Source organism: Clarias gariepinus, chromosome 2, assembly GCF_024256425.1.
Source record: "Clarias gariepinus isolate MV-2021 ecotype Netherlands chromosome 2, CGAR_prim_01v2, whole genome shotgun sequence".
NCBI classification, from domain to species: Eukaryota; Metazoa; Chordata; class Actinopteri; order Siluriformes; family Clariidae; genus Clarias; species Clarias gariepinus.
Genome location: NC_071101.1, coordinates 30696258 through 30840436, shown reverse-complemented (window position 1 = coordinate 30840436; position 144179 = coordinate 30696258). Strand labels below are relative to the sequence as shown.

At 38.2% G+C, this 144179-nt stretch overlaps 9 protein-coding genes across 11 annotated transcripts; 3 read left to right on the top strand and 6 right to left on the bottom strand.

The window, feature by feature from the left end:
- Positions 1-23356: 23356 nt before the first annotated feature.
- On the top strand, positions 23357-47124 carry dgkzb (diacylglycerol kinase, zeta b). The gene is made up of 33 exons (XM_053483471.1): positions 23357-23536; positions 24921-25881; positions 30931-31039; positions 31440-31535; positions 31855-31932; positions 32019-32075; positions 32164-32232; positions 32311-32379; positions 32469-32585; positions 33395-33466; positions 33581-33676; positions 33765-33847; positions 33972-34032; positions 34246-34359; positions 35129-35269; positions 36283-36361; positions 36513-36568; positions 36641-36703; positions 36864-36937; positions 37070-37181; positions 39700-39899; positions 40074-40174; positions 40323-40402; positions 41290-41359; positions 41443-41483; positions 41582-41772; positions 43340-43429; positions 43926-43960; positions 44118-44167; positions 45016-45136; positions 45224-45260; positions 45508-45607; positions 45686-47124. The coding sequence occupies exons 2-33, from the start codon at positions 24947-24949 to the stop codon at positions 45800-45802; spliced, it is 3714 nt and encodes a 1237-aa protein (XP_053339446.1). The 5' UTR covers positions 23357-23536; positions 24921-24946; the 3' UTR covers positions 45803-47124.
- A 1061-nt stretch (positions 47125-48185) lies between these two features.
- mdkb (midkine b) lies at positions 48186-53523 on the top strand. The gene is made up of 4 exons (XM_053512782.1): positions 48186-48329; positions 52823-52899; positions 53009-53176; positions 53263-53523. Exons 2-4 carry the CDS (start codon positions 52824-52826, stop codon positions 53451-53453), a joined length of 435 nt encoding a protein of 144 aa, XP_053368757.1. The 5' UTR covers positions 48186-48329; position 52823; the 3' UTR covers positions 53454-53523.
- Positions 53524-56601: 3078 nt separating this feature from the next.
- On the bottom strand, positions 56602-70499 carry ambra1b (autophagy/beclin-1 regulator 1b). Of its 3 annotated transcripts, XM_053477078.1 has the most exons (20): positions 69154-69615; positions 68997-69058; positions 68136-68369; positions 67904-67962; positions 67610-67793; positions 66942-67114; positions 66781-66847; positions 64985-66369; positions 64306-64392; positions 64057-64236; positions 62884-62964; positions 62682-62782; positions 62478-62588; positions 62199-62387; positions 61905-62059; positions 61680-61819; positions 61408-61497; positions 61074-61273; positions 60627-60758; positions 56602-59736 (listed from the first exon to the last, which is right to left on the bottom strand). In XM_053477078.1, the coding sequence occupies exons 3-20, from the start codon at positions 68265-68267 to the stop codon at positions 59207-59209; spliced, it is 3996 nt and encodes a 1331-aa protein (XP_053333053.1). In that variant the 5' UTR covers positions 68268-68369; positions 68997-69058; positions 69154-69615; the 3' UTR covers positions 56602-59206. The 3 variants fall into 3 exon arrangements, with proteins under 3 accessions (XP_053333053.1, XP_053333044.1, XP_053333060.1); XM_053477069.1 differs by lacking the exons at positions 68997-69058; positions 69154-69615 and adding an exon at positions 70184-70499; XM_053477085.1 differs by lacking the exons at positions 68997-69058; positions 69154-69615 and adding an exon at positions 70184-70499 and having other exon boundaries at positions 61107-61273.
- Positions 70500-72636: 2137 nt separating this feature from the next.
- On the bottom strand, positions 72637-76098 carry glcea (glucuronic acid epimerase a). Its single transcript, XM_053485231.1, has 4 exons — positions 75797-76098; positions 75101-75685; positions 74660-74899; positions 72637-74535 (listed from the first exon to the last, which is right to left on the bottom strand). The coding sequence occupies exons 2-4, from the start codon at positions 75588-75590 to the stop codon at positions 73511-73513; spliced, it is 1755 nt and encodes a 584-aa protein (XP_053341206.1). The 5' UTR covers positions 75591-75685; positions 75797-76098; the 3' UTR covers positions 72637-73510.
- A 1768-nt stretch (positions 76099-77866) lies between these two features.
- nox5 (NADPH oxidase, EF-hand calcium binding domain 5) lies at positions 77867-87629 on the bottom strand. Its single transcript, XM_053488293.1, has 16 exons — positions 87331-87629; positions 86295-86416; positions 85101-85251; positions 84664-84874; positions 84327-84564; positions 84096-84249; positions 83630-83805; positions 82149-82331; positions 81754-81886; positions 81476-81618; positions 80888-80932; positions 79698-79822; positions 78789-78873; positions 78615-78714; positions 78166-78332; positions 77867-77998 (listed from the first exon to the last, which is right to left on the bottom strand). The coding sequence occupies exons 2-16, from the start codon at positions 86412-86414 to the stop codon at positions 77867-77869; spliced, it is 2163 nt and encodes a 720-aa protein (XP_053344268.1). The 5' UTR covers positions 86415-86416; positions 87331-87629.
- A 1568-nt stretch (positions 87630-89197) lies between these two features.
- hal (histidine ammonia-lyase) lies at positions 89198-98371 on the bottom strand. The gene is made up of 20 exons (XM_053512796.1): positions 98073-98371; positions 97888-97948; positions 97295-97322; positions 97033-97107; positions 96833-96905; positions 96564-96630; positions 96438-96475; positions 96015-96140; positions 95707-95846; positions 95559-95606; positions 95095-95242; positions 93443-93538; positions 93294-93352; positions 93111-93191; positions 92936-93001; positions 92673-92838; positions 92384-92518; positions 91071-91179; positions 90872-90941; positions 89198-90060 (listed from the first exon to the last, which is right to left on the bottom strand). The coding sequence occupies exons 1-20, from the start codon at positions 98317-98319 to the stop codon at positions 89929-89931; spliced, it is 1965 nt and encodes a 654-aa protein (XP_053368771.1). The 5' UTR covers positions 98320-98371; the 3' UTR covers positions 89198-89928.
- A 2014-nt stretch (positions 98372-100385) lies between these two features.
- Positions 100386-103107, top strand: ucmab (upper zone of growth plate and cartilage matrix associated b). The gene is made up of 5 exons (XM_053490581.1): positions 100386-100485; positions 100631-100699; positions 100846-100941; positions 102121-102219; positions 102352-103107. Exons 1-5 carry the CDS (start codon positions 100428-100430, stop codon positions 102447-102449), a joined length of 420 nt encoding a protein of 139 aa, XP_053346556.1. The 5' UTR covers positions 100386-100427; the 3' UTR covers positions 102450-103107.
- Positions 103108-103208: 101 nt separating this feature from the next.
- camk1db (calcium/calmodulin-dependent protein kinase 1Db) lies at positions 103209-118723 on the bottom strand. The gene is made up of 11 exons (XM_053490580.1): positions 118413-118723; positions 111824-111955; positions 108471-108545; positions 107988-108126; positions 107766-107895; positions 107105-107180; positions 106893-107005; positions 106720-106798; positions 105107-105194; positions 104856-105018; positions 103209-104643 (listed from the first exon to the last, which is right to left on the bottom strand). Exons 1-11 carry the CDS (start codon positions 118505-118507, stop codon positions 104558-104560), a joined length of 1176 nt encoding a protein of 391 aa, XP_053346555.1. The 5' UTR covers positions 118508-118723; the 3' UTR covers positions 103209-104557.
- A 3366-nt stretch (positions 118724-122089) lies between these two features.
- On the bottom strand, positions 122090-139702 carry dhtkd1 (dehydrogenase E1 and transketolase domain containing 1). The gene is made up of 17 exons (XM_053489880.1): positions 139119-139702; positions 138703-138855; positions 138339-138550; positions 136342-136536; positions 134299-134568; positions 130850-131021; positions 130490-130688; positions 130091-130403; positions 128549-128633; positions 128270-128409; positions 128001-128151; positions 126609-126715; positions 126295-126459; positions 126015-126097; positions 125734-125903; positions 123890-123975; positions 122090-123781 (listed from the first exon to the last, which is right to left on the bottom strand). The coding sequence occupies exons 1-17, from the start codon at positions 139309-139311 to the stop codon at positions 123680-123682; spliced, it is 2796 nt and encodes a 931-aa protein (XP_053345855.1). The 5' UTR covers positions 139312-139702; the 3' UTR covers positions 122090-123679.
- Between the last annotated feature and the right edge of the window lie 4477 nt (positions 139703-144179).

Here is a 144179-nt window from a genome sequence, read left to right as displayed (position 1 = left end):
AATAAAATTTTAAAAAGTATTAAAGATTTTGGTCAGTAGAGGGCGTCATAATGTTGCATTTTTTTCGAACAGGCAGTAGGCCATGGGACAAACGACCAATCCACCCAGCTGCATTATATCAGGCAGTACATTAAGATCCATTGAAATTAAGTTAAGCCACTATTTGTCACATATACTTTACTGCACAGTGAAATGCCTTTTTTTTATTTTTATTTTGCATATCCCATATTAGAGCACAGGGTCAGCCATGATGACAGGGTTCATTGTAAAAGGCTTTGCTCAAGGGCCTAACAATGGCATATGGTGGAGCTCGGGCTTGAGCCGTCATGTATAAGGCAGTAAAAAGACTAAAACTTAGACTTTGAAGTGTACATAATGTATGTAGACGTTTCATGTTAAGTTTCATGTAATTCCACCCATCCATCCAGCTACCTGTGCAGTCCAACTAGGGACTGTGTTGGAAAATAGGGATTACCGTTGTATTTATTTCCATTTTACTACCCCTGGTCAACATTCACACATGCAATTTGGAAATATCAATTAGCATGTCGTTGGACTGTAAAAGAAAACCCCAAGGAAACCCACCAAGTATGGGGCGAACATGTAAACTCAATGCACACAGGCCCCAGGGGCAGGAATCGAACCTGGATGCTGGAAGTGCTAGGTGACAATGCTAACCACTAATCCACCATGACCCCAAGCATGTAATTATGTTATTGTGCAATGCCAGAACAGATGATTTTCTAAGATATCTTTATGCTGACCTGACAAATTCTGCAAAATCACATTTCTTATTAATATTAAAATGTTTTTTTTTATTTAGATTTACAGAAATGTGCAGATATATTCAGTATTGTCTGTGTTCTCCCGAAGCAAACTGAAGGTCAGGCTATTGTGTAATATTTATTAATTGTGGGAGCAATTATATAGGAAAATAATTAAGCTATGCTCTCATCGGTCTCCAAATAGATACAATTATTTAAGAATGAGCCTGCATACTGGGGTGTAATAAGAAGGAGTGATTCCACAGGCACTGAGTAGAGACAGGGCCCAAGAGGACCCTAAGAAATAGTAATTCCTCTGTCTATGCCAAATAAATGATCGATTATTAATTTTCACTAAATAGACATACTATTTGGTGGCTAAAATATGTTGCCTATGGCACTTTGTGTTTGTGGTTTAGGCTTTGCCTAAATCTGAACATATAACTCCTAACATCTGCTGGTTAGATGATATAAGATGTCTCTTGCGCAATTTATCTGGCTTTCACTGAGTTTAAAAGAATAGTCTGTATTTGCCACTTCTGTCACACATTTCCAATTAATAATTTCTCTTTGTACTGATGTAAGGATTGGAGGACTCTTTCTGGATCTACCTATTTAAAAAAAATGTTTCTCCAAGCCTCATTTATAGTAAAAAAAAGGGTGTTGTGGGGAAAATAAGTCAAACTTGACTGAATGCTGTACAACTAGCTGTACTAGGTGAATATATGTAGAATGCGCACTTACATAGGTGGTCTGACCTCTTGCAAACATTGTAGTATGTTGGAGTCACCCACAGGGGCCACACCCATAAATTTGACGCATATGGTCTGTTGTGCATTGGTGTTCCATTTATGTAGGATTGTCTGGCCCGATGCATAATTGTAACAAATGACCGGCATTGTTGAATCAATTGAGCATCCTGGATCAAAACAGCTGTTTTTGCATGGTCTGTGAAGCTCACCGCCCAGTGTGTTGTCTGCTTGTTTACAAACAAAATTACATTCTGCTTTCTGGTGGTTTTAGTTTACTTGGTGTAATTTTTAGAGATGCTAAGGATTGATGTGCATTTGTCCACTTCCATACCTTTTTACCCACCTCAACACTGCTTGCCCTTACCACCATTAATGCCCTTACCACCACATGATTTTGTGATATGACTGATAGTCTTTCGACAACACTGTAATGGTTTGTGATGCAGAATTCCCAGTTTTACCTCTGGTGGTGTTAATGATAGCATCAACGCCAGCTTTATGAATTAAACATATCGGCATTGTGTGGTCTACTATTTTAATTGTGTAAACTTTGTCTTCAATCAGAAAAGCTTGCATAATCAACAGTTTTAATATGTGCCCAAATGTTTCCCTTTAAAATCAAAATGTCATTTCCTTCCTGGAGCTTCAACATGTGTAATTATGGGGTCTGTCTTGACTCTCGATAGCGGGGTATAGACCCTGGCAGTGCAGGCATTCTAGGGCAACTTTCACACATCCTGGGTGCTAAAGCACTTAAGTGTGTTGCTTAAACTCATATGTCACACTGCTTGTAGAGGAGGAATCGCTGGAGGCACTACTAGGCTCCCTTGAGCGCTGTACTTCATTGTTGCATTCCCGCTAATAGCTCCTGCATTTGGCCCCTACCCGCTGCCAGCTATTTTAATCTGTGTTCCAACACAGTAAAGACACTTACTTCTTCTGTCACTTTCTGTTCCTACCACTGAAACATAGAGAAGGGGGTTTATCTACTTCCTTCCAGTGGGGTCCAAGGGTAATGATTAGTGAGCAGCATTTCCATAGTCAACAAGGTGCGTCAGTAGTAGCATTATGCTATAATTAAAGCAATGGTCTGTAGGTTTCGATCTGAAATCTCTGCAAACAGATCAGGCCGGTTACCCAACTAAATGGGAACTTGTCAGAACACACAGCTCACCCGTCTCTCCGGAAATACACAATAGGTTATTGACCTAGTCTAGTCAAGTCATTTTTATTCGTGTAGCTCATTTAAGTGGAACACACACTCTAAGAATCTGTTGGCCCGCCTTTTGCTTTGTTTATGGGATGGCATTGTTTTGATAAGCTTATGCGACGTCACAACATTTATTTCAGTCCTGAATCATGATAATCTCATAATGCATTGATGATGGGAGAGTCAGACTGCTATTTAAAGCCTTCTCCGGCACATTGCAAAGATTCTTAACAGGTTTAAGTTCTGGACTCAGTGGTGATCAATCCATGTGTCAAAATCTCATGCTCCCTGAACCCTCTTTTCACAATTTGTACCTGATAAATCCTGGCATCTATTGATGAAAAACCTTGGTCATTCGGTATATTCAGGTAGTTGACTGATCTCAGTTTTAGTTATAACATAATTTTAGGTATAACATAACATTGCTGAACCTAAACCTCTGACCACTGTTGGGTGTAACGCGTTACAAAGTAGCGTTAGAATACTCGGATTACTTTTTTGATGTAATGTAACGCGTTACGTCCGCCATTTGAGTACTCAGTTATTTAGTTATTTTTCAAAAATGTAATCTGTTATTCAGACAATTTTATGCAATTCGTGAGCCAGACAGCAGTCATTCCCAATCTGTTAGTGTGTGTCAAAGTGTCCTACAGGCCCCCCCCGTAAACCCCCCCTCCCCCCCCCTCTGTTATGTCTGCTGTTATACGCCTATCTTACCTGTGCAGTTTGACAATGCGAGGGACGATGCGTGGAAAGATGGAAACCTAATCACAGCGGCAAAACTCGCGGTGAATCATGATGAACCGTACTTACTGCCAACTGCGTAGGTGAGATAGAGGTACTAGTAGTTAACAGATTATGGGGCAAACTTCGCTGAGTGATGATGGTAGAATAATTATAAAGGTCTTCACTAAAACAACATGCATGAGGAATCACGAAGGAGTTTTCATTTTGAAAAAGTACTCTAACTAGTTACTTTTAACAGAAAGTAATGCGGTAATGTAACTGATTACTTTTTAAAGACATGTAATTAGTTACATAAAAATCATAACACTACCCCCACAGGCTTGTACAGTAGGCACAATGCATGATGGATACATCACTTCATCCCCCTCTATCTCCCTGATGCGCCCATCACTCTGGAACGGGGTAAATCTGGGTTAATCAGGCCACATAACCTTTTTTTAATGGTATTCTTTGCACTACCTAGCTAACTGAAGCATCTTTTTTTCAAACAGCCTAATGGATGACTGGTTTTTATGAGGTTACACAGCTGTTTAGTCCCAATCCCTTGGGTTCTGTTTGCTTAGTGTGTATGCATTCTGTTTATTTCACTAATAAAAAAAACTATGAATAGTCATAGAGTTCTTTAAAAAAAAAAAAGTTTTTTTTAAAGATTTGATTTCACTAACCCTTTAAGTGATCTCCCATCATTCTCATGCAGCAATCTCCTTAGTTGTTGCCTTATCTTGGTGCAGGAATAATTTGACCTTCTAAAAAACAGCAACATTTATGCCACAACCACTGAATCTGTCTTCTGTTATTTAAGAAATAAGAAGCTGCATCAGTTAAGTTTAAATAACTAGTTAATAGTTGATATAGTTGTTACTTAAACACTAGCAGTATATAAAATTCCTTTAGCATTATTTTACAATGCAGAAAGAAATCTGGAAAATCAGGAAAGAACATCGAAATAGAAGGTGTGTCCGAACTTTTTACTGGTAGTGTAGACATACAGGTAAAAAAAATAAAACTTACTTTTAATAATAAAATGCAATCAAAAGTTGATAAGAAGTTATTCTGCATAGGTAGTGCCTCTACATGTCAGCTCAAACTATTTGCCATATATCATTTGCCACTGATGAGTTACAACGTCAATGATGTTTATCAGTTTTTCAGTAATTGATTCATCCTGGTCAGGTCTGTGATGGTTTCAGAGCCCATCACATGATATGGAAGAAAAAGGGGAACCAACAGCAAACCCATACAAACATGAGCAGAACTCTGATTAAGACTTACATCCAGGATCAAACCTGGGACCCGGGAGCTGTGAAGCAGCAACGATTCGCTTCTGCATCCACTCGTTCTCTGTTCTGCTTCTCTTTTAACTCCTGGTCTCAGCTCATTCTCTGTCTGCGCATGAAGTAATTTTGTTTTTGCATCATTAGAGCATGGTACTGTAAGTACAGTGTAATAACGCCAGTGAAAAAAAAAAAGTAAAAAAAAAAAAAAAAAAAATGAATTGGGAAAATAAGGAAAAATGTTTTCAAAACAACAAAACAATGTCAATAACCAGTGAGAAAAAACAATATTGTTGGTTTTACTGTGAAATACAATAATTTATTGAACAAATCCTTCAAATGTAAATGCCCAAACATATACCATGTCACGTATACAGACTTTCATGTAAATCATTTACATTTTTCAGCATTGCCCACACAATTGATAAACACGCTCTTCTAGGTGTAGGCAGAACAAGAGCTGAATTGTACCATATTACTTATAATATAAATATTAAGTAAAATATATTATTTTGGCATATGCTGTTGCCTTATATATATATAAGGCTGACCTCTGTGTCTTAAAAAAACAACTAACTGTTGTTTTTGTTGTTGTTACGTAATTACCTAATTCCATATGTGTTATTTTATAGTTTTGAAATCCCCAGTATTGTTGTAGAATGTAGAAAATAAATCACTATACAAAAACAAAGAAATTTGCAAGTGACCCCAAACTTTTAAACGATAGTATATATATATACTGTATATATATACTGTATATATATATATATATATATATATATATATATAAATTTGTGATTGAGGTCAGTTAAATTTTGACATTTGGCTTACCTCAACCCCACTGAACATTTTTTGGATTAAAAAAGTGTGTTTACCCTCATGTGTGAGTAACCTCCTTTGCATGTGTAGTTCTTAGTCTGTATAAATACTAACCAGTGCACTACTAACCTGCTTAGATCTTAGTCTGTCTAGTCTCCTCGTCTGTTTAGATCTTAGTCTGTTTAGGTACCAACCTGTTTAGCCACTAACCTTTAGAGTTCTTAGTCTGTTTCATACCTAGTCTGCTGTGTACCTAGTCTGTTCATCCCATGGGTCTCTGGCTACTAGCCTGTTTAGCAATTAGTCTGTTTAGCTACTAGCTAGCCTAGCAGCTAATGTGCATAGCAGCTAGTAGGCCTAGGCAAGCCTGTCTTGTGTGTGTTTAGCCCCTGCATGTATGGTCCCCAGTGTTTAGTCTATTAGTCTGTTTAGTGTGTCTTGTCTCGTCCGGTTTGTATCCCATGTCTGTGCTGTATATTAGGTTGTGTGATCCCTTGTCTGTGTATTAGTTGTTTATTGGTTTTGGTTATAGTATGCTCCAAGGTACAGCAAATGTCCTTTGTTCATGTTTGTTTGGTTCTTGTTCGGTTTGTTAATTAAAAGACATTGTTTCACCATCATCCCCCTCTGCGTCTATGCCTTGCCACACCATGCCCACAGTCCAACAACTAAGAGAACCTGACATTTATTGTTTTTTTTTAAATTATGTTTTGAAATGCAGGTATACAGTAAATGGCTACTGTATATAGTTAAATATAGCTACATATATAGTTCGTAATCACTCACTCATCATCTATACAGCTTTATTCTGTAGGGTCATGGGGTCCTGGAGCCTATCCCAGCAGGGTACACCCTGGACAGGGTGCCAACACACACTCATTCACACACTACAGGCAATTTGAGAACGCCAATTAATTGCTATCATTGGACTGTGGGAGGAAACTCACCATACAGGGGGAGAACATTCAAACTTCATGAACCCAGAGAGGGAACTCAAACGCAGTCCCTGTAGGTGCCAGGCGACCGTGCCACCTAGTTCCTAATTAATTGATCCTAAAGATGTTTAGGGTTATGGCTCTGTGCAGGGCACTGGAGCTCTTCCACTTTAATTTGGGAAACCATATTTTCATGTACCAGCCTTTGTCTAAAAGCTGTGTCATGCCCAACAGTTAAAGAATACTGTAATACTGTAGCATACAAATAAATTCTGGACAATTGTGTGTGTTCTAACTTTTATTCCCAGCAGTTTAGTAAAAAATCATATAAAGTCCACATACTTTTGGTCATATAGTGTAGTGTATATTTGTACAACAGTTACTTTTGGTCATATAGTGTAGTGTATATTTGTACAACAGTTACTTTTGGTCATATAGTGTAGTGTATATTTGTACAACGTTGCCGTCTGCTAATCCGATTGGAAAGGCATCATGTCCTATGTAATATTTATTGCCTATCAGTCTGTATACTTCATAATATTATATATATAGTATACAACATAATATTAGAATATTAGGGTTTAAAATCTTAGTCCCTTGATGTACAGTACATTCCATGGTTAAATAACTGCTAGATAAAAGCAGTATCACACTCACAAGCACACTGCGCTACTCAGTATCAGCATAGCTGTTATTTCCCAAATAAACTGATATTCAGTACAACAGCACGCATGCTTGTGCATTATATTTTACAATGGTGTAGTAAATCTTCCTAGAGTTAATAATAAAATGGACAAATATATATATACATATGATTTGGATTTAACTGGAGAAATTCTTATACCATTATTTTAACAGGCAGCTCATCAAAGTGCTTGTTCCATTGCTAATGTCCTCCAATGCAGTCAAGCAAACCACCATGCACTCCATATCAAAAGCCCTAAATTACATTGGGCTTCTGTGTAATGACAGACATCGTACCCGTCTTTGCTTTGGTGTGTCATTTTGCATTAGAAAACCATAAAGGTGATGGTATCCAGAAACCACTCTTTGCTTTATCATACCAGATGCTCTAACGCACACCACCTTTTACTGCATTATATAGAAGCATCTATATACAGTAAAGCCTAAAACAAGGAAGGAAGAAATATTGAAATTCAGCAACTTCTTATAATAACAATTATGTTGCAGAGTATAGTACTTCTACTACTTCTACTACTACTACTATTATTATTATTATTATTATTATTATTATAACAACAATAGTAATAATAATAATAATTATTATTATAATTCTTCTTATTATTATAATAACAATTATATTGTAGTTTTTATAATAATAACAATAACAATAGTAATAATAATAATAATTATTATTTATTAATATTTATTAATATTTATTATTTATTAATTAATTAATAATAATAATAATAATAATAATAATTATTATTATTATTATTATTATTATTATTAAATCCATCTTCATGATAAGGTTGTGGTGTGTTTCACTGCAAATAGAAGCAGAAGCAAGCTTCTTCCTTGTCTGTCCCCTAAAAATAAACATGCAACAAAATTACTCATCAGAACTAAACTAACAGAAAACCCTTCCCAGTAATTTAGTCGGCTTCCATATTGACTTCACAACTGGACTTGTAGTTGGAATGAACTCTATGTTTTTGCATGGATGCGATGAACAGAGTAGCTTTTGGAGGAACAAAGGCTATCCGGCCACACCTGCACCATTACATCAAACACCAATGTGCCCAAATAACTCTAAATTCATCCCCTCGAAAAAGGGCTTTGTGTATGCAGACATAGAGCTCAAAGCATGCTCTGATGCAGACATTAAAGGGTTTGCATAGAAAATAATGGGTTCTGGCTTGTGCACTGTTCTTTGGTCTCCGCATGCTCTGGTGTTGGTCAATACACCAGCATCTGCACTGTTGCATCTGTTCTTCTTCTTCTTCTTCTTCTTCTTCTTCTTCTTCTATTAAACACATTATTAGTGTTTATTAACTTTTATAACTTATTTAATGTAAAGGTCAATAGATTCTCACAAAGAAATAAAGACATGTCATGACTTGTATTATACATGTCAAAGGTTTTTTTTTTTTTTTGTTATGATTTCCCATACCTGTCTCTGCCAAATAACTTTGCTGCTTTGGGAAAATAGAAGCACTTTGACCATCTGTGTGTAGCAGTAATTTGTACTGGTGTTGCCACTCAGCAGGTTGTTGTTTGAATAAGCTTGGCAAAGGCTTACCAGCCATGTGGTTTTTAAAGTGTTGAAGTGGCGTGGTTGTCGACTTTATTTCTGTTCCTATTATTATTATTATTATTATTATTATTATTACTTTTATAACTTGTTCATTCTACAGTGCAAACAATCTGGGGACAAAGCACAGGAGAAGTTATCATTTTAAGCCTAGTGAAATCAGAATAGCTGTTTAATGGTTATCTGCCTCTGCAGGAGCCTGTTGGTGCCCTGGAGCACTTAAACAGATGAGAGAACCAAGAACTCCAGCATTGCCGCCTGATAGATTCGAATTAGAAAATTTCAACGTTAGCTGCATTGTGTGTAAAATATTTCGTGCAATAAATGTTAACTGTAAATTTGTGTTTTTCAGTCACTCAGTTCAACTCAAATGTACACACACATAGATCTACAGTACCTACTATACTGTATGTCCAAAACGTTTTAGACACCTGACTAATTATGTAAGCGTATGTTGAGCATCTCATTACAGATACAATCCTCTCTTTGCTGTTGTAAAAATCTAAGAAGGCTTTCCACTAGATTCTGGGCTGTGGTTGTGAAGATTAAATCTCTCTGAGCTCCCAGAGCTATAGTGAGGTCAGGGACAGACGTTGTGTGATGAGACCTGTAGTGCAGACTGTGTTTCAGTTTATCCCAAGGGTGCACAGTGGGGTTGGGAGCACTGGGCAAAAGTTCTTCCACTCCAACCTTGACAAACCATGTCTTTATGGAAACTTTATTATATCCTCAGGCATTGAAGCATTGTCATGCTGGAACAGGTTTGGGCCTCCTAGTTACAGTGAAGGGGAATTGTAATGCAACAGCATACAAAGAGATTTAATACAGTCGTGTGCTTTCATTTTTGTGGCAACAGTTTTTGGAGAAGAACCACATATGGGTGTGATAGTCAGGTATCAACATACCTTGAACCATATAGTGAAAGTCCCTACTTCCCCTGGTTTGAGAATTTCTTTGAGTTACTCCTTCTATTTGAAATGAACGTTATGAATGTTTTGAAATGCATTATTCTTCTCTCAAACACGGGCTGCAAAAGTCACTCACTTACCTGATTAGGCTTGGCTGGTCCTCCACCATGTCTGTGTACTTAACAAAATGAAAGCTAGGATTAGTCGTAAATATTAGAAACGGATGAGCCAAAGCAAATTTGATACTTTTATTACAGACATACTCCTGCAGCACAGCATTGTGAGTAATTGCTGCAGAGGCCCATCATCCCTACACTTGTACTGCTGCCTTTTATTTATTCTATTGATTCGGCTGTGGCTTAATGTAGTGAAGCAAATTAGAAGAAATATTCATTTTTTTCCCTTCTTGTCCTCTTTGCATTTGCTTAAATCTCATTTTCATCCTCCATCCACTCTTTTTCTTGCAAACTGCCTCTCTGTCCTGTTATACCTGTTATCTAACACTGCGTGGTATGTAGGCGGGGATTATATTCATACGCTCATGGATATCAGCTGCATATGGTGCAGTAGAAGTGCACTTCTATATTCCACTGTCCCGCTCTGCTTGAGGCCCACAGCGAACCGCACGCACGCACGCACGGACGGACCACGCAGTACATCCAAACCAGGACAGTGTTAACATCTCACTTCCCTCATGCACGCCCAGGAAAAAGTGAAATAATGCCGCATAGATGAATCAGCATGTGCTTTACCAATTTGGTGAAGCTGATTTAAGCCTCTGTTGAAATTTTAAGGAGATTTTAGTTGCCCATTAGTACTGATTTCGGATAGTGAATTTAGCTGTAGGTTTATGTTGTACAATGCACACACACACACACACAATGCATTTTTATTAAAATAGTGCTAGGTTGACTTCACACATTGCTATATCTTTTCATAATAGTTCATATACTTTGGTTTATGCTTAATATTTGTGCAACCTTTAGCATTCATTTAACGCTGCGTGCTGAAAACGACTCCATAATGTGCTTAAACTGACACTGCATTAACACATGAGCCTCTCATGTTACTGAGATGATGGAGTAAGTCACTGGCACCTCAGAGGTGTGTGTGTGGGAGCAGAACCTGTGCGTTCTACAAACAGTTCAGGGAATGCATAGCGCATCGAGTGGGTTTCTATTTGCCTGGTTTTATGTAAAGCTAAGTAGGAGGGAGGCTTGGCCTTTGTGGAGGCTGATCATGGCCTTTATAGTATACAGCTTTACACCGATGATGCTTCCTGGCACCCTTAGTGATCTGATTTTAGTTTCTTTGAAAGTAATTTGTGATTTTGTCAAAGCTCCCGCAGCAATGCTGACACATTCGAGCTCCTATAGAAATAGCAGCTGATTTGCTTGTACAGTACAGCTTCCTTCCTCGACCAACAGGAGGCAACACAGCTTCATCCTTCCATGGGCCAATGAGAGGAGGTGGGAGGGAGGACTGTAACATGCTCAGAGAGGTGAGCCGATAAAAGTGTGGTTCTGAAGCAGTCAGCTGGGAAGTGTTTGAAGGCAGAAGACACGGCTTTAGACATGGAGTGAAAGAAAAAAAGGCAGCTAAGAAGACAACTATGGGTCCTGCTGCTGCCTGAGGGTTTTACATTTCCTGGATTTGGCACACTCTTTAGACACACTGTCTGGTGTGAGTGCCAGAAGAGCAAGAAAGAAAGAAAGAAAGAAGGGGGGAAAAGAAGAGAAAAGACTGAGCCCTGAGCACTGGAGGAAAGTGTCTGTTTGAGACAAAGTCATATTGTTGTCAGTGGGTGGAAGAACAGGCTCCAGAGCATGGACGAGGAGAAGGAAAAGTTTACTGTAAGAGCCTCGTACAGACATTCACACACTCTCAGTGTTCACACACATGTTCAGACAGCTGCACACTCTGGTATGCTGTGTGGACTGATTGCCTGAGCTGCTTGGTGGAATGAACTCCCACACAATGGAGATCAACCACATTGTGATACTCTGGTTCACAAGCTGAGGATATTTCCTTGAACTCAATAGCAAACCTTGATTTCTGATTTCTTGACTTTGGTTTCCTCTGGTTATCAGAAGTTCCACTCTGATCAGATTCCACTCAGTCCCATTGTCTCCTGTTCTGGTCCCAGTCTTACCAGTTACAAAGTGCATAAAATGATATTCGTGTGAGATGGAATATCTCCACCTGGACTCAGGTTGCCTTGTGACCTCATGATGGAGAGAGATGGAGACCGAGGTGAGATGTCCGCCAACCTGGATTCTCTGGTGGACGGCAAGGAACAGGCAACTCCGGGATCTGCATCATCGTCCTGCTCAGATCTTTCTGTCTCTACCCCTACGGTTCAGCCCTCTCCAACCACCAGGACGTTCGGCGGACTCCGGTTCTTTGGGAGAAAGTGAGTGTGTACTGTGTGTGTGTGTGTGTGTGTGTGTGTGAGAGAGAGAGAGAGAATGTGTGAGTAAATGTTGCTTCTTAAGTTCTGAACTAAAGAGGAAAGTCATAACCTCACCCAGAAAAAAAACAAAAAAAACAAAAAACCTTAAGCTTCAGCTGAACAATAAGTAGTGAGTCTCAGATGAGTCAGAAGAGTTGCACCTTGAGCATGGACATTCCTTACAGCTGGCGTCCCGACTTTAAACTGTCTTATACTTTAAATGTCTGTCATGTAGTTTCACTTTTCTTTAAGTATTCTAGATGTTAATGATAAGCTCCTGGAATGTTGTTCTTTAAAATTCCAAATGTATATCTGCATTTTTTTCCACTGTTGTTTCAAATAGAAATGGATTATACATGTCTAATGTTTTTGCTGCCGGTAACACTCTCACACCCCACACTGCCTCCTCAATGAATTTTGCCCAAACTTGGAAGGTTTTTAAACGTGCAAGATCATATTTCATCAAGTGCATATACCAATCCTACAGTCTCTTGTGGTTTGCCAAAAATGGCTGTCTTAATAGATTCTTAAAGAAGTTAATTAAGATCTATTATTATCAAATCTGTAGGGACTACGGTCACACACACACCCTTCCAGTGCACTGCTGACCTTGTGCTTTTTAGGACTGGATTACGAACGATGCTGGTTTCAGATATAGAAAGTGGATATTGTGTTTATTTACGTTTAATGTTACATCTTGGCTTTTCTAATAGATCATTATTTAAGTATGTAAGTAATATGTGATTGAACATGTGAGATATAATTAGCAATGACATCATATTCCTCGATCTTGTAATGACATTTCTTTTAGTTAGTTTTGAATGTAGTTACTGACTATTTTTTTGTTATTACTGAATATTAATTCACAAATAAACAACTGAATAATAAAGTTTATAGAATTAACATTTCAATATCCAGAAACACAGAATAATAAGATAGGAAGTAAGTAAGAGGAAACATTCTGACATTTGCTTAATGATAGTGTTTTATATTATTTCATCTGATCTATTGGCTTACACTCCAAATTACTATTACTCTTCTACTGGCTGGATTTTTATTACAGGGAAAATATATAATGTAGGAAGGATTATTATATTATAGGGATTTCACTTTATTTTTAAAGGTGCATAAACACACCTGGAAACAAAAGTTATTCTGGACCTTACATAAAAGTGTATGAATTATTCTTTTTTAAAATATGTTTAAATGTGTGAATGTTTGGTTGTTTATCAATTTAATATGTTGATTGCATGTGGTCTAAGAATAGCTTTGAAGCATAAACTTATGAAACTAGATCAAATAAAACTAAAACTGACATTTTTTTATGATTCGGTTTAAGACGTTCAAAACAGTGACTGGATGTACAGATTTCCACATAAACCCTGAAACTCCGAAGTGTTTTGTGCTTTCACCTAGTTTTGTTTTTAATTAACCATATTTCATCCTGTTAAAATGGATTTGAAGTGGAAATAGTTGCAGATAGACTCAGTGCCTCTGTGTACAGGTGGACTTACAGTAAAAAGTGACTCAGATAGCATTCTGGATATTTTAGTTGTTCCGAGCTCTCAGAATACTTCTTCACTCCCTATTCCCTTTACCATTTTGCAATTTCTCTCTAACACTGAATTGAGAAAAGTGTAATTCAAATTCAAAATGATACTTTACTTGCTGCTGTTATTTGGATGTGGATGATGAATGGAGAGCACAGAAGCACCAGAAATGAGATGAAATGAAATGAATTGAAACACCAGAAGCATCTGGGGGATAAAAGAAACCATGCTTCATGCCAAAATACATGCATGCAGTACATACTGAGTGTTGCAGTAGTAAGATACTATTATTATTTTTCTCACTTATAATTATTATTATTATTATTATTATTACAGTCTAATTACTCAAAAAATATTTATAGTGCCACAGTACCTCTGTTAACTAATTAGAACTTAATTAATCACAGAGGGAACTCAAACACTCCTTACTCGAAAACTACAGCTATTTATGGACAGCGAAGACTAGTTACTGTACTGTACGTATGACATTGTGGCCAATGAGAATCACCCATTGCCTCTAGGTAATGAGATCACTTGGATACCTTCCTAGACATATGCACACAAATATAAATTATTATGGGATTGTATAATGTAGTATTTGAAATTAATACCTTTTTTTTTTTACATTCATTGTTCCCCGGGTTGGCAATGGTTTTAAATGACAGGACCGTTATACATACAACGAGAACTTAATTTCACCTTTACCAACTGCCAGGGAATCATCTGAATGACAAACTGCACTCCATCATGATATCATATATCAACCAACCCAACTTTGGACTGAATAGAAGGGGCTTCTAACATAATAACTGCATGCATGCCAAGTATTAAAGTAGCACACCTTATACAAGTCTGATATCACAGCGGGGGCTGGGTAGCCTACCCACCGCTTGGCCTAGTTATGAAGTTCACCATCTATTCGGCCAGTCTTTGATCTCACAATCAGTTTCAAACTGTAAAACAGTGTGCATATTAGGCAAAGCAAATAGACTGGTTAACAAATGCGTGTCATATGACTTTCTGCAAAAAGACCTCAGCAACAAGGTGACTCCAGTGTCATCCAGCCACCCATCCTTGCATGGATATCTTGTCATTGCTGGCTAAAGGTTGGGTCAGAGTCTTACAGGACTACAAGGATAATTTGATCCCTTTGCATTTAAGAACCTTGCTTTCTTAGGAAAGGCCGTGACAAATTTATGAGTCCCAAGCGAGACACCACCCATGCACTTAAATGGTCACCTCAACTTAATTGTAGAAGAGAACTTTCTGATGTTCTGTAGTCCCTGTAGAAAAGTGACAACCGGGCAGTGCACTGGAGCCAGATGATGAAGTGTAGCCAATTTGGGGTCAAATTGCAGGTGTATGTGTGGACTCACAGGCCGTCCACTATCCTGTTATGATGCCCTGGCAAGTGGGTTACTCTCAGTAAAGCCAGTCATGGATGTGTCCATCTGATTGGTTTTTGTTCTGGGTGTAGTTTACAATATAACACAATATGTGTTATTCTTGTGGTGATGTATCTGGCCTGTTTGTTTTGGGGGACACACAGCAACCAGTTGTTGAAATCTGGCAGTATTGTTTTGTCATTTAGTGTTGTCAGGTAAGCTTGCATTTATCTTAGAAATGGCCATGGTGTTTGAAAAAAGTTGAAAGACAAAATTTTTGGCTTGTCTTTGGAAGTTAAAACTTAAAAAGTGTCTACGTTTGTAGGAAGCACAAAAATATGTATCACCAGAGCCAGTGATATATCTTGTGGTTGAATAGTGTGAATAGTATAAATAACGTTTAATAGCCTTAACTTACAGAATGAGATTGCTTTTAGGAACTGTTTGATGCTCACAAATATAGAACTGGGGAGAAACTACTGACCCCATTCTGAACTAGTAAGGTTGTTCAGTAAAACCATTTAGCCTAAAATGTGAAAATGTGGACCTGAAACTTTTGTGTAATAGGGAACAAACATCTTGGAACATAGTAGAAAACATGATGGGGCTCTAGTCTAAAAAAGGTTGAGCTATGCAGCAGAACTGAAATTCGTTCCCCTGGGACATAGTCTGATGTAGTAAGTACCCAATGGACAATGTTTTTGGCTGTAAAGTTTCCCTCTTCCTGGCTGGGCAGGATGGGAGTAGTGGTATGGAGTACTCTTTGGCACCTGTTAAGGACCGGATGGCTGGTGAGGGTTTGTAGTTTCTAAATTTTTCCCTATGGCTTCTTTGGCTATCTTGCACATAGGATAGATTTCCCATGGTTCATTTACACATGTCTGGCAGCACGGACAGTGTAAACCAGATGATCTGCATCCTGGAATATGTGTTTCACAGCAGTTTTAATCAGCTATGCCACAAAGGGGGCAATAGCAGTCAGTTAGACCATTGCAACTGTTCCAATGCAAGCAGCAAAATGACTTCAAGCAGCAAATTCACAGCATATGTAAGGCACTGTCAATGTGTACAGTATGTCTGCATGCAGGGCTTGGGCACTTGTATGACTGATCTCCCAGACATGGATGCAGATCTACTATAAGTTCCTACACGACTCAGATAAGGAACTGGCTATAACTAGCTAGCTGTCAGCTATAAGGAGGACTGAGGAAAGCGACCTTCTCCCACATGCAGTTTCAGTTCCAGGGTGTATGATTCATTTGAACCATATTGTCTGCATGCCTAGAAAGATGCGTTGATTTGCTTCTTACTCTGTTTATCACTCTTCACTGGACATGAAAGTTTACATGATACCAAGTCCTGGTTTAGTCCTGGCCTAAATCTGCCAGCCAGGTGTGGTGAGTCAGCGCTGGCACTGCTGTGCAGTCCACACAAGGGATGTCTGAAGCTTCGGATATAAATAACATTCATATTAACATAGATGGTCAATGGTGAGGGAGTACACCAAATGTTACTGTTTATCGTCAGCTTCCAGGGAGCTTAGACTTTGGCTGTACAAAGGGAGAATCCTGTTGTGTCGCTAGTAATTTACAGGCCTGCTAGTCTACAATATGATTAGCATCTCACTACACCAGTATCAACAGCCAGTCACATGGATGCATAGAAATATATAGCAAATGATGGACCACAACTGTTCAGCTAACCCAGTAAGCTTGGTACTGCACAGTGGCAGTGTATTGTGGGAGACCACTTAACTCCAGTATGTTAAGGTGCACATAGTCTCATGCTAGTCGGCTAGTCTGGAGGAGTGAGCTAAAACACTAAGGTTCCTCACTGGCGGTTAGAAGAAGTCAAAATAAATCGTAAACACTTTATCTGTAAAGCAAGGAGTAAAGCCACTTTATTTTTGCAATACTTAAATACAGTGGATTACATAGTTTGGTGTTTTAGAGGTGTCTGAGTTCACTGGTTCACCATGTACGGACAAACAGCAGCGTGTCATCAGGCATAGACTATTTAGATTGCGGAAATTTAGCAAAAGTGATGACTTTTCTTAGATCTCTTTAAAAAGAAAAACATTGCATTTATCCCAATGGTGCCACATTTTCTTTGAGATCTAAGTGCTTGCCTGTCATCTTTACTACTGTATAGCACTTTCCAGCTCTGTGGGTAAATGTGTGTGTGCATGTGTGTGTGTGTGTGTTCATGTGTGTGAACTCATGTATTCCACCTGCTCTGTCTGTTTTGCTGCTTTGTTAGTATATGTTCACTGAGATTGTGTAATCTGATAATGTCACACACTTCATAGCCACCAGTGTTTTGTTTCTAAAAAAAAAAAAGGAAAAAAAAGAAAAGAAAAAGCAAGTCATTCGTATCAGAAGTGCAACAGTGGCATGAACCTGATTTTCTGGAGAGCTGCTGGATAATGCAACAGCCCAATGCCAAAACAAGACTTTCAAACAACCAGATTTATTTATTCCATGTTTAAAGTGCCTGTTGTGAGACTCTTTAAAGTAGGTCTTCAATACACATACAAATCATGCAGCCTGCAGTGCACGTTAGTATTAACGGTCCCAGTCAAGACCTGAAGAGGGACAGACCCATTTCTGCTGCTATCTTTACCAACTCTCCCTCTCCACTCCTGCTATGTATAGATCAGGGTCACAGTCTCCGTATTGGATTGTGTGTGTGTGTGTGTGTGTGTGTGTGTGCTGGGGCATTAAATGATGCTCTCCTGAGCTCTGACTCAAAGGAATTAGGCCAGCTGTTTGATTGAGGTTGGGCTTCAGGGAGATGAATTAGTGGACCTGAAACAAGGCAGTGAAGGTATTCACATTTACATATGAAGACTTTGAGAACTAAACAGTTGCCATCTCGTTTATATATTGATGTTTTCACAGATGATTCAACAAATATTCGGTCTATTTCTATTTATATATTTATAACAAAGATGGTAAATTTCTGCCTCAGGTCTGAGTGCATGGAGTTTGCATGTTCTCCTCATGCTTGGTGGGTTTCCTCACAGACATACAGATCTAATTGGCGTTCCCTAATTGCCCATTGTATGTGAAGGACCATGTGATCGTGTATATGTGTCTGCCCTGCGATGTTTTGGCGTGCAATCCAGGATGCCAAAGTTTCCTGGAATAGGCTTTAGTATACTGTAGATATATACTATATACAGTATGACCTTGTATACAAGATAAAGCTAGGGACTTTGTTTAACTGTACATAATAGGAGTTGATTGCTTTTTAAGGAATTCTGAAACAAAATGATACATTTTTACACAAATACTCTACAACTCTATAACAAACTAGGATGGACAATATGCTATCAACACATTTTTTTTAGATAGAGCTTTTGTTATAACCTCTATTGGCAAGAAAAAGAATGGATGATTGGGAAATGTCCTGCAGATGGCGACAGTGTTACATGTAGCAGTCTGAACATCAGACTCTCAGTCTCTTTGACCTGTTGTGGTTGTTTGGCATTCTCAGTCAGCTCTACTGTTATGATAGGGCTACTAGGAAAGTCCCAGGCCTCGGCTTGGTAGTGGCTCAGGGGCAAAGTGACATGGAGCAGACACGTTCAAAATATTGTGCGCTGAATGTTAGGTTGAAACCTAAATTAAACTCAAAATTAGAAAAACCTAAACCTAACCAAAAAAAATAAAACATACAAAAACACCTCCTAGTTGTTCTACTTATGCCCTAAAATACCTTTTTTATTTCGATATCAATTCTTTGCTTGCTTATAAACGCTTTTTTAAAAAGTATAAAAAATTTATAAAAATATAAATATACATTTATATACAGTATACATTTACACATTCTTTTAACCATATGCTGCATCACGCTAATGACTGCTCTTTGGTGTTCAGTGTGGCTTCTCACTCTCCTGCCTGCAAGCATCTTTGTAAAACTCCTAGACAAGTTTTCTTTAGGCAAGTTTTTAAGCAGCTTTTAATACGCAATACAGCTTTTATTATACAAAGGATAAGTTAATGAGGTACTTCAGTTTATTAGATTTTTTTAAACTAACAAATTAAGCTAAATATTTATTGTACAAAGACATGATCAATATTTATAGCTGTGTTTGAATTTTATATTTTTTAAATTTTATTTAGTGGTTATTTTTGAAGAAATATTTATAATGAAATGAATATAAAAATATATTTTCCCCCAAATTAACGTATATTTATATGAATTTACTGTAATTAACACATACATGAAATTACTGAAAAAAGAAAATATCCCTTTAATGTACTTTTACATAATAATCAGGTACAGTATAAGATGATGACAAGTTTGCTAATAAATTTTGTTTAATAATATTTAATTAATATTTTAAAATAGATCTGTTATATAATTTGTTCGTAGACAATGTTTGTCACAGTTTAAATCTTCATGCTGGTTTCTCCCTGCCGTCAGAGGGCATTAAAAGAACATTAAAGCTGCCTAACATTAAGATAAAAATAACAACATGGTTACATAATTACCTGTGCTCATGTGAACCCTGTAAAGCCACCAGGGGTGTTATATCACGCCTGCATAACAACAAGTGCACGTGTACACTACGAGTCAAAAAGTGGGACACACCTTCTAATTCCATGGTCATGATCTCCTGGTTTGTATTTTTTTTTACATTGTAAAACAATGCTGAAGGCATCCAAAATATGCAATAATCTCATTTGAACAATTGATGTTGAGACGTATCTGCTACTTATGCTCTGTAAAGCCTTCATAATGGCTCTAAACGGAGGTGCTGTTAATTGATGATTTCCTGTGAAAGTCTTCGTGAGAACTAGTTTCATCTCATGGTGCTTGATGGGTGTCGCAAATGCACTTGACAATACTGTTCTTGCAAGAACTATTCCAGAACAGCCCAACTTCATGTCTTAAAATAACAACTGACTGTTGTATTTGCTGTTACTTTATTATCTAATGCTGTATGTGTTATTTTATAGTTTTGTAAATAACATTAAATAAATATTAATAACAGCAAAATAATAAATCCAAACTTGCATCCAAACTTTTGACTGGTACTGAATATTCATGCTTAGGTGCTCTTAAAAGGTTATGTACGTAGAATAAAAAAAGTTTATTGTATAATAAACTACTGTAAAATAAACTACAGTGTTTGACAATTCAGTTCAAGAATCAAACCTACAGACAAAGTTGACTTTGCCATGTTTGCATCTGAGACAGCAGATCTGCTTGCAGTAGAATCTGTCTGTGTATTCCAACAACCAGCGAAAGCAGTGCAAAGCATCTGACCATCTCAAGGCCTCAATTATGGCCTTGTTACTGAATCTTAAAAAGTGGGAGGAATAAAAATAAAAATAGGTGTTATGGAAGACATGATATAAAATATTCGTTGCGTCTATCCATAGACTGGAGCATAGTGTCCCAGAGAAACATCCAACTCTCCCGGGGAGAACCATAAATGGCAATGACTTTCTAAGGAGTTCACCTCCTCCTGGTCAGAGGTCTAGGCTACCACCAAGGTGTAAACACCACCATGACCACTCATGGATGTCTTGACAGTGCATCTTCCACAACACTACACAGGCCCAGCCGATGAATTGTTCACAGTCCTAGTTTGGTCCGCTTAAAGAGATTCTCCTCATTGTAATGTTTTGGTGAGTCTAGTTTCATACTGTGTCACCTGCTTTGGTGATTAAAACCTTTGGCAGTCACCTTAAAGCAGGCACCTTATAAGTGCTGGAAGGCAAGACCAGCATGTCGCATCTTGAAGGCATGACCTGTGAGATTCTAAAATCTGCAGGCCCTGTGCAGGGCTTCTTTGGCAGCAGGAACAAAAAGGGGCCCGAGCACACAAGGTACTTCCTGTAAGGATAATTCTTTGGCACTGTGCATTGCAACAATGTAGCACAATCAGAAGTGGCACCCTAGTGCCCTAAGAGGGGAATATACTGTATTTGCTGATTGGAACAACTGCTTTACTAGCCAACAATGTGCCACTCATGATGTGAGACTATAAAGGCCCTTTTATACTGGAGGCATGGTGTTCAATGTCTTGTTTAGCACAATGTCAAGTGCTGTGCCAACTCTTGGTTGCTTGTTGTATTAGATATTTCTTCATGATAGTTTGGCAAAAATAACTGTGGCTGTGCAAATGCTGTGGCAAAGTCGAGCAGACTTTCTCACTGTGTCCTTTTATTTATTTATACAGGAAACAGCAAAGCTAATAATAAACAAAATTAAGTAATTAATTAGTATCAGGAGATATCAGTGCTATTGAAAATAGAATAGAGCTTTTATTGATTTCATTTAATTAAATTGATTATGCCAAGTAATTGATCTTTTGTCGGTCAGTTTTTGATTCAGTTTTTCATTAATTAATTTATTCATTCATTTATACATTTATTAATTTTATATATTGCTTATCTTGTACAGGAGCTTATGGAAGTTTAAGGCCCCATTGCTAGATTTATTTAAAAAAAATTATTTAGGGAAACTTTATTTACTAAAATTATTAAAACGTTAAAAAAAACATGGCGTTCGCAGAAAATACTTCATCTTGCTCATCTACAGTGAGTCCCCAACATACGAATAAGTTCCATTCCAAGAGCTTGTTCGTAAGTCCAATTTGTTTGTAAGTGCAACAAATGTTGTCTAGGTACTAGGATACTAACACTATTGGCTAAACACAATATATTACAGTACAGTGTTCTTTAGAATTGTGTTGATGGTTGAGCAATTAATTTTAGAAAGAGCATCTGCCAACTTTTCACTTCGCTTCATTCTCTCAATTATTTTCACTTTTGTCTTCATTGTTGTTGCTTCGCGTTTCTTTACAGTACCAGCTTCATCGCCTTTGTTTTTTTTTTGCTTCTTTCTGGACATCCTGGGATGCACGCATGTGACAATTGTACGCCAGATATGTGATCCAACTTCCACGATTGAACATGCACGTATTCTTGTTCGTATTTTCGAGCATTTACAACCCAAATGTTTGCATTAAGGGAACTGTACTAGTATTTTGTGGGAGTATTACTTTCTTCATCTTTTGAGATTAGTTGTTGCATTATCGCCACCTACTGGAATGGAGGATGGAACAAAAGATTAGCAAAAAAAAAATTTTTATTATTAAATGACACATGACATTTAAAAATTAGGAATATAAGGTACATAGCATTTCAATGTTTATTTTAAACTTTTAGTAGTTTTAAATACCGTAATTCAAAACCTGCAAGAATTAAAGCAATGTACAAAGTTTCCTCCTGTGTCCCAGGGGAAAACCAAAAAAACGTTAGCTTGTAGAGCTTTCAGACCCCAGTCCATGGTAACGTCCAGACGAATCAGCAGTATTCACAGCCCTCTTAAAGAGCTGCAATTATTTCTTTACGTGTTTGTTGTGCTTGCATCTCTTATGAGCGGAAGTGTTGCTGAGGTTGATAATCTAATGAAGTGGATGGTATTGACACGCTGTATTTTAAGTAAGCCTTGTTATAAACAAGCAGCTGCTGATCAGTGTTCTGTGAAGTTACATTTGCATGCAGCTTTTTCAGAGACTGCACTGGTTTATACACACTGATCCATAATTCAAGAGCTGAGTAGCCTTGAAGTGGAAATGAACGTTATTGTGTTGTATTGCTGTTGTAGTGGCTTAGCTGCGTCTTTTTATCTGCTAAAGGGCCGATACAATGACGAGATGTCAGCAGCACGCTAGACGCACTTGGGAAAGCCTGCGTCGCATAGCATAGTTTTCGTCAGTTAAAGGTGAATATTAATTAAGGTGGTGTTTTGTGTTAATCAACAGATTTCATACTGGTCTTTGTGGGCTTAATTTTATTTAATGATGGTATGAATATGATTGTGAGTTTTGTAAAGAATAAACATCAATTGAAAAGGGTTACTTAGGGGACCTTAATAAACCTTAAAGAAATGTTTATTATTCTTGTATAATTCTGATCACGGTTTATAGTGCATCCTCTGTAGCTTAGTTGTCCCTAAGATGAATAAATACAGGTTTCCTATTTATGAGGCACTGGACTGTGGGGTTGTCATTGGAAGCTGTTACTATGGTGGGTGTGGGTGTGTGTCTTGTGTCAACGATGCACACAAGCACAGTGTGTGTCTGAATCTGATAATTAGTGATTCTTTTAAACCACAGGCTTAGGCTCTGATGCACTCCAGCTGTCTCCTTCCCAGCCAATCGATGAGCTGTGTCTCTTAGTGTCTCTGTTCTTTAGCACCTCCTTTCCCTCTTCACCTGATCGTTCGTCTTTCTCACCCCTCTCTCACTTTCTCACTTTCTTCTAGTCTTTTGTGTTTCAGAACTGCCAGAGAAGAGCTGTGTAATCAGTGCCAGGTTGTATGCAACTACTTAATTCTTCACATTTCATAGTGATAATACAGTAGTCTAGGTATCAGTGGTGAAGTTGCAAAATTGAGGTTCTGGGCTTGTTTTCCGGAAGTTGCTTATATCTTTGAGTACAGTAAGTAGATTACTGTGTTGATGCCTGATGGAAATATGTTTAATGAGTCTTTTTGTTTTATAAAATAAAACACGTTTTACAGAGTGATGAGCAATAAGATGCTTGTACAGTATATATATATATACATTGCAATATTTGTAAGATAGCTTATAGGGCTAAACCAGTGGTTCTCAGTATACACTGAATGCTCCTTTTGGATAGACTTTCTCTGAATGCTTGTGAATACCTACTAAAAAAAGTACTTTGTATAGTTTTCAACAGATCGCTTTGTCTTGTGTTTACTTCATGACTTCATTAACAGAAGGAAGGTAGCTGGATTGATCGGTTATTGATTAGATCTAAAGAACTTCCTGATCAAATCCTGTTAGCTGATCTGCCACCTGCCTTGAATGTCATGTAGCATTGATGTTATCTGAATTTCCACTGACACAACCCAGGGCTAAAACAAAAAAAAAAAAGGACTTTTAACATGACCCTAGGGACTGTGTAAGGGACTAGACCCTAGGGACTAGAAACAGAATGTATAGATGCTCGCAGTAGTTTTTAGCATTAAATGACAATGGTTCTTAAACTATTTGCATATATGAAACAAACAAACTGCTAATTGGTGTTCATTTTTTTTAATGCTAAAAAGTACTGAGAGCGTCTATACTACATTCTGTTTCTAGTAACATTCATAAAATAACGTTATTAATTATTGCTCTTGATTATTACACATTAGATGTACAGAGCAGAACCATTCACTTAGTCTACTTATTTATAATTAGATCACTTTATAAGGCTAACGTTCTGTTTCAATGCCTAGTCCTCCTGTGTGTTTTTAATATTTTTGGCCAGCAAACACACCATTGCTGCACTGCAAACAGAAACCAGTGTTTGAACTGAGTGTGAGGTCTATAAACTGTAATGATGTTAAATGAAAGTAAACAGCTGCACGCCACCTCACCACCAAATGAGATAAAGATGGGTTATATTTAGAATAACGATAAGTCATGGTTTCTGCTCTGTACATCTACAAGTGAGTAGTTAATAATCCAGAGCTGAACAGTAGATCATTTCCTTGATTGGTTTTCAAAGAAGTTGCACAGGTGGCTACTTAACACTGCTCCAACCTTTAAAATGTCAGTCTCAGCGCTAAATATACTAGGAAATTAATCTTCTTGAGATGCGTTATGTGGAGATCTGTGATAGTTATGGGGAAGTTGAAAACACCAAGCTGTTAATATAAGTTTTTGGGCTGGGATTAACCTCGGATTAAATTAGATCAGGATTATGTCAGGGTTCCGGTCAAAGCAGTATGACTTTTCAAGGAGATTACTTAGACCCCTAGGAGATTCACGACTATTACAATTAGTAATTCATACTGACAATTTTACACCAACAGCCTCAAAGAAGCTTTAGAAATCCTCCATGGACGTCTTCTTTCGACGCCACTTTAAAAGGAAGGAGGGTGTTTTTGCTAGGCCAGGGGGTGATGGGTCTGAGCCATGTCGATCCAGGAGACCCAGTGTTGCCGTACCAGCGAGCCGTGCACGCAGGCGTTCCAACGCAGGTTTTGCCTCGGCTACACTGGCGCAACGCAGGAGATCCAGCGCTCAGCTACAGCCACTACAGTCACTACAGTCACTGCCTCATGTGGCCAGCAACAGAACAACTAAGACTACGAGGCGCCGCTCAAGCACCACCACACCAGGTGCAAATCCACGTTTTGCTGTACGCCGCAAGAAGGCAAGTAAGTTACGTAACATCGACACACACCTACTTGGCCCTTCCATGCTGCTCGCAAGCCTTATCCAGATGACAGAGGAGGAAGAAGAAGTTCGGGACGAGGCTGTCGGACAGGTGGAGTTGAAAGAGTGCGTGTCCTATCCCTGCTCAGACCCACTACTTTCAGAAGGAGACAGCGAGAGTGAAAATACAACAACCTCCACTACTGACTCTGACAATGACCAGAACTCAGAACCATGTGATGATGATCTTATGGAGGCAGGTTTGTCAGAGCGGGAGTTCCAAAATTCCTCTGTTTTGTGCCAGCGGAACTGCCTGCCCCTGAGCGTGGTGGTTGATCGAGTCCAGGCTCATACGCTAATCCGTGTTCCACGATGTCTTAGAAGAAACTCCTCTTACATAAGCCATGTTGAAGGTGGGCCACAAGGGCGTTATTGCCAGAGAAGGCGCTGCAGACGTGTCTCCACCATCTCCAAGGCAGGCAGCCCTTGGCCAGGAAGAGGACAACCGTTGCCTACTCGCAGAAACTCCATCTGCTGGAAGACGCACGCTTCCTTTAGCCCGTTAACAGGAGCTCATTATGACCCTACACTGGAGTCATGGAGTGGCTTCCTCTCGTATGTAAAACCTTTACTTTCTTTCAGAGCAAATGATTTTCTCTGTTTTTACTTGTAAAGGTCACACGCTCTCCCAGAGCATATGAAGCTTTTTCTTCTTGTGTTTAATCTGGAGGTATCTAAGCATAGAGCTGTTTGGAGATATTGTTAAATGCACAATAATTTGGCTTCTTTAAAACATTTGTGAAGGAAAATCCCATTTTAGACCAAAGGAATGTAGACATTTCAACATAGACATTTACTTCTGCATAATTCCTCATGTTAGAAGCAAACTGTAGCCAGACTTATTAACATTTTTACTGTGTCATTTGAGCTTGGCTGTCTGTGCACATGTGAGTTTTTTTTTTTTTTCCTGACTGACCTTCTAATTTCTGTCCTGTGGATCTGAGCTCCATGGTGCTAGCTCATTAGTGGCACCAGTACTACAGCGTACATCGTTACTTATCGGCCCCACTGATCAGCCAGTAGGTTAACCACCCTCAGGTTGCTAAGCGTCACTAATTCACACAGCAGGGACTGCACACAAAGGTTACGGCAAGCAAGGTCTTGCAATAACAGAAGGCAAAAATAAACTTTAACCTTATCTGTTCCAAGCCCTTATAGAAGAGGTAACATCGTTTAGACTTCAATCAATGTAGATATCAAATACAGTATCACTGTAACCTGTTTGGCATTTTAGTTTAGGTAAAGAATTTTACTAACACATTTGCTAAGTAGACTTTTTGTAAGGACAATCCTCAGGTTTTAAGCTTTATAATGACTGCAGTTGAATTTTCAGCATGGCTGAGCTAAGACAAATCCACATAAGTACTTCTCTAGTAACACCATGCATTCGATATGGCATTGACCTAGTTAAAGATTTAAATGCATGACACTTCCAATTTGTAGCTTTGTTATTTCCCAGTGATGTCAAGCTCAGGTCTGCTTTGCGTTAGAGTGATGAGGTTGTCAAGTAGAGGTGTGGATGAAACAAGACAGACCTTTCTTCCCTTATTGTGTTCTTTTGTTCTGGCAAACTGTACTGTATATACCGGGGAATGAAATGAATAATGAACAAAGTGTGTGGGTAGGTTTTTGAACTTTATATATATATATATATATATATATATATTTGGAATGTTAAAAAAAGTAGAGATCTGTAAAATGTAGGCACATTTTAGAACCAACTCTGTAATTGATATGAGAGTAAAAAAAAGAAGCTGCTTAAACAAGTCCCCAAGGTGCTCCAGGCAATGGAACAGAGAAAGCTCTTCCTGAAAAGGTTTACTTTCTAATATCGAGATTATTTCTAACTAGATGACTGTATGTCGCAATCAGATCTGCGAGATTTGTGCTAAAGTACAGTATTTAATTCATATTTATGTTATGAATGAAATCTGATCACACCCTAGATGTTTTCATTAAAAACATACTTAATGTAACCTATATGTTATGAGGTTTGTTTAAGACCGCAAGCGAGACCTCATTGACTGAACTGTCTTTATTAGTGGACCTTAATAACATAACTGCTCAAATGTAATAACCCTAATCGCATTGAACCAATTTCCTGTTTCTGTGGTGTGTGGAGTGTCAAAACAACATTCCAGGCAGGTGGTGAGGCTTCCAGATTGCATGTGGATGTGAGTGAGTGTATGATTGTGCATGATTGGGTCTGGTGTTCCATCCAGAGCACAAAGTAAAGGTCAATGACAAATTCCTGACATTTGTTTTTTTTAAGATGTTAATGTTCTTTAGCCAATTACCTGTATCTTGCAAACAGAATTCTTACACAATGTTTTCAATCTTAAATTTCCTGATTTTGTTTTTTGTTACTTTTTGTTGATATGAAAATAATACTGGTGCTATAACACTTAAAGTTAGTAATCAGTCAGGTATTTACAAAATTATAATCATATTGTGGCGTTTTTACGCCGGAAAGAATGCTGGAGAGACGAGTGAGCTTATTTGCTGCCCAATGCAAATGGCTGGGAGTATTTTATTTAGCAATGGCACGAAATAGCACACACAAACACTTCCCACCATTACTAACACACCTAAGAACATACACACCTACTCTGGCCGAAGCCACTAACCCAAACACCTTCTCCCAACAGGGTGAACACATAACAGTCCCATCCCGCAAAGCATGATGGTTCCCAAGCGAAACCCCGCCCACGCCACAATATAGTCTTGCTATAATTTCTAATAATTTCTATAACATTTTATGTATACTGCATATACACACACAAAATGTTATAGAAATTATATATACTGTATATATATATATACAGATACAGTTTACAGATATTTTAATTTAATTTAATTTAATTTAATTTGGTCTATCATTTTTTCTTACCATTTTAAAGTTATATTTAATTACAAAGCACTGTTTTTGTGCAATGCCAAGCAATTGTATGTTGCTTACAATAGACCCTTTTTTAAAATTAAAAGCCATAGATATAAATAACCATAATGCTGCATTAGTTGTTGTTCTACATATTGGTAGTTGTTGTTGTATGTGCTTTGAGATGTCAGCACGTATGCTATCTACTTGAGAATCACTTGCACTTTTGCAAACATCATACACTTCTGTATACTGCATACAGTTATACGGTATGCGAACAGAATGCAAAGCAATGCGGTACAGGGTAATGTAAATGTGTCTTTACATGATGTAATGTAAAAACACAATGGGCCTCATTCTAATTAGGTTTATAGGTTACCACACATTATTATTTCCAAAAACCACATGCTCTAAACACATACACAGTGTTTACTTTATACACATATAGTGTTTTATTTCATCCTATAAAACGAGCGATTTCTAAATAATTACAATTTTTAAACCAGAATCCACATCCATAATGTTAGATTGGTTGATTGATAAACACCAACATGTTTTGTATTTTTGTGCGCTGACCCCCTCGTCAGCTGTTGCTGTTGTTTGATCGATCGTCATGGCACACGTGTGCGGTTCAGAGTTTCTCACACAGCACCTCTCCAGCTGTTGTAATTGTCCTGTGAGAATGGACTCCACATGCACATGCTTATCTCAGCTGTTCAAACGGGTTATTTATGTGAATTTTCACTGCTAGTTCTCACTCGGGATCTCTCAGGGGAAATCTGTGGAAGAGTTTTTCCTATTGATTGTTTTTTTTGAGAATAAATGCAGACATTAACCATGTTCTTCTTCGTACAGGGCGCAGATGAGACAGGAACAAACTGAAAAAGCTGGATTGAACCTGAGTCACACAGGCACAAATATAATCAAAACACACTTTCAGAGCAAAATTCCCAATTGTACACATACTGTACTGTTTTGAGCCAAGCCTCATTCATTCATATTTTGCTGCCAAAAGATCCAGGGTTACTTGTATTTTTAATGTAGTCTTGAGGAATGGTTCTCCAGGCTTAATAAAGGACTTCTTTTGACCCTTATTTTTAGTCCAGTCCCTGTACTCGAGCAATTACAGAGGAATGTGTTTTTTTAAGTCATACAGTGACCTATGAATCATTTAAGCATTAAACAAACATCTCATTTAAGGCATGAACCAGTGAGAAACAGGTGCAGATGATGAGAGATGATCAGGCCGGTGATTAGTATACTGGTGATGCTGATTGCTGAGTCATCATCTTGGAATAGATGAGAGGGAAATGAGGTTGCTGCTGAGGTTGTTACATAAACAACAATTTTTTTAATTGACTTGCACCCGGCAGCCTCTCACAGTACAACACTTTTTATTTCTTTTATGTAACCCATGTAATTAAATTCCATTTAGTATGAGGAAATGAGGAGTAACTCAAGACATTTGCACAATTACTGCAGTAATTTAGTACTGAACTAAAAGCTGTTAAATTTGCAAAGTACAAACCTGTTTCCAAGTTAGCGCTGAACACAACTTTAGAAGTGAACATCTATATAACAGTGAAAAACCTACACATGATAGTTACAATATGTCCCTCTAGCGGAGTGTGACAAGGAACTGCTATGCCATGAAACAAAAGAGAGAACTATATAATAAATAGATCGTAACTCAAATTAGATTAGTGGCGTTTTTGGAACGCAACAAGAATTTTGTATTGTTGTAGTGTTTGTGGTGTAAAAAATTCATGGTATGGGTGAGGTGTAAGAAAAGTAACAACGAATAAGACCTATTCATCCAGACATATGGACATGTAAATATTGTTTTAGGACCAACTTAAAAATTCTTGATCCTGTTTTGTAATATTCTTTAATATAAGCTGTGATTGGAATTCCAGCCGAATTTTGCTCTGCACTGAATACTAATCAAATTATTAAAGCAATGCTGTTACAGAAACGTATTCAATGCTTTCCGACCAATCACATTACTTTCAGATAAAAAGAATAACAAGAAGCAATAACAAGATTACATAAAAACCTAAGTATATACAACATCATATTCATTATAAAATAATCAAATATCTTAACATCTACCTGATGATCTAAGTCAGCAGTTGAAAATCTAAAAAAAACTATAGATACATAACTATAGATACACAACTATAGATTAATAAACAGTAATTTTACCTGACCAGTCATGCATAAAGTTCCCGAAACATGGAATAAAACCAAACATCTAACAAAACATATGATTACTACATATGTTGAACTATGATTAATACAAATAGACATATATATATTACATATATACCTTACACACACACACACACACACACCAAAGGCCCTGAATCTGCCCAAGGCATGAGTGTTTTATTTATTTATTTTTAATTTTGCCCCCTATTTTTATCATACAGCTAAGTTTTTCTATATTTAATTCTTATTCTATTCCAGGAGTTATTTCTTATTGTTAATATTGATCTTAAGGTCACGAGCGGTCATATAAACATATTGTACTGTGTATGTGACAAATAAAATTTAATTTTGAATTTCGATATATTTACACACAGCATCATAAGTATATAAATATATGATGCTGATATATATGATATATTCCCCTTTTAATGCTTTTTTTTTTACAGAATGTGAACAAACCATTTTTTGGAATATAATATATACTGTATATATAATCATGTGTATGTTTTCTTCAGGAAAGCTATTGCCAAGTCTGGTGTGCAGAACCAGGCCAACCAGTCCAATGCCTTGGCGGCAACTCAGTGTGAATCTAACCGAGAGATCTCCCAGACAGTCGACTGGACCGTGAGTTTCATTGTACTATGTAGATAATATGACAGCTCTACCTGCTACCATGGATAATGAGGTCATGTATTCACATTCTGCTAATTATCACCAGTCTGATGGGTGACTGCTTGCAATTGTCATTAATACAATAATCCATCCTTGTAGCCTACACACTGTATAACTCTATATAATTATATAAGTGAACACAAATGAAGCAGCATTGCCTTGTTGATATGGTAAAAAATGAATACGCTGGCGAGTAATCTCTATGTATGCAGATGAAAATTTTAAACAGTTCACAGATGTAAAAATGTTTGATGCCTCATAAAACGATTATATTTAGTGCTAACTCCACTACTGAGGATTATTTATGATAAATACGGTTGGGTTCAGTAACTGGATCTACCTTATCCTACAGGAGAACGCCCAGTTCGGTCAGCACGTCTGGTTTGAGACCAGTCTTTCTGGAGATTTCTGCTACGTTGGAGAGCTTTACTGCTTTGCCAAATCACTGGTGAGCTTTCCACAGAGCACATATGCTGCTTTTCCTCTTTTACACTTCCTTTTTTATTTTGTACCGTTCTGTTGTTTCTGTCGAACAGAAAATGATCAACATGAAGGAACTCTGACTTTAAAATAATAAGCTTCCTAAATGGTTTGTTAAGATTAAAGAGTTTTAATTAAATACTGTAGTGTTTGATCCCTTTGGAAAACCTTGGGCAAGAGCACCCACCAGTGTTGACGCTGTGTAAAAACACACCTAGTTGCAGACGGTGATGCGTGAATAATCATGTCACTGCCTTGTCTATAACCAAATTTTTTATGACCAACAGCAAAAATCACTGCCCCGCTATAAATGTGCTGCTTGCAAAATAGCCGTCCATACAATATGCATGGACCAGCTAGAGAAGGTAAGGCTTCACAACTATTTCGATACTGTAGATAAATAGATTTGACATGTACATTTCTTGTGCTATCAATTGCTTTTGTGTTGCAGATAAATTTCAGGTGTAAGCCATCGTTTCGGGATCCAGGCACGAGAAATGTCCGAGAGGTCAGGAAAGTCTCAGTAGACTGTAAGACCTAGTATATTTGTGCTGTCTAATATTTCTCTAACATCTGTATGTCCATGTGCTCTTTAGCCATGTACTGTAAGGCATCACTGGGTCCACAGGAGGCGTCAGGATGGGAAATGTAGACAGTGTGGAAAGGTCTGTCACAGTTTAGTCTTACTGTACTGCATTTAAATTGAAAAGGCTATAGTCATGTTTTTTTCCATCTTTCCTTAGGGATTCCAGCAGAAGTTCTTCCACAATAAAGACATTGTGGCCATCAGTTGCTCTTGGTGTAAACAAGCGGTCAGTGGATCTTCTGATCTGAGAGTGTTCATGTAACAGAAGGAACTTAGCAAGAGCAACAAGGTAACAGGTGTGTTTGTGCTTTGCAGTACCACAATAAGGTGACCTGCTTCATGCTACAGCACATAGAAGAGACCTGCACTCTCGGGGCGCATGCTGCAGTTATAGTGCCTCCTACCTGGATCATCCGAGTGCGCAGACAGCAGGTGCAGACTCAACCCTTTCCTCAAGGCCTTACTGTTCTGCCTGTTACATTCACACCGTGCAACATCTGGTTCTGTGTTGGGAATTTTTATTAGCTGAACATTGCATTTTTTTCCTTGCTTTCATACAGACTTAAGCTCAAAACACATTAAAACCTGCAACATATATTTCAGCTACAGCTGATGTAAATTATGTTTGAAGAATTTGCATAAATCAATATTTAGAAGATTAGAAGATCTGTTCCATGTAATTCAAGCTTTGTTAGGATATTAGAGCTGGAGAAATGAGCAGACACAGTGAGAGAGAGAGAAAGTACCTTCACTTCTTTCTCCTGTATATTATACACTGTATATAGACAAGCTCACAAGCCCCTATTCAAGCCCCTTGTGGGATATTCGAGTCACTTACTACAATTCCTTTAAAAATATTTATTACTATTTGAGGGGTGTTCAAGTAAAACAAGGACTTTTGATTGTGCAGAATAACAGAACACAGTTAGAGAGTAAAAACTCCCTTTATTTGTCTGTATAAACTTGATTTATTTCTCTATATAATTTCCTGCATCTAGACTCTTCTTTTACAGTGGTGAAGGGTCTCATTACCGTACTGTGCTTGAAGTCTTCTGTAAATGCCAATAAGTTTTATAACTTCATTCACAACAAATTTGATCAAAAGTCCTGGTTTGACTTGAACACCCATTGCATTTGAGTGTATTTTTTCCCCACATATATCCAGAGACAATGATGATGATCAGAGGCATAACAGACATGCTCTTCAGATTGTCACCTAAACCATGTTTAACTTCCTTCAGGCTTCTCTAAAGTCGAGTAAAAGGAGAAAAAAGACGTCTCTGAAAAACAAGACCAGCAAGAAAGGAACGGAGGTAATGTGTTTACTTTTGTTATGCTGTACCATGAACTCTTTGGACACGCAGTGTACTGTCTGCTGGTACTACTAAGTGCATGAATAGCAGTTCTTCGCTTCTTTCCTGTGCTAGGATGGCAAATGGAAGCACTTTATAGTCAAGCCGATTCCCTCTCAGCTCATGAAGCCATTGCTTGTTTTTGTGAATCCAAAAAGTGGTGGAAATCAGGTGAGTATGATCCAGCAAATTGTCAAGTACTACACACAAACTAACCTTTTAAACGAATACACTTGATTTGTATTTTTCTTTTAATTAGGGAACGAAAATTATTCGGTCATTTCTGTGGTACCTAAACCCTCGACAAGTGTTTGATCTCACTCAAGGTGGCCCTAAAGAGGGGTAAGTTCTCACTGATTGTTCCATTCTATTTCGTGAGATAATAGAATTGATTTCCAACTTGCGTTATTGAAAGAATTTAATTTAGTGATTTTTTTATTTCCTCTCCACTGTGCTGATTTTTAAGGTTAGAAATGTACCGCAAAGTGCCCAACCTGCGCATCCTGGTATGTGGAGGAGATGGAACGGTCAGTACAATTTGTCAGTGATGTAAACTTTAATCCCATTCCTTCTAAGCAGTTTTCTTGTTTGGACTAAGCAATAGGGGCAATGATACATACACCATTCCGTGTAATCTAAGCAACAGTTTATTTAGCTGGAGCTCAATTTCTGCTAAATGTCAAGTCAGATCTATGAAGGTTGATAAGATAGACTAAACTCTTTTTTTTTTTATTATGCAGGTCGGCTGGATCCTGTCAGTGCTGGATGAGCTGCAGCTGAATCCTCAACCTGCTGTTGCTGTCCTCCCACTTGGCACTGGAAATGACCTGGCCAGAACACTTAACTGGGGAGGAGTGAGGAAAACATTATGCTCTTACATTTTCCTGTAATCATTTGGCTAATAGTGGTTAGTGTAGGTTGCTACAGTAAATGTATCTGATTTGCTAATTTTCTTTCAAACCGTCATTGCAACTTGTACAGTACAGTATATCTCCAACGGCAGCACAGTAGCGAGTGGTTAGCACTGTCGCCTTGCACCTCCAAGGACTGGGTTCGATTCCCATCTCTGTGTGCATGGAGTTTGTATGTGCTTTGGTAGGTTTCGTCCAGGTACTCCTCCCACAGTCCAAAGACATGCAGATTAGGCTAATTGAGGTTACTAAATTGCCCATAATGTGTGTGTGTGCTCCTGCGATGTATAGGCACCTTGGAATAGGCTCCAGGCCCCACTGACCCTCTACACAGGAGTAAGTGGTATAGTGTTCCAGTTGAGCAAGTTCCAGTTTGAAGTATAATTTATGGGCATTTCTTATACTGTATGTAAATTAGTAACATGAAGCACAGGACTTGATGGCATAATCTTCCCCAAAGTCTATTTTTTGCTTTTATGAACTAATTAGAAGAGACAGTCCTAATCAGTTCAGTCATTACATTTCGGTAGGTTTGTCTTGTCCTGTATATTATTATTATTATTATTAATAATAATAATAACAATAATAATAATAATAATAATAATAATAATAACAAATAATAATAATAATAATAATAATATTACATTTATTTATTGTTGTAATAAAAGGCTTACCTCATATACTTGTTGATTTTACTGTGTAATATGTTTAGGGCTACACAGACGAGCCAGTGTCTAAAATTCTGTCTCATGTGGAGGACGGGAACATTGTGCAGCTTGATCGTTGGAACCTCAGGGTGGAGCCGAATCTAGAGGCCAGTGAGGAGGAAAAAGACGAACACCAGACTGACAAGGTCAGCCCATGCTCTTAGCACTGAGTCTTTAATCGTAGTGAGAGGGAAAAAATGCAATCCATAATCAGGGATTTTTTATTGCAAGATAACAGTAAACCAAATACAAGGTTATTAAATCATTTTTTTTAATTGTTATTTTTAACCTTTACATTTTTTCCCCTATTTTTTTTTATGTTTTTCCTAAAGTTCCCCAATTATGCCATTTTAAGGTTGCTAATATTGCTTAATGAGTCTCTTAAAACATGCCTTGTATGCAAGGTCAAAAAACACTTTAGTTTTCTCTAAAAATAGATTTAATTTTACCCCATTTCTAAATGATTGGTCCACCATTACCACTCATGCATTTTCTCCTGGACTTACACATACGCATGTGTGTGTGTGTGTGTGTGTGATGCGCGAAGTGCGCATGCTCCGTTCCTTTACTCTTCGGCATTTTCCCCCCCGGGGCTTGCCGTAGATAGGCATGCACACTTTGCGAGTATAGGAGTTCAGTTTTGGTGAATGGTGGAGAATAAACAGTTTAAAAGGATTTCGTGTGCTCTCAATTTTTAATAGTTTTTTTATATTACAAAGTGTTTAAGCGAACCCGGCAAGAAATTCTCAGTCACATTAACAAGAGTGTGGTAACGTTAATTGTAAGATGGCGGGCGAGTTGTTCGTGACGTAGAACGTGGGCGGACATCATGCAAATATGTTACAGAGTGACGTGGATCCGTAACAGAGAAAAAATAGATTTGCTAATGACTCGTTTAGGCAAATGTGAGATACTCTTTTTTTAATAGACATAAACCTAATTTATCGTGCACTGTCAGCGTCACAGATAGTGCAGATAGTTTATGTTCACATACAGCTACATGACACACTGCATGAAAGATCATATTTGAAAAAGCATAATAGTGGCACTTTAAGAATTTATTAATTAATTCTAAAACAATGAGCAAAAAGCTAAATGTGCATCTTTCACTGGAATATACATAACTTTATGAACCTGTGTCTTCTGTTTTTACATTTAGCTGCCCATTGATGTGTTTAACAACTACTTCAGCTTGGGATTTGATGCGCATGTGACCTTAGAGTTTCATGAATCCCGAGGTGCACCTCCTCTACCAAATCTTTCATTGATATTTTTTGTCATAATTTTGATCTCGGTTGCCAAAAATTAAACATCATTAATACATTGTATGAACAACTACAACAATGTTTATTTTTTATATTTCATTTCTTTTAAATTTTTTTTCTTTAGAGGCCAAACCTGAAAAATTCAACAGCCGCCTCCGGAATAAGATGTTCTACGCAGGGGTGAGTGTGTCTTGGTTTAGCCGTATCCCTGTGTATGTTCACACTTGTGCTGATTGTCCTACTTTCTTCCAGACGGCATTCTCTGACTTCCTTATGGGCAGTGCTAAAGACTTGTCTAAACATATCAGAGTGGTAGTGAGTAGAAGAACTATTTTTTCTGAGCCATTTTCTCTTACTCATATATAACTAGAAAAAGTGTAAAACGAATATGCATGCGAATAATGCAATATATATTTATCGTATGTAAAATGTTCCTGTATTTCTCTCTTATTTGTCTGTTGTTGGACATGTCTAGTGTGACGGCACGGATCTCACCTGTAAAGTTCAGGATATGAAGCTACAGTGTTTGCTCTTCCTCAACATTCCTAGGTAACATTTCTATGTACTAGTGAGCAACTTATAATAAAACACTATATTATATGTACATAAACAGATGTCTCTAATGCTGAGCCTGACATCATGAGCAATATGTTAATTACCAGTTTATTTCTTTTTGAAAAGATATTGTGCTGGAACGATGCCATGGGGCAACCCTAGTGACCACCATGACTTTGAGCCTCAGAGGCACGATGATGGCTACATAGAAGTTATTGGATTCACCATGACTTCACTGGTAAAGTCAACACTGTAAACCTTCGAACTAGTGAACTGAGTTTTTCAAAATAAGAAATATTGCAAACTGATAGAGAATATTCACAATGATACAGAATCACAATCAAAGCATGATTTTACTTTTTTACTTAAAAAAAAAAAATTTAAGACTCAGCCAACATAATACTAATAGTAAATTGAATTCTTAAATAACTGAAAGCAACTGCATGCTGATTTATTTATTGTGATAAAACCATGTGATAAAAGCTATAACTCTACCTCACATAGTTTTGTTACGATGGATAAATCAGCATGCGGTTTTGCTTTCGGTTATTTAAGAATGCAATTTACTATTAATAATATGTTGGTTGAGTTTTAATTAAAAAAATAGCAAACTCAGGCTTTGATTGTGATTCTGTAGTCAAACTACAAACTATACAAAAACGTTTTACAGTTTTATAGCATGATCAGCCTCCTCTACCGTTTTAGTTTCAATTTAGTAAATGACAGCTCATTATCATAGTACTACAGGCGTGCATCGAATGACATCTGTACTCGCATCAACCAACAACGTGTCCGTCAGTAACCACTAATGTTTACATTACAGTAACCAGATAAAGCACATGCTTTAGCTTCCTAAATAGCATGTGCATCTCATGTCTTTTTTACACAAACACTTGTGCATATTTAACATTTTTTTATGTTGTTTCTCTGCTTCACCACAGTGCCCACACTTCAGCATTCCACATTTGTTTTTGTCAATTATATAACATGGTAACATGGTGTTCTATTTCACAGAGTGTATTACAGACATTACGTGATTTTATTACTGCTGGAATGGCTGCAATGTGTAAAAGTGTAAAAAGTCCTTTTTCTTGGCATCAACATTTGCCAAAACTCTATGAACACATTCACCACTCACGGCAGCTGCTGTGTGGCACAGGAAGTACACTATATTGCCAAAAGTATTCGCTCGCCTGCTTTCACATGCATATGAACCAGAGTAACATCCAATTCCTAATCCATAGGGTTTAATATGATGTTGGCCCACCCTTTGCAGCTACTGTATAACAGCTTCAACTCTTCTTGAAAGGCTTTCCACAAGGTTTAAGAGTGTGTTTATGGGAATTTTTGACCGTTCTTCCAGGAGCACATTTGTGAGGTTAGACACTAATGTTGGATGAAAAGGCCTGGCTCACAGTCTCCTCAGTAGTTCATCCCAAAGTTGTTCTATCGGGTCGAGGCTCATGTTAGTCAAGTTCTTCCACACCAAACTTGCTCATCCATGTTCTTATTCAAGTTCTTCCACACCAAACTTGCTCATCCATGTTCTTATTAACTTTGCTTTGTGAACTAGTGTGCCGTCAGGTTGGGACAAGGAAGAGGGTAATTCCCAAACTGTTCCCACTAAGTTGGGATCATGAAATTGTCCAAAATGTCTTGGTACAGTATGCTGCAGCATTAAGAGTTACTTTCACTGGAGGTAAGGGGCTGAGCCCAACTCCTGAAAAACAACCCCACACCAGTTCCAACATGACTGCGCACTAGTGCACAAAGCATGAGAGTCATGACCTCAACCTTTGGAATAAATTAGAGCGGAGACTATGAGCCAGGCCTACTCAGCCAACATCAGTGTTTGACCTCACAAATGTTCTTCTATAAGAATGGTCAAAACTTCTCATAAACACACTCCTAAACCTTGTGAAAAGCCTTCCCAGAAGAGTTGAAGCTGTAATAGCTGTAAAGGTTAAAAGCAACATCATATTAAACCCTACGGATTAAGAATTGCATGTTACTCAATTCCATATGCATGTAAAGACAGGCGAGAGAATTCTTTGCTTAATTCAGTACGTGACAAAAAGGAGCAACGTGATTTTCTCCTCACAAAAAACAGCTTGTGCTCAAAAAACAGCCAGCTATGTGTCTTGCATTGCTTAAAAGTTTAAAGCTTTTAAAATAATATACCAATTATAGCAGTTTAAATAGAAGTTTCCATTTTCCTTTTGGTTCAGAGTGTAATAATTTGCCAAAATGAGTGCTTATCGTGTTTTCCTTTCAGACTGTTTAAGAGTTAAATATACTGGTCAGTTTTTATTGGTTCATTCGCTCTCAGTGGGCATGCGGACTAGCCCTCAGGCCGTGACATGTTTAGTGCTTTAATGGATCCTGAAGACGTCCTGAATAAGTCTCTTGCTCTGTATACAGCATGCAATCCTAAAGTTCCAGTGGTTTTGTACATTTGCACATTATAAACTACTGTTGGTATTTGAAACACAGGAAACCACTGGACTTCAGGAGAGGCTTAAGTTATACTCCCTGCTCTCTGGTTTTGTCAGATCTAAGTTCAATGTGCTTTAAAGCCAGAAAGTGCATTTCACCACTATTAGGGAGGTTATGAAAATAAAAATCTAGAAATGGCAAAACAATAAAAAAAAAGTGTGCATGATAATGTGTTACATTTGACATTAATGTACTCTACATTTGTGCTGGACATCCGTTGTCTTTTTTGTTAAGACATTGTGTTGTGGACGTGTTTGCAGGCCACACTGCAGGTAGGAGGTCACGGCGAGAGACTGCATCAGTGTCAGGAGGTGACGCTCACAACCTTCAAGCCCATCCCCGTGCAGGTAGATGGGGAACCGTGCAGACTGGCTCCGTCCGTTATCCACATCACACTCAGGAACCAGGCCAACATGCTGCAGAAGACCAAGAGGAGAATCTCCCTCCCACAGCTCAATGAGTGAGTCACAAAAAAATACCAGGCATCTCCTTTTCATCAAGTAGGAGAACACTTAGTACACACGGTAGTTTTTGATAAAATATTTTGTATTTTAAAGGATTTTTAAGTCTATTATATAGAGAATAGACAAACATCAGAGTAACTATCTACATGTAACTGTGTGTGTGCTCGTAGTCAGCTGCCCATATCTGAGCAGCTGCATATCCAAGTGAGCCGAATCAGCATGCGGGACTATGAGGCTTTACACTATGACAAAGATCAGCTCAAAAAAGCCTGTAAGTGATACGTTTGTTTTTTTTAAGCCCTGGATGTTTATTAAGTGATGTTCGCTTGAAGACTTGAACACTTGACCTCTCCAACAGAGTAGCCTCTGTTTTTGTTCTTTTGAGGAGGAATATACATGAGACTTTCTTGTTTACACAGCGATTCCTCTGGGAATCATCACTGTCCGGGCAGACAGCGATTTAGAGACCTGTCGGCTGCACATCGAGGCACTTCACGAGGTACTGTATCAAAACTGTCCCAACTCATACCAAGTTAAAATTAGTAGTTTAGTGCACAGTGTTGGATTAAACCATTTTAGCAGATTTGCTCCCCCTCCAGCTCCCCCGTTAAGAACGTTAGGATGTTTTTTATGCATTGACTACATTTTAAGCATGGTCGCATTTTCTTGACCCCAGTATTATTCCCATACCAAACTCTTAGATTTTCTACAAGGTCGAGATAGCACCAGTTTGAGATCGGGAGATTAGGAAAGCCATCTTAGACATCTTCACCTTTTTATTTAATCACAAAGTGATTTGTTCCAAACGTTGCCCTCTTGTCAGAAAACTGGATGATTCAATTCAGAGTTGAGACTGAGGGTTTTAAAATTGATTAGTTGACCATAAGGACACTAGGCAATTGTATCTGTTAGTCTAAAAAAAAAATAATAATAATTAAAAATATAATAATAATAATAATAATAATAATAATAATAATTATTATTATTATTATTATTATTATTATTATTATTATTATTATTATCAAAATAATAATAATAATAACAACAATAATCATCATCACCATCATCATCATCAACATAATATTAATAATAATAATAATAATAATAATAATCATCATCTTCATCATTATCATCATCATCATCATAATACTCTCCTTAGTTGAAAATATACAGTTTTTTGGGGAATTGTCATCAAATAGCTGGCAAAACAGGAGTTAATGCTTGTATATCTTAATTTCATTTAAAGTAAAATATGTGAATATACTGTTATTATTCTGATATGACTCATCACCTCAAAAGTACTGTGGGAGTAAAGTCAGACGAACCCACAATGACTATGAGTAATCACACTTAGCGTCTTGCTACGATTTGCACTCTTTCTTTCAGGAGGGGGTTGGTGTGAATTCAGACGCAGCACTCGTACCAAAGCTCTCGCCCAAATGGTGCTTCCTAGACTGTAAGTCAAATTTATTTAAAAGTTGTAAAACCATCGATCGGCTTACATGTAATTTCTTGATGCTATTTGTTTTCCTTGCACAGCCACAACTGCCGATCGTTTCTACAGAATAGACCGCGCTCAGGTATTGATGTTGAGGGATCAGTACAGCAGGTGCATTTAAATTCTGTTCAATATGTTTACTGTTGACAGATTTCTTGCATTTGATGTTGTTTGTTTCAGGAGCATTTGAACTATGTGTCTGAGATCTCACAGAATGAGCTTTTCATTCTGGACCCTGAGCTGGTCACTAAGGAAACGGTGGGCACGTCTACTGGAATGCCAGAAATGGTAGAGACACTGGGACAGAACTCGAATAGCTCGGACCAGATTGCCTTCTCAGCATGCCCTGCAGCTTCTGCACCACTTTATAGGTAAAATTCAGGTTTTTCCTACTTGTGTGTGCACCTCCATTAAGTAGAAATCCACCTGCAATAATGTTGCTGATTTCACCCTAGAGCTTAAAGAATATTCTGCAAAATCAAAAGTTAGAGTTAACGGCCCATTATCCTGGCCTGCTGTTTGATTAATATAAGTAAAAAGTATATTTTATGTTTTATCTTGCTAATCTCCTAGAGCAGTATATCACATAACAATAAAGCCTTGTTCAGACTGCAGGCAAATCCGAATTCACTTTCCAAACTGTTATTTGAAAGTAATTAGTAATCTGTTCAGACTGGCAACCCAAATCTATCACATTCACAACCTCGAAAACCTCTGCAACCTCTTTGAGCACAAAAACGTTTTACAAAATTATTTCTTTTTAAGGTATTTATTTCCATCTCCATTTCTTCCATTGTCTCTCTGCTTATCTTCCAACCTTGGAATCATGTCTCATACCATGTGATCTTGAGGACTTGAACTTCCGTGTCGGGTTGCTAGTGACATAATGGACAAATTTAGATCTGATTTGAGCGAGCTTGAGCATCCAGACTGTGACACATCTTTGATTTGTTTAAAATCAGATTACAAATATCTGATTCAATGTGTTTTTTATTCTTCAGACTACATAAAGGCAATATGATTCCAATCTGATTCCAATCTGAATATTCCTTGGTTTCTGGACTGCTGTTGTAATTGCTAACTAAAATGTGTTTTAAATCCAGAATAAAATCTAAGCATGTTTAGTATATACATATATACACTGGTTGGACAATGAAACTGAAACATGGCTAAATTTGACCAGCCTGGTGGCCAATTTATATTGATTGCACATTCCACCAGTAAAAGCAGAGTCTGAAGGTACTGTATACTTAGCAGAGTAATAGCACAGGTTTGCTTAAAATATTGCAATGCACACAACATTATGGATGACATAATGGCTCTTGATACATCACAAAGACTCGCTGTTTTGGTCACAGTTGCGCCAGCGAGTCTTTGTGATGTATCAAGAGCCACGGTATCCAGGGTAATGTCAGCATATCACCAAGAAGGACGAACCACATCCAACAGGAGTAACTGTGGACTCAAGAGGAAGCTGTCTGAAAGGGATGTCCGGGTACTAACCTGGATTGTATCCAAAAAGCATAAAACCACAGCTGCTCACTGCAGAATTAAATGTGCACCGCAACTCTCCTGTTTTCACCAAAACTGTTCGTCAGAAGCTGCACAGGGTCAATGTAGTGACCTGTGACCTGGCCACTGTGCAAGACTTATATCTGTCATTCCCAAATTGATGCTGTATTGGCTGGAAAAGGAGGCCCTACAGCATACTAATGAATTATTGTGGTCTAAAACCAGGCGTTTCAGTTTTATTGTCTAATATGTCCTATATGTAGTAGGTATTACCAAATACTTTAAATCTTAATAAATCTTTAAAATGTAAAGATTTTGGAGTGTAAGTAAAATTGTATTACTATAAACTATAAGCAGTCCTTCATTTCAGCAATGGAATTAAAGTATATTAAAGTATATTCTTGTTTTCTACATGTTTCCATGCAGGATAAATGAAGACCAAACTGCAGCTCAGAGAAAGAACGTGTCCTGTGATGTCACAGATGTGCTGGCATCAACAAATACAGACGTTTGCAAGTAAGTTTGCAAGCTTGACTTAAGGGAGTATAAAGTACTAGTCATAAATTACAAGTAGCGACAGTCAAGCATATTCATGTGCCAACTGTATTTGGAAAAGTAGCCAGTTTTTAGCGGTTTGTGCAAAGTGATCAGGTCTGGGCTGCTCCCCAAAGAGAATTTTAATCCTGTGCCACAACACTGTGGCTTAGGAGCTGCTTCCAGAACTGGAACCACACCGTGAAATTCTCTTCCTTTCCAAAACAGAAACGTGTTCCAACATAAATGCTAAGGTTTCTACTGCAGTGAAGGTGTACTTCCACTCTTCTTTTGTTCATTGTACTGCAAAAGAAAGGAGATTTAGCTCCTCTTGACCACACACACACACACACACACACACACACACACACACACACGCTCCTTCGCATACTCCTGTGGCACTACATAATCTTCAAATAAACATGGTTTTTAATGAATAAATTTTAAAAGTGCTCACTTTTTTCTGTTGTACTCGCAGATCTGATGACGTCATCCAGACTGAGATCGATAAAGGTAAAATCACACTGTTTTGAAGATCGTATCAGGGTTTTAAAATATGGTAGACAAACACTTTGTTCTTGAATTCTTAGTCATAGAGTTTAGTAAAAGCATTGCTGTTGTTGCCAAAAAAAAAACAAAATTTTTTTGCATTAACCTTTTTTATGTATAGAAACTATGAAGCTGCTGATTACAAGTGTGAAGTCAGATAATTTTAAAAAGGTGAGGCAATCATTCCTACGTATATTTTTTACGCTTTAGAATTTTGCTCTAGAGAAGACATGTTTTGCTTTAGAGATGGCATCTTTTCTGACACCAGTACCAAATCTTTGAGTCTGTCAAACAATACCCATACCTATTTGATATTGTTTTGTATAATAAAAGTATTTTACATTTTTGAGAAGCCTGGCTGGCACAGAGATGAAAAGAAAGTGACTCAAGCAAACAGTAATAGATTCTGCACCGAAGAGCTTTACAGTGGGACAGCAGCTTTAAAGATTGGATCCATGATATTTACAAAATTTGAATACATTTGCAGAAATTAATCTTTGGCTATACGTCTGGTTTCATGCACATTTCGAAACAAAAACTTTTACGCAGGATGTCTGCGTTGTATTTGTTTTTGTAACTTTACAGTCCTAAAAAGCATTCTATGTGTTTTATTTTATGCATACACCAAAATAATAAAGGGTCAAAATTCCATAAGCCAAATGCATCTTTAAAAAGTTTAGGTTTTTTTTGTAGTGAAAACACTTTACAACTCTTTCACACAAAAACACTTACATTGTGAATACAGTGTAATAAGGTAAAGCATTAACATAATAAAATCAACCAAACAAATAATAATTAAAAAAAACCTTTTAAATCTCTTTATATGTAAATATTTCCATTTATTTTCCAAATCCAATTTCCAGAACAGTTCCAAATTTCACAGATCGAACATTCAGATAAATCAGATTCTGGGTATCAGATTGGTGACATCTATATATTTCTGGGTTTTATGCAAATCATCTTTCTCCCTCTCTCTCTCTCTCTCTCTCTCTCTCTGTCTCTCTTTATTTATTTTCCAGCTTGTAGAGTTACACAAAGAAGGAGCCAACCTTGCAGTATATGATGCATTGGGCTGTACACTGCTCCACTATGCTGTAGATACTGGCAACAAGGAAATGGTCAGATACATCATAGATAATGGTACAGTGTCAAGATCCTTATTCATACTGTAAAGCAATGACTTACTTGACCGCTGCTGACTCACATTTCTTTCTTTTTTATGAGCAGCTCCACTGAGTATCTTGGATGTTGCAGAAAAAGAGACGTACGTAAAGCTTTAAGAGGGAAATGGATCGATTAAATCTTATTTGAACAACATTTGACAACACTATTTTTTTTTACATATAAAGATCTCTACTATATATAGTTGCATAATCAATATATCAGCATTTGCAGTATTATTTGAGCACAGAATTTAATATTTATGCAGTTATACTGTATTTTGTATCATGTAATGCTGCACTAGAATGAAGCAGTTAAAATTTGGATTTGTCCTGGATTTGTGTGTCTAGAGGTGAGACGGCGCTGCACAAAGCTGCAGCATCATGCCAGAGGACAATCTGCAGCTACTTGGTGGATGCCGGAGCTTCGCTTACAAAGACTGACTTACAGGTGAGTAGGAGACCAGCACATCACCTTTACCTCCTCTAGCACACCTAGATTGAAGTTCGTACTTTGTGCTTTCTTTAGGGCGACAATGCAAAGGCACATGCCGAACGAGCTCAGGACTGGCCGCTGGCTGAGTATCTGGAGGATCAGCAACAGCACCACACGATTCAGAGGGAAGACCATGAGACGACGGTATAACCAACAGCCTGCATTGTCCACTGGAAAAGGCTTTTCCTTGCATTCTTGGCAGCATGTTGTTCAAAACGGAAAAGGTTCATTTCTTTCTTGATCGTAGGGGCCAAGCAAAGACAAAATGTGATTTCCTGTAGCTGCATGAATATGCTTCTCTTGTACTGGAGGTCATTTTGTCCAAATGCTGCATTTTCTAGATATTAATGGCAAGAAAAACTTTTGGACATCAGGGTTAGAAGAAGAGAAGCGCATCTGACTGGGGCTTTAGCCTTTTATTAAGCAAATAGTAATATATGGTATAATAATTAGTAAAATTTACATGTTGCTTGTGCCATTTTGACTGAATTGGACTTTATGACAGCAGTCTGCATTTATAACTCCCTCTGCACCTGCTGCTTTATGAGGTGTTTCAGTTTTTTAAGTAAATGCTTGTATTTCCTTCCAACCACTAGTTAATCGCATGATTCTGTAAATTATTTTACAAGACAATGTTAGTGGCTGCCTCTTTTTTGTGATATTCTTTTAATCTTATACTAAATAGCTTTCTAAATAAAATAGCTTTTATTCTTTCAACAGGTTTCTTCTGTAGATATGAAACACTGCACTGATTGTTTAAGGAACACGTATCATAATGTAATGTTCTTGCAAAGAATAATATTTGGTCAATAGAAATAAGTAAGCATTTATAATGTTTTAATTATCCTAAGAGGTATTTGATAAAGACGGTATATATTTAATAACATTCCACCAGAAATGTTTCGAATGCTAGCCATTGGTCTGTTATTATCGCTTAAGCCACTTGGAAAGAAGCGTTGTTTCAGGACTTTTATTAAAATCTGGATAACGAAATGTTTACACTGAACGAGTAAAGACATTACATCTTTTTGTTTTATGTGTTCTGTGCTTTCACAACTGTTAGTGGCATATCCTCAGGTACTGAAGTTTTATGTGTTTTTTTTCATATATATATTTATAATGCAGTCTGCCATCATTGCCTTAGCATTATTATTATTATGATTTTTTAATGTATTGTCCTGAGTTTTGAGTTAAAGTGCATTGTCAATGCTCTGTTTCGAGTTGCTGTGCAATTCAATATTAGACATTGTGTGTACATATCTATCAAACATTTTAAAATGTGAGTAACGATACCATTCCATGATCCCATCTTAGCATTTGTATTACTTTATGAATTTAAAGGAACTTATAGGCAATGACTTAATCATACTAATACAAAATAAACTTTGTTAGATAATAGATTATAGTATTTACTGTACATTGGCTGGTTTGTTATTGTCTACCTATATAAAACAAATAAAGTTTTAAATTTATTTTTCTTTGCCTTGTAAGTTATAATATAGTACAAAGTGCTACAAGAAAGTAACAATGTTGCAAGATGGACCCCATGCTTCTGAGAGCTCTAATAGTTAGGTAAAAGACATTACAAATGCATCTGCATTTCACAGCATGTATATAATTCATGTACATCTATGAAATGCAGGTCCTGTCCACCACTAACTAGGTATGTATTGAGACACAAGTATGTACAGTAACAAGTGCTGGTAGGAGAACTTTCCCACTCGCACATTATTTCTCAAATCAGTTCTGCTTTTCTATTTCGGGTTTATAATTCTCTATATATAATTCTCAGTATTTGTCCTACTAAGCCGTGCAAACATTTACTTTTAATGTGCTCTATGTAGCGTAGTACAGTAGTAGGTTATGTGAGCTGCTAAGAAATTAATTGTTTAGTTTTTTTAGGTATGAAAGAATGAATAGTTTCTTACTCTGATTCATCAACAGATAGACAGAAAGACATATAGATAGATAGATAGATCGATAGATAGATAGATAGATACTTGTTCTGAGTCTACTTGTTCGTCTATAATCTATGATTGATTGATAGATAGATAGATACTTGATCTATTTTTATGATTCATCAATAGACAGACAGACAGACAGACAGATAGATAGATAGATAGATAGATAGATAGATAGATAGATAGAGCACTACGTCAATGGAGGGATGGAGTAATGAAAAGGACAAGGGATGTGTTTGTGCTTTTCCGGAGAAGAGGAGAAAAATATAGAAAGGCACTTAAATAGAGTCATGCACAGTGGAGTCTTGGTATGATGTTATTAGCTATTGGGGCTCCAAGTCGAAAGCTTTGTAGAAAAGCAACATTCACCATGAGGTAGATAGATAGATACTTAATCTATTTTTATGATTGATCAATAGATAGATAGATGGATAGATGGTTAGAGTGGAGGTCACGTGTCTCTCTCTCTCTCTCCTTGGGAGGATGGATGTAGAGGCTCTGCAGCTCGACCAGCTCAAACTAGATTTACAAAACAAAGAGTAGCGGAGGAGGAGCTGCACTTGCTCTTGCTAGGAAAGCAGTTTACACACACATATACATACACACACACACACACACACACACACACACGACAGACGCGTGCGTGCGCACCCACCCACCCACACACACACACACACAAGATCTCTCGTGGAAAGGACCTCTCCCACTGCAACAAGGCAAGTACCATTATTCTCTCATTCTCACATTTGTTCATTTCTATATCAGTGATGTGTGTGTGTGTCTCTGTGTGTGTGTGTGTGTATCAGCTGTAATTTTCTCCTATTTTTGTGTTTTCACTGGTTTAAAACTGCTCTGTCTCCATCACACTGTCGTCCTGGAGTGCTCTCATCATTGATTGTGTAATTAGTCTGTTTAAATGTGCAGCTCACACTTATGTCTAAGGTAAGAGAACAGACACAGGTTTTTTTTTCCTCCCTAGAAGGAAGATCGTATAACACAGGTATCTGAATAGGTTTGGGATGATGCAAAGTTCTTAACGGTTCATGTTTTCTGTTAAAAACATTACACTGTGCTGAGAGATAATCATTAACAGAAGGAGACTGGCAGATCATTGATTGGTTAATAAGTACTGGGCATTTAACCCTGACATTCTTATCAGCGGTCCTGATGGATGCCATCCTGTAGCCTTGTTGCTGATTTATAACCTGAAACACGGCACCAGTGCCCGCTGTTTTTCCACAGGCTGGTGCAGACGTTGCCCTCCGGAGTGCCAGTGCAGTTATTGGTGCCAGCTTCACTGACCCACTTTTTATACTCATTATAAGCCAGTCTGCTTTCTGCGGCCTGTTTTTCTCTGCCATCAGCTATGAACGGTCCAAAATTACACAAGATAGATGAGAAGCCTGAGAGATGATGAGTGCTTGCTTGATGGGAATCTACAATGAACCACTAAAGTTTTCTATACCCTATATGTTCAAAAGATTGGGGACATCTGATCATCACAGCAATAATTGTTGCTTCCCCAAACTTAGATGTTCACAGTTCGCTGGGATGATTTTGTATGCCATAGCATTACAGTTTCTCTTTACTCTAGCTAAGAGGCTCAAAGCTGTTCCATGATGACAGTAACATTGTGTGGTAAGGTTGGAGTAGAGAAGCTCGTGTCCTGCACAGGCCCGTAACCTCAACCCTACTGAACATTGTAAGAATAAACTGGAACACTGATGGTACTCCATGCCTCCTTACCCTCAATCCTTATCTAATGCTCTTGAATGAGGCCCAAAGCCATGCTCTAAAATTTACTGCAACACCTTTCCAAAAGAGTGCAGGTTAATATAACAGTTAAAAGAGAACTAAAGCTGAAGTGAGTTTGCTGAACAAGGACTTATGTATATTATGATCAGTAGATCATAAGAGCGTCTGCCAAATACCTAAATGTAGATTGCAAAATTTCGGCCTTATCATGCATCATCTAATGTTGCCAGACATCTTCAGTAATGAAAATTATGACACTGGATGGGTATGGTTTACTTAGGATATAATTGAGTTATAACTCAGGTGGATTTTCATCATTGAAGAGGCTGGAAACAATCAAATCCAATCTGGCAACCTGTGAATCCCAAAGCCTTGGGCCTGCAGTTCTCCACAGGTGGCTGGTGTCCCGCCGCTCCTCCACAGAGCTGTTTTTGTCCTCCGATGCAAATAAGCTTACATTCACTGAGCTTGCCGAGAGACACTGCATGGGATCTGTGCTCTAGCTCTTTTTTTTTTTGATGGGGGGGGAGGGGGGGGTGGTGGTGGTAAGAAAAGGGGAAGAAAAACAGACGAGAGCCAGCTTTTGTTTCGAGGCATTGAATCGGGCTGCTCTCTCTCAATCCGGCATGGAGGCCTTTAAGAGCACCCCTCTGTTCCCACAAAAAGCCCCCCACATTTATGAAGCTTGGGGGAAAACGCTAGTGAAAGAGGCACTGCATTAATGGAGGGATGGAGTAATGAAAAGGACAAGTGATGTGTTTGTGCTTTTCCGGAGAAGAGGAGAAAAATATAGAAAGGCACTTAAATAGAGTCATGCACAGTGGAGTCTTGGTATGATGTTATTAGCTATTGGGGCTCCAAGTCGAAAGCTTTGTAGAAAAGCAACATTCACCATGAGGTCTCTTTATTGCCATTGTTTGCATTGCTCCGTATTTTGCCTACTTTTTCATCTTTACTGTGAAAGGCCCCTGAATTTCTCAAATGATGGATGTGTACATTGAGAGTTTTTTTTTTTTCGTCAGCCAAATGTTTTAGGGCTTTGTGGACCACATCTACATTAGTGCTTTATTAGGTGTGTGGCCATAATTAGTTTTCTTGAAAGAACAAGGAAAGGTGAATTGGACAAAAGAATCAGTAAGGAAAGATGAATCACCAAAACCATATTTATTCAAAGTTTTCATATTTTACTGGCTTTAGCGTCATTCTTTTAAGATAATGCAGATCAAGATCGCTGGAAAAGACGGCTTCCCGTAGGCTTTCACAGAGCACAGAGAATGAGAAACCAAAGTTACATGTCTAAACTGTAAGCATCAGCTTGGTTCTTTTTTCCATTTATTTTTATATCTCTGATAAAATACGGAATAAATGTAATCATATAAATTGTGATTATTATTTTGGGTCAGGTTGAGATTAATTAAAGTCTGATTTTGAATCACTTGGAAGTCTGTCACATACAGTACGGTATATCATTTGTAAATTGCTTAACATAAACAGAGCATTTCAAGCCTGGTCCCCGTGGGAGTCGCACCTTCTCCATCTCCATTTATAACGGAAAGTCCATCAGCAATGATTCTTTAATGATTAGGGTTAGATTTCCACCAAATCATTTGGCTGTGCTGTGCAAGTATGAACAGCTTTCTTCCTTTTTTCGGGTCATTTAATATGGAAGGAATGTTCCAAAGGAAGATTATACCAATAGTAGGAGGTTTAACCCTGTGGTTTTGGTCTAGATTTACACCTAATTCGAAGCAGATGTTGTTGACACATGACGAAGGCGTTATTAGATACCCGTTCAGCTAAGGTTGGCATTAAATGAACTGGAACTGTGGATCAGTGGAGGGTCAATTTCATTATGGAGTGTCTTTTAGCTCTCAAATATTTGTGGTCTTTGTTATTTTTTTAGGCATTCATCCCAGTTTTAGAAATAGGAATGAAATATTAATTGAGCTGGGAGGTACTGTTAAATATTTATAGATATTATTTATACATTTATTTATAAAAATATGAATATAAACCAGGAGATAAATGTTCCTGGAAACAAATATTAGTTTGTAAATTTTTCACCACGGTAATGATAAAACATTATTTTATCATTTTATTTATTAAATGTCAATATTTTATTAAATAATGAATATGCAATAAAGAAAACTGTTATATTTGTATGTATTTTATTATCCTTCCCTCCTGTGTATGAAACAGACTAGCTGACAGGGTAAGATGGTGGACGGTACAGTAGTCTCTATCACACTGTATTCTGTTTAATAAAATAATAAGTAATAAGTCATTTTTGCTGTGGGAGGCTGCAAAGTGCCAAAAGATCCAATATGAAAATGTATTGTTTATGTAACAACCTCATTTTCCTTCTCGTCTGTTCCAACTTCTCAGCATTCAGCACCACCAGTGTACTAATCACCTGATCATCTGTCATCATCTGCACCTGTTTCTCACTGGTTCATGCCCTAAGTTAGATGCTTTTTAATGCTTGAATGATTCATAGCTGAGGTACAGGGACTGCCGTGAAATGAGAGGCAAAAAAAGTCCTCCAGGAAGCCTAGAGAACTATTCAAGACTACATCAAAAATATAAGTCTGGCTCTTTAGCAGCAAAATTTAAGGAAGCGAGGGGTTACTCAAGACTTTTGCACAGTACTCTACTTACCTTAGGAGCTTTTTTGGGGGGAGAAAAATGTAAGCGTTACATCATTTTGGGTCATGAGTCAGTAATTTATTTTTTTCCAACAAAAAAAATATAGCAGTGAAGGATGCCATAAAATTCAACCTAGTTTTGGGCTCCTGTGAATCTGTAAGTCAATACTCTGATAAATACATACAGTAACTATAGAACTGATCAAAATAAAATGGCTAAAGCAATGGCCACTTCCTCAGGCTTTAATGAATAGATTTTTTTTCCACAAAAGTTAGTGTTACGGTATTCTGGCTACCATAAACAGCCCAAAATCTTACAGCATTCATTCATTCGTTTATTTCCGAGACTGCTTGGGAGTAAAACCCTACCACCATGGCAAAGCAGGCAGAATGTGAGAGGAGAGAGACAGTATTATAAGTGTGTGTCAAACTAAAGTGTAAAAAGGAGACATCTCTACAACTCACCAAACCTATACTCTGAGGCATCTACACCAATCAGCCTTAACACCAAAACATTAATACATGAAGCTCAATATTGTGTAGTTCCTTTTGTGCCACCACAACAGCTCTGACCCCTTAAGGCGTGACTCCATGCTGGAGATGAGCTGTGGTGTCTGGCACCAGGACGAACGCAACAGATCCTTTAAGCACTCTAAGTTGTTTCACGAATTGGAAATAATTATCTGTTGTGTTCCATAAGGAACAGGTTTACTGGTATATCATTGATGTGTTAATGTTGTGTTATTGTGATGGCTTATCGGTGTATATCACAATGATTTACTTACCCTGTTGGCATTTGCTGTCCATAGGATGAGGGGTATATTCTCAGTAACGATCATACTTCTTGTGGCTTTGACCATTGCTGCGGAAGCCGTAAAGACGAAAGGTGAGCTGCTTTCGCAGATTGCGGATGTTGATCGCTTTAGCTTTTTAAACACTGATAGACATGTATGATATGGATACGCTATGAAGTTCTGCTATTTATGCTCCCACAGAGAAAGTGAAGGAGGTGAAGACAGGGCCTGACTGCGATGAGTGGATATATGGGAAATGTGTGCCCAACAGCGGAGACTGTGGCATGGGTGTTCGTGAGGCCACCTGCAATGATGTGACTAAGAAACTAAAGTGTAAAGTGCCATGCAACTGGAAGAAAGACTTTGGAGGTATATGCTTAAGAAATGTTCCAAACAGTAACAGTTCTCTCGTTGCATAAGAGTTTTGCACTAATCACATTGTCATCGCCCTTTAGCTGATTGCAAGTACAAGTTTAGCCGCTGGGGGGAGTGTGAGGCAGGCACTCGGAGCAGGTCTGGAGTACTGAGGAAAGCGCTGTTTAAAGCTGACTGCCAGGAGACCATTAAGGTGAACAAACCTTGCAATCCAAAAACGCCCAAACCTAAGGGCGGGGAGAAGAAGGCAAAAAAAGGGAAGGAAAATTGAGCAATCCAGTGTGTTCGGCTTTCCCCAACCTTTAAAGGCTCTTAAGGGGGAGAGGGGGGTGGGGGTGGTGGGTGGGTAGGGGAATTGTAACCCTATCTATATTTGATTGTCTTTTGTTTGGTACAATTGTGATTGTTTACTTTGTTATATTTGAAGTAATATCTGTAGGAAGCTGAAAACTGTAATTTACTGTACACGTATAATTAGTCAAAACCCAGAAATCCATTGTTTACTAAATAAGCATGTCTGCCTAGACATTTTCGGCCCTTAAAATTTTTTGACCTTATTACTGCAACAGTAGAGATTATGATTTAACACACAGTGATCCACAGGATTTGTATATGTCAAATAAAAGAAACCCTGAAATTTGTAGTCCAGTTGTAATGATAGACAAGCTGCATATATATGCTTATAAATGTTTCTACATTTGTAATCAATGTACAATCAACATCACTAACAGATACTTCTTCAGGTCTGTGAATAAATAAGAAAAGTTTTTTTTTTTCCAATGGCATTCTCTTTGGGATTTTTTTCCCCCCTTTGCGTCTTTAACTGTCGTGTTGTGTTGTGCACTTTTTAATCAAACTAAAGAGATTAGGAATGGTTGGCAGATTATGGGTTCAGCTTGTGCTGCCTGGTGGTTTGTCAGCAAACAAGTAGAGAGCCAGCTCAAACTGCATACACACACACACACACACACACACACACACACACACACAAATCTTCCTATAATTATACAAAATTTATATTTATATAAATGTATATATATACATTTAAAAAATAGTACTTTAAGCTAAAGCATGTAAATGTTTAACACATTAAAGAAAAGTATTATCTCTGCTGAAAAAAATTATCAGCGTTCCAGTGATTAATACCTTACAATGCCTCCTGATCACTTCCATCCAGTAATGCCAAAATATAGCTGAAGACAATATTAGAAGGATCTCCGCGTACACTGAACAGCCCCAACATAAACATTATCACCAAGTGAATTCATCATTTATATACCAATTAACTGGTGACAGAATCATGGGCACCCAAGGGTCATCTATGCCTGTGGGGAGCAAAGGCCAGCCTGTCCAGTCCAATCCCACCGAAAAAACGAAAAAAGTATAACAAATTCCTAAAAAAAGGCAATGCTGACCATGATAGAAAGAGCATCCAGTGTATCACCAGCCTGCCTCTTATAGGCCTTTGAGTTCAAGCTTGTTGATCCGGCCCCCAAATACCCCAGATCTCTATCTGTCCGTGCATCCATGGGATACGCCACACAAACAAGTGTGATTCAAGGAGGCCCTACCCCGCAACCCACAACACCCACAGGACCCACTGCTTATGTCCCGGTGTCAGACACCACAGCACACCTGAGAGATCTTGTGGAGTCATGCCCTGAGGGACCACAGCTGCACTGGTGGCACACCGGTCATCTTTTCAAGGGTTGAAGAATCTATTTAAGACTGATTTATTTAGCCTCCTTGGCAGAGGCAGTCAGGATATGGCCCAAAATACCCTGATACATTGCAGAATTTATGAAGCCATCAGTCTTTGCGAAAATCTCCCAGCCACAAACATCCACCACAGGATTTAATAGCATTAGCCGCTTTTCTTTGTACGCTATCCACATTTTGTAAAAAAAAAAAACTCAACAGATGGTGCTTACGACCAGTAAGATTTTTGTTCTTTTTTGACAACAACCCATAAGTTCTCCTGTTTCATCACACACACACACACACACTTTGCAGGGTTCTGGTGCTGCGTTTTGAGGATTGTCCACAGGAGGTGCTTCTTTTACACCACCTGTGCAAACAACTTCTTATGTTATTAAGATGGTGTCTCATAGTTAATAATGAAATGACATCGACTTGGCTGTATGAAATAAACAGTTCTGAAAGTGTAATCTTTGGACTCTTCTCCGCTCTTACCATCCTCCTCAGCGTGGGCGGATGCAGTTCGCTATTATGGGAACGGCTTTTGTTAGATAACAGTTAGTGCTTTACCACTTGTCTGAGAGGAAAATGTTAATTATTATGTGTAATGTTTATCCACTAGCTGGCTATTCCAGTTCTCCTGAAGGATGGGAATAATTTTGGAGTTACCAGGACAAAAACAGCTCATTGGAGGTGACAGATGAATTTAGTTACCAGAAGTTAATAGAGGCTTTCCTTTTAATTTCTTGTTATGACCGAGTAGTGTTAATGTTGATCAAATTAAATGTGTCTTAAAAATGCAAACTCATCTAGTCCTGCCTTCACTGGCTTCCTGTCCTGCAGCGTATTTACTAATCATGCTTGACTGGTCCCTCAATCTCTAAGGTACAAATAAGGTATGCACCACGTCTTTTCTCTGCTTTGGCACCCAAGTGGTCAGACTTCACAGCAAATGCCAAGATGACTGAATTCACTGGCTGTATTCAAGTGTCGATCAGAAGTTCTACTTCTTCGTGTATTGCTTAACTTAACAGATGGTTTTTTGAGGAAAACAAAAAAAGAATACAAATGTTGGACTATCTTCATAGTACATCACCTTCAAAACTGCTGGTACTCCTATTGTTGTGTCTTAGTGATACAATATGAGGATGCATTAATAAATCCAGGGTATCAGCCATATTGCACAACTGTACAGTAATTTACCCCTAGGTAAATGGGCGAAGCAACACAGTCACACTTTAAAATCTTGTGGAAAGCCTTCTCAGAAGAGTATTATAACAGCAGAATAAAGCCTAAAACTATGAAAAAAAAATGCTTCAGGATTATGTGATGCTTTGATTTCCACAAACTTTTGGTTGTATATAGTGAACAGATAGATTACTTTGAGTGCTATTTAATTGATTATACTGCATATCAAATTTGTTCGATCACCACTCTAACCTACACTTGTCAGTATAACTGTAGATAGATTATGAAGTGATTTCTATGCATCATTTCCTGATCCCAACAGTTTGTGAACTTTAACTTCCACCATCCCACAAACTTCCTCTCTGAAGAGAGGAAGCAAAAATAGAAACAGAATGAGTATTCAGTGAGTCCTCACAAACAAAATGCATTTTCATTTCTTAATTCCTTTTTTTTTTATGTTATTTAAACTAATCTGAATTGATGAAGCAGAAAATGTGTGTAGTGGTCTTAAAAAAAAAAATTAACAAGATTCAGATTTTTCAATATTCCCATTTTATTAGACCTCTTTTCAACCACTGTAACACTGGATCTTTGGCGTCCAATAGCACTTTGTTCAGCAAACACCTAACCCCTACTGTAGCTAAAGACTTAACTTCACACTTCTGTACTTGATAAGACACTTCTCACACAATTGGATAAGGGGAATTTTCACATCCTGCTTTTCCCATACCTTTGACTTCTTCAGCACTGACCCAGCAGTGAGATTACCAAAACTGGCACAGAGTCGCTAATGTCTGTCTGTAATGTTACACCAGGTTTTATATCGCTGGTATATTCCTTAGTTTCGTATGCTTCAGTTAACCAAAGTGTCATAAGACAACCTAAAATGCTAATAAAATATGACCAAGAAAGGAAGAGAAAGAAAAAGAGCAGTGTGCATGTGTGTGGGGGAGAGAGAGAGTGAAAGAGAGAGAGAGAGAGAGAGAGAGAGAGAGAGAGAGAGAGATACTGTATTTCTAAGACATCTGATGTGGGCAAAATGCATTGGGAAAAAAAACGAAAAAAAAACTACAAACATTTGATATCTATGAGTAGATTTATCAGACCAACAAAAATACAGTATACAGAGTGACATCAAATAAAAGCAGATGTCCTCATCTCCCTTATTACAGTCATGCCCTACTGAAATCAGTTATCAGTAACAGTGTTTTGGGGAAACAAAAAAATACATTATAATTCAGTGTCTTCAATGAATAAACAGGGCTAACCATATAAAGTGTAAAATAATAATAAAAAAAAAATCAAACAGCACCAGAGATGAGATTTCAGTTAATATTTTAAACAATAACAATCAAAACCACTCCAAGCATCAAATGGATAAACACATGTCTATTACTTTGTCAAGAATTCACCCTTCTTACTCAGTTTTTGTTCCTTAAGAAAAAGCAGTTTAACACTGAGTCTCGAACATCAAGACTTAGCAGAGAAATGAGAAGGTGGGGTGCCTCAGCAGTTATGATGACGTCATAAACTAGGGATAAATATTAGTCAGCTAAAAGCGGGGCTATCATGGGGCACAAAAATGACCCAAACTGTTAAAAGCCATTTAGACACCAAATAAAAACGAGCTAGGATGTTCTGTGCTTCATGTGTTCGCCTTAAAGCACTGAGAACCTGGGAAAGCCTACCTCTGCGCTTCTTTTGTTACACCCATAAGGGGTCGAGCTCGACCCCCCGCACAGGACAGAGGTGACTCGGAAGTACTCGTAGCTTTAGAAGCGCAGGAACAGACGGAGCAAACTGATCTACCTAAAAACAAGCACATATTAACTTTCAAGTCATTTTCTTGATTGGAAATGCTACACTTACTTGTGACACAACCTCATGCACAGTAGTACACGCACGCACAAGCACATGCCCTCTGTTCAGTGATTAAGTTCAATTTGCTGGTTTAAGGCCTTTTTTTTTTTTTTTTACAACAACTGGCCAGCTCCTTAGAGATATTCCACTATATGTTTAATTCAAGTATAACTCTTTACCCAGGCTTGTTTTAGGGCATATGTCCTGACAGTCATTCCCCACATTGAAAGTCTGGAGTGAAACCAGGATGTTTAGTGCAAACAGACACTAGCTGCCACTGGAGGTGGCACAGGCATGCTGTGACTGGTGGCATCAAAACAAACCGTTAGCGTCCTAGGCTGAACACAGGTGAGTACAAGCAGCATGTTTCAGGGGAACAAAGCGCGATTTAAATGAACTCGGCTCAGATACTGATACAGACATTGATGTGGTGATATTTGTTTTTGTGGCCCTCCATGATGGTGGACAAGATATTTCTGTCTTAGCTTAACTGATGATAAACTTGGATTATCCAAGGTAATAAATAAAATGCATTTGCCAATACAGAAATATAAAAGCCATAATTATAAAACAATGAACATCTGGGCTGCTTTAAACTCTCCTTCCTTCCTCAATCATATCAGTTGAAACTGTGGCGCATTTGTGTGGATTATACTGCTGCGATTATAATCTCTTCTCGGCAAACGAAAAGAGAAAAACATGAATCTGCTTATTACAGGATTTATAGGCAGCAGCATCCATTAAAATTTCCTCCAATTCCTCAGAATAAATTGAAATCACTTGAAAAGAACGCATCACCCATGAGCCCAGTGAAGCCAGCATGTTTTCTGCAATCATGTCTGAAACTCGACTGGTAACCATGATGGCTCCATGAAGGAGCAGTAAACCAAACCGCATTGACTTTGTACCCCAGTACAAGAATGACTCAAGTAGAAGCCCTTTCTGGCGATGGAATGCTCAAAAGTCTGAGACACATTTCAAAGGAAGCAAAACCCAACTGAAGTGCAAGGACCAAGTGCAACAACAATGGCTTTCCATAAAGACATTCCCCGTGAAATATTTGTAGAGAGGCTGTTGTCTCCTCTGAAGTGAGACAAAGTGGAAATTTGGCACTCTTACTTCTGCACATAAGGCCAAAGCAGGAGGAGGCAAAACACAGGCACACAGGTTCACCTCAGGGGCTCATTCTCTCAGGTTCTGACAGAGAACCCTTCACGTCTTGCCAAATCCAAATCAACCCACTCCACCAAAGTACGTGTAAGACAGCGGGAGGAAGCACTATCTGCTGTACAGGTCATCCGGGTAATTTCTGCTGTTACTCCCATTGTTGTTGCTGTTGTTGTTGTTGTTACTGATGTTAGCTAAGTACCCACTCCTGGAGGATGGATCGGGTTCTTCGTTCTGACCGTCCTCCACCATGTCCTCCATGGCGAGGGACTCCAAAACTACTGAACCCGGACCGGAAGAGGAGGGCGAGGACCTAGAGCGGATTTCAGATAGAGGAGTGCCACCGCAAGACCCAGACTGAGCAGGATTGTCTGTAGTACCAGAAGGGAGCATGTCTAGTCTTGCATCGTGGCTGTTTTCTCCTGAAGGTCCTGGGTTACTCGCCTGTGCTGCTCCTGCTGGTGTCTGTGAGCCACGATGAATGCGATGGCTCACCACGATGTTGTTGCCGAAGCCTCCCATAGAGGCCATTGTGGTGCTGCGTTCTCTCTGGACCACCGCCGTCATCCCACCTTCAGCCATCAGACGCCGGATCCGAGAAAGGGCATCTTCACCAGGGCCAGGATCTGACTGGGACTCGCCTGAAATGTCAGAAATAATTTTGCAGGTGTTTTAACATTTTTATTTAATAGGTTAGTAGCAAAGGTTTCACAATAATTCGGAAAAAAAGTATTCACTTATTTACTTGTCAACAATGCCTGGAAATCGCTCCCAAGTTGCCAAAAACACTTATAATGATGCCATTTTGGTCCTATTTTGAGAAAATCCCTCCCATCCCTACAAAAAAAGTAAGAGAGCTCCGGAGGTGCCATAACCGGTTAGGAATAGTTAGGAAATGGTGTTTAAAGACGCTTGCGGAGGAGAGACGTTTCCGTAACACTGGGCTCATAAAAGATACGTTTGGACAAAAAAAAAATATATATTTTTTAGCGTGTTCCGTAAATAACGAATAACAAATATGTCGTATGCTGTCTCCGCAGGTGAATGATACTGTACGGCTTATTACTAACAGTGAGGATGTGGCTTTGAAACAGTGACACGGCAGACCTTCTCCACAAAAAAAAACAACCTCTTTTCAGTTTTTAATGATGACTGAAATTGGTGTGCACTATTGCAAACCATTATTAAGAATTGAGAAAATTACTGAGAAAACAGTTCAAGTTTAAAACCCAATATTGCCACAGTGACCTTTGGGCTGCTGTCTGGCTGAGAGGTAACTCTTGTATGGTAGACTGTCTCTCCTATCAATCAGTGGGACAATAATGGATACATGAGCTCACCAAAGCACACAATCGATAATTTGGCAGTTTAGTGCTTTGCAGAGAGCAAGCCGGTTAACTTTTAGGCTCTCTAGTAATCATCTGCTGAATAATAGGGCAGAGTTTTATGGTGGATGACCAACTTGAGGAAAAAAATGACAATTCCAGAAAAAAAGCAGAAAGAACATAAATGCATATAAACACGAAGGTACCGTGGTTGGAGTTCAGCGAGTCAGCGTGGGTAGTGGGATCGTGAGAAGCTGCTCCATGGGCCACTGTGTCTGGTGGCTCGCTGAGTGGGAGTGTTTCTGTACTGGCGGTCTGCACTTCATTAGTCTCAGCCACTGAGAAAGACACATTACACAACATCAAACCCCAAGTCGAAATACTAAATTCCTTAATACATTATGTTCAAAATTGTTATCGTTATTATCACAAAAAATATGTAATCTTGAAACCTTATTTCTGTTGCTCAAATAGCACCCCTCCCCTTTTTTTAGGGGCCTTGTTAGACTATAAACAAGACTGCATGTGTTCTATTATTATAAAGGTTCTAAATCAACCAGAACATTAGTTTAGCAAACATTTATATAACAAAGATAAAGTCATAGAATCAACAATAACTAGTGCTGTAAGCGGAGTGTTTGCGTGCATCTTACAATGTCGTTGTACGTGTATTGTGTGAAACGCACTCGTCGAGGGCAGCTCTCTCTCCGTTTGTGTCTCTGCATTCTGTAGACGCACCACAGGTGTCTGTGTACCCTGGGAGGTGACGGAGGGGGCAGGCTGACGGGGTTGCAGACCAATAGCACTCATCAGTCCCATGTCTCTGTCCAATCGCCAGCCAGACCTGCTTGTTCTTTATCAGTGTACGAAAACAATCATTAATGAGGGGAACAAAAACAGTAAAAAAATAAATAAATAAAATAATAATAATACAATTTTATGCCACATCAGAAGTAAAAAGGCTAAAGAAGACTTTCTGTTCCTGACCGTTCCACTCCACGTGTCCGACTGCTACTGGCAGTAAATAGAGGATCCGAGTTCTGATCAGTGCTGCTGTCTCCCTCGTTACGATAATCACTGAAAATACAACAGCATGTTGATTGTATTGCAAATATATGCCAATTTCTTTTCCCTGAATGGTCTATTTCCATATTCAGGATGGCAATCAGACAAAAGATAATCAGCAAGATTATCTGTCCTCCATTGCCTTGAAGAAACTATACGAGACAGAAAACCTTAAAAAGCATCCAGACACGTACACAGGTCTGCAGATGACCAGGTCTCCCTTGCTGGTCCCGTAGGCCAGACCCATACCAGGTTCAGGCAGCCAGCGAGCCGAGTTAATGCTCACATGTCTGCGCTGATCTGGAGCCATGGGGTACACGACATTATACACCATCTACAAGAGACCAAAGGGTTAAAACACATGGTGTGCAAATTAGGATTTACAATTGCACAGTGTTAACATAAACGCCATCACTCACCCTGATCGAGGTTTCTCCTCCATGAGGCTGCTGCAGACGGAACACTTGTGCCACCATGTGGTCAGTGGTAGGATGGAGCAGGATCCGACGTGAGGCCAGGCCCACCATCACATAGCAACCCATTGGAGACAGGCTCACAGAGATTGCATTAGGACCTGCGTACATCACATTTAACAAGGCACACATTTCATGCCTCATTTACTTTCAAAAACAAACTCTCAGTAGTGAAAGAAAATCACCGTGCCCAGGCGAGTGGAACTGGCTACATCATTCAGGTGCATTCTAGATGCTTACCAAATCTCTTTGTGTAGAGCATCTCTCCCAAGTTGTGAGGGGCGAGAGAGTAGACAGCAAGGATACCTTCATCAGGAAAGCCCCGCTGGCTGCTGGGTATAAAAACAGCCAGTAGCTGCCCGTCGGCTGATATATCACAACTAGCGTCATTATAGATCTTACAGTGTGGAACCAGCACGTTTACAGACGCTATGGAGGTCAGGAGATAACAAAAATAAGTCAAAAAACAATAAATCATTCAGAAACACAATATAGCTCATATCCTATGAAGAAAATTACCATTGCTGATTTCAGGCAGGTCGAACTTGGTGAAATCCCACCACTGCAGTCTGTAAGTGGTGTTGGCGATGTTGCTGGCTACCGCAGACTGGCCGTCACCAATTGAAGCCCCTGAAAATGAACAAAGGTGAACAAAGGGAATTTCTTTCTATAGCTACATTTGTTGTATTTTGTAATAAAATTTCTTATACAAAGAATACATGCCTGCTAATACTCGATTAATTGATGAGTGGGTTGCCAGGCCTGACTGACCTCTCTCATGGAAAATACCAGCATAAGGAAGATATTCAGGCAACAGGAACCTTCTTTAATTAAAAAAAAACACAAAAAAAACATGAACAAACCATGCTGCAGAAAACAAACAGATCGACCAGTGAAAATTTAACATGGTGCATAATATAAATACCTTGGCACAAAGCGACCGAGAGAGGGAGCTGACATTCGTGCATTGCGAGGCATTCTGTGTCTTGTCCGGTCTCCAGGCTCTCTGTAAATAGTAAGATAATATCTGTGTACATGTTTATAAATGTTATATAGAACATATATGACATGTGCTCACATGTTGAAGTTCAAATCTAATCACCAAGCAAATAAGAAGCCATATAAAGTTAACAAATAAAAAAAACTGTCTACAATATAAAAAAAAAGCTATAGATTTTTAAGCTTGCGTTGCACAAACCAAAAAAAATCTAATAAATAAAGTAATAATATAGTTGCAAGCAAAGATAAGTGGGCCCTAGCACCAGTGTCATCGCCAGCCGTGCACAACATACAACCTGTGTGTCTTTTGAGCATGTTAAGATGTTTAAAAAGCTCCGGTTGCTGATTTCACTCAGTGTGGGCCGGGTTTGGTGATCATAATGGCGCAGGTGTTTGGGCCGGTCATCGTTTGTGTAGGATATGTAGTGTGTGTAGAGTGTGAAGTGTGCGTGTAGTATAGTGTGTGTAGAATGTGTAATGTGTGTGTATATTTGTAGGACGTATAGTGTGTGTATTTAGAAGTGCTAATGCCATAAATGTGCGTTTCGCAAATGACCCAAAATGTCTGCCCTTGTCTTGAGTTGAGCCCATGTCATGCATAGGAAAAATTGTTCAGCTCAATGAGATCTAGAAGTGTAAAGTACTGAGTTTAACATGTAAACATGCAAGTGTGCATGAGCTATACAGAAAAATCTCCTGTGAAGTCCATGAACCACGCTCAGGGACCAGACTTGTGGGCATCCTAATGGCAGCATATTTCAACCTGTGTGCCGACTGTCATGAGTTTTTGAGCATGTTATGACCCTCAAAAGGGCCCGGATGATTGACAAAAAAAACAAATAAGGAAAGAAATAATAATTCTTAGAAGAAAAATAGGGCCTTAGCACATTTATGACATCAGCACTTCTAAAGCAGCATGATCAGAGCGACGACGTAAAGTCATGTCGTCATCATGCGGATGCATAATGCTTGGGCCCTAATAATTCATTTTAAATATAAGATCAAAATACACTGTGCAAATAAAAGTATTTGCACAGTGATCATTGGGTCCACGCAATCTACTCTAACCAAGATGACTGCAGCTGCTAATTACACCTACTCTATATCCTCATAGTCAGCATCACTGCCCTCTGCTGGTGTGGAGGAGGGATTGCCCGCCTGGTTGTCAGAGGATGTGGATAGCGTGCGCAGGCGATTCTGTAAGGAACGCTGACGAATACTTTCTCTCCTAGACAAATACTGAATCATCCTCTGGGCATAATATGCCGCTGGAGATAACCTGAATAACACATAAGAAATTATGTAAAATAGAAACGTTCCTGGATTACTGAAGTAAATAGACCTTTACCTGGCAGGATCTGGGTAAATAGGATGATCACGCGAACCGGACATGTCGTACCGGGAGAAAGGAAATAGTGATGACTCCAAAAGCCTCCTATAAATAGACAGCATGTAACAATTTTTTTTCTTTTTTTTAACCTGCACATCCAAGAACATCTTTGACTTCTGACAGTTCAATTTATTATTATGACATTATTATATATTGTTATTATAATATATTACAATAAATATTATATTATAATAAGACGATCATATATTATCACTATTAGGACTATTTAATTATTATTAATTAATTTGTTTTAAAATAACTTTTCCAAAATATCTAACCCATATCCTTATTGGAATTTTTGAAATTATACTCCATCAGTATTTTACTGATAATGTGATTTCTCTAGTTATATATTTGCTAGTATTATTACAAGACATTTCCATTCTGAGATTTTTTGGAATCTATCCATTTCATCCATCCATCTATCCATTTATATTTTTTGTCATGAACTGAAAGACATCAGAATGAAAGCAGCTTATAGACTTATATGACATGGAGAAGCAAATTTAGGCTAGGATGTTCTAACGTTTTTTTAAAGTTATAATTTGTTAACCTTATTCAAAGTTTCACAGGATAGTACTTGAGTTACTAGGAAATTATATTTGGAGAATAAAACTCAACATGCTCAACACAGAACCTTCTAAGCGAGTCCTCATCGGTATTGTCCACAGGCACATCTGGGTTTAAGGCTTCTTGTGCTGCTTCAGTGGCTGAGTTGGCTGTGCCCTGCTGATACACTCTTTCCCACTGGCCTGTGTCCTGATTATACACCAGACCCATTGGCTGTTGGCCCTGCATAGGCTGCTGCCCCACTTCCGTGGTATGAGACTCTTCCCTTGTGCTCTGTGCAGGTACCTCGAAGGCAGGTATGGGCATCTGCCACTGAGGACCCTCCTGAGCTGAGGCAGAAGAAGCTTGGCTTGAACGCTCCCAACGCTGAGTGTCATGATTGAAGGTGAGGAGGTTGTGGCATGAGCGGCAGCGGTTAGGGTGGTTGTGGTGTAGGTTGGAGCTGCTGGTGCCATCACCGACATAGGCTGAGTTTCGATGTGATGGACCTGCTCTTTCCGAGTCCACATTGCTGGATAGCAGGTCCTGCATGGGGCCCTGTGCGCCTGCTTCCCGGCTAGAACCTGCTCTCTCCAGATCCTGCATACGCTCATATTCCATGAAGTAGCGGCTCAGGTTGCACTGTAGGACATTACGAATAGAGGCTGGATTGTTCCGCTGGGAATTGTCATAAAATGGGTGATGCCCACTACTGGTTTCGTCGGTGGCTCTGCCCTGCCTGGGGTCAGTGCCAGGCAGTCCTAGACCACGGCCCTCGGTGGCCGATGTATAGATGGGCGAAGAGGAAGAGCTGTCGGGGTACCTATGCAGAGAGTGCAGACCAACGGAAGAGGAGCTGGTCCTAGGAGGGGGTACTAGCCCCCTTCCCACAATACCTACTGCTGCCTCGCCTAGCGTAGCTCCAGAACCAGTGCCTAGCAAGCTACTGGACCAATCACTGCTTGTCAACCTAGTGGAGGGTTCTGGAGTGCTACCCAAAGGCATGCTAGTTCTGAGAGAGGACAGGCCCCGGTGCAGCGAGCTCCCTGCACTGCCACCATGCACACTGCTAAAAGCGGAGGGCCTGTCTGTGGAAGGACGTGATTGGTTGGGAGGCTGTGGGTGCGGATGAGTGTGAGAGTGGACAGATTCTGTAGGCTGCGCAACAGATGGCGCCTGAACGTTGCGAGACGTGGCGGCACAGCGACTGCACAGGCAACCAAGCCCCAGGTGCTGAGTGCAGCTCTGCTGAGGCGGTCGATCTGCTAGCTCACTCCGCCCGGGATACTGAAACAGAGGCATGCTGGGAGTAGGTTCACGGGGTTCTGTTCCTCCAGAGGAGCGAGACGACAGAATGTGTAGGAAGTTGTGCAAAATTGGAGTGCGGCGAACAGGAGGGGAGCGAAGCACAGAACGCTGGCGAAACAGGGCCATTTCCATGCTGTCCATGGGAACATCAGCATCTTCATCGTTCTACAGAGAATTTTTTTTTTTATATTTAGAGCACAGAAATTTGAGATAGTACACATTTAAACCTATTTTACTTTAAAGATGTCAAATATTCATTTCTACGCATTGTTTACACTGATTAAGTAAATATAACATGAAAACATCTGCACTATCCATCAAAGACATCACAAATTGTACAGCTGAATAGACAGAAATATGGCCTGTGTGCTTTTACAATTATAAACCTATGCTGTAGAATATAGCACAAATGTTATATTCTGTATTGTTTGTAGCTAGAAAAATCATACTTGTGCTGTATTTAGAAGAAGAAAAAATCTGACTAAAATATGCTTGTATCTCAGGTCATTACCCTCAATAAAATATGAACAGACAAACATTCCTGTCAGAAGCATGTCAAATGTAAAAAAACAGCACCTGTTGGTTAGTTGGGTTCACGATAGCCGTCAGAAGATTGTGTCCAAGAGGATCAAATCTTACAAGTCTGAAATTAGATATGAAAGGTGTACAAATAATCAACTAGAGACAACTTAAAAAGTTTCAGGGTTACCCAACACAGACCCAAAAAAATATTCCACCTGACACGCTCAGTCTCACTGCCAGTCTTGACTACAGCGAAGGGCTCAGGCCGACTCCAGTCCCAGAAGTGCAGCTCGTTGTTGGTTGCAATAAGTAGAAGCTGGGCTGTAGGGTGAAAGGCCAAGGATGCAATGGCTATGTTTCCTTCTGTGAACCAGCTCTCACTACCACCCTGAGGAATAAAATATAGGTAGGGATAAACATGAATCCACTTTTGTGGAACTAATTAGAATTTTTCTCTCACACACACAAAAAATAAAAAGAATAAAAATAAGTAAATAAAAAGGAGAATCCTTAAAAAAGCAACAAACTGGCCAACAATCTTTAATACATTTTCAGTAGGGTAGAGGTATGTGACTGAATTCCACTACAAATGATTATATCATAAGTATAGTCTTTGAGAGCCAGAAATCTTGCTTGTTCGTAGGTGACGAAATACTTATTTTCTCGAGGAATTTACCTACTAAGTCATTAAAAATCCTACAATTTGATTTGTTTTGGATTTTTTTCCTTATTTTGTCGCTCATAGTCGAGGTATACCTATGATAAAAATTACAGGCCTCTCTCATCTTTTTGAGAGGGAGAACTAGCACAATCGGTGGCTGACTAAATACTTTTTGCCCCACTGGATATTAGTTTGGAGCATGTCGAGTACTTCAGTACGTACATGTAAGTCCCAGATGCGCACTTCTCCATCAAGGCACCCTGAGGCCACCAAGCCTGGAATTGTTGGATGGAAAGTCAAACACCATGGGGTCCGTCGGTGACCCACTAGAGAGTGCAGGCACTTTCCTGTTTTCACGTCCGTGATGTAAATGTTATGGTTGACATGAGTGGAAGCCATGAGATTCCTAATATGACAAAACAGCATTATGAGAGATATTTTATATTGTAAGTAAATCACTGTCTAATAACAATATTAATATCAGTATGCACGTCCTGATAACTCTTTACTTCCTACCTGTCTGGGCTGAAGGCCAGCAGGAAGGTTGAGCGAGGATTATCAGGAAGTTCCACCTTCTGTTAGAAATACAATACAAATCAATTTAAACCAGTATACAGTATTGCCTTAGCCATGCTTAAAATGCTTCATTTTTTAAAAATTATTATTATTCAGTGTATTTCCCTTGACATTGTACACTATGACAGTCTAAGCAAAACAGACAGAATGACGCTGATGAAGAAATAAATACCTGACTCTGCAGTTTCATCCAGCGTGTCCTGTCCTCCACAAGCTGCTGCAAGAGCCGCTGGGATCCCAAAATGCGAGCTCCGCGCTCTCTCCCTGACAGGACAAACACTGCATTCCTGTTCTGCACAGCCATCTTTCTGTCTCGTGCTCTCTTTCACTACAGCAGACTGAGACTGGCTTGGCCCTTCCTTGTGCACGGCTCAGTTTTTATTCAGCAGCATGTAGGCCATGCATACTACAAGAGAGGAGAGGTTTTTAACCATATAACGAATGTGCAAAATGTTACCAGAACAAAGAAAAGATGTATAACTAACAAGGCAGAGAAATAAACATCCCAACCATTATTTTATGCTGTCAAATGAAATTTAATTGATTCATGATTCACATAGAGCATTCAAGGATATTCAAGAATACCATCTTTTATCTAACATCTGTTCAATAAGTTTTCTTGTTAGATTTTTAAGAAAAATAGTCATGCTGCAATTTTATTTTTATGTCTTCGCCAAAAAAAAAATAATAATCAAGTATCGCTGGTACCTGCTTACTGAATGTGCTACATTTCCTTATATTGTACAGGGGAAAAAAGTAATGTTATTATAAAAATTAAATAACTAGTGCATATCTATGTTTTTCTGTCATATTCCCATGAATGGTTTAGCCAGAGTGATTTAGTAGTTAGCACTGTGGCCTCGCAACTCTAAATTCAAGGGTTCAATTCCCAGGTCTGTGTAAGTGGAGTTTGCATGTTCTCTCCATGCTTAGTGGTTTCCTCCTACAGTCCAAAGACATGCAGATTGGACTAATGGGTGTTCCTAATTTGCCTGTAGTGTGCATGTGTGTGTGTGTTGCAGTGGATTAATACCCAGTCTAGGGTGTACCCCATTGCTCTAAATCTCCTGGGATAGGCTCCAGGCAGCTGCAACCCTGGATCAGGATAAGCGGTATAAAAGAGGAATGAATTGATAAAAGAAAAGTGTGATGACAAGGCAAAGGATATTGATCCCGTCTTGCCCATGCACCTCAGTCAGACGAAACAATGATGATCCTCAAGAATATGCAGACGCATGAGCAAGTTTATAGACACCTGCCACCATCTCCGTACATCTTTTTGTGTGCTGCAACATGACAGTTTCCCTTCCCTGGGCCCAAACCTGTTCCTGAATAACGTCACTGTACAAAAACAAGCTTCACGAAGACATGCCTTCCCAAGCTGTGAATGGAAGAACGACTGCACAGATCACCGACCTCTGACTACATGCCAGATCAGCTCCTGACCTCACTAATGCTCTTGTAGCTGAATGAACACAAGTTCATTCAGGGGGGATATATGGAATCTGAAATATAATGTTTATTAAGCACATATGTAACGCTCAGGTTTCCACGGATTTCTGTACTGCTTATTTCCACTTACACTTTCTACCTAAACATTAATAACCAAGATAAAGAACTGATCTGAAACTCAGATTCATCTCAATACAAGGGAGGATACCAATGAATGGATAACATACAGTAGCATAAAACCTGGCACTCAAAAAAAAAAAAAAAAAAGTCAAAGTGTCTTGTTCCTGCTCATATGTAACGACTGTGCTCATTTACACACAGCTGGTAATATAATATTGCTCTAATGTCATGGTTAAGGCACTAGCCACACAGCCGGGCTTTAAACTGCGTCAAAGCCTGTTCTCGCTTCAAAGTGCTGACCGCTAAGAGGTTTCTCCGGCTTGCCTTTTCGTCACGGCGACACGTAAAAATATATAAAACGCACAAAACGTTTTCCTCTCAGCTCCTGACGTCTGAGCCTGGCTAACAATAACTCGATAGCAAGAGCCACTAGCGTGCCCGCCCTAATATGGAAACTGCTCGGCGAGCTAGCTAGCAAGAGGAGCAACGCTAGCAACAGTCAAGCTACCAAACACAGACGCTGTTTTTTATTTAAATACAAACCATAACACGTTATCGTATTGATTATAACGGTACTAAATAAACATTGTTTTGGTTTAGAAAAATTTAGAAAATACAAAATATAATTAATAAGCCTCTGGTAAATACCTGTTTTCGTGTCTTTCCAGTGAAAAGTGTCATCGAAAGCGTAGCTACAAACTCGCTAGTTGGCAGGCTAGCTAACACAGACAAGCTTGTTTGCTATCAAAAACCAACCAGAACTGGCAAGTGCGTTTTTTCAAGCATATAACAACGATGTCATACAACATCCGACACAGACACCGGGTTACATTCATCTCCTTCAAATAATGAAACAATTAATCCATTTTGATAACTTCAAAGGTTTTACAGGATTCGAAGAAAAAATATAATAAAACGTTAGTTGACTAGCTTATGGGCTTGTGGACATCTTGACGTAGCCAGGCATTTTAGACGAGCTCAGATGTTGCATCAGTTGTACAAGGCAGACTAGTAGATAACAGAGAATCGATTTAAACACTAGGGGGCACCATCTCCTTGGGACGAGGTTGGCGTGTGGGTGCGGGTGCCGGTGTGCTCTTTATACTGTATATACATACAGGTGCATCTGAGTAAATTAGAATATAAACAAAAGGTTGATTTATGTGTGTACATACCGTATATATACACACATACATATATACACACAAGTTCATCTGAGTAAATTAGAATATCATCATCATGAATTTCTGAAATAAATCAACTTATCGATAATATTCTGATTTATTGAGATGCACCTATGTGTGTGTGAGTGTTCAGTTTTACTCCTTCATTCATGAAAAATTTTATAAAAGCCCCGGTTTGATTGGAACGTCCCTCGTATATACAGAATTTTTGGACTTGTTATTCCCATCCATTGCCCAAACCCCAGGAACTGGATGTAGTGCCAGTCCCAAGCCTGGAAAAAATGGGATGGTTGCTGCAGGAAGGGCAACCGGAGTGTAAAACCTGTGCCAAGTTGTGTGCGGATCAGATGGTCTGCTGTGGTGACCCCTCCTTGGAAGCAGCAGAAAGACCAACAACAACAACATTTAGGGTTACCACTATCGCCTTGCACCTCCCTGGATGAGGGTTTAATTTCTGCCTTAGGTCTGTAAGTGTGGAGTTTGCATGTTCTTCCTGTGCTTGGTTTTCTCCAGGTACTCCGGTTTCCTCCCACAGGTCAAAAATTGCAGATTAGGTTAATTGCCATTGCCAAATTGCATGTTGTGTGTGTGTTTGTCTATGTACGTGTGGCCTGTACAAGGTGTTCCCCGGCTCTTGCCCCAAGTCTCCAAGCCTTCTGCGACCCTGTACACAGGATAAGCAGAATAGAAGATGAATGAATAAATATTACATTAAGTATTGTAGAATAATTTGCCTGATTAAATTCTGTTCTGTGTTCTGACTTTTGCTGTAATGTTTGCAGCAAAAGTGTATTGTGCTACCTCAGTTTTCCCCAGTACCTTGTTTTGGTAGAGACCATGACAGACAGACAGGCCGAGGGATTTCTTCTATTCACTGACTGCTTCTATCTCATACAAATCATCATGTCTTAATAGTCTAACCTATACTATTCCTTGCCCAAAGATTTCATTGAAAATGATTTACAGAAATTCAGAGCAAAGAGCAGCCTGTATCGGTTCAATACAGAACAGGTCTTTTTGCTTCCAATTACAGGGTGATTCTCTATTTCACAGAACAGTTGACACCCCTATCAAACATGTTGGGAAAAAAATATTTATTTTATACTTATTATAGATAACTGTGATAAGTAATCTTTATTTGCCTCTTCGAACAAGAACAGCGTTTAAGATTTAAGAAAAAGCTTTGCATTATTTGTCAAAAATTTTATAGTATACCTCAGTTATTAATTTTAAATTGTTTTTCATGCAGCGGTAAAACTAGTGGGGTTATTGAGTAAAAAACAAAAATGCAATTATATTTAACTCCAGGTAAGTGCTACTCTGCTTATTAGTTGTGTTTAGCCCGACCCCCTTTCAGGTAGCTTTTCCAGCGCTTTGCATACTCTCTAAAAATGGGACTACTGTCTATAGAGGACAGGAGTTGCAGTTGGTTTATGTGAGTGGTGTGGTAGTCCCAACGTGCCAGATTTGGTGCCACACCCAACGTGAAATGCCGCAGGTCATAGACAGTTCCAGACCCTTCTACTCTGCTTATTTGGGAAAAGTTTATATGCCATGAGCAGCTGTGTTGATTAGATATCTCTCTGTAAAATATGGAGGGAACTATTTAGATGACTAGAGTTTAGATGACTGAGTTTAAAAGGTGAAATTTCAAAAAGGTCATTTCTTTTAATTCCCTAAATTGAACATTTAAGTCATTTCTCAATACGTTATGTTACTCCTATATCATATCATATCATATCATATCTATTTAATTTAATAATTTTATCATTGTTCCTTACAGTTGTTCATTATTGTCTGTAATACCTAGTTATTCTAATTTAAAGACACAATGACTTGTTTAATTCATTCTGGTCAGTTTCTTAAATTGAATTAATTCATTTATTCAACATACATTCATTTATCCATCTACCTTTCCATCCATTTTTCCTTAGTATCTTCTTTATCCTGGGCCAGCTCACAGTTTATTTGGAGCTATCCTGGGAACAATCCACACAAGGTAAGAACACACCCTTGCTAGGACATTTGTGTATTGAAGTTTTACTATTTATGTATTCTGGAAATTATTAAAATAGTTGTTTGATGACTGACAGAAATAAACAATGTATAAATATATTTATTTTACCTGCTAATTTTATAAAAACATGAACTTCAACACATCTGTACTCAGAAAGGTGTTACATGAGACGTTTTAGAACAATCTTTAAACTTCAATATATACATATACAGTATATATGTTTAGACGAACAAACCTCACAATGTCATTTCAACACTAAAACGGAAATAATTTATACATTGTAAGTTACTCCACTTACCAATAATATACAAATAAGACATAGAATATAAGTTACACAATTTCAAATAATTTATGTTATTGCACAAGACCTTGAAAAATGCCTCATTTCTGCAAAGGGCTCTAATGTCCTGCTTGTCATTTCCTAGTTTTATTGTATATCACCACTTGTAAGACACGCTTCTGTCACTGATTAACATATTTTAATGAATCACAATAGGCAACAATAGATGTATTGGTCTTAAAGTGCATCTAAATATCTGCATCGTTACCACTATTTTGGAAGTATGAATAAGCAATGCGGCTAAAATTGTGGTTTTACAAATTCACATTATGTATGTTTGAGAAGAACAGAGCTATAAACTAAATAATAGTTCCCGCGTAAAATATGTAAGTAATTCATTTCGATCAGTACATACTGCTTTAATGTACATGCTGATTTAGACTTTCAAAGTTTATCAGAATGATCTTTCCACTAACAGTCTTTTCGGTGTGTCTTTAGTTGTGTTTAGCCCGACCCCCTTTCAGGTAGCTTTTCCAGCGCTTTGCATACTCTCTAAAAATGGGACTACTGTCTATAGAGGACAAGAGTTGCAGTTGGTTTATGTGAGTGGTGTGGTAGTCCCAACGTGCCAGATTTGGTGCCACACCCAACGTGAAATGCCGCAGGTCATAGACAGTTCCAGACCCTGTATCAAACAGTGGCAGCATGGCTTTTAGGGATTCTAATCCTCGGCTAAACAGTATGCCTGCCTCTCGGCCTAGTTTATCCCCTGCTATTTCAGCCACATCATACAGTCCGATCAGGGAGTATATAAAGCCGTTGAGCACAAAGGAGCTGGGTATTGTGGGGTACTCTTCATACCAGTCATACTTGTTCATGAACAGAGCTTTTACACCATGTTGCTCTGACATTCGCTTAAAAGGTGCAATGGCACGCATTGCAGCGCTGAGGTACACAAGGTCATGTGTGACGAGGTATGCCCTCACTAATGTAGACATGGCCTGTCCCTGGGCCATGGCAGAGTACCAGCCAGACTCCAGTATTCGAAAACCTTCCCCTAATTTGCGTGCCACTCTGATGGGCCATCCGCCTCGCTCATCCTGGTTGCGTAGGAGCCAGTTACTAGCAGCAAAGAAGGCAGCCATGTGAGCTGTGGAGGAAATGGTGATGTTGCTGATGAAGCCTGAGCCACGCAGTACCAACTGGATTACGCGTCGAGGGATGATCTTAGTTGGCTTCACAACTTTGGTATTAGACAAACCCACTCCCTTACGCAGGTCAGTCACCAAATCTCGGCTCAGGGTACTCCAGGTGGCCTGTGGACCAATGCCATAGACCACCTCCCTGTCCTTAAAGGAAATGAGAAGGGAGCTGGTGATATAGTGAATGGTATACGGAGGTCCCTTTTCTGTAGTCTCCAGCACCACTGACACACTACCATTGGACGTGAACTTTACGTCAAACGACAGGACAAAATCCTTTGAGTTGTCTAGAAGTAGAGATACACCTTCTGAATTATCTATAAAAAAATAAATAAGACTCAACTTAAATTATATCAACAATAATTATGTTATATTTTAGGCTAGCATTAGTCAAACAGTAATCCTCATTGTGTGTTTAAGATACATTTATCGGGCATTTACCTGGTGCGATGAACTGGTAAATAGTGACTGTGTGACCTGGGTCATGGACCTTGGCAATGGAGCAACCTTTAGGGATTGTCCAGGGATTGGGACTGCCTTCTCTCTCTTCCATGAACCCATAAGTCTTTATGCTAGGTGGCTTCTCTGTAAGATTCTTACTGTAGTGACTTAATCCATACTGTGCTATCTGGATTGGGTAAAAGTAGCCCTGTGGACCCCACTGGGTAGAAACAGGCACACCTAAAGCAAAACAAAGAAACTGAATTAGAATGAGTAGTAGGTTCAGGTTAAAGTGAGTAAAATACCACTAAACTTTGTAAATTAATCTATTACATCATTCTATAACTCGTACAAAATAGTTACTATTATTAGTAATTAATTATGTTTGTGAACTTTCTTATTATACTTTTTTTTGTCCAGACTATGATTACTTAGTCTTACCTTCCACTCCACTGATGCACTTCACGCGGTCTCTCACCTCCACATTGTAGACTTCGAATGACATGAATACGCCATCTGGATGATAGGGTTCTCTCTGGGCATAGACGCGCGAGTAGCTGTGCGAGAACTCAAACCTTTCTGTACCTTCATACTGAACCAGGCGCCCATATACGTTGAAGTATTTCTCCACCCAGCTGAAGGGAAGGTAGACCTCACTGCCCTCTCGGCGCCCTTTGATCGTCACGTCCTCATTAATGAGGCAGTCGATCTGCTGATACTGCACTTCCTTGGAGACCAGGGACATTTCAGGCAGCTGTCCGTGGTCCTCTTCGTCCTCTGTAGTGGGTGCGGGCTCAGGTTGGGGCCGGGTCGGAGGATGCAGAGCAACATCGCTGGAGCACTTGTTCCAAAGCACAAGTGTGATGAGAGCAAAAACTACACAGAGGACTATCAGCGTTTTGTGGTTGACTCTTGCCACCAGGCAGCGCATCCTCACATCAGAGCCACGCACAGGTGTGGGAGGAGACTGGAAGAGACATCTTACATGATACTGAGCTGTCTCAAGGATGCCTTTAGGGTCTGGAGCTGGATTTGTAAAAAAAAAAAAAAAAAAAATCCTTTAGTGATCATATGATAATTCAGACATGTTAAAATGGAGTAAAAATTTATTTATTTATTTATTTAGCCTGTCCTCACAGTTAGGGGTCAGTAAAGCCTCCAGCCATCACAGTATACATGTACATCATTCCAGGGATGCGTTGCTGGTTTACCTCTTTCTTTACTAGGCAACGCCTATTATTTTAACAACGCTTAGGAGATTAGATCACGTGATGAGACAATAGCGAGCGTTTGGTAGAATGCAGTATTAAAAGAATGAATTATAAAAAACCTACCTGCGTATGCGGTTAAAGGATGCAATAGATCCAAAAAGCAAACCAGAAGGCAACAAAAACCGCTATGTTTATTTAAAATCTAAAGATATTTTTCAATAAGCCGGCAATAACATGGGCGCAAACAAAGCTCTTTGCTCCCTCACCTGCGCCACTCTACATGACGGAGTGACGTAGCTTTCAGCCAATGAAAACGCAAGAGACGATCACACCAACCAATCAGAGAAGCCCAATGTGGGCGTGGCTTATAATAGCTTTATTTAGTCTAAAGTAGTGCTCTGCAATCACTTACCTTCCAGTTACCTTTTTAGACTTTCCAAATTCTTTTTTTTTCTAATGACAATTAGTTTTAAAATCTTTAGATAAAATATGAATTATGTGCAATTCAAAATTACATCACCAGATGGCACAATCTGTTCGGCTGTACTGTAATGTAGTGGTTCTCAACCCTGATCCACCTGCCCTGCAGGTATTAATGTTGTCCCGGCTCTAACACACACACACACACACTTCAATTCAGAAAAAAACTGTTGATTAGACGATTAGTTAAATCAGGTGCAGCGAGCTGAGAAATCATTAAAATGTACCAGGCAGGTGGTGAAAATGCTTATGCACAGGTTTCCCACCCTGGTCCTAGCTGAAAGACCCCCTGTCCTGCATAGATCTATCTAGCTATCTCTAGAGAGAGAGACAAAAAGGGCTAGAGAGACACATAGGGACAAAATATGTATACAAACATCAACATGAAAAATATATGCCTCTCTACTGACAGTCACGACAGCATCAACGATACTGACATCTTAAACCTAATCCTACACGTTACAATGCAAGGTTAAAAAAGGGCATAGATATCTGTTGTGTGTATACATTTTTGGGCCCCCTATACATGCAGGCAATAGTGCAAAATGTCTTGGTATGCTGAAACATTAAAAGTTCCTTTCACTGAAGGTTAAGGGCTGAGCCGAACTCCTGAGAAACACCACGACATCCAACATCACTGCGTACCAGTGTACATTTAAATAAATATATTTATTGTGTAACATATTTATTTATTAACATATTTATGTTCATCCTTTTTTTCTGGCATACATTGAGCAGAATAGAGACAGTACAAAAATCAAACATATGTAATTAGACTGTTGTGTTTTCTTTTTTTATATAATGAAATACAAGTCTATCATTATTACAGTATCACTACAGGGTGATATTACAGTTGGTAATGCTTTTAAGGGGATAAAATGTTCTTTATACTTTCACAGGTACAATATAGTTTTACAAGTTTAAACATGTACATACTTATGCATTGTTTGACTCTTTAAACAAACAAGAGTAATAATCAAAGACATGCAACCATGCAATACATAACATTATTACACTTCTAATTAACTTGAATATAAGCTAAAGTATCTTATTAGTACACATACACTCACATACACACACATGCACACACACACACACACACACACACACACACACACACACACACACACACACACACAAGGCCAAACTGTTAAAGTGTAAAATTACACTGGACATTACAACAATATAAGGACCAATCTACACTCATGTTACAGATTTGATATCTACAGCGACAGTATATCTACAGTCTATAGCTAAATTTAATTAATATTACTATTATACTATTATTACTATTATTATTCTGAGCGGAAGCAGCAAGTTGCAAATAAAAAAAAACAATGGCATTCAGTTTAAAATGTGAATCTTGGAATTTGGGGTTGTATTGAAAATAAGTTTGAAAATACAAGGGCAAGTACAAGTGCATTCATAAAGTGAAAAAACCTTACAGTACAAAATAGGAATTGTCACACAGATTTATTACAAATTTCTGATAGCTATTAGTAAAAAAACAGATATCTCAAAAGTTTTCTTTGTAGAAATGAAATCCGTATTTCTCACATTCAGCTTTGATGGCTTTGGCACATGCTGGGGAGCCACAATAGAAAACATGCACCTTGCCTTTCTTTTCCTCTGAAACCTTCTGAAAAACCTTTTAAAACAAACCATATCTTAGAAATCTAATACAACATACTTGCGGGTAAATTGAATAATTTTAAAATTAAACACTTTATGTTTTATATGTATCATATGCAGTGCGCTAGACCTGTGATTCATGAATGTGTACAATATTTGACACTCTGACTGTTTGATACCCACCTTGCCCCACTCGGGTCTGCCTGGCTGTGTGCGTGTGCGTAGGCCGGTGATGGAGTCTTTCTTCTCTTTCTTTGCCAAAAGGTCCAAGGCCATCTGCAGCCCAATAGCCTTCATGTCATTCTTACTCAAAGCTGATGTCATGTACATGTGCATCTCCAGAAAGCGACCTGAACATATAAACACAATAAAAATCGTTACATTTTATAGCTTCTTCCTTACACTTAAGGTTACTTGAGGTCAGATTCAGGGCATAGCTGTTACTTTTAAAATGCCAACTAAACATAATTTGCTATGTAATATACTACTGTAAAACATATGCTATGTACTACTGTACAAAACTGCATAACACTTCTGAACAACTTCTCTCTCTCTCTCTCTCTCTCTCTCTCTCTCTTTCTCTCTCTGTCTCTTTTTCTACCCCCCCCCCGCCCCCTTTCTCTTTTACTCACCCTCAGGTTCCTCATCAGCCTGATCCATCTCCAGTTTGGTCAACAAGCTCACAAACCACTCAAAAGACTTCTGATCTCGGTTTATCCAAATGAAATCGACCTGTAAAGGATCACAGTTTTAATGACAACCAGGCAGAATGGCTACATTAACATCTGTTTTCAGTTATGTATTACCTTCCTCAGCTTCATCTCATTATCTTTGATAGTCTCACACCAGGAGTAGTTGCAGTTAGGGCAGTTCTGCTTTCTCATTCGGTAACTATAACGTAAAAGAAGTGGAAGGCAAGTAGAGTCAGCTTATTCAACATTATGAAAAGGATAGGGACATTTTCTTTTCTACTAGGGTCATTTTGATGTAGCGATGCAGAATAAGAGAACATAGTTATAAAAGTTAAAGCTACATTCATTCCTATATATAATCCTCTTCTACACTAACACACTTATCCCAGCGGTTCACTAGTGCGTGGATACCATCAAGGATCAGGAAAAAGATTTCTCATTATGCTGCAGCCTTGATCGGACTGCCTGTTTCATGTCTGAAATGCTGGCCTCCCAGGAACTCCTTCAATGGCCCAAACATGTGGAAAAGGCTTGGAGTGAGGTGAGGCCTGTGTGGGGATGTAGCATTTACTCTTAGTCGCGTTCCTGTAATGTGCATGTAGTGTTCTTAAATGATTGTGTTTACAGTTCCCACAGACAAATGCATCTTTTCCACAAGTTGGTGAAAAGTTATCTGTCAACCTTCAAGAATTAGGTTTTCCACTTGCTAAATGTTCACAGGAACAACCACAGAAGGCTCTGAGCCACCTCTGCCGTGATTGTCATTTACAGATGTACGGCCTTCTTTAAAACCTTTGCACTATTCAAATGTTTTACTGTGGCTAAGAGTCTCATCACCATACTGTGCTTGAAGTCTTCAGTAAATGCTGTTTTACGCCTTCTTTCATGAAAAAGATTATCACAAGTCCCAGTTTTATTTAAAGACACCTTGTGTTTTTGAAACATTGTGGTCATGATATGTATTGGAAACTTAATAAAAGACAATACTAACTAAAGGCTGAAGTTAAAGTTGTAGGATCTTACCGGTACATGATGCTCTGTAAAATGGATGCAAATGGTGTGATGCCAATGCCAGCCCCTATCAGCACTGCATGCTCTGAGGCAAAGATCTGCCTTGTTGGAGTACCATAGGGCCCATCTACATAACACTGGAGCATTTTTAAATTAAACATTTTATTCATTTTGTTACAAGTATAAGTCTATTTAACATATAACCTTATACAAACACTATAATTGAAGACCTCTACTGCGTTATTCCTGCATTAAGGAAGTGTAGTTACTGTTTCTATGTCAGATACTCACTGAGCACTTTATTAGCAACACTGTACTAATAGTGCTTGATCTCCAAATAATTTTATGGCATGGATACCACGAGAGGTCATTTTTCTGTTTCCTTTTAATATCACACAATTCTAGCAGATTATTTTCGGATGCAGTTTTATGCAACGATTGAATGCTGGAATCACTGCAATGACATATTGTTATTCACAGGCCCAATTTGTGCCAGGAAGCATTCCCCACACCATTACACCACCTCCACCAGGCCTCAGTGTCAACCTAAGCCAGGTTGGGTCCATGGATTAATGCAGTTGTTGCCAAATTCTGCCCCTACCTTAACCTGTGCCCACTGCAGTCTCAGTTTTTAGCTCTTGGCTGTCAGAAGTGAAACCCAATATGGTCTCTGCTGTTGTAGTTCATCTGTCTCATGGTTTGATTTGTGTTGTGCATTCTGAGATTCTGCTCACCACAGTTGTACAGAGTGGTTATCTGTGTTCCTTCTATCAGGACAACCCATTCTGAACCATGGCATCAATTAATAGGTGTACAGGTGTTCCTAATAAAGAGCTTCAAAATATGAAAGCTCTACCATAGAAGTGTCGGTGTGACTATAAATTGCATTGACAAAATATTATGAGTTATTATTAAATTTGCTTATATTTATAAGAACCATATACAGTATCAGCAAAAATTTATGATCTTAATACCATACCAGTGTTAATCAAATTACTATATTTAATACCATAAATGTTTGGATAACAAATATTTAATAAAGGAATACCAAAATGATAAACACACATAAACAACAAACACTTAATACTTATGTTCATACTTATAATAATAACTAATTCTATTTATAAATACTATATAAGACCTGAGTAAGTAGCACTAAGCAAACTTTTTGCCACTACTGTACAGTATGTATCATTACTCACCTTAATGTTACAATATCTATGATTTTCACTCAATTTAGATGAGATCTGTAAAATGGTACAATTTCAGCATTAGAGGGATCTAAAACAGTTGTGCAAAACAGCCATTTGGGGCTGAATGTTAAAAACATGTGAAATAAATATGTATAACTGGAATGAATTATTTTGCTTGGATAAATAGGTCAGGATGTTTAGGTAAATAAGCTTTTGTCTAACAGAGTTTACCTCTCTTGTAACTGGAGCCACGTCTCCCAATTCTACCTGAACCCCAATGTCTGGGTTGGGTCTCTGAGAACCGGGTCGTACTCCGTTCTTGCGATACAGAGTTAGCTCGATGGCATTATCCTCATTAGATGCTACAGTTCCACCACAGCCCACTGATTTAAACAGCTCCTCCTAGTATAAGCATGTGTTTGTAAGGGAAAGTTCATCAGTTTGTAATAATAATAGCTGTGTCAATTTAAATGCAGACAACCAACCAAACGGCACATAAAACGGCATAGTGCTTTATGAATTACTTGTTTAGTCAATAAAAATGTATGTAGTCAATTAGATTCTGTACTTAAAAAAAAAAAAAGAAAAAGCTACGACCTGGGTTCCTGCATCATGCCGTCGTTTCCTCAGACTGGCTGTAAGTCTCTTGTTGTTGGCGTCTTGGTTCTCCGACTGTCTAAAATACTCAAACAGCCGATTTGTCCATTGGCCCATTGAACGCACGTGGAGCCATATGGTATCTTAAAAAAAAAAAGAAATAAAAACCTATCAAATATCATTGCTTCCCCAACTTTTGTTAGAGAATATAGCTGTGAAACAGTAAAACGATGCTTTGCATTTGGCTGTGTAGGGCATTTATCAGCATTTTGCTGTACCTTGTTGCTCTGGTGCACTGCTGATGGTGAACGGGTGCCACTCATACTTGGCTATAACTGGGATGTTTATATAGACATAATCACCAGGTTTAAATTGGAAGAACGGTGGTCGCTTGATCACTAGATGCGTTACCTTTAATATTCAACAAAATGAAGAAAGACAGAAAGTCTTACATCAGGGCATCAGACAGTGCATGGATAAACAATTTAATACAGTCTACAAATGGTTCCCTGAAATGTCTGGTCCATGGGTAAAAGCTTTATATGATTCAGCAACACTGACACTGTAAGCTTCATTGAGCTGCACTGTACTGTATGTAGAACCTGATCATGAAAAAAAATGTTATTTAAAAACAAGACAAAACACTAGACTTAGAGTTTGTTTTTGCTAGTACCTTAGAAGGCAGCAAGTTAACCTCTGCAATATATAGGGCTGCCATGCGAGACACTGCAATGCCAACCAACTTCTCCACAAGGAAGATCACACCAGGTGCCACAAACCACTTCCAGAAATTAGCGCAGTGGACTATAAGCAGTACCCAGACCCAAATATAAGACAGGTGAGACCAGTAGAACACCTGAACATACACAAAAAGAAAATAAACAATAAAATAATGTGTGCAGGTAATACTGACTTTGCATTTTAGAAGACTTAGTACTGGGTAAGAGTTAGTTGTATGGAGTGTACAGTACTGTGCACAAAAAGAAAATAAACTGTTTCTTAGTCCACATAAAGTTAGTTTACAGTTTGTGTACTATTTGTGCTATGGGTGGTACTTTGAAATAACGGTAGAGCAACACACAGCCCATGTCAGACAGCATTAAGAAACTTATAATGTACATTACATTGTTGTTATTGTCTTAAGGTTTACATATAGCTAACTACCAAAGCATGGCAAAAGCATGGCAGATTTCATAGACACACATTTCATATTAGCCTTGGATAGGCTTATAAGAAGGGCTCAAGAGAATCTAGTAAAAATAAAGAAATACATTTGAATTAAATTAAATAAATAAAAAACTTCCAATTAAGGGCATACAAGGACTGTGCTAAGAGCTGTTTCATTCACAAGTGTTTATAAAACTGCAGTTCTCAGTTTCATTCCAAGTGGTCTTCAAGTGACCTGGGTAAAGGGCCAAAACTCTTCATCCATCTGGAACATGTGGAACTAATATTTGTAGATATTGTAAACACAACTTGCTTAAAGGAGGTGTTAATATACAAAAGACAGCCAAACAACTAAAAACCTAAAATTATCCAGTCCACTGAGGTACATCAGAATCAAGTTTTCTTTGTCACCAGAGAATAGTATTATGTGCAGTGATAGACCTTTTATAAAGAAATTAGATTTCAATTAATAATCCCTTATAATAGAAATGACATAGTGGTTCTTGGTTCTCTGATGCCCTCCCCTTTTATTGCCATTCCCACTGGTTACCTTTAATTGTTCCTTGTTTAAGAATAAATGTGTGCAGGTAATACTGACTTTGCATTTTAGAAGACTTAGTACTGGGTAAGAGTTAGTTATATAGAGTGTACAGTACTGTGCAAAAGTCACGAGACATAATTCCTTTATATTAGCTAAATTAAATGATGTAGATTAAAGAAAACCTGCAGGCACAATTTTGAAATTGGTTGTTTATTTAACAGCCTCAGCAGCAACCTCATTTCCCCTCTCGTCTGTTCCAACAACTTAGCGTTCAGCATCACCAGAATCACCTGATCATCTGTTATTATCTGCACCTGTATCTCACTGGTTTTGCAGATGGTCGTTATGCTTAAATTATTCATGGGTCTGTTACAAATTTTTACAGGAACTTTTATTCTGCTTTATATTCTTGGTCACGGGAAGAAATACCCATAAGGGCCACTTACCTCAAAATGACCACTTCGTCTGACGAATGTGCAGGAACAAACCACCATGAGACAGATGATGACCTGCAGCACAACGCCAGTGATAGAGGCAGTGCCCTGAACCCATCCTATACCCGGGCGTGTGGTGAACACATATTCCCATAACTCATATCCTACCTCTTTATGAGACAGCAAAACTGGAGAAAGGTAATAGGAAATTACATACAGCATACTGTATAAAAAATGAAATGAAATTCACTTTCACAAAGATAACAATACAGTCCACAATGCCAAATGGGAGACAGTGATAGATATTAAAGTAAACATTTAGATCTTTAATGATTATGTATTACATAAATTCCTATTAAGTTAGCCAAAGTCTTTTACTTCTCTGTGTTAAAGAATATTAAGAAAATTCAATATTTATAAATAGAATTGATTTCTAACATTTTCAAACTAAGAAAGAAACTTAAGGAAATGAAGTTACCAAAGTTCATAACATGTGCCATTGTGTGCACCACACTGAAGATCAAGATAGCATAGCCAACGATCTCATGCAAAAGTATGTTTTGGTCCAACGGTAAGACTTTTACAACCCAAGTAGCACGCAGCCACGTGAGACAACGCCGTAGCATCAGCACCTGCAGGCCACATCAATTTCGCATTTAGTATACCTTCTTATTCAGTGATGACTAAACTAGACTTTATATAGACTCACCATAATAAAAGTGCAGTTGAGGTTAAGGCACATTCCGCACCCTCGCGCCAACATGATCCAGGGTCCACCAGCAGCATTCCTCATCATCGCTATGATGAAGAGGAGAATGTTGAGGAAGGAGTACAGGCAGATGAAGAACAGCTTTCTGCTGTTGTTCTGCCAGTACGCTCTGGTGAAATAGCGAGGTGTTTGTCGCTTGTTGTGGTCCATATCAGGAGGCTTTAACCAGTTAGCAGCACTATGGCAATCCAGACAATATGACCAAAGCGAGTTAGAAACATTTAGAATGAAATAAAATAAAATAAAATAAAACTGATTTTCAAATCTAAGCTATTACCTGATGGTGAGGTTCTCCATGACCTCAGGGAAGTTCTCAAGCTCTGCCTTAAGCTCCTCAAACGTAATAGAGCCACTGTTATCTTTGTCCGCTGACTCAAACAGCGCCAGCGTCAAGTCATCCAGTTTTTCTTCTGGCAAGGAGATAGCACTTTCCATTAGACAGGATTTCAGCACTGTTCGCAGCTCATCAGGGTCTATTGAACCACTTCCTGCAAGTTCAAAAATTTGTGTTTTTTTAAAAATAATATACTTCAAAGACAGATTCACAAGTACTGTATATATGTTTAGATAGATAGATAGATAGATAGATAGATAGATAGATAGATAGATAGATATAAACATAAGAGTTTTTCACCATCATATAGTACATATTACAGTGTAATAAAAGATTTAACATGTGTTAGACTGTTGAATAGATAACTATAAATAACTGACCGTCTACATCATAGACCTGGAAAAGAAAGCGCAGCTTGTCAGTCTCGTTGCCGTGAATGAGGAGGTTCAGAGCCTTCAGCAGCTCATCGAGGGTAATAGTGCCACTACCATCCGAATCAAATAGTGCAAAAAACCTCTCTGCAAAAAATGACTGCCAAAGCAATGACAAGAGAAAAGAGTAAATGTTATTAAGTTTACAAATGCATGGAAGTTGAGATAAAAATACCTATATAATTGCTGAGCAAATGAGAGCAATTTGAGCAAAAGTCAAATGACATCAATATCTATTTATTCCTCTCACTATACAGTACATTCATGAACTGCATTGTGTCTTGTCTTCAGTAGGTGACAAGCATGCTCAGTTGGGTTGAGGTCAGGTCAATACCATGGCTGTTTGAGATCATTCCATTTTAATTTGCTATTATTTTAGGTCATTGTCCATCTGTACTTTTAAGCAATCTCCTATGAGTTTTGCAGCATTCGACTGAACATAAACAGAAACTATAGCGTTGTGCTACTTCTGTCAGCAGTCACATGGTGACATGGTTTCACTGGCAGCCGTACAGTACATGCCCATGTCATAACACTGTCTCCACCATGTGTGAGCGTGACATATAATGATGTATGCTTTTAACATTAACCTATGCTCTTCTCTCCCAATCATTCTGGGAATTTTTTTTTCTATCCAAATTATCTTGTCAGGCTTTTTAAATGTCTTCTAGAAAATACTACTTTAATCTGTTCAGTGGTTTGCATTTTGAGGTAATACCTCTGTGTTTACAGTAAATTCATGAAGGTGTTTCTTAATTTTGAACATTGGCAATAAAATTCTTCTTTCCTACTTAAAAGTGATCTTGACTCAGCCAGTACTGTGAAGTGTTTTTTTTCATTAACAAAAAAAGAAATATGGAATTATGGAGTATTTCACAGTAATATTATATTTTACCTACATATTTTTGCTATCTTACATGCCATATTCACATTATATTTTTTGATGGATTGGAAAACTGTGTTTCAAAGAAATGTAGCTGGTTTACTGTTTCATTTATCATATGGTTGCTGTCTATCGTCTATAAATTTTGAACATGAACAAAGACGGAACATCAAGGCAGCAGCCTGACCAGCCTCGCTTGATCACTTGTGTGGTAAAAGGATTGTAAGTAAAAAATCTGCACACAGATCAACAGCTCTCACCTCTTTCACTTTAAGGGCTGTTTTAAATTCATTCAAGTCAATTTCTTTGTCTTCTCCTGCAATAGTCTCGAACTGCTTGGTGACCCATTCAAGCCAACGTGTGTCCTCATCCACGCTCATTCCTGTGAAGCAAACAGGTTCTTACTTTAACTGTTAACACAATGTCAGTGCAAATGGTAGAACCTTATGGTTTGGAACTGGTTCATATATATATATATACACTACCGTTCAAAGGTTTGGGGTCACTTGCAAATTTCTTTGTTTTTTTGTTTAGGGATTTATTTTCTATATTCTACAACAATACTGGGGATTTCAAAACTATAAAATAACACATATGGAATTAGGTAATTACGTAACAACAACAAAAACAACAGTTGTTATTTTAAGACACAGAGGTCAGCCTTTCTGTAATAGTTCTTGCAAGAACAGTATTGTCAAGGGCATTTGCAAAATCCGTCAAGCGCCATAATGAAACTGGCTCTCATGAAGGCCATCCCAGGAGGGCGAGACCAAAACCTACCTCTGCCGCAGAAGTTCATTAGCCCAGTTATCAGCCCAAAAACTGACCAATTAACAGCACCTCAGATTAGAGGCGTTATGAAGTCTTTACAGAGCAGAAGTAGCAGACACATCTCACTATTAACTGTTCAAAGGAGATTAATGCATTTTTTGGACGCCTTCAGCATTCCTTTACAATGTAGAAAGAAATAAAAATGAGGAACGATCATGGAGTTAGAAAGTGACCCCAAACTTTTGAGCGGTAGTGTATGTATAGTTTTTAGCAGGTTATGCACTTTAATAGCTACACAAACCTCTATATTGTTTATTCAGCTAATTTAGTTTATTTTATATATTTGATTTGCATAAATTTGATACAAGATGAATACACAGCTAGAAACAGAGTGGATTTAAAGCATTTCATTAAATTGCCATTGACATATTAAACATTCAAAATTACGGTGTACATTTTGAAGTAATTTAAAAACATAACAACAACAACAACAACAACTATACAATGTTTCTATTGCAAACTTACTTGACTGAGTAATCTCCAATATCCTTATGAACTACCGTTTTTCTCAGCAATGGAAATTTGAAAGTATTTGCTGTTTCTTGTGTTCTGTCCTTTGAAGATAAATTGAAATAGGGAAGGAGGAGCTGTTGTGCTGATCAGCATTCCTAAGACAAACAGAGCAGCTGTGTCTGACATGCCGTCTCTGCTCTGTGTATCAATATAGCAGAGGCCCTTTTTTACACTGTGCACAACATCTCTGCTACTGTAATTACATGACCAATAAATACCAACTAAATGAATGTCCTTTTACATATATTGTACATTTTTCTATTTTTTATTACTTAGGTGCATGTAATTAAAATTTGTAATTTTAATTTGTTAAACGTCATTCAACGTTAAATCATTCACAAATTAACGTCAGTCCTAATAAAATTGATTGTTTTAATAGTTAATTTTGTTTGTTAATTTAATTCTTTATTGTCAATTTTAAAAACATTTCCTGGTTTGGTCAGAAATACATATATATTCATTATGTGCATAACTGTAATGACAGCATTGGATGTTTAATGATTTTTTTAAACTGGAGTTATACTGGAGTAAAATGATCATGCAACATACATATTTAATAAAAAAACAATAATATTATGCATGATGGTTATTTTTTTGTTTACTGATAGAAGAGTTACAATATTACATACTATGTCAATCATATACATTCTCCCACTTGGATCATTAATGCTAAAAGTCTCAAAATGTCATTTGATTTGCCAAGCCCAGTCCTTTTCAACTTCCTGTTAGTGATCATGATTGACTATAGTTGGTAGTGTCACTGTGCAACATAAAAAAGGGTTTGCTTGATAGCAGTCATTGGACTGACCAACACAGTCTGACGAGAAAGTCCAATGAGCTCAGAGCAGACCTGAGAAACATCATGGCAGATGTAAACAAGTCAGGAATGTTTTTCGAAAGCATTTATAAACAACTGAGATAAAATTGGTTTAGATGATCAGGAACAACCCATGAACAACTAAGGCACAAGCACACTGTACCATAAACTGTAGTCTGCTTGAACACCAGTGTCTACAATCAAGTGCCATTCAAGGAAAAAGCCCCAAAATCTAAACCCTCAGGTGTGATTTTGTTTAGCTGTCAGTGGAACTGGTTCATTGGACAAAAGGGGATGGAATAATGAAGATGGAAGACTAAGTCATTATTCTTAAGCATATTGACAGATCAAACAGCTAGACAGTTAAAACTTGATGAAATTGAGAGAACCAACATGGCAATGATCGAAAGCTCACATCAAAGCTGACTGCAAAATTAATAAAGCGGCCTAACATTTAAGCTCTTCTTGCCTCAAACCTAAAAAAAAATATGTGGACCATGCTTAAACATTAGGTCAGTTTTACAAAGCCGACAAATTTTGCCAAAAAGAATAGTCAAATATATGAGTGGCATATATTTTTCTAGAAACTTGATGATGTGTACAAAAAGCACATAAAATCAGGCATGCTGTTACTTTAAACTTTGACTTTGATTTTGACCATGTTGTTGTCAGAAAACCCAAAGTAAATTAATGCATATGGATCAAAGTATTATACATACTATAATACTATATATATATATATATATATATATATATATATATATATATATACATTCTGCATGAGCTATTAATAATGGGGGGGGGGGGGGTGGATTAATTAAATTAGCCAGTGGACAGTAAACTGTATTGTAGATGTTCAGAAATGTGCCTGGGGCAAATTCAGCCAGCATAAACAGGAAACGGTTGTTTTAGGTAACAAACCCAGATTGGGATTCTCTGTAATAAAAAAAAATCCAAATTGCTTCATATTTGTCATACAAAGCTAATAGACACCAAGAGTTTTATTATAAAATGTATGAACAAAATGTGTTTCCATTATTAGCACTACTATTTGTTTCCTTCTTTTTAGACTGGAATAACTTGATATCTTGAAATATACTTTCTCAATGTTAACCGAATTATAGTCCAGTTCAGGAAAAGGGGAAAAATATGATAAATCTCTTACCACCTTTTCCCTGCAATTTTAGAAGTTGTTAATTTATATGCATAGGTGAGTTGTTGCTCTTAAAGGTTAGTCACTACGGGAAAGATAAGAAACTTACTTAGAATTTAAATGTAAATGTACAAATAAAGGTGTTACAGTGAATAATTTGACCTCTTTACTTTCTGCACATCTGTGTAAGGGTTCCCTTTCTGTTAGCATAAAATAAAAATGTTTCTCTGTCTCAAACACTGAACAAACATTTCTTCCAAATAGTTTTGCATTTTAATATATTGCAATTTAAAACATATGCACATACTGTATATTTTATTTAAATGTTTCGGTTTATAGAACTTGACAGCTTTGGTTTCCAAAAGGTCAAATATCAGCAGTAATGAAATGCACTATTAACTGTCTGATGCATATGGAGACAATGTTTTTACAATGATTATATTGTTTACAATGGGAAAGAAATGTACATCTGAGACCTAATACCTAGTATGACCATTTAACCACAGCACATTGGTACATATGGTAATAAAGACCTTTATCGGCATTGGGTAAAGAATGACATTTTCGCTGTGCATCTCTGTCACTCCAGCCGAACACGTTTCTGTGGAGATTGTGGCGTTTCCAGAGAGAATGCAGTCGGGGAGGATGGACGTGATTCGGGGAAGTGCTCTGCACAGTACTTCTCGATGTATGGCTTAGCAACATTCCAAACCTTAACAAAGAAAATAGCAAGAGCAACAAATGTCAGAACACAAATGTTTTTCTCATACGAATCATGTAAAAACTTCAGGTGGTAAAGAAAAATCAGAAACATCTTGCATATAGTCAAATCTGCCTAGAACTTCCTATTATAAATATATAATAAACTTTATATAAGATTAATAAACCTATTTCTTGATATTTGTAATATTTTTAATCTCAATATTTATTTCTCTATATAATCCTCAGCTACACTAATGCACTTATCCCAGCATTTCATTAGTGCTCGAATAGCTTTCTCAGTAAACCAGAGCAGGGTCAGGACTGTACGGGAAGTGTGGCAATAACTTCCAGCCAAGTTCCAGTTATGTGCAACTGATGTTTGTGAATGATTGTGTGTACAGTTCCTGCTCCTGGTTCTCCAGTTTCAGGTGTTTCTTCTGCAAGTTGGTGTCACGTTATCCGTGATTTTCAGGAATCAGTCATTCTACTCACTGAAAGTTCTCAAAAATGACTTCAGTGAGCTCTAAATCCCTTTAGCCATAGCCATCAATCACGGGCATATACTGTACAGTAATAGGAAATGCTCATTAATAAGACTATGTTCACTATACTATAAAATACTACGGTCTCATGTGTTTTTTTTTTTCAGCGTGAAATCTGTTATTCTAATTAGTGTGAACGGTTTTTAAGAAGGGTGGTCAGTAATGATAACCTAGCTTATAAAACATGCATTTGCTGCACAAGATCTAACTTATAGTCCTATACAAGAAAATAAAATCAAAGAGCAAGGGTACTCATTAGCAGCTTATAATGAGATTTACCTTCTGCTCTATCAGAAGCCGATGGGCAGTCTCAATATCTGCAGCCATAAACCTATCTTTTATCCAGGGCCTGAGGAAAAGAGTGAAAGTGAGAGGGATGGAAAAAAAGATGGAAAATAAGTCAAATTTCAGAATGAGCTACTTTTTTTCTCGTATGGTGTATGATAGTACAGTATGTGGATAATGCAGCTTAACCTACTTGACCACAGAGCGGACAAGGTCATACACCTTCTCCAAAGGCGTTGTGGTATGGAGTGGCCTGAGGAACTCAATACCCTGACAAGCTGCTAACATTTCAATAGCCAACACTGAGGAAACAAAGACAGCAAAGTTGTAGTTAGAAACACTTAGCACTCTTAAACTTAACTGCTCTGCTAAAAAATCCACTTTCATGCAGCAATAAGGTGTCAAAATACACAGGCAGTCTGCAGACCATTATGTGCTTGCTGGTGAATTTACATCACTGCATTCCCCTTACAATCCTAATTTAGGGTGTTTATATGGTATTGTGCAAAAGTCTTTTTCACATTTTGCTTCCAAGGAGCCAGACTTTCTTGTCGTTTAAATGTAGTCTGGAGGAATAGTTTGTCAGGCTTATTAAGAACTTTTTTTGACTTGCATTTTCAGTCCAGTCTCTGTACCTGACCAGTTTTGGAGGTATGTTTTTGTTTGCTAAGCCACACAGTGACTTATGAATCATTCAAGCATTAAATCAGCTAACTTAAGACGTGAATAGTATACTGGTAATGCTGAATGCTGAGTAGTTGGAACAGAAGAGGGGGGAAATAAGGTTGCTGCATAAATGACCAATTTTTATTTGTAAAACGTGTTCCAATATTTTATCTCCATTAATCTAAATAATTTCCTTAAATTTAATAGTAGCTCAAGACCTTTGCACAGCACTGTTTGTACAATGAGGTCAATAAGTATTTGATCACCCTGTGATTTTGCAAGTTCTCTTACTTAGAAATCAAGGAGGGGTCTACAATTTTCAGCATAGGTGCATTCCTCATTGGAAACGATGATCCCAGCTCTCTTCACGGCATTGACCAGCGCATCCCATGTAGTTCTGGACTGATTTTTCACCATTCTTAGCAGCATTGATACCCCATGTATCTACTTAGACTTTGACTGATTATGAGGTGCACAGGTGTCTGTATGACAACTAACGACATCTAACAGGTGCTACTAATTTAGAATAATAAGCAGAGTTTAGCTGGACTATTTAAAAGCAAAATAACAGGTCTTTAAGTCTTTAAGGGTCAGAAATCTGGCTGATAAGCAAGTGATCAAATACTTGACACAGTAATTCACAAATAAATTGTTAAAAAAATCATACAATGTGATTTCCTGATTTTTTTTTTTCCATTCTGTCTCTCACAGTGGAAATGCATCTATGCTGAAAACTGTAGAACCCTCCATGATTTCTAAGTAAGAGAACTTACAAAATCACAAGGTGATCAAATACTTATTGACCTCACTGTATATAAGAGATGTCTTTTCTGTTTGTACCTTGCTCCACATGTTCAATCACTCTGAGAGCCTTTCTGGCTGCCCAGCCTCCCATGGACACATGATCTTCAGTGGCAGCACTGGTGGATAGTGAGTCCACTGAGGAGGGGTGGCACAGCACCTTATTTTCAGAAACTGCAAGGAAAGAAGCGGTGTAACCATGTAATAACATTTTTTTTGGATAAACACTCATATACATTCTCTGGTTTGACCTACAACTGTGTGATTGATCGGGCTCACGGTGTGATGTGTATGTGTATGTATGTGAGATGGGCAGTGGTTGACTAACCGAGAGCTGCTGCAGTGCAGTGTGCAATCATAAAGCCTGAGTTCAGGCCCCCTTCATTAACCAGGAAGGCGGGTAGCTCACTGAGAGATGGGTTACACAGGCGCTCGATACGCCTCTCGCTGATGGATGCCAATTCATGAACTCCTATGGACAAATAATCCAGCGCCTAAAGTAAAGAAACGTGAGACACAGCGAGACAAAATGGCTGTTTACTGATCTTGCTTATTCTTAAACCTTATAAATGTAATGTGTAAAAACAATACCTTTGATGGATACTCTCCATGGAAGTTTCCCCCTGAAATGGTCTCTCCCCTTTCTGCAAAGACCATCTAGTTTATTTATCAGGGTTTAACAGCTACCAGATTTGGAGGCACAATTGAAACACGTTAATATTACAGATCATTGTGACATGAAAATTCTTATATGCAGAAAGGATACAGGATTGTCTGTAGCACTGTTAATTTCCGTATTTATGATATTTTTCACAAAAGCAATTGTATCATTGACGATGCCATGAACCTGCAAAAAAAGAATGGTATTGATCAGGCTGAGAGAACACCACATACTGTAAATAAACATAGCTGTTTCAAGAACTCCTTATCCAAAAGGCTGTGAGCTTACCTGGGGACAGCAACGCATGGTGTAAGCATCTTGGACACGGTCGCAAAACCTATGACTTTCTGTGAATGTAAGCATAACTTTGACTTAGCTAGAAGTGACCAGTTTGTTTTAGCCTTATACAATTTATGTTAAGCTTCGCAGCTTTTCACCTGAAATCTCAGAAGGGTGGTGATCAGAGTCCAGAAGAGCACGGAAACGCAAGGCCACCTCTTTCTGTCCAGGGTGGGGGCGCAGCTCATGGATGTCTGCAAGAGGTTTGGTGTGTATGCGTATGGAGTTTTGTTGTAACAGGTGCCTAAACAGGTCATATTTTAAGCAGACATTTCACTGCATTTCTCCATTTCTCCATCGCTCATATGCAAAGAGCTCTCTATTCTTACTTTGGCCTGGAGTGACATGAGCTGTTTTTAAAGTGAGCAAGTTAAAGAACAGCTGGTGAAGCCAAACTGATGACTGATCAGCCATAGGAACAAAATCACCTGGCCTAAGATCTAGGGAATTTGAAGGCAAAGTCAACACCTTGAATTCTTTATGTTCCTCATACCATTCCCAAATGAATTTGCAGTGCAGCAAAGGTGTGCAACATTTTTTGGTGTTACAAGTCAAAGTAACATCCTCATGAGTTTCAGGATGCAGGGTTTTTCAGTAGAACATTGCCCAAAGCATCACACTATATTTACTGGCATGCCTTTTACCCATAGTGCATCCTTGAGCCATTTATTGCCCAGGTAAGTAAGGCACGTGTACCCAGCCATCTACATGATGTAAAGGAACGCGTGATCCATCAAACCAGGCCAGTTCTGCCCATTGTAGGAGCTTTCAGCAGCGGACAGCGTCAGCATGGGCACTCTGACCAGTGCCCCACAAACAGCAAGCTGCAATGCACTGTGGGTTCTGACACCTTCCTATCATAGAAATAACTTTTTCAGCAAATTCTTCTTCAGTAGATCTTCTGTTTGACCGGCCCACACAAGCTAGCCTTTGCTTTCAATGTGTATTAATGAGCCTGGAATTAATGTGGATTAATGATCCATGCCACAAGTTTACCAGTTGTCCTTTACAGACTACTTCTGATGTGTACCAACCACTTCACACCGGGAAAATCCCAGGAAACCTGCAGTTCTGGAAATGCCCTAGAGCAGCATTTTAGTTTTTTTTTGGTTTTTAACACAGTGTGGCCCATTTTTTCTGCCTCTAACACATTAAGCCTTGAGAACTTACTGTTCCCTTGCTGCCTAATATTCTTCATCTATGCAAGCATCCTTCGAAAAAAAAAAAATAATAATTATATATATATATAATTTGCTATTAATTGTTAATTGACTACATAAAAAATAATCTGAAGATATTCTGCAGGTGTGGCCGATATCTTTAACTGTACATGTAGTTTCGGGTCGTTGAATGTTACAGGAAATAACTCAGTTTTTCTTTCTAGTGAGACTTAATATGTCTCTAACTTAGTGAGCTGGATATTCATGAAGAGTGACAAATAATTTTTGTATTTCTGAGTAAGTACATTTGGCTGTGTGCTTCTCAAGGACACACATCTGAGTTAGAGATTATTCTGGGATGTAATTCTACACTTTTACAAAAATAACTCAGTTTATTTACACAACAGGAGAAGGTTACTTGGCCAGGGTCGATAAACGAAAATTTGGCATCATGCTAGAATATCACACAGCTTTGTGAGCTTTACATCACGGGACATGAGTTGTTTTTCTTGGACATGGGTACATTTCCTAAATATTCCAAGGTTTATATATATTTAACATAAAGGAAAATAGAAAGTTTATTTACTCACCACTGTCAAATGCTTTCGTGGTTCCCTTCAGGACCTCCAGGGTGAGTGCAGCGATGATATCGGCCTGTCTGGCGATGGACTCTGCCCTCTCCACAGCCTCTGCACCCATTGAGGTGATCATTTGTGTCCCATTAATTAACGCAAGACCCTACATATGAGGACCAGTAGAATGTTCAAGCAATCACATAATCCTTCCTTAAAGAACACTTAAAAAATACTGTTTGTAACAAAACATCTAACATCCTGCATCTAACATATCCAACAATGGTACGCAGTATTTTATGTATTTGATTTGCTTGGTTTTAACCTCTCCATAGTTAGCTTTTAATCTATAATCCCAGTATGTTACAAAACCCAGCTTCAGATAGGTCAAGGACACATTTTTAGCTAAGGCCATCCCCACTGTGTCAACATAAAGACAGATAAACATGGTTAAAGCCTGACAGAAATGATTAGTCTAATACCTCTTTTGGTTTCAGTGATATAGGCTTTAGTCCATGTGCTTCCAAAACCTGTGTACAATGCAAAGGTCAGACTTAAAAGGATTGCAAATACACTTTTATCATTAAGCTTTGTAAACACATGGACACTGTTTGAAGTTTTGGATCGTACATATTTTGCATCAGCCCACCCACTCCTAGGTGACCACATTTTCCCTTCTCCCATCAGCCCCAAGGCTAAGTGTGAGAGAGGAGCAAGGTCTCCACTGGCACCAACTGTTCCCTTCTCAGGAACATAAGACAAACAGGACGCTGAAGAGACAAGAAACGGCATGGTAATAAAAATGCAAGCAGACAGAAGATACAGTATGCAAAAGGGTCTGTAATGGATCTTTGTGTGGTGTGTTTTTTGGCAGAAAACAACAAATCAGTTTCAATGAATGGGTTCAGAGTGTACCTCTACGAAAAGCTTTTATGTACCATTGAATGCTTGTATCATACTGTGCAGGGTCTCCAGAGAGATCCCGCTGTATCCCTTAGCCAGGACGTTTATTCTGAGGGCCAGCAACATGCGAGTCCTCTCAGGGCTCAGAGGGCTGCCCACACCTACACACACACACACACACACACACACAACCACACACACTATTAATTTATGGTATAATTTACATGGTAAATATCAAGTTATTGAATATACAACACATATGTTACATTTGGGATTTTTTCTTTCTCTAGGGCTGGGGAGATACAGTATTCCGTATTGGTATTTAAAAGTTTTTTTTTTTTTTTCACTTAACATTTGTGATTTTGATTCTGAGAAGTTATGCATGCCCTTGCCTATGAATGTATTTTCTTTCTGAAAATAAAAAATGAAAAATATATTTTAAAAAAATATGTACTTACCTGCTGAGTGTGAGCGGATAAGATTCTCCTGCAGTTCCCTGTAAAAAGAAAATGCCGTAAGCAGCTTTCATGCATTTAAATCAATTTTACACACATTTACTCAAACTATGGAAAGTGTGATTCTACTTGAGTTTGCTGATTGGGATGACGGTCCGTGCAAACTTCCCAAATCCAGTGGTGATTCCATACACAACTGGAGAGCATAGCAAACTATATAACTAAAATTATATTGATAAAATTGATCAAATGTAACACATTTTCAAATGTTTTGGTACTACAATGTTAAAGCAGAATAAGCCATAAGACAAGTGCTACAGTATGGGAGGTTTAGTTCGGTTCAGTTAACTTTAGCTCAGTTAACTTGTACACAAATACAGATAAAATCACCTGCTTACCTTGTTTTTCTTTTACTATAGTGTCTAGAAGTTCTCTGGACTGCTCTACTTTTTTCTCAGCCTCAGGTGTCAACTGGTTATAATAACAACCGATATTTAGCACTAAGAATGCTTTGTTCAAGTGTGGAACCTTTAAAACTGTTGGTTAGTAATGAAAGTTTTTTTTTAACCACTGTGAGTATTTGCACCATATCACGTACCTTAATCTTGTAAAAGCCTCTTCCTAAGTTGACTAGATCAGTGGAGTTCAGACTGTTGCCATCTAGGAAAAGGTGCTATACACAGACAAACAATATTTTATAACAATGCCTGTTTTCGATCAATAGTTACAGTGCAAGAAAAACTCGTTTCAAGCCGTTTAATAGAGTCTCCATTTGCATTTATAATGTTAAACTAATTTAAAATGTTGTTCTTTGAAAGCAACATGTTTATTATGTTTTGGTAGGAACGAAACATCCTCACCTCCTCTGGTTCTCTGTAGGCCCTTGTTCTGGTTATGTTTGTTAAAGTGGGTAAATTAAAAAGAAAAAAAGAGAAAAAAAAACCTCTCTAGACAAATGAATTACACACTAATTACATTATTAGGTCTGATTGGGGAATTTGTTTGGACGAGAGCCATTCCACTAGTAGTATTTAACTATAAGTACACTCCATGTCACATGTGTTCCAATCGTTAATAACACGTGTTACGTTCAGCAGTTCCAAAGAAGAGAGCAACTGCTTGCCAAAACCCAAATTCAAAACCAGTTACAGAAGTTCTTTCAGCAGGAAACACATCTGATGACATTATGTTACATAGTGCACTAGCTTTCCATTTTACACAATTTGCAATCCAGCCCAAAAGCTTATATTCTAAAGTAAATCGCGTAAGTTCCTCAGGATTGTCGACCACCTCCATCTCACCTTTTGGCTACATACTGTAGCACTCTCACTCTGTTAATTTCACTTAACTGTCAGTCGCACGTCTGCTGATATTCATTACAACAGCACTCCCTTTTAAGTGACAATTGCTTAAGGAAAGCACATTAAAACCACAATATGTTTTATAAGGATACAGATAAGCCATTCCAGGTTGACTGGGAATAAAGTCAGAAGACATGGTGTCACCTTTGATCTCTAGATAAATCAAAATAAGACAAGAACACATCACTAAACATTCATAAAAAAATAATATCAATTATCAGGTTTTTTTAAGAAACCTCAAATGTGAATAAGAAAAGTAGAATGTTCTGAACATTACCAAGCTCAACAAAATCATTGTCTTCCAAGACGTCATCTATTGTATCATCAGCATCCAGCAGTCCTTGTCCCTGACACCTCCTGGCCACAAAGCACACATCTTTGACATTAGGGAATCCTCCATTATCAGGCTTGTTCTTGACATAGCGCTTGAGAGCCTCCATGCCCAACCACTGTATAGTGAAGGACGTATCCTTACAGGGCACAGTCAGCCACTCATCTCTTACGTGGACAGTAAAGCGAGGCATTGTGCTACTTTTGTCCAGCAGGTTTGATGTCTACTCAGGATTTAAAGTGAGAAATGATAAGTTAGGGACCACATCTGGTAAGGGATAGGTTTAACAGACCAATCAAATGGTGTCAAATGAGTCCCTCCTCTGTGCAGGGCAGTTGAACCTTAGGTTGTGTTTGAGCAAGTTATCTGTAGCCTTGTCAGATTTATCATTCAACACACACATGCATGCACGCACGCATACTCACAAACTAAACCAAAATTTGCCAAAACCTTGATCATCTGATTAATCATTTATCATTTGAATAAAATCAACATTTTTGTAAAACACACACCCAAACACACACCCACACACATTTGTCTTTACATTTGTGACATGCAGCTATTCCGAAATTCCTCTAAATCCTACCCCAACCGTAGGTCCTCTAGCCCCCCCCACCCTTTTTTTATGGTTAAATTTGACTTCCTTTCCCCTTTACTATGGGAAATCAATAGTTCATGACTGGAAATTCCTACAGTCTACCCGAGCCTCCAGTAAAGAACTGGACTGAATTTCCAGCCACCTAACACACACAACAGTTCCTGGTTCTCTGTTGAGTCCGGTTCCTCTCAAGATTTCTTTCTATTGCCATTTTGGGGAGTTTTTCCCTCAGCACCGTCGCGCTGGGCTTGCTTATTAGGGCCTATCTAATCATTTTTACTCATTCACAATTGTTTTACATTTCATACAAATTTCCATAATTTTCTCTATTGTGTGAAGCTCCTGTGCGACAAAGACCATTGGTAAAAGCTCTATACAAATCAAATAGAATTGAACTGAATTAAAAATGTTACTGACACATGACAAAATGTTGTGTTCACCAGTCTGCGCACACTCCCACACTCCCACTCAACCTCAGTGTACTCCTGGTGTACCATCCCCAGCAACCCCTCCTTTCCACTAGACTTGTCTGCTCTTCTTGCCGGTAGTATTTACGTCCTCAACAGGTGTCAGCCTGCTTGATCCTAGTGCAATTTCTTAGCTATAAAGCAACTAGACAGGTGTTCTAAATAACATGCCGAGCAGTTTCATCAAAAAGTCCCATCGTACCAGTTTGAGCTTTGGTGTCTTTTCATTTCAGGTTCATAAACCTTATTTTCTACCCTATCAGACTTTTACTGGTTGGTTCCAGATGTTTGTCACTAAGGTCAACTGGACAGTCAATGGTTGTCACCAGGGCGTGTCCTTATTGTGGGCTTATACATCAACTCTGGGAAACACTGTGGCTTTAAGATCACTTGCCAAGTACGTCTGGAGCCATTAACCATCACTTACCATGTGTGACCACAAGACGGCCTGACAAGTTTTTGTTTCATTAAGCAAAGTTCACAGAGGCTAGGTGGTGGCATAACTCACTCCCTTACTTACTCAAACACAAGCACAGGAACACACACCCAATCACATACTACATGCAATTTGAAAAAGCTAATCAACCTCAACTGCATGTCTTTGGAAACCAGAGAGCCTAAAGAAATTCCACCAAGCACAGAAAGAACATGCAAACTCTAAACGCACAGAACTGAAGGTAAGATTTTAATCCCCAATGCGGTAAAGTGCAAGTTGACTAAAGACACCATTTCATTGACAGATCTATTAAACATTATGAAATAAAAGTGTGTGCAATTTCTATATTAGAAACAGATTTGTTTTAGCACGTTAATGCTAAAAACAAAATCCTACTGGCACACGCATCCCTCTTGCCTGCCTTTAAACAAACAACAGTGTGTGTGTGTGTGTGCTAAAATGGCTCTTCTGTCTAAAGACACGCACTAATTGGGCAAAGGAATTGATTGCACAAGGGTACTAGAACGCAGTTCAGAAAGTGCTCTTGTCCATTAAACGGCTTTCGAGCCACACTATACTGTAGCTTCTTCATGGAGCTACAGTATAGTGTGCTCCTTATTCAGCTCCTGTACTGTAAGCGCCATGATGGCCTACCCTCTAGAGAAAAAAAACTGCGCTCCTCCCATGACCGATCTCCTTGAATTCCTACTGGCACACCCTGGAAACAAACTCCACCTCACACCAGAGCTCGCTTGTATTCCTGTGTAGTTCTCATCTGCAGCCTGGACACAGGTTTAAAAATGTCTTGGATGCGCCCTGCCTTGCTCACCTGTCTGGCTCTGCTCTTCGTCTTCACCTGTGAGTATGAAACACAGGTGATGGAGAATGTTTTTAACCTACAGTTTATATGGAGTGTCTTTATTTTCTTTTTATTTTCACACTGTCTGGATATTACACTTTGATTGTTTAATGGAAACACTTACTTGTGATATTATTTTTTCAGTGTTTTACGAGGTTGGCGCTGCAACTGCAGCTGATAGTAAAGCGCATAAGAAAGCATCAGGCCTACAAGGTGATAAAAATAACATCAGCTCTCACCCCCATACAACCCCTTAGTGTTGGTATGGGGATGTGGACAAGGGGAAAAGGGTTCATTGATGACTCACAGAGATAATCATGCATGGTCCTCTTCTCATCACTGTGTTTATTCATCTTAAGGTGGGCTAAGAAGAATTTTTATGGAAGAGAGAGATGCAACAAGCTTTTTTAAGCGCCGTGGTAGAAGAGCGGTGAAATCACAAGACGAACTCAACGGTGAGTTTCTTCAGATGGTCTTTTGTTCTGCAGTTGATTAATGCATGAGATATAGTTGTTTTGGGTAACAGTTCTCATGGTCCCATTCTTTGAATGGCGATGACAACTTTACAACTGCCTAAAAATCTAAATTTTTGTCTTCTTTGGGAACAAGAAAAAAAACATTTTTATGCAAAATATAATTTCGTAGATGCAAAATTCACGGCTGTTGTGGCGATCAGGTCCTAGTTTATTCCTGTATTAAATTTCCATAAATACAGGAACATGGCTATGTTTAAAAACGATAATCGAAAACAAATGTAAATAAAGAGGTTTTTAGTCTCTAGGTGCCCTATAATGTGGTTGTAGTCAGTTAAGGAATGCAGCGCGGGCTAAACAAGTGTGCAGGAGTCACAGGCCACTACGGAGGAGCCAGCTTTTTCATCATCAGCTATAAATCAAAAGCTATAGTCCATTTGTAGCCTTATTTGCATATTTATGATTGTGATTTCCTGTTCAGATTCTATTTCCTGATTCTGGTATCTGTTTATGGTAATAATTGTATTACAATTTTTTTCTAATAAGTAAAAAATATAATAGTTTGTTTCAGTAGGCAGTCAGACTAATGTATTTCATAATCATATAAGGAGGGAAATGTGGAATAAAACAAATCGAACAGTAGTGACTGGTTAAATAACGTAATCTGGAAAAGTGTCTGTTTGCTTCAAAAAGCCTTGAGGTGAAAAAACAAGAAGTCCATTATTGAACACTGACCAAGAGCCATTTGGAACACAGGTCAATGCTGACTAATCAGAAGTTATGTCATGCAGCCTCATAAAAACAACAACAAAATTATTATTACTAGTAGTTATACGACAACAACAACAACAACAATAATAATAATAATAATAATAATAATAATAATAACTAAATAGAAACAAGATTATTACCGGGTAAGTTTGCATTTCTATACAATGTAAATACATGAAATGTTGTCTAAATCATTTGACAATGTGTGTAAGAACTTACCTGATGTATGTGAGTATAGAAATTAGGAATTAAATAAATTTGGTATAGCTATTGCCCAATTCTCTGATTAATGTACAGATAAATTATTTGTGCAACCATAATTTTAATTAGAAGTGCATTTTAGGGTTTTTACACTTTCACACATTTTATTGGTATATATTTGGCATTTAGTTGAGCAGCAACAAAGACTGGCAGCTGATGAAAGGAAGAGAGAATTTCATGATGAGCAGAGGAATAGGTTTGAAAATTATGCAGAGGAAGAGCATAATGGTGAGTTCACTAAGCTCTCCTAAATCTATCTATCTATCTATCTATCTATCTATCTATCTATCTATCTATCTGTTATAAAGCTTCTCTGCATTTTATTTCTATCTATCTCACTCATCCTCATTTTCTTCACAGAGCAGGATGAGAGGACCCAGGAGAGTACAGAGCAGTGGAGGGAGTTTCACCATGATGGTCTTGACCCTTCTTATGAGTACAACCGGCACGTAGTGTAAAGATGTCTAAAGGATGTCTAAATGTGTAAAAATGCCACCATCGGTATGGACTCATAGGTTCAGGTCCATTTTAGTAGGGCTTCTGGGAAAGCACATGATGAAAGCTCGGTTGGACAAAAACTCCGAGGTACACATTACATATGGTGCGGATGCAGGTAGAAGAAAAGTAGAAAAAAAGGTTACAGCATCACCTAAATGGCCCATTGCTTATTATTAATGGGCAGATTCAATATTTAAGCTTCATTATTCGAATGGCTTTACATAAATAAATAACAGTACTATATACACAGCCTTATTTTCAGATATTTTTGAAATATTTGAAAGATCTATGCAATGCATGTAGCTGTGCATGCTACATGATCACCCAGCTATAATGTTATGCAATATCACTAGATTAGATTGATAACTTCATTATTCTCTTGCTAAGCATGTAACATTTAATGACTATAAAATTCAATATATTTGAATATTATAATAGAAACTATATTATTCAATATTTATCTGCCATCACATTACAAAGCAAACCCGTTTATGTGAAAAACCTTTATTTGTACATGGGATCATATACGATACGATATAAATGTAACGTTAATGTGGAGTTTTCTTTACGCTTTTAGATGAGCCACATCTATTAAATAAACGCAATATCAAATTCTAAGGCCTGACTTTTGTCATGAAAATATTGACGTGAGACTTGCCTGTGTGGAAAGATAAACAGGGCCTCAGCATGAGACTGCGAGAAGCGGCACCTAGCTGCTAAATTCAGAGCACGTCTATGAAAACTGTGGAGAAATACTGAGTGAAGTATAAGCTGTGTATTTGTAATTTTTCATGCAGTTTAAGAAAGTTTGTACTATAGTGGTTCCCATATTATCACTCAACCTTAGAGATTTCTCACTTCCTTAATATCTTACTGTGGAACACTAATTGATTTTCTTTTTCCTTTATTATTCTTCATTACTTTTAATAACAAAACATAAAAAAAATTATGTGTAACACAAATCACTTCCATCTACTTTTAAATGTCTTTCTGAAAGCATTTATATAATTCAGTACGATAAAAATTCTGTGGCAAATAATTTCATGAATAAATAAATAAACAGTATCGCCTACATAAAAAAAAACAGCCTTCTGTTAACAATGGATAGCAGGTCTTTTAAGCTTTTAAGAGAATATTAAATATTCAGGAAAATCACATGAAACATTTTCATCAATACCCACACACACTGAGAACAGAACTCTGTATATTTCAATATTGCATTACAAGCTGTGATTTAAGCACGGATAAAGGGAAAAAAAAAGAACAGAAGGAGTGTTCTTTATCGAGTTTTATGTAGCACAATTTACACTGCAATGCTATCACTTTAGACACATTACGGCCTGTACAGTACAAGTGGAGCTCGGCAGATTGACGAGCCATATAATAAAGATTGCTCTAATGATCTAATCATTTGAGTCAAATTTCTTGACAGATTTCACCTACAGATGAATGAATTACTGCTATACTGGAGCATGATAAAAAAAATGTAAAGCATTATTTTTAGCTTTATTTGTGCACTTACAAGACCAGAAGAGAATGTCAAAACCCCAGTAAAAAAAAAAAGAATCTCTGCTACACACAATCATGTCAATTACACACAGATTAAGTGTAAATGGTGCTCCATTTTCTCACTAAGCTATATTGGAAGTAACCAAGGACCAACTGAAATAACCTGTATACCACTGTGAAGCAACTATATACAACTCCTATAACTGGTGTTAATTCCATGCTTCTAAAAGCAGCTTTAAACAGTAATTAACTCCAAAAAGAATCAGTTCATGAATGAATCCACCAGGCAAACACATCCCTGAAATCCACAGGATGTCCCACTCAGGTCTTCAGCAGCAGTGCCGATCAATAACAGAGTCTTCCCTCACATCACCGACTGGGTTAACCTCTCAATTAGGACTTGGACCTTCTGTTACTCTGTTACCATCATGCAGAACTGTGTGCTACTGATTGGTGACTAGCACAACAAGGATTGAACAAAGTGCATGAAGGTGGCAAGACGTGACCAAGGAATTGTGAAAGTACAGCAGCCTTCAGATGGCTCTCCGGGAAAGCGGCTTCATTTGGATCCAGTGATGATGGTGGTGACGGTGGGTCGTGTGCGTTTCTCCGTCGCCCCTGTGTTTGAGACTCTACGGGACACATCTACAGAAGAACGTAATATTTCAATTTTCGTATGAGCTACTAATTACAACAACATGATCATTGATACACAGTAAAATCTGCAGTGTTGATTTAACACTTTAAGAGTTTATTTGATTCCAGCTAGACTCAAATAAACATGGAAACACTCTTTTTTTAGTTTCAATTCCAGCAAATTCATAATTTAAGAATTTCTCAGTTACATATTAACTTACAGTCCTTGTGGTTGATGGAGGAGACATCAATAGACTGGCTTTTGACAGGCATGGGTGTCTGGTTCTCAGTCCTGTGCAGGGTGGTGTCCATGCTGCTGCCTAAACTGCTGCCCAGCTGCAAGCGCCTCATGTGCCGGATCACAGCTGTAGCGTTAAACGCTTGCTGTGAGAGAAGATGCTTAGTTACGATTCATAGTTTACAGTAAAATGCTTTGCTTCCTTATAATGACAAAAAAAGAGAAATTACTTACCCTCCATTTGGCTTTGGCAAAATTCTTCTTTATTTGGCGACTGACTGACTCATGGATGTTTTTACAAAGAGCTGTGTCTCCAGCTATCCTAAAGGGGAAAAAAATCTTATCTAAATCTTGTCTGTAACATTTAGCTGATCCATATCCACTGCCCACAGCCCATAATAAAAAAGTCACCACCTAGATTTAATTAAGCAAATAAGGTAAAAGCCTTCCACTGGATAATTACTGCAGTGATTAATATAGTCCAGCTGGCAAGGAGTTATTAAACTCTAACTAGTGCATTGAGTTGCTTCTCATTTCTTAAACAACCATGTCAGAAGACATGTCCTGTGGTCATGGCAAAGATGCTATTGTTTCAGAAGGATCAAATTATTGTCCTGCATCAAGCAAAGAAAACAAGAGATTGCTAAAACTACTAAAATCAGGTTAGGAACTGTCCAGCGCATGTTAGGATAGTGGTGAATCATCACCCTTGAAAAAGAAATATGGCCAGAAAAACATCCTTAATGTGCGTGGTAGATCACTTAAACGCTTTGTAAAATCAAATCATTGAAGAAATAACAGTAGACCTCAATATGTAATAAGGAAAAGTACGAGCATATCCACGCTTATAATGTGAAGAGAACTCAAGGGATTGGGACTAAAGAGCTGTAAAACGTTAAGGAAAACACGTATCAGTAAGAATAATTGAAGGCTTTAGTTTGTTAGGGAACATAAAGAATTGGAAAAAGGTCATGATGTGTCCAGATTTACCCTGTTCCAGAGTGATGGGTGCATCAGGGTAAGAAGAGAGGCAGATTAAGTAATGTATTCGTCATGCCTAGTGCCAACCTTACAAGCCTCTGGGGGCAGTGTTATGATCTGGGGTTGCTGTTGTTGGTCGAGTTTCGGTTCAGCAACTTTATGTGCCCAAAGAATAAGGTCACCTGAATGTACTGAATGATCAGGTTTTTCCATCAATGTTTTTTTTCTTCCCTGATGGCACGGGCAGAAGTCCGACTCAACCATCATGTTTTAATCAATACAAGAATTGAAGAGAAATTAATGTGACTATGGATGGACATGTTGTGACATTGTATAAGCCTATCAAGAGAGTGCCATAGCTGTAATCAAACTAAAAGGTGGTCTGATAAAATATGTGTTTGTATACATTATGTGTATGTATGAGTATGTGATTTTTTGGGCTGGGCATTGTCTTTATATTCATATTTGTATCTAATATCCAATATGTATCTAATTTCCTGAGATTCATTAGGGTTTCCTGTTTTTTTTTTAAACACACATTTGCAACCCTTAATGTAATTTCATTACCATAACCAGCATTTCCATAATCCCCTGATCTCCATCACCTCTTAGATAATTATATTTGTAATAATTTGAGTAAATTACGTAGCTGCTCTCACATCCATAAAACGAACAGTACGCAACCAGTAAAACATCTCATCCACTACTGCTTAAAATCAAATTATTTTTCTACATTAAAAAAATATATTATTTCACAACTAATCTCTTCTCTTTCAGTCTGAGACAACTTTATTTGTGGATTTAGTTCCATATCCTCTAAAATCTAGATACACCTACAGTATGTTGTTGTGCAAAGCCGTACTAACCAGGGATGCCGAAGAGCCTCATCACATGTGAACCTTTTCTCTGGATCCTTCTGCATCAGATTACTGATGAAATGTTTAGCTGTTTCACACCAAAATACTTTCACAATACATACTTAAACAAAAAAATATATATACAAAACTTGTATATATGAAGTTTCAGAATTCCTACTCACCCGAGTCTGAGATATCGTCCCAATAGGGTGAATCGAATTCATACTCAGCCTTTAGGATCTGCTCGAATAGTTTGGAATCATTCTCATCATAAAAAGGAGGATAACCACATAACCTGTAACACAGAGAACACCGAGCTGGCTAACCTATTTTTTTTCTTCTGAGGAATTTCTCTTTCATGATGAAGAAGACTATACTGGATATAGTTACTCACAATATGTAAGAAATAACTCCAATAGACCAACAGTCTACTGCTTTACTGTAGGGCTTCTGTGCCAGAACCTCTGGAGCTAGTGATACAGAAGAAGAAGTGATACTCGACATACAAATGGCCAAGGATATGCAAATAAAATAGCTGACTGCATACTGCCACCTAGTGGCATTTTGTAAATCTTATACAAGGGGTGTTCATGTCAAACCAGGACTTTTCATTTTGCAGAACTCCCTTTTTATTTCTCTATAAAATCTCCTGCTATCCCAGGGTTTCACTAGTGCTTGGATACCATCAAGGTAGAAAGTTTGCTTAGGATACTGGATCTAAGATTATAATTCCTGCTTCACATTTGAAACACTGGTCTTCCAGAATCTCCTGTAATCTCTTAAACATGAGAAAATCACTTAGAGTGAGGTCATGACTGCATGGGGAACGTGGCAATAACTCCAAGCCAAGTTCCGGTAATGTGCAAGTGGTGTTCGTAAATAATCGTGTGTACAGGTCCCACAAACAGATATGGAACAGTCTCGTATCTGTCGATACTTAAGGTTCAAGTGTTCCACTTACTAAATGAAGTTCTGGTTTGGCTTGAACACCCCCATTGAAAGAAATGTTATTAGCAGTACAAGAACGAGCTCAAGCAAATGTTTGACAACCTCACCAACATATCCCGGAGTTCCACAGGCGGTGGACATGATGTCATTTGCTGCTCCTTCCATCTTTGACAGGCCAAAGTCACTAATCATTATTTTAGACTCATCATGCGGGTTGAAATATAACAAATTCTCAGGCTGAGAAGAGAAAATGACAGGCAGATGAAAATCTCTTGTTAAGCAGCTTTAGGTAACAAGAGATTCCCTTGAATTTGTTTTCCTTTTCTAACCTTGAGGTCTCTGTGGACTATGCCAAGTGAGTGGAGGTAGTTGACAGCATCCAGAACTTGTTTGATCAAAGCACTGGCATCTTTCTCAGTATAGAAGCCCTTCTCAACGATTCGATCAAACAGTTCTCCTCCAGACACACTACAAAAGACAGGGAAGGACGATTTATTCCTACAAATGGAAATACAACAGAGCTTTGTGCACCAGCATAAATCTTAAACTCACAGTATCTTTGGATCCCCTTTGGATACTATTTTAAAATGTTATACACATGGCACATGAATGCTCACAAACCATTCTTAATATATGGAGTGAAATACTCTTCTTATTGAAGGCTTTTATGCTCTTTAGTATAAAATAATCAGTATTCTAATTAATTTTGCAATTTATTCTCTGAGAGTGAAGAGTAAAGGTGGTCTTATGTTGCTGATAAGAGGAACACTTCTTCTAAGACCGAGCCGTAAGTGGCCACTCAGTATGCTCACAGCTGCATGATGAGGTACAGATGGTTGGGGCTTTCATAGATGTCCTCAAGCGCAACGATGTTCTCATGCTTGATCCTAAGGAAAAGAAAGGAAAAAATATGATCGGCTTGTGCTACTGTTTCTGTATAGCTCATCACACAACTAAAGAAAAATATAGGTTAACAATTTACTTAATGGACATTTTTATATGGCGAAATTCACTGCAACTGATATAAACCTTTAAGCCCTGGCATAAAGACGGCTTTCTTCAGTTTTGCGCATCACTTGAACCAGAACCAGAAGCACACATAAGCTACAATATCAGTTATAATACCATAATAATAGTCATTAAACATAATTTCCCCACATGCTACATCAAACAGGACATATGATAATAATAATAGTAATAATAAGTGGTATAGAGCATAATAGAGCATCATAATAATAGAGCAGTGGTGGCTCTATCGGGTAAGGCTGTGGGTTACTAGGTTATTGATTGGCAGGTCAGGGGTGCAAGACCCAGCACCAACAAGTTGCCACTGTTAAGCCCTTGATCAAGGCCCTTAACCCTATCTGCTCCAGAGGCGTTGTGTCCTGGCTGACCTTGTGGTCTGACTCCAGCTTTCAGATATGCAAAAAAAAAATTGCCGTACTGTAAGGTACTGTACATTTGACAAATAACTGAAGAATTACTTGGGCATTATGAATTATTATTAATAAGATCAATCAAAAATGTTATCCTTTCCTTTATCATTTATGTGTGTGGTGTTAGATAATGTAAATACATATGTGATTATATTCTGGGGCGTTCAAGTCAAAACGGGACTCGCAGTCCGATCATGGCTCTGGCGCACTGAAAAATCTTTCCATCTTGATGATATACAAGCACTAGTAAAACACTGGGGTAAGTGCGTTAGTGTAGAAGGGGGTTATATAGAAGAATAAAGAGAGTTTTTACCCTCAGTTTTATAACTGTATTCTGTTATTTCGCACAATTAGAAGTCCTGTTTTGACTTGAACTCCCCTCGTACTTTAGGTTCAGGGCATCAAGATAATTCATTTGGCATTTGCAACCTGCACTTCATGGGGTTACATAATAGTTCTTAATGCAAAGGATGGATGACTGGGAGACTTGGACATTTTCTCACTCCTTTGTAATGATGCTCTTTGTGAAGGTAAAATAAGAACTTCAGGTATAAGGTTAAAAGTGACAGATGTGACAGTTTCAAACAGTTGACCTATAATGGCTTAATGGATTGAGGTTCTTCTCTGTTCTGTCATCTCACAGGATTAGCAATAAGCCTTATTTAAACCCCTTAGTAATGCTGAAGTATTTAATGCAAACGAATGCAAATAACCTGTGAAGCTACGCTTTAGAAAAAAAAAGAATTTTGCAATAACAGTTGGCACAATCTTGTGTGCAATGACATCCTTTAATAAAGAGGATTTTTTTTAAGAGCACTGCTCATTGTTTTTTCTGGCTTGTTCTATGTACCTGCATTGTTTGTTCAGGCACAGAATAGCAACAGATGTTTATGGTGGCATTTGCCTGCAGCGACAAAGTGACTGCTGATGGCAGCAGGATTAATTCTGAAGTAGACCGAAACATCCAATTTACAATCCAAAGCTAAAAAAAACGAAGACACCAGCGGTCTGAATAAATCAGCATCCATTATTCTGCACCACTGAAATGACAAAAAAAGCAGCTACCAAGATAAGTGTGGAGTTTTTCAGGGTTACGATGTGGAATGCGCTTGACTGACAATGAATCAATAAACTAATCAGGTGTATTTGACTTCCTGATAACAAGCCTGAAGTTAAAAAACGACTAAAACAGGCTGTAGGTTAGAGACCGAGCACAGCGCCATTAAAAGAGACAAATGGTTAATGGCTTCCGGATCTCAGGAACGTAATAGACTGCAAATATAGAGTTTAAATGTCATGGGATATTTAGGTAGATGTCTATTATGCAATTGAATTCCCTGGTGTGGTTATCAATATAGAGTACGATAATGCATGAATATGCATAATCATATTTTTTTGGACCTGTTACAGCTGTATAATTTATAACAGTATCAAATCTGCACTAGTAGTAGTAGCTGCATTTGTTTACACTAATGCTGAAGAGGGCAGGTACAGGAGCGCACAACAAGGTCAAGCTTTGCAGCCGTCTCTTACAAACCGATCAATTGAATATTAACTCCATGGTAATGCCTGCTGTGAAATTTGATCTGGAAAAAAAAAAAAAAGCTTGATAGTGGCCTAAAATGCCCCGAACGCCACGGCCTCTTTCCCAGTTAGAGTAAATCATTTCAGTAAATTACTTTGAAAGCTACTGAAGAGCCCTTTTTTTTTTAACCAGTTATAACATGGCAAACTTCTTGTACTCAGGTGCAATCAGAATCAGGCACTTCACCATTTTGTTAATGACTCATGCTCTCTATAAAGGAACATGATCAAGTGAGCGGTACACTCTTTCTTTCTTTTAAACTATGACAGCCAATGATCTGCAACATGACTACACATCAAAATATTAAATTAAATTTGACTAATCTTGCATAAAAATTCACGACACAGTCATAGTCTCATTACAAATGTAAAGTAAGAGTCAAGGAAACATAAAAAAATCTCTTTTTTTTTAAAGTTAAAACCTTTTAGCAACCTTTTCACTCAGCTTTCTCACGGGTTAAAATTTTTTTTTTTTTTTTTTTTCCTGCTGATGCGCTGTAGCCCTAAAGCACTACACGCACACTGTTTCGAGCAGCTGATCCTCAGCTGTCTGCATAGGCCCTCTTCTTCATCATAACCAGCCCTGCTCGTCTTTTACCATGACAACCCTCAGGTTGGACTCGGGCGCAAACGTGTGCGGAATAGCGAGGTCTGCAGTGAAGGCAGCATGAGTCACCGCTGAGGGAGGGAAGTGGGCTGTGTGTAGGAGAGCACCATACAGCTTTTCAATTTAAAAAAAAAAAAAAAAAAGAACATTTACCTGCTGCAGTATTGTAACCCTACAGCGCGACATGCACACGGTGATGCTCAGCTAATTTGCATTTAAGAACTACCAGCATGAGGTCCTTCATGTGGCCGCTGCAGACTGTTAATGGAAGATGGAGGTGGGTGTGGGTGTGGGGGACGGCCTGACTCATCTCCAGCTCTTAGAGGAGAATGCGTGCAAGAGTTAGCAAAAACCAAATCACATTTAATTTCTGCTTGGTGTTTATTTTGGTGCTAGGATTTTAATTGTGTAATGGAAAATGTACTTATTGCTTGATTGTGTTTTGCTCTATCATGCAAATATTCTTAATGAGCACCACGGCAGGTTTTACGTGTCACTTTCCCAACTCCATTATGTATATATTATAATTAACACCTACTTCCTAAGCACAGCGATTTCATTCTCGATGCTGGTCTCTTTTCCCCTTAGAGCTTTCTTCGGGATGCATTTGACCGCATACATCTTTCCTGTGGCCCGCTCCTGAGCAAGCACCACTTCTGAGAAAGCGCCACTGTGAAAGAAACAGAATAAAAACACAACAACAATTTGGTTTTTAAAAAAAATATAAATATGCGACTGTATTTCAATATACACTGTTCTGATGTCGCTGTTTATTATCTTCCATATTCTTCTTCCGTTCCATTGTGTGTGTTCAGTGCTTACATGTTCTTAAGTCATCAGCAGTGTACAGTCTGTAGCTAAGCTGTCCATGGGGACTGAAAATCCTCAGTAATCCCTCACACCATGCACAGGGAAACATGCACACACGACTATCCGTACAAGGTCACAGGAGTGCATGTCAGATCTCACAATAGGCCACGGTTCGGCTTATTCATGTCTGTCGTATATCATGATGCTAGCAAGGGTGTGATTCATCGCAGTTCAAGGGCAATTTCTCTAAAATTGCCCACATTTCTCATTGCTCAATATATTTTAAGTAAAAGTGACTGATGTGATACTTATGATAAAAAAAAAAAAACTTTCGTTATCATTATTGTTGTTGGTCTTTCGGCTGCTCCCGGCAAGGGGTTGTCACAGCGAAATATCCAGTCCGCACTACAACTTGGCACAGGTTTTACGTCGGATGCCCTTACTGGCGCAACCCTCCCATTTTATCCAGGCTTGGGACCGGCACTGCACCCAGTGGCTGGGGGGTTTGGGCACTGGCTGGGAATCGAACCCGGGCCTTCCGCATGGTAGGCGAAACACCTACCACTGAGCCACCAGTGCCCTTTTGCTATTATTATTATTAATTGATTATTTCCTTATGAACAGACTATCATTGAATTTAATGTTGTGGGATGTCAGTAAAACAAAAGTTATAAAATATGATTCTAAACACAAAAAAAAACATCACACTGGTTTATAGGAAAATAATCAGTCTTGTGGTGGTAATGGTCATTAATTTTTTTCCAATAACGGAAACCTGAAGAACATTACACATCTTGCTCCTGATGGATTCTAAGAGCTCAGCAGGTCAACAAAAGCTGACCTTCACAAGCAAAGGAGATGCAGTCAGACAGATTAAAAGGAAATTTAGCAGCTTCTCTCATCAGCCACAACATTGTAACCTGATTGTTATAAACAAAACAATCACAAATAGTGGTGGGGTTTATTATTATCAGTTGATTGTACCCTCAAACGAGGCTTCACCTGTGCCTAAAAAAAACACATTTAAGCATTCAAGTCTTAGCGTTTAAGTCAAACCAGGACTTTCAACTAAGGCTTAAAACTGTTTGACGCTGACTGTTTGACAAGACTTTAAGCTCTTATAGTTGCAGTAAAACATTTGAACGGTGCCAAGAAGGCCATACGTCCATGGAATGCCTGATCCTTGAAAATTGATGAACATGATAACATGTCACTAACTTGCAGAAGGGACAGTTCTGTCTTTGCGAACTGTACACACAATCATTCATGAACACCACTAGCACATTATATTATATACTGTGTGTGTGTATGTATATATATATATATATATATATATATATATACACACAGATACAGTAAGTTGCAGGCATGTGCTGCTAATCATCAACCCTTGTTTAATTGATTATCAGCAGGTATGCAGACCTTACTAAAAGTCAGGTGTGTGTTAACACAATGCCAAGAGGGAAAGACATACAGAAAGCAATGGTCTCAGAAAAGCAACTGTTGTTGCACATCGATTTGAGAAGGACTATAAAAGCATTTCAAAACAATTTGGAGTTCAATGTTTTACAGTGAAAAAGGTTAATCTCAAGTGAAAAGCATTCAAGACAGCTGCCAGTTTTCCCTGGAGTGGACATCCCAGCACATTTACTGTACTCCGAGCTCAGATTGTGTCAGAGAAATAAAAGACAAGAGTCACATCTCCTAGGCCTACCACAGACCACTGAGCATATATTATAACCTGTAGTGTGTAGATATGTTTTACATATTGTGAGTGTAGCTCTGTCCAGGTCAGTCCATTCCCAATCCAGGCTGTCGCCTTCCTGCTCTGTTTTTCTGCCATCTGTCCCAAAGTTGAGGTCATTATTGAGTGCATATAAGCTGCAGCGGAAGCCACTGTTAAACTGTTAATATTTTGCAAATATTGTGTTGTATATAATCATTGGTAGTAGGGGTGTGGCTGCCATTTATTTTGGGTGTGGGGGCTTTGGTCTCAGTTTTTGGTTAGGGTAAGCTACTTGTATTTTATTTTGTTTAGGGACCCTTCTTAAAACTATGTCTTTTGTTTGTCATTTTGGTCTCAGTCCACCCTGAAGTCATCTTCTGGTGTTGACTGTATCTCCCACCATATAGAGGCCACTTGTGTGTATACTCTGTCTGTACAGTACAGTATACCACTGCGAACTTGGAATCCTGTGTCTGTGTCTTACTCCTGTTGCATCCAGGACACCTATCACATCACCATGAAGTGGGTTGTAAAAGAATGTTAAACGTCAAAGTCTGTGACAGCACAATTAGACGAAGACTGAACATGTATGGTTTGTTTGGAAGGGTTGCCAGGAGAAAGCCTCTACTGTCAAAAAGGAACATGGAAGCAAAAGTAAGATTTTCAAAACTTCATCTGAACTATTCTAGACTAATGTCCTATGGACAAATGAAACCAAAATGTGGGTGGGGAACAGTGATGGAGGGATGACAATTTGGGATTATTTTCAGCCACAGGACCTGGCCACCTTGCAGTCAACCATGAACTCTTTTGTATGCCAGAGATGTTCTAAAAGAAAATGTGAGGTCATCTGTCTGACAGTTAAAGCTTGGATAAAATTGGTCCAAGCAACAGGACATTGATTTGAAGCACATCAGTATTGCTAATAAATAAAAGAATCAAGGTTTTGAAATGATCTAGTCAAAGTCCAGACCTCAAACCAATTTAAATGTTGTGGCAGGACCCTAGGAGAGCTGTGCACAAGTAAACTTTCAAACATAACCATAGAACATTGTAAGAGGCACTGGTAACTCAATGGTTAGGACTTTGGAGTATTGATCAGAAGGCCATGAATTTAAACTCATTAACTAAGGCCCTTACCCCTCAACTTCTCAGACATATGAATAAGATAAATATTAATGCAGATTTAAGTGTCTGCCGAAGCTCTTAAAGTAAAGTAGCTATTAAGGAGATTGGACGACAGTACATTATAATATAGAAATATACTGTAACAAGAAAAAAATAAAAGCATTTAATATGCTAGTGCGAGTTTTTATTTGTTTTTACAATTAAAGGTGATTAAAAACTCAGATATCTTAATCAACTTTGGACTTTCTATCTTCATAATGTTTTATTTATTTACCAAATCATATGATACATCATTATTTATTTAAAAGTATATGAGAATACAGTATGTTTCCACCTAACCATGCAAAACGAGACAATCTGTAATAAAAGTATTATTTATATGACTGAAGTTAGTATCTGTTATATAATTATATAATAGCCTTAAGATCTATTGTTTCATAAACATTAAAATCAGAAGAAAAAAAAATCATTGTTATTTTAGGATACAGAGCAAAGCAACGCAATAAAACTACAGGATGCTTCCATCTGTTGTCTCTAAGAGCATTGTGCATCATGGCATATTGTACTGAAAATTACAGTGAGCAAAGTAGTCAAGCTATTTTCAGAGCATCATATGATTATGAAATTATGAAATCAGACGTATAATGACATGGAAGTAGCTCTGGACAAGGGCGTCTGCCAAATGCTTAAATGTAATGTAAATAAAATAGCTTAAAAATAGATTCTGATTTATTATCAGACATACACAGTTTACTCTGTACTAATGGGACCTTAAAATGAGAAACGGCAGAAAATTTTACTCCACCATACTGTACAGTATAGAATATACAATATATATAATACTTTTTTTTTAATTCCAAGATACCTGTGCTCCTTTTTTTCTGTATTGGATTTCACAATGGTTGTCTAAACTGTCTAAACACAAATCCTCCCATAAACACTACACTTATACACCATACATACTACACTATATGTACTGTAAACATAGTTGCCTGGTGGTACCGGTATAAATGTATAAAGGATTAAATAATCTAAAGATGTTTCAGGATTAAAATCCTCCCTGATTAAACAACACATTCTAACATGCCAGAGGACATGGATAAGGAGGAGGTGTGTGTGTAAGTGTGTACTGGATTGAGAATAGATTTCTGTTGAGTCACCACTGCAGGGAACAAATGAGCTATTTTTGACAGGTGGACAACATGCCACATAGACATGTGTGTTAAAATCTGGACATGAAAAACATTAGATATGAACAAGCAACCTTTACTCACATCGGTAGATGAATATTTAGCATTATTAGCCGATGCCACTGGTTTCTCAGTTTGACAACTAATCAGCCCGAATGAGCTTGTATAGGATGCTTTAACGGATTCTTATATAAGAGACGAGACAGGAAATCCTCAGGACATAATCCTGAGTTCAATCCTGAGTTCTGTTTGCTCTTTATGTAACTCAGCAGACAGTTTTACTTAAACTAATCTGACTTTTGATACAAATGGTCCCTTTTGTATATTTGAGGCTCTGAAAATGAATGTTTCAAGGGGAAAGAGATGGAGCAAACTCTCATAATTATAGACCTTACAGCTCTAAAGCCTCTCATGCATCAGCATGATTCTAATCCACAATAAGCGGGGGGGGGGCAGTGCAATCACACGGCAGTAAGCGAACTGTGAATGGTGATTCATAACATGAAGACAATTAATGAATTAGTTTTCAATCAAAGCTAAGCGTTGCAACATATTAACAAGAACCCAGAAATATGGTTGTTTCATATTTGAAAGCAGAATCACAACATGCACCAATATAAAAGCAAAATATGGAATGTTTCGACATGGCGAAGCACTCCATTCCCGCCAAACTTAACATCATTTCTTTTTCCGTGGTATTTTTATTAAAAGAATAATGTAATTTACCCTTATTTTTGTACGTACTGTAAAAAGTCCACACGTGCCTAAAAAACTAAACTAGAAACTAGATGGATATTGCTGGACACTGGATAAATATACTTGCCCAAAGAACTGAGAGGAAGAGAGTTGTCAGTTAGGTCAGTTCATTCATGAATGTCTTTTGTCTTTACACAAAACAGTGCATTAGGGAACACACATTGGAGCTTAGACATCAAGAGAGAAATGTTGAGGAAATTACCCTTCATAACATGCTTAATGACTATTATTATCATGGCTTTGTGCAGGTTATAAAGAAAAGCGTTCCAAACTTGACCCTCATAAACAAAGCAGACAAAAGCTGTTTACAAATGCACACATACCGCATCCTAATCCAGAACTTTGGGCATTAATATTTACATGGGTCTCACCTCAACAGCCTTTAACAGAAAAGGATTTCCACAAGATCTTGTAAAAGGGCTGTGTGAATTTGTGTTTATTTAGCCACAAGGAAAGCCTCTGATTTTTGGCAAGGAGGCATGGCTGGCAGGCTGTATTCCAATTCATTTCAAATTGTGTTTGGTGGAGTTGAGGTCAGGGCTCTGTGCAGGTATTTCTATTCAAACTGTGTCAAATCATGGGTTCATGTAGCTCGCTTTGTGCACAGGGTCAGAGTTAGGGCCTCTAAGTTCCAGTGATGTTACGGCATACAAAGACATTCTATACAACGATGTTCTTCCAAATTTTCCAAATAAAGTTCTTTATATGGGTTTCCACATACTTGGTGCTATATATTGACTTATTGATCAATCAATTGATCACATTTTGACTTACAAGACAATTCCTGCTATCTGCTATCACCCAAATGAGGATGGATTTCCTGTTGAGTCTGGTTCCTCTCAAGATTTGTCCTTATTGCCTTCTCAGGGAGTTTTCCCTTGCCACCGTCCTGGCCCTCGGGGACGATCTGATCATTTTGATTTATATATAATTTTTCACATTTCATACACGTTAAGTGCTCTTATATAAACACACACACGCATAGATTATATTTAATATGTACACCATGCAATACACATGTCTCTCAAACAGGGGGAACAGAGGGTGACACTGAGACACTGATGATGAATGCACTAATAAGAAAACATTACCACAGAGATCCCCGGCTCTAATCACACTTATTGCTGTAAAATATGAGAAAATATCCTGCAACACTTTAAGGGTCTGTCTGTCTGCTCAGAGTCACAGAGCTTTGAACGCATGAATGAAGCATCAGTTCGACTTAATGTACACAGTGGAGCAGAGCTGCTAGAGGAATGGCATCTTCCTGGAAACAAGGTGCAGCATTAACAAGAAATAAAATGAGGGTTTAAAAATCAGGCAGACTGTAGTGCTACAGTAGCATTCCTCAAGTGTGTGTGTGTGAGAGAGAGAGAGAGATGTGACATTTAGCTCTTTTTGGTGTGTGAATAAACACATAACTCTTACTGCTGAGGATGAATGGACACAAGTCACAAGCGTGTGCAGTGTGTGTGTGTGTGTGAATGGTGGTGATGCAGCAGGCTCGAGCTACTCACGTCCCGAGAATCTCCTTCAACTCGAAAATCTTCTTGATGTCATCGACTTGCTTCTTCCACGCGCCCTTCGCCGAGTCGACGTTTCCTTTGGCCATGGGGTCAGAAACCGCCTCGCGTCTTACCGAGCAGAAACACGACCGCGGTGTTGTCACCAAGCGGGAAACGAAACGGTCAACGCCAAGTCTAAGTGTGTGTGTGAGAGAGAGAGAGTGTGAGAGAGTGTGTGCGCATCTCACAGCTGATTTACTCAGAGCTGCAAACCTGCACTAATCCAGCGCCCTGGCTCTGTGTGCTGCTGCAGCTAACGCCTGTTTTCCCTCAGAGCAAACTCTCTCCATCATCCAGACTGCACGAGAGGGTGACAAACACACACACACACACACACACACACACTCTCTCTCTCTTTCCACACTCCTTTTTCCGTCAAGGACCTGTAGCCTGGCTAAAGGGGAGCACTGCACACTGTAACATATGTCTTGTATCTAAGACACACACACAGTTTTATGAGACAGGTTAGACATGAAGGAAACTCCAGACCAGTTGCAGAAATTACTTCACAGAACATTCTTAATGGCAACCAAGATTCATAAGAAGAACAGACAGAGAAAATGACCCAGATAGCCAAAGTGAATGCATCTGATCAAAAATATGTCTATATACCATATCACATCATCCCAATCTATACCAGAATATTCCTTTCCCCTAGATTGTGAAGCGTGCCTGTGTGGATTTGTGTTCTTCAGGTATAAGAGCACTAGTGAAGACAGGCTATGATGTATGCTAGTTGAAGAAGACTTGACTGAGGTCAGACATGGACATAAAAGGAGGAGGTCTGGTGTGTGGTCCAGTTCATCCCAGAGGTACTCGGTAAAGTTTTGTGCACAGACACATGCCTAAACCAACCTGTTTAGACTTACAATACAAATTTGGTGACATTTGTGGCAACAGCATGGCATTCGGTGGCATAGTGGTTAGTTTGCATGTTCTCCCCGTGCTTGGTGGGCTTTCTCCAGGTATTTAGGTCTTCTCTCACAGTCCAAATACATGCACATTAATTGGCGTTCCCGAAATTCCTGTAGTGTGTATGTGTGTGTGTGTGTCCTGCGACGGACTGGCACACTGTCCAGAGTGTACCATGTCTCGTCCTAAGACTTCTGGGATAGGCTCCAGGCCCCTACAACCCTGTACACAGGATAAGCGTACAGTATATAAGACGAATGAATGAATAACCATGGAAACAATTGAGAACAACAGTTCAAATTGTATTTGTTTTTTGGCATCCAATATGAAACAATACAATGAGGTTCTATATATAATATTAGACTTCCATTAAAACACTCTCAAACAATGTTTATTGTTTGACTATGACTTAATGACTGAAAATATACATTTGGTATATACAGTATATATTTGGATTAAACATTAGGGCAGGAATGGAAGCACACCACCACTATATCACTTAAACAAATACAAATACATATGGCAATAGTTATGTGGAGACCTGAGCAATCATACATCTAAAAGCAATAAATGATTCAAAGAGTGATTTATGTTAGAAATTGTCACTGTTCCCTTTAAATAATATTTAAAAATCCTTTAAAATAATATAATGGACTTAAAGGTGCATAAAACTGGCATAAAAGATACAATTTGCTGGAAACTGGGACAATTTAGCATTTTTAAATGGATAAGAGGTCTAGGAGACATTAACTGGTACTGTATATGGGGTACAGACAATTAACCCATTAGTATTCCTGCCTCATTGGACTTCTGCATACTACATTGCTTCTTAAGAAAAGTCAACATTGGCATAAATAGCATGATATTTGATTATACCTGCATATTGTACACTCACCTAAAAGATTATTAGGAACACCTGTTCAATTTCTCATTAATGCAATTATCTAATCAACCAATCACATGGCAGTTGCTTCAATGCATTTAGGGGTGTGGTCCTGGTCAAGACAATCTCCTGAACTCCAAACTGAATGTCAGAATGGGAAAGAAAGGTGATTAAAGCAATTTTGAGCGTGGCATGGTTGTTGGTGCCAGACGGGCCGGTCTGAGTATTTCATGATCTGCTCAGTTACTGGGATTTTCACGCACAACCATTTCTATGGTTTACAAAGAATGGTGTGAAAAGGGAAAAGAATGCAGTATGCGGCAGTCCTGTGGGCGAAAATGCCCTGTTGATGCTAGAGGTCAAAGGAGAATGGGCCGACTGATTCAAGCTGATAGAAGAGCAACTTTGACTGAAATAACCACTCGTTACAACCGAGGTATGCAGCAAAGCATTTGTGAAGCCACAACACGCACAACCTTGAGGCGGATTGGCAGAAGACCCCACCAGGTACCACTCATCTCCACTACAAATAGGAAAAAGATATTGGACAGTTGAAGACTGGAAAAATGTTGCCTGGTCTGATGAGTCTCGATTTCTGTTAAGACATTCGAATCGTAGACTCAGAATTTGGCGTAAACAGAATGAGAACATGTATCCATCATGCCTTATTACCAATGTGCAGGCTGCTGGTGGTGGTGTAATGGTGTGGGGGATGTTTTTTTTGGCACACTTTAGGCCCCTTAGTGCCAATTGGGCATCGTTTAAATGCCACGGGCTACCTGAGCATTGTTTCTGACCATGTCCATCCCTTTATGACCACCATGTACCCATCCTCTAATTGCTACTTCCAGCAGGATACTAAAATGGCCCCCACAGTCACCAGATCTCAACCCAGTAGAGCATCTTTGGGATGTAGTGGAACGGGAGCTTCATGCCCTGGATGTGCATCCCACAAATCTCCATTAACTGCAAGATGCTATCCTATCAATATAGGCAAACATTTTTAAAGAATGCTTTTAGCACCTTGTTGAATCAATGCCACGTAGAATTAAGGCAGTTCTGTAGGCGAAAGGGGGTCAAACATCGTATTAGTATGGTGTTCCTAACAATCCTTTAGTTGAGTGTAAATGTACTAGAGATGTTTTTGAAACACATTTTAATGTAATTGCACAAACCATTTCACAAGAGGTCTAATAAGCACGTTATCCTGATTTTACTAGTGTAAATGCACCCGTCTCTTCAAGCCATTTGACAGCTAAAACTCCTCCTAAGAGGCACGTTATGCATGAATGCCAAATTTGCTGTCCCGCACTGTCCACAGTATAGATATTTTTTAATCAGACTGTAGATTTGTAACTTCACAGAAGGCCTGTGCTTCTCCTCTGAACTTTAATATTATCACGCTGAACATTACCATTTCAACACACTTGGTGTGGTGTGTCTTTGATGAGTAATGTAATGATTGATAATCCTAATATCCAATGTTCTCCAAAGGAGCATGGGTTTCCTTTTGATTCTGGTTTTTCCTTAGCACTGTCACCACTGTTTTGTTAATCATAGATACAAACCTGCTTCAGATTTCTAAAAAGCTGTTTTACGGCAATTTGTGTTGTTAAAAGCACATTTTCAGACCGTTAAACAACAAAATGTGTGCAAAATGAATATAGTGAAGTTTTGTGACAAGGCAAATGTAAACACATTATATAGTGAAGTAATGACAAGGCAAATGTAAACACAAAAAGAAGTTCTACAGGACAAAGATAGTTTCCCATATCTATTGCTGTTCTTATGTAACTAAAATCCAAGTTACCAGGTATGGAAACTACACACAATGTCACAAAATTATATTTAATTGTTTTCAACTTAAATGTACAACAGTGGTTCTCAGAGAACAGGGGAAAGAAAGTCAAAGGGTGGACAATCACAGCAGCTTTACTAAGAAAATGAATTACAGAGTAATTACAGAGTGCATGTTCCTGAGAGTACATTTCAAACTGTCCAGTAAACCCCAATATAGACTATAAGATTTAATCAAGTCTGTGGTGTTAAAAGTTATCCTACAGGTCGTATATGTAAAATACTTTAAACAAAAAAGCAAACTGTCTAAAACTCTAGCGCCATTTTTGTTTTCAACAAATAATTAATGTAATTTGTAAAATATAATAAATCTAATGTGATCAGTCCTTCTGATATTTTATTAGGCACATATAGTATATCATGTACATCATGGCAGTAAAAATCCTTCTATCATTAAAAACTGATGAAGCCCTTCATTATATATCTATATATGTGTGTGGGGGTGTTTTACTAATAAACAATTCACTCTCATTATGTAAACTTTAGGAAGACAATTTCGAAATTTGACAAATTAGCTGGCTTTAATGTAATCTGTTGGGGTTATGGGGATTGCTTTCTGTAATTTGAAACGGTTTCCCTTTTTGTGCGTTTTTTAAAGTGTTGATAATTGTGAGATAAATCTGAATACTTTGCACCTGGACAAATGCATGGTTGCTGGGTCTTATTTTCTCAGCAAAGCTTGATCCTAATTGTGCGTCTAACACTGCAACTGAAAATTCCCATATGGCTCTAAATAATTTTCCCATATTCAAGAAATTATAATTGATTGATTTAATTGATACTTCATCTATCATAGATTCCTTTGACTCTCAGTGTGGATCTGAACATTGTTTTTAAGGGATAGTCTGGATTTTTCGAATCTGTCTTAAATTAGGATTAAGGTACATAAGTACATTACAGCAGGTCTTGGTTGTCAACTTTTCCTGCTCTGCAAACCGACCATGAAGTCTGTCATCTGGAATGCAAGTACAATGTAAATAATGGGGGCCAAATTTCACAACCCTCGTTCTGTTCTCATTCCAAAGTTCAGCTGAGTCTCATGTGAAGTTTCAGCAGTCCCACTAAACTTATTTATGTTGGTATTGTTCTAAGTAGCAGTGTATTAAGTACATGTTTAACATGTTTACTTTACCATACGGTTAGTTCCAGGAAAAGAAAATAATAAAATTTGTACTAAATAGATTAACTGTAAAAGACTGAGAAAGATCTCGACTTGGAATGAAAACAGGACAAGAGTTGTGGAATTTGGCCCGGATTATTTACATTCTACTTGCATTTCAGGTCACAAACCTTATAGTCGGTGTGCAGAGCAGAAAGCTTTATAATGACCAAGACCTATTGTAATGTACTTATAAAAGTACTTAATTACTACATACCTAAATTTAGAGTCTGAACTCTAACCCCCCTTAATATCAGTAAAACATAAAGGAAAAAAAATGAACATACTGTTGGTAAAAACTATCACAGTAAAAATGTGGCACAGATGCTGGTTGGGAGAAGTGCCCTGTGGCAGCTGTACCGTATGCCAAGTTCTGTGCTGGGCCCAGTTGGGTTAATGCTTTGTGTATCAGGAGAAGGAGGCTGTAAGGATAGCCTCATGCTGCTGATGGTGGAGAGTACCGATGCCCACAGCAGGGGCAGCCAGAGGGGGCCTACTGACCAACCGCAGCTAGATAGAAGCAATGAAAACATTAATAAGCAGTCCTTGATACAGATCAAAATATGAGGTAATATGAAGTGAAATAAATAAAAAAGAAAAAGATTTAAACATCCCCACCTTACGGCCAAGCTGTTTTTCAAATCGGGGAGACACAAAAAACCAGGATCCCATGTTTTGTGGCTCTTCTTGGCTCCAGATAAACTCTAGAAGTAGAAGTTTTAAACAATAAGATTTAAAAGTGGATAAGAAACAACCGAATGCACCAAGCACAAAACATATACTATGAGGTGCGTTCAAATCAAACAGGGACATTTGATTGTCCACATATATATGAAATTCCCTGCTAAACTGTAAATGTCAATTGGTTTTACACCTTCATGTATGTATTAAATATACACCCATAACTCATTTTTCAGCTCTCTTTATGGCCATAAGCATGTTTACATCTGAACATCACACCTTCTGTTGCCAGGAAATCAGAAAGGAGACTTATTTACAGAATGTCTCTATATGCTGTAGAATTACAATTTTTCTTTACTGAAGCTAAAAGGCCCAAACCTGCTGAAATGTGACATTGCCCTGTTTCATAAAGTTTCATAATGAAAAAAAAAGAACTTGGGTATCTTACACAGAGGCCTGAACTCAACCTCACTGATCACTGGTAGGGATGAACTGAAATGCCCAGGCTCTGCATCCAATCAGTGCCCATCCTCTCTAAAGCTCTTGAAACGGAATGAACACAAATCCCCACAGCTACATTAATATCTAAGCGGAAAGCTTTCCCAGCAGAGTAAAGCTTATTGTGTTTAAATGCTGGGAGTTTCCATCTGGAACAGGGTGGACAAAAAGCATATACGAGTGTGATGGTCAGATGTTTATACAGTTTACATCATATGCAAGGGATGCGAAACGTGACAGGCATAATGGTACTGTGCTTGAGGATCATTTGTGCTCATTTACAATTAGTTAGTAACAGCTTTGTGTTGTGAAATATCAGCGGCCAAAAAATGGTATTGGTGCCAAATGTGTCTCACCTTGGTAAAAAAGTGAATTTTCAGATAGAATTAACAATTTTTCATATTACTTAATGCTTCTTATCTGAGATCCATGCTTCGTTTTTTTTTAAATATGCATGCACATTTTAGCAGATAAAAAGAAAAAAAACAACACATTTGCTAAATAAAATTTCATGCCCTTTTCTGTAGTGTCTGTAACTTTTTGGAATTTAAATCTTTCAATGATCTCAATTGTAATTCAACTAGATATTGCAACATGAATTTGACAATTTGACACTACAGATTTTTTTGCTTTTTAAGCTTTCATGCAAAGCACTACAGTAGACCTAAAACTTTAATGGTATATGTGCTAACTATGATTACTGGGCAGTTTACAAAAAGCAATTTTAACTGAATAAACCATAGATTTATAATGTTTTATGGCCACATAAGTGTGTGCCACTTTTTAGGCATTTAAACAAAACCACTGTTAGTAATTTGGGAAAAAAATCCTTAATTTTGCAAGAATGCTTTAATTTAAGCACCAATTTTTACAGGTCATATGCTTCGAAAATATTAGAATTGGCAATTTTTGCATAAAAATTTGCATTTTTAATTATTGTTTGAAGCAGGACAGTATTATAATAAAAATGGAAATTTTTTATGCACATATAAAATCATTTCTTTAAAATGGCTCAATTTTGGGGAAGCAAAATAAACTTGCATAAACTTTAAAAGTGGCTTCTTTGGAACACACATTTTCTGTATTATAATATTTCAAAAATTTATCAGTACCAATACTGTGTTTTGTACTTAAATAAAAATTAAAAACACAATCAAATACAAAGATTAATGTTTCAGGAAAGCTTAAAAGAAAAGTGATTTCCCGAGCAATCTGTAATGCTTTCTTGCTCTATTGATTTAAGCTATATATAAGAAGCATGTAATGTCATGACAATGCCTCACCTTTGGCTTTGCTGTATTTGCAGAATTCCTGCTGTAGGGCGTCTGTGGGGAAAGGGCAAAGCTCCTCTACTCTGATCAGCGCTGTGTTCTTACATGCCTCGGGCAATGTCTCTCTTTGTTTCAGCAATGCATAATAGTGCTTGCCCGAGCAAAGCAACACTCGCTGCACACTAACACCATGCATAAGAAAAAATTTAGACATTATGACAGAAAGGTTTGATTATTGTTTTTATTTTAGAGTTAAACATTAACAAAATCTGCTCCTTCACTTTATGGCTTACCTCTCAGGATTTACAGAGGTGTCACCTATTACAGGCTTAAAGTTAGTTCCAGATCCCATTTCCTCCAAGCTCGACACTGCCCCCTAGTGTTACACAGAATAACAGGTCTTCTCAAATACTTGAGACAAACAAAATGCACAAGAGTGTGAAATGTTTGCAGGACAGTAAACAACAAAGGGCAGTAATAAATGTCAAATTAGCTGGCATACACTGAGCCACCACTGAAAATATCCAAGTAAAAACAAACTCGTGTTGGAAAAGCATCTAATGCAGAACTCACAGAAAAACGCAACAGTGTTTTTGGTGATGCTACAATGAGTGGTTTGCGAAAGTTTCGGATCATCTGTCTCCTTAGCAGGTGGAAGTACTGAGCCGGGGTTGTTGGATTCACTACAGACATATTTACTGTATCACCATCAATGCCTTCCTCCTTACTGTCACACAGCTGTAATAATAATAATAATAATAATAATAATAACAACAATGACAATACCACAACCTGCCAATCAATACAGTAGGACAGATTCTGGATTTGTCAAAAGTCTTTGCGTATTGAACAAGGTAAAAAAAAAAAAAAAAAAAAAAACTGCTCACTTGTAAGAAACGCTCAATGCGGCAGGATGAGTGCTCCGGGCCCGCTCCGTCGTATCCGTGTGGAAGTAGGATGACCATGCCGCTCTGCAGCAACCACTTTGCCTCACCTTAAAGAAGAAAATCACTTTTTTCTTAAGGATATGTTTTTCCTTCCTGGCATGACACCACTAGTCTAACTGTTGAAGAAGCACGAGATGTGCAAATCAGGAGAACTGTGTGTTGGCCTGGGAAAACCACCAAAATCTTAAAATTTCATCTACAGTATAGTACAGAATAGGCACAAAGTTTTCTTGGTCTTACAGTAAATAGGTAAAATTTATTTATAAAAAAAGAGGTAGGAAAAATGCGGAAGCTTGGGGCAAGCGAAAATGCCTTTTTTACGGTTGTATCAAATGGTGATATTCCCTTACTGTCCTTGAGGTCCCTGGGGCACATTACATCACCCCGCTAACATTGGGTTTAAGCTTCCACTGTGCAAAGGCCTTGGGTCAGTAGATCTCCAGGATCAGGCCCCGAGCTACACTCAGCGCCTTGTTTTTACAGCGCGAGGAGAAGATCGAGATCCCTAAATGATAATTAATCAACAGCCGTGTCTATGCCCACAGCCCCACCCCTTCGCACACCTGCAGAAGAGGAGGCCGTCTACCTAGTAAGACCCCGGAGTGATTGAGGAACGACAAAAATTTAGTTGCACACCCATCATAGACGCACACTGACAGGTTTTTCTACGCTTTCACACAATTACCTTAGAGATATAATATACTGACAAAAGTATTTGCTCGCCTGCTTATGAACTTGAGTAAAATCCAATTCTTAATCCATAGGGTTTGTTATGATGTTGGCCCACCCTTTGCAGCTATAACAGTTTCAACTTCTCTTGGATTTTTTACGATTCTTCCATAAGTGCATTTTTGAAGTCGGACAACCCCACACCAGTTCCTGAAAAACAACCCCACACCAGTTCCAACATGACTGTGCACAAGTGCACAAAGCAAGGTCCATAAGGACATGGATGAGCGAAAAACTGGCTTGCAAAGAGTCCTGACCTTAACCTGATAAAACACCTTTGGGATTAATTAGTGAGAAGACTGCAAGCCATGCATTCTCGGCTAACATCAGTGACTGAAAGAAGAATGCTCCTGAAAGTGCTCCTTAAAGAATGGTCAAAAATTCCCATAAACACACTCCTAAACCTTGTAAAAAGCCTTCGCAGAAGAGTTCAGGCTGTTATAGCTGCAAAGGGTGGGCCAACATCATAATAAGCCTTATGGATTAAGAATTGGATGTTACTCAGTTTCATATGCATGTGAAGGCAGGCGAGCGAATACTTTTGGCAAAATAGTTTATCAATGTTGTAATTATTATTATTATTATTGTTGTTGTTATTATTACCTCCAGAGATAAACGTGTCAAAGATGATTTGTGCCCCATTAAAGAAATCCCCAAACTGAGCTTCCCATATGGGCAGTAGATTTGGCTCCTCAATACTCATCCCGTACTCAAAACCCAACACTGCTTCTTCAGAAAGTGCACTGTTACACACCTGAAACAAGACACACATATGCCACTAATCAACCATAATCCACTCTACGGTGATAGAAAATATGTAAAGAGATAAAAGTGTACTTAATAACTTGTTGATTGGACTGTGACAATCTGACCTCTAGATGACCTTTTTGTTGAGAGTCAATGTGATTGAGTGGGATATACATGTCATTGGACTCCTGGCACACAACCATGGCATGACGTTGACTAAATGTACCACGGCCAACATCCTGGCCACTGATCCGCACGTTAAAGCCTACATTAAAGCAAACAGAAAATAAAAGGTGGCATCCTACACATACTGTACAACCAAGCAACGTTAGGTAACTCAGTACTTAGGCTGGACAGCATGAGCACTCATTAATTAAAGGCTTAAACTAAAGGAGTCTGCTTACCCTGACAGAGGAGTGTGCCAAATGCCAGCGCCTCAGCAGTGGACCAATCCAGTGCAGTACCCGCTTCGAGTTTTTGTAGTCTTGCCTGTGAAGAAAAATGCAGAATCCAATCAATTGCATGAGACATCATGAAAAGTAGTCATTCATTTAGCAAGCAAATGTAAATAAATAAAGAAAATATTAATTTAATCCTTTCCTTTTCTATTATTATTTTAATACAAGTGATACTCAAGCCAAACCAGGTCTTGCAGGACTGTGCAGAATAACGGAACATAGATGTGTGTACTACCTTTATTTCTCTATATAATCCCCTGCTACACTAATGCACTTATCCCAGCATTTCACTAGTGCTTAGACACAATTAACGTAGTAAGTTTTCTCTGTACACTAGAGCCATTCCTACTTCATGCCGGCCTCCCAGGAACTCCTTTAATGGCTTAAACATGTGTAAAGGCCAGGAATGTACAGGGGATGTGGCAAAAACTTTCAGTCAAGTTTTGCAAAAGAGACTACTGTCTCAATGAAACAACAAACAAAGGAAAACAAAGAAAAAATAATAAAAAAAAAAAGTTCCTCTAATGAGCAAGCGGTGTTTGTGAATAGGTGTGTGTACAGTTCACACAGACATATGCAACTGCTCTGAAAGTTGATGACAGGGTTATCTTTTAATTTCCAGATGAGGTTCTAGTGAGCCAGATGAGCTCACTAAATGATCATGAAATGACTGCAGTGGGCCCTGAGCCACCTTGGTCAGGGTCATCTTTCATGGTCATATAGCTGCCTTTAAAATGTTTTCACCATTCATTTTTTTTACTGTGAATTAGAGGACTTCTGTAAATGTCCATCGTTTTTATGTCTTTATTCACTAAATGTGGTGACATTTTATAAGATGTACTGGCATGATTCAGTGGTTTACCAGCTGTATCCATGTAAGATTTCGACTGTAGACTGACTGCTCTCATTATTGTGTTTGTTAAACTGGCCTCTTCCCCAGTGTGATATTTGCAGAAAGAAAATCCTTATCGCCAAAAGTATTTTGAACACTTATATGGGCTTGTTGAACATATTCCAAATTTAGTCCCATCTTGCTGTTATAATAACCTCTACTCTTTAGGAAAGCCTTATTTTGAAGTGCGTCTGTGATTATTTGTTTTTAGTCGACTAAAAGAGCATTATTGAGGCGATAATGTTGGGTGAGAAGGTTTTCCAGGGTAAAGTCTATAATTAAATAAATAAATAAATAAATAAATCTATACCTACTTTGTACAGCTGTTTTCTTTTTGTTCTATATTTCTTCATATTTTTTTTATATTGTGTATTTTTGTTGTACAGTTATTTTATTTTAACTTTAATTTGATATTTTATTTTATTCTTTCCTAGTTAAATTTACCTTTTATTTTATTTTTCATATTTATTTCTTATTCATAGTCTTTTATTTTAAGGTCATGAGCAGTTGTCTAAGCATTTTAAAATTTGAATTTGAAGTCTATGTTCCAAAATAGCCGAAAAAATCATCATAAAACAATTTAATTTTTAACTTACCTTTACATGTGTTTTCACAAGGTGACTGTGCACATGGATCTCCTTGGGGATCTCAACTGACTTTGCTCCCACATACTGAAGCAGGGGAACATCCACACCAGTGTCCCAGGTTGAAACTTTGTTCTGTGGCTCTATCAGATCTCCCCAGCGGCCCTGCAGGTTGGTGGGAGGAGGGCTATAGAAAGTCATGTTGGCCAAACGATCACTGAGCAAGGAGTGGTGGGCTGTTTTAATCTGACTGCTTTCTTCCTCCGTCATCAATCCCTCTGAGATCAGCTGATCAGTGTAGGAATCAGGGATGCTCTTCCTTGAGCTAACGAATGTAGTATACCAGTTGGTATAGCAATATTATTTATTTATGGCACAAATAACTGAGGTCAGAATAGACGGAGAGCTCACCGGATGATTTTGTACATGGCAGGGTTTGTGAAGAATGGCTCATCCAGCTCATTGTGACCCCATTGTCGGTAACACAGCAGGTCGACTATAACATCCTTCCTGAAGCGCCTTTGATACTCCACAGCTAACCGTGTCGCTCTGAGAACCTCTTCGGCGTCATCGCCATTTACATGGATCACAGCACAACTGACCATCTTACCTGAAAGAAAGACCAAAACAGTCTATCTAGTCACACAGCACACAGTCGTCAGCACAGGTAAACCCATGTGCAAACACTTTCACTCATCAACATGAAATACATTTAATATGCATTAATAATGCACTGATTTTATTCAACTTGTATTCAGTTTACAAACCTACCAATATCACTGCAGTAGAAGGATGAGCGGGCTCTCTCGGAGGGAGTGGTATAGCCCACTTGATTGTTCACAATAAGGTGGATGCTTCCACCAACTCTGAAGTGAGGGAGATTTGACAGGGTGAATGTTTCGGGTACAATTCCTTGCCCAGAGAATGAGGCATCACCATGAACCTGAACATAACAAAAGACAGAGTTTGAAAAGCATTTGCTTTGGCTTCCTTTATTTATAAAAGTCAGAATTCACACTAAGGATTCTTTGTAGATGTGGAAAAAAAATATTAAATTCAATACATGGCTTAAAATACATTTGACTTAAAATACACTGCAAGGATAATAAAATAATTTATATATATTTAAACATATACTGTACAACTTATACAGTTGTAGAACCAAAAGCAATTTGCATACTTCAAGTATAAAGCTATTCAACCACAATTTCAAAACTCATTTTAAAACTCATTTTAGCAGACATTTTAGCAGGAAGTCAAGTGGAACTGTTAAAATAAACAATTGTATTTATTTTCAGCTTTACTTCACATCAGAATTCAAGTCTGTTAAAAGTTCACACATATTTACAAGTGACTGTCTGAAAGATCAACGAAATTAATGTAATGACTTATAGAAGCTTCTGATTTCCCAATTGTCATTAATAAAGAGTTAACTTGGAGTGCATCTGTGGCTGTAAAAGAAAATTTAGGACAAAAAGAAAAAGAAAACCCAATCAACTGAGCCAAGACATTAGAAAATTATTTTGTTTAAAATTGTCCGGTTTATTTTTGGGAGCATTTTCCTAAAAACAACTTAATTGGAAGTTTTTTCTACCAAATTCCTCGGTACAATCAACTTTTGCACTTGCTACGAAACAGATACTGCAATGGTCAGGAAACAAGCATGAATTACCTACCAAAGACGAACAAACTTTGAATGAAATTTAACAGACCCTCAAAAAATGACAAAATAACTAGTAAAAGAGTTGCATGCATTTACTTCAAGACAGGTATAAAAAAAAAATCCAGACTGAGAATTGCAGGTGATCAGCAGCTTGTTGGAGGAAACGAAAAGTTAAGCTGTTTGGCCATATTTGTCAGTGTTGTGTATGCATAGAAAGGGTAAAAATTTTTATTCTGAAGAATGCCATCCTATCACAGAAGCATGGGAGAAGCATCATGTTATGTAATTTTTTGCTAGAAAAAGGCAACTGGTATACAGGAAATAGATGGCAACAAGAAAAAGCTGGACTAACTAGAAATGCTGAAGCCACCAGAAGGAGTCCTGCTGAAAGACCCAGTATGAAATGATCCTTAACATATACTACCCGTCAAAGGTTTGCACATACTTTCTTCTTCAGTGTTTATTTATTTTATTTTTAACATTATACATTAATACTGAAGACATCCAAGCTATAAAAGAAAACGTAGCCAGAAAATATTTTAAACGTAGATTAGTCTAATGTAACTACATTTAATTTTGATGACAAAACTTGGCATTCTCTCATCAAATTTACAAGGTACTAACCTGAAATGGTTTTCAATTCATAGGAGTTAACTTGTGACATTTCCTGTCTTCTTAATGTGCTTTAGACCATCAGTACGGGTGGGTACAGTGACAACCATATTAGTGCTACTACAACTACTGTGCAAATCCATATTGTGTCAAGAAATGTTCAGTTAAGTAAGGAAAAATCATTTCTTTAAGAAATGAAGGTCCACATTTCATGAACTGCTGGTTTACAGCAGACTAAAGCCCACATAAATGCTTCCCGGAGTTTCTGAAGTGGCAGAAATATTTTAACATCCACCATTCAAGGGAGACTGCATGATTCTGGCATTTATGGTCAAATTGCAGCAAAGAAACAAGTATCTTGGAAAAACAACAAGGAGAAGAGATGCGTTTGGGCCAAAAAACACAAGAAATAGACATATCAGCAAAAAACTGTCCTTTGCTCTGATGAGTCCAAAGATTTTTGGTTCTAACCGCCATGTATTTGTTAAAATGTGTAGTTTCTACTGTGAAGCATGGAGAAGGAGGTGTGATGGTGTGGGGGCACTTTAGTGTTGACACTGTTGGGACTTCAAATTGAAACCACACTTAACAAGAATGGGAACCACAACATTTTGCAATGACATGCTGTCCCATCTGGTTTGTGTTTAGTGGGACCATCATTTGTTTTCCAACAGGACAATGACCACAAACACCTCTATATTATGCAAGAGCTATTTGGCCGAGAAGGAGAGTGATGGAGTGCTGCATCAGATGACCTGGCCTGCACAATCACTCAATATAAATCCGATTCAGATGGTTTGGATGAGTAGGACCGGAGATGGAAGGAAAAGTAATTCACAGACAGCAAGTACTCAACACCTCAACAGGAACTCCTTTAAGACTGTCGGAAAAACATTCCAGGTGACAACCTCATGAAGCTAAACGAGAGAATGCCAAGTGTGTGCAAAGCTGTCATTAAAGCAAAAGATAGCTACTTTAAAGAATCTAAAATGTAAAACATATTCTCGGTTATTTAACACTTTTTGTTGACTACATTATTCCATATTTGTTCTTTCATAATTTCAATGTCTTCAGTATTAATGAACAAGGTTGAAAACAATAAAATTATAAAAAATTATTTCCTAGACCAGTATCACATGGAATTTCCTATGAAATGTATGATTAAAAAAAAAACAGGTCTGAAAGAAGAGGACCATAAGTTTTAGTTGCACAATTTCTGTCAAAGGTAATGTGCAAAAAATCCAGCAATGATTTTTGAAAAGTTTGTGGAAGCAATCAAGCAAAATTAATTCAGCATCCCAGTGTTTCAGAGAAAGCCAATGGATCTTGACCTTCATATCGAATTTCAATGGTCAAACTAAATGAATCAGTGCTTGAAATCCACACAAGTCCTGTTGAGACCAAAGGTTGCTAAAATATATGAGGACAAGTTAATAAAAACCTTTAAAAAATGCTTTCCTAAAATGTCACAAAGGCATATAACTTTCTACATCATCAAAGCAAGTCTTTTAGTGCTAAACAAGTGGTCTGGATTCCTCAAAAAAAAAGAAAAGAAAAAAAACTTCCTGTTGCGGAAGCACCATCTGTTCCAACTCTTTGTCCAACAGGCTTTCCACTAATGCCTCCTTTAGTGGTCAAAAACAGAGTTTTACTTTGCTCATAACACATGTAAAATGACAGCTGTGTAAAGTATGTTTTGCACTTTTAGGGTTTTCATTTGAATGCTTGTAGGTGCAAAAAAAAAAAAAAAAAGACATGTGGAACCAGAAAAAAAAGTCATGAATAAATAGATAAACATATGAAATTACATAGATCAATCTAAGAACATGATAATATTTTCATTTCGTAACAAATTGATCCAGATCAGTTTGCATCTGTAAAAAAAATTTATGATGCAAGGTGCAATTGTAATACAAGCCTTTATACGTAGATTTTCAAATGGTACCTGTAAACAAATGACTCTATCTCCAGGCCTTGCATGGCTGTCGTTGGAATAATCTCCATCCTGTTTGACCTGCTGTCGGCCACGTGTTTTTCCCTGAGTAACAGGGTTAATGGCCTCCAGATGGGATGGGTTGGGAAGCATAGTAACATGGAGAGGCTGGCCAGTGCCCATTTCCAGGTACACAGAAGATGTGAGGTGAGAGAGGACATCCCCGATGGCAGGAGAGTTCTCTGGGAATTCACTGAGACCTCTCATTTTTCGAAACATCAACTAGAGTAAAAATAAATAAAAGAAGAGATAAAGGTGGAGAATGCAAACAAGATAGTGCTAGAACTATTCAACTTTTTTGAATAAAGTAGGTACTATTTATCAAAAAGTTTTACAAAATGGTTGCCCGGCTCATTGATTTTTGCAAACAAAACAGTGAAAAGAGGCTTGCAAACACAATATCTCAAAGATCATGCTGTACATCAAGTAAATTACAACTTGTAGTAATACAACACATTTAGCATTCTATGCCAACACTCCAACAACAATTCAGGTTAACTGTTAATCAAGGTAGGAAAAGTAAAGGACTTTCTAAAATAAAATTATCTAGAGTACTGAAAAGCCCACCACATGAAATTTCTTGAAAGGCAATGTTATAACTATGTATATGTTATAACTGTCAGTCGCCAGCATGGGTGAAAGCAGGTCGGTATGGTCAGCAGGACTGAGGAGAGAACAGCTGCCTGCCAAAACCCACATGCAAAACCAGACACAGAAGCACTTTCAGCAACTTGCACTTGCCATTTTAAACAACACGTTGTCTCCGTAGTAACTGCTTCCAAGTCATTCTGTATCGTCTCTCAACTGTCTGTGTCCTTTTGTTTATGGCTAAAAAGCTAACTATTACCCAACTCAACGGTAAATACCAAATCTCTGTAATTCCTGATCAAGAGCACTACTTGTTTTGTAGAACAAGTGATTCTAACTTACACCCTACATAGAAAACTAGCTTTCCATTCAACACTATTTGAGATTTGACCACTGAACCTGGAAATTATCTGATAATCCTACTAAGTGAACTAAGCGGACTAAGTGACAATATACACCAAACCTCATAAGTTTCTTAGGACAATCCTCTACCTCCATGGTTTATTCTCTTCACCTTTTGGTTACATAGTACCATGAAGAATTTAAAACTACTTTTACTTGTAAATAGTTTAATTCAGTACGCCTGATTTACGTATGCATCTGTATTTTTATGTAACTACAAAAGAAGTAGACAAACAAGGGCCTGTTACACCAAGGATGCGTTATAGCTTTCCAGGGGTTCTCCAACATAACCGATATGTAAAATCCACAAACATTCTGATATTAGTTCCAATGAAGAAAACCACAGGGCATTGAACATTTTTACAAACAGATGCCACATAAAACAAGTCCTTGTTGGTTTAAGTAAAAACATTCCTAATTTACATATTCACTAGGCACTACTGTGCACTGTTTGGGGGGTTGAGTAATATCAACAGGACTTGTTTCCTGTTGGGTAGAAATATTTCACAACCCCTTCAAAAAAGCTTATTCAGTCTAAGGGAAGTTGGTACGTTCCTCATATTTGTATCCTGCAGGGTCAAAGGATCCTACCCTTTCTAAAAAGGCTCGTTACAATGGAGAAGGTAAGAGTAGGTGGGGGAGTTATTATAAAGTATGGGGGTGGGGGGTGGGGGGGAGTTGTTAAAAAGAAAAAGCAAGAGAGAGAATTTAGGAATAGTTGTTAAGATGTAACAACCTGAAGGATACAAATATAGGGAACTTTACCAACTTCCCTCAGACTTAAGAAACTACTCGGGTGAGGAGTAAAACTTTTCTACCCAACAAGAACGTTCATGTCCAGTTGACATGAACTGACTCCCAGATAAGCTCACCTGGATGACTGACAATCTTGGCAGACACTGTGTGCTAATGTTCATTTCATACTAAAGTTTCTAAGACTTAAACAGATTCTGTATATTGGACTATACTAAAACATTTACAACCCTTCCACTGTTTTTCACTCACCTCAGGTGGGAAACGCAAAAGGCCAGTAAGCAAGTTGAGACGTCCTCGATGAGGCATTCCCATTACCACATCTGTTACACCACTCTTTGCTGCTGAATGGAAAAGCTCAAAGAAAAATCCCATCATGCTCTCTGCTCCCTCTCCTCCATACCGTTTCACTGTGGCAAACTTGGTGCCTAGAAAGTGGTCAAATTCCTATCGAGTTAAAAAAAAAAGAAAAATTTAAAGTTTTGATTTCACATTGGTAAGCAATCTCATATTTAAAAATATTTTAAGATATATGATTTAAACATTTGTTTCAGCATTTCCTAACGGACACAAATAAAACAAAATGCACCAAAATAAAATAGTGGTCATCCAGACCATAATTAGTTCCATGGCCATACTAGTTTTGATTATCTGGCAGGAGCCATGATCAGCATAAATAGCACCCTGATTCACATACATGCCAATTTGGCTTTTATAATACACCTGAATATATTAAATTCAACAAGTCACTAGAAATTGTGCCATTAAAATATCATTATTATTATTATTATTATTACAAATAATAATAATAGGGGCTGGGGCTCAAGCCTGTGTGTGTAGACAAGGTTCAGTGCGTGAACAATGTGTGTATGACACATCAGCATATTTCATTCATATAGGACTTTTCCATTCATTACTTCATTCAGTAACTACTTTTTTCCTGGTAAGAGTCAATCCTACAAACAGGTCACGAGGCAGAAACATGTTCTGAATAGAATACCAGTTTATCACAGAGATCATGCGCACACACAGACACACACATGCAAATTGTCAATTCTAGGCACAATTCTGAGTTACCAATCCACCTACTTGCAGGTTAAATTAAGATGTTTTGAGAAACCAGAGAACACAATAAAAACCCATATAGACAAGTGGAAAAAAAAAATCCACAGAAATTTCACGCTGACCACAACCCCAGCTCATGCTTGGCTTTATTTTGTACAGTCAAATGCCCTCTAAGGGCACCGAGGTAGTTACCTGAAAATATCTCTATTGTCTACTTCAAATTACACAAATCAACCACATATCCTTGTAATCTGTGTGTACATGTAAATTGTTCATGAGGTCAAATTACATGTCAAGCAACATATATCCAAATGTCACTGGATATCTACAGTGAAACATAATACCAAACAGCCTTCTATAGTTCACTACAGATGCTGTGAAAGCCTGCGTTTATACTTTATTATTGCGCACACAGTATGCTGGGGTCCAGAACTTAGGCTGAGTCTAAAGTATAATTTAGTTGCTAAAATATTAACCAAAATTATATTGCATCTAGAAACTCCCATTTAAAGGAACAACTCGTTTATAAAACAGCTTATTGTTCGAAACTGTTTTTTTTAATGGAATGACTATCTAACCAACAGAAACTGAAGAAGACAGTTTTCAGCACAAAAGTTACACTTTCCTTCAATCCTGCATTAGATCAGTGGTGAGAGACACAACAAGTTCATGTCCTTGACCAGCACATTCTGATAAGTCTAAAAAGACTCTAAATAGTACTGTACCAGCACTAGTGCTATTATTAGGAATATATCTAGGATAAAAATATGTTAAACACTAAGATACTAACTATATTGACAGGTAGATAAAACATAAGTAAAAAGTGTTACGGTAGTAGTACTAGATGCTTCAATAGCACAAAGGGTCGATATGAAGCCCTTTTCAGACACAGGACATGTGTCATTCCTGGTTTCACAAATCTGTTAAAGCAACAGCTTTCTGTCATTTAGACACCACTTATTTAGACAGACCCAGTACGTGTGTGAGAAATCCTGTCCTGCATTATGAGTTCATCTGTATCAATAATTGGTTACAGTTTTACTAAGCGTGAAATACAAGCAACCTTTGACTTAAATGTGTTAACAAAATACTGCGATAAACTTTCTTTATGAATGTGTCTACAGATCAGATCATTCAGTTTTGTCCATATAACCCATGAATGTGTGTTGTACTGGCAGGTGCACCTGTGATTCCAGCATGAGTTTTGCCAGCTGCCTCCTCTCTTCAGCGGTGAAGCTCTCCTTCTTAAGCTCCTCAAACCGATCAGTGATCCACACTCTTTCCTCCAGACTCTGCAGCTGGCTGGTCTCCACAGACATCCTTCCACAATAAGTGTCTTCCAGGTACGCAACCACTTCTTCTGTCCTGGCCTCAGCTTTCCCAAAGTGCCTCAAACCTGCAGGAGGTGTACACAGTGACGCAAGCATGCAATGCCAAGCTCGGCACCTGCGGCTTTTCGGTCTCAGAATTTAGATGGCATCGTGAGAACAAACCTAAATGTTCAAACAACTATTACTGTCAAATCCTGAGCCAAGAAACAGTGCGTACCAGATGTGCAAAGAGTTCCTGGGAGGCTGCCATTGAGGATGGTGATCTCCGGCACTTTGTCCTGGATGGGCGCGCTGGGCATCAAAGGGTTAATTTTAGCAGCTTTGTGTCCATGTGTGCGATAGGCCTCCACCAATCGTGCCAGGCCATGGTCTGTTTAGGGAAATCAGATTCACAAACTAACGTTAACTATTACAAGCATTACGGTAAGACTTTGAATCTGGAGAAGCATCTGATTACATCATTCCCTGCTTTAGCGGATATTTATAATAATAGACATACAAACAGTAGGTATATTAGACCATAAACAATAACAGGGATATATAATTGACTAACAGCATCTAACTGGGTGCATGAAGAATTGCGTCTCGCCTTGCTTGTTGTGAGTGTGTAAGTCAGCTGTAAGCCATACTGACCTTGATTGAGAGAGGAGTGTGTATTCAGCAGCTCCTGCAGCTCCGCGTCCGTCTCCTCGGAGTTTCCTCTCCGCGGTCTGTACCCAAAAACACCTCTCTCCGTGTGGTAGGAAGCTACTAACGGCGTCCTCAACACCGCCAACGGGTACCGACTAAGTTTGTGTAAACTCTTCAGCATAACGCCGGCGGACATTTTTGCATGTGGCTTCCGGACGAAATCGACAAACACCGGCTAAAACCTGAGCACGCTACGCTACAGGCCCGAGCGAGGGGCGGTGACCGTTTCCTTCATCTCATTGGCTGCACAAAGAGAGTGGATTTAGGGACTCGTTGCTGATTGGACGACGGAGTCATATTGAGCCGGATTGACCAATGACTCGTTCATGTAGCAGTCGAGCAATATTATACCCCTTTTAGTGTTACTCCGGCGACAATTCACTGGAATTACTGAACAGCCAAGATACACTAAATAATATCACACCCAAACTGGAGGGACAGGATTGTCTACAACATACATGAACTGGAGGGACAGTTTCCATCACAGCTTATACTTCCTCAACACCCAAACACATCATAGGATCATATAACATTTTTCATAATACTTAATGCTGTCTTTCTCCCAACCCATTCTTTTTTTTTTTTTTGTAAATTTGCATACGCATTTATATTTTATTAAAAAAAAAAATTTTTTTTAAATTAAAATAAAATAAACATAAAGTAATTCTTAAATTCAAAATTGTTAAGATATTACAACATGAATTTGACATGGTTACTGACACTACAGACACTACTAAAATTACATTTAAGCAGCAATGTTTACAGGTCATATGTACTTTACACAATTTTTTGCATGAATACTTATAATTGGCATTTTAAATGATTATTGTTTGAAGCGAGACAGTATAACACTGGAAAACGCCATTTTGGTGCACATATAAAATCATCTCTCCAAAACAGCTGACTTTAAATTTTTAGGGTTTATTAGGTCAGGCAAGATTTGTCACTTCCACGTTGCATAACAATTTAGAAATTTCCCCATTGTGGGACGAATAAAGGTATATCTTATCTCAAACTTCAGAAGTAGCTTCTTTGTCACACACATTTTCTGTGTTATATGTATAACAAAAATCAGCACCAATACTGTGTTTTGTCTGTTAACCAATTAGTTAAATAAACTTTAAAGGACAGGGAAGCTGAGGAGAGTGATGCAACCTACAAAACTCCAACTAGATGCTGAGTGGTATTTAGGGAAGTAAGTAAAAATACTTTATATGTTAAGCTTTTCATGTAAATACATAATTTCATAAATATATATAGTGATGTGTTACAGTACAGTAATTTCATGTGTTACAGTTAATTTGTAATTGCTTAGATGTTAAGACATAAAGTAGTCTGTCTTGCATGAAAGATTTTCAAAAAGATCTCTCTCCGTTATTGATGTCTGAAGACCAAGCAAACAAAGAGATTCAGGAATTTAGGAATTTCTTTACTTAACAAAAACAACAAGGCATTTTGTTATTGTAAAATTTCTCACGTTTCATATTTGTAACATTATGTAATGTTCATTCACCCTCCATACAGTTCTCACGGCATTGACTAAGGCAACAGAGGTTTATGCAATAAACACTCGTTTCAAAGAACTGACCTGCGTCAGTGTTGTGGTGAAGAGAACTATAGGAAGCATTGGACGTTTTAAGGAAGGCTGCTCTGGAAAATAGAAGATGATAGAAAATGAGACTTACAGTTGGTGGTAATGTAACCTACCAGATTCCAACCAGTAGATCAAGTGTGTTTAAGCAGAAAAATCAACTGTATTGGACACACCAAAGGTTACCAACCCCGTAAAAATAAGGTATTGTCCTGTAATGTGAATCTAAAAGACCTGTTCTGTATTGATCCAATATGGGACTTTCTTTGTTCTGTATTTTTGAGATGACATGGCGGCTTAGTGGTTAGCACTGAGGCCTTGCATCTCCAGTGTTCTGGTTCGATTCCTGCCTTGGGTCTGCCATGTACTTTGCATGTTGTTCCCATGCTTGGTGGGTTTCCTTCGGGTACTCCGGTTTCCTCCTGCTATCCAAAGACATCCAGATTATGCTAATTGGCATTTCCAAATTTCCTGTAGTGTGTGTGTGTGTGCCCTGATGGATTGCACCCCGTCCAGGGTGTACCCCACCTTGTGCTCCTGGGATAGGCTCTAGCCCCCACCCCCCATTACCCTGTACACAGAATGAACGCAGTACAGACGATGAGTGAGTGAGTGAGTGAATTAAGTGAAAAACTGTTTATGGGTGAGAAATATCAAAGGTCAGATTACTAAGAATCTGATTGAGCTTCCAAGTTAGTACACCCTCATAAGCAATGGTCTTAGAGAATCAATTGTTGTTGCACATTAATCTGGAAAGTTCATAATCTTTCCAAACAATTTGGAGCATTTCCAACATAAGGCTTGGACGAAATTCTATTACGCAACAGGACAATGATCTGTAGTACATTAGTAAATCTACATCAGAATGGCTGAAAAGAAGATTTAAGAATTAATGTTTTGGGATGGCCTGGTTAAAGTCCAGACCTCACCCCAACTGAAATGCTGTGGTAGGACCTATGCTAAAGCGAATTCATAAAAACCTCAATGACTTAATTCAATGTTGTAAAGATGATTCTGTCAAAATTTCTCCAAAATGATGTAAGAGACAGATAGTCATACAGAAACCATTACTTCAAGTTATTGCTGCTAGGTGGATCTACAAGCTTTTGAGTTATGCGGGGTACCTAGTATTGCCCAAGTATTTTTTTGGCTTTACTTTTGTTTAATAAATAATGGCACAGTGAAAAAAGTAATATGTTGTTGAATTAATTAATATTATTTGATGGTGACAGTGATGCTTAGTCATTAATGTTGCAGTGCCTTACTCACATAGTACAGTACTCACATATTTAGGCACACCTTTGGAGCATCATTTAGGAGAACATTTATTTAGGAACTGGGAAGAACACAGAGAACCTAAAGAAAACAACACAGCCACTGATGGAACATGCAAATATGCAAACCATAAACAATAACCTGTGTTCAGGATCAAATCAAGTAATTGTGGGTGTAAAACAGTAATGCTATTCTTAACTTATTAGAGTAATATGTAATTAAATTGTAAAATATACCAGTCAAAAGTTTGAACACAAGTTTTGATTGATTTCCTACATTCTTGCAAAATAGTTCAGATTTTCAAACTTTCAAAATAACACCTATGGCATTAGGTAATTAAATAACAGTCAGTTGTTACTTTAAGACATGTCAGGTCAGCTGTTCTGGAATAGTTTCTTCAAGGACATTATTGTCATTTGTAAATTGCAAAACCTATCAAGCACTATGATGAAACTGGCTTTCAAGAAAATTCTTTCCACGGAAGCAAGACCAAAACTTCCCTCTGCTGCAGTGTATACAAGGGGGTGGCAAAAAGTGTTAAGATTACCTCTGTTTTCACTGTATGTCTTTCCTCAAATGCTTTAAAACCTAAAATTTGCTATTGATGGTCTGTCCCCAGGAGATAAATTCTATATGCACAATGCCATGAAATGGTTGAAAAGGACGATGAGCATGCCCTTGGTTGAGCTGCCGACCTGCCTCGCCTTACTGTGAAGATTGTTGCTTTGTTTCAGGGTTATACTCATACACGCAAGTTTAGTCACTGGTAATGATTGTCAACATAAAGAATCTGACATCCACAGCACTCTGACAGAGTTCTTGGTTCTTGTGGGCAGCCTAGGGACCATAAAGAATGAACTTCATTATCATTGCTTTTTTATCTTGCCAACTTTAGACTGAAGGGAAAGTTGACCGTTGCTTTTTCCACCAATTGCACAATGTGCCTTCTAAACGTGGACAGCACTAAAACTGTAGTAGCACTGTCAGTTTTCATCTTCAGCCATACATCACTGCACCACAGTGGTGGGATGAAAGTCACTATCTTGTTCAAAGCTACCACTCTCCTACATGCCACTGTTTTTGGGGAAAAAAAACATAATCGCATTGAAACATAAACCCTGTGAACACTTCAAGGTAGTCATTATTTGTCATTATTATTATAGAGATACAGTGACTAGCAGAAATATTCATCTCCCTTAAAAGCCATCAAAATTGCCTGAGTAACAGATAACACTTACATTTGCCAGCATTTGTTATTCTTTCAAAGGGAATTTTTACAGAAAATAAAATATTTCTAAAAGGATGAAAAATTATGCTTGCATATATATTCAATTGCTTCAGAATAGTATTCATAGAGCTACCATCTTCTGTTGGGGAATAGGTTAAACTATGTTTGCACAGTATGTGCATTTATGTCAAAGTGTATGTCCTTTTGAGCACTAAACAAAACATCTGAGTAGGATCTAGGTCTGGGCACTGGCACACAAAACCTTTTTTTACACTATTTCTCCAATGGTCACAATCAGAATATATCCAATTTTAAATGTATAAGATTGTAATTGTGTGTGTGTGTGTGTGTGTGTGTGTGTGTGTGTGTGTGTAATTTGTACTTTCTCTCCATACTTGATGGGTTTCCCCCAGTCCATAGCCCTGCAACAGGTTGCACCCCAACCAGAGTGTACCCTGCCCTAATTTCCATAATATAGGCTCCAAGTTGCCGCAACTCTACAAAGCTAAAGCAGTATAAATAATGGATGGATGAATAGATGGATTGACTATTCATTCACCACTATTTTTAAGGGATAGAAGAAATAAAGTATTGTGTTGGTGCTGATTTGTGTTGGCTCATTGCCAACATGATCCCTCTTGGGCTGGAAGGATTACATTTTGGACACATCTGTCCAGCAAACAAACTGTAAAAGCTATTCAACTATTTTTTCAGGTGGTCTGTGGTAAATATCTGTCCTTTTTGGCCTTAATTCAAAATAGTAAGACTTTACAGTACTTACTTTACCTATAACTTTAGCTGTTATACCGTAAGTGTGACGTAATAACCATTACACTTCTTGAAAGGATTCCACCAGATTTTGCAATGAGGCTGTGGGGATTTCTGCCTAATTAGCTACACAAGCATGGAG

Excerpts from the sequence above, each read along its gene's own strand:
- dgkzb (XM_053483471.1), top strand. The coding sequence starts at position 24,947 with ATGGACGTCTTCTTTCGACGCCACTTTAAAAGGAAGGAGGGTGTTTTT. Across the intron at positions 25,882-30,930 it reads TCATGGAGTGGCTTCCTCTC|GAAAGCTATTGCCAAGTCTG; the intron begins GTATGTAAAACC and ends TGTTTTCTTCAG. Across the intron at positions 33,467-33,580 it reads CCAGCAAGAAAGGAACGGAG|GATGGCAAATGGAAGCACTT; the intron begins GTAATGTGTTTA and ends TTCCTGTGCTAG.
- mdkb (XM_053512782.1), top strand. The coding sequence starts at position 52,824 with ATGAGGGGTATATTCTCAGTAACGATCATACTTCTTGTGGCTTTGACC. Across the intron at positions 52,900-53,008 it reads GGAAGCCGTAAAGACGAAAG|AGAAAGTGAAGGAGGTGAAG; the intron begins GTGAGCTGCTTT and ends ATGCTCCCACAG. Across the intron at positions 53,177-53,262 it reads CTGGAAGAAAGACTTTGGAG|CTGATTGCAAGTACAAGTTT; the intron begins GTATATGCTTAA and ends ATCGCCCTTTAG.
- ambra1b (XM_053477069.1), bottom strand. The coding sequence starts at position 68,267 with ATGGCTGTGCAGAACAGGAATGCAGTGTTTGTCCTGTCAGGGAGAGAG. Across the intron at positions 67,963-68,135 it reads GGATGAAACTGCAGAGTCAG|AAGGTGGAACTTCCTGATAA; the intron begins GTATTTATTTCT and ends TATTTCTAACAG. Across the intron at positions 62,589-62,681 it reads AATTAATCGAGTATTAGCAG|GGGCTTCAATTGGTGACGGC; the intron begins GCATGTATTCTT and ends GTTCATTTTCAG.
- glcea (XM_053485231.1), bottom strand. The coding sequence starts at position 75,590 with ATGCGCTGCCTGGTGGCAAGAGTCAACCACAAAACGCTGATAGTCCTC. Across the intron at positions 74,900-75,100 it reads GTGCATCAGTGGAGTGGAAG|GTGTGCCTGTTTCTACCCAG; the intron begins GTAAGACTAAGT and ends GTTTTGCTTTAG. Across the intron at positions 74,536-74,659 it reads TTACCAGTTCATCGCACCAG|ATAATTCAGAAGGTGTATCT; the intron begins GTAAATGCCCGA and ends ATTTTTTTATAG.
- nox5 (XM_053488293.1), bottom strand. The coding sequence starts at position 86,414 with ATGAGCGTGGATGAGGACACACGTTGGCTTGAATGGGTCACCAAGCAG. Across the intron at positions 79,823-80,887 it reads ATAGATATTGTAACATTAAG|TGTTATGTAGATGGGCCCTA; the intron begins GTGAGTAATGAT and ends AAAATGCTCCAG. Across the intron at positions 77,999-78,165 it reads GCAGACCCGAGTGGGGCAAG|GTTTTTCAGAAGGTTTCAGA; the intron begins GTGGGTATCAAA and ends TTGTTTTAAAAG.
- hal (XM_053512796.1), bottom strand. The coding sequence starts at position 98,319 with ATGCCTCGCTTTACTGTCCACGTAAGAGATGAGTGGCTGACTGTGCCC. Across the intron at positions 96,631-96,832 it reads TATAGTAAAAGAAAAACAAG|TTGTGTATGGAATCACCACT; the intron begins GTAAGCAGGTGA and ends TATGCTCTCCAG. Across the intron at positions 90,942-91,070 it reads CTTGTCCGCTCTGTGGTCAA|GCCCTGGATAAAAGATAGGT; the intron begins GTAGGTTAAGCT and ends TCTTTTCCTCAG.
- ucmab (XM_053490581.1), top strand. The coding sequence starts at position 100,428 with ATGTCTTGGATGCGCCCTGCCTTGCTCACCTGTCTGGCTCTGCTCTTC. Across the intron at positions 100,486-100,630 it reads TCTGCTCTTCGTCTTCACCT|TGTTTTACGAGGTTGGCGCT; the intron begins GTGAGTATGAAA and ends TTATTTTTTCAG. Across the intron at positions 100,700-100,845 it reads GAAAGCATCAGGCCTACAAG|GTGGGCTAAGAAGAATTTTT; the intron begins GTGATAAAAATA and ends ATTCATCTTAAG.
- camk1db (XM_053490580.1), bottom strand. The coding sequence starts at position 118,507 with ATGGCCAAAGGAAACGTCGACTCGGCGAAGGGCGCGTGGAAGAAGCAA. Across the intron at positions 108,546-111,823 it reads GAAATCGCTGTGCTTAGGAA|GATCAAGCATGAGAACATCG; the intron begins GTAGGTGTTAAT and ends TCTTTTCCTTAG. Across the intron at positions 107,006-107,104 it reads GGAGTTATTTCTTACATATT|GTTATGTGGTTATCCTCCTT; the intron begins GTGAGTAACTAT and ends TCTGTGTTACAG.
- dhtkd1 (XM_053489880.1), bottom strand. The coding sequence starts at position 139,311 with ATGTCCGCCGGCGTTATGCTGAAGAGTTTACACAAACTTAGTCGGTAC. Across the intron at positions 138,856-139,118 it reads ACACTCCTCTCTCAATCAAG|ACCATGGCCTGGCACGATTG; the intron begins GTCAGTATGGCT and ends TTCCCTAAACAG. Across the intron at positions 128,410-128,548 it reads TGGCACACTCCTCTGTCAGG|GCTTTAACGTGCGGATCAGT; the intron begins GTAAGCAGACTC and ends GCTTTAATGTAG.